The sequence below is a fragment of the Gymnoscopelus braueri genome (assembly GCF_963280865.1).
Source record: "Gymnoscopelus braueri genome assembly, chromosome: 3".
Lineage (NCBI taxonomy): Eukaryota > Metazoa > Chordata > Actinopteri > Myctophiformes > Myctophidae > Gymnoscopelus > Gymnoscopelus braueri.
Window position 1 is genome coordinate 14532889 of NC_137612.1, and position 144179 is coordinate 14677067.

At 40.4% G+C, this 144179-nt stretch overlaps 5 protein-coding genes across 5 annotated transcripts; 3 read left to right on the forward strand and 2 right to left on the reverse strand.

The window, feature by feature from the left end:
- Positions 1 to 17653: 17653 nt before the first annotated feature.
- On the reverse strand, positions 17654 to 38615 carry mettl1 (methyltransferase 1, tRNA methylguanosine). Its single transcript, XM_080424028.1, has 6 exons — positions 38417 to 38615; positions 37106 to 37239; positions 36192 to 36376; positions 25477 to 25590; positions 20549 to 20650; positions 17654 to 19362 (listed from the first exon to the last, which is right to left on the reverse strand). Exons 1-6 carry the CDS (start codon positions 38500 to 38502, stop codon positions 19246 to 19248), a joined length of 738 nt encoding a protein of 245 aa, XP_080280154.1. The 5' UTR covers positions 38503 to 38615; the 3' UTR covers positions 17654 to 19245.
- A 3084-nt stretch (positions 38616 to 41699) lies between these two features.
- Positions 41700 to 58002, forward strand: mcrs1 (microspherule protein 1). Its single transcript, XM_080423334.1, has 14 exons — positions 41700 to 41840; positions 44436 to 44611; positions 45303 to 45438; positions 45535 to 45699; positions 47375 to 47484; positions 47634 to 47742; positions 48043 to 48181; positions 48649 to 48724; positions 48889 to 48917; positions 49335 to 49427; positions 49628 to 49710; positions 50359 to 50446; positions 56403 to 56530; positions 56887 to 58002. The coding sequence occupies exons 2-14, from the start codon at positions 44436 to 44438 to the stop codon at positions 56971 to 56973; spliced, it is 1419 nt and encodes a 472-aa protein (XP_080279460.1). The 5' UTR covers positions 41700 to 41840; the 3' UTR covers positions 56974 to 58002.
- A 2368-nt stretch (positions 58003 to 60370) lies between these two features.
- Positions 60371 to 78136, forward strand: suox (sulfite oxidase). Its single transcript, XM_080423161.1, has 7 exons — positions 60371 to 60479; positions 66717 to 66793; positions 69637 to 69823; positions 71024 to 71302; positions 72622 to 72958; positions 74031 to 74444; positions 75271 to 78136. The coding sequence occupies exons 2-7, from the start codon at positions 66729 to 66731 to the stop codon at positions 75753 to 75755; spliced, it is 1767 nt and encodes a 588-aa protein (XP_080279287.1). The 5' UTR covers positions 60371 to 60479; positions 66717 to 66728; the 3' UTR covers positions 75756 to 78136.
- Positions 78137 to 82581: 4445 nt separating this feature from the next.
- Positions 82582 to 93260, forward strand: mmp19 (matrix metallopeptidase 19). Its single transcript, XM_080423224.1, has 9 exons — positions 82582 to 82757; positions 84015 to 84100; positions 84520 to 84650; positions 85280 to 85492; positions 86704 to 86949; positions 88555 to 88677; positions 90252 to 90416; positions 91079 to 91206; positions 91923 to 93260. Exons 1-9 carry the CDS (start codon positions 82662 to 82664, stop codon positions 92154 to 92156), a joined length of 1422 nt encoding a protein of 473 aa, XP_080279350.1. The 5' UTR covers positions 82582 to 82661; the 3' UTR covers positions 92157 to 93260.
- Positions 93261 to 96785: 3525 nt separating this feature from the next.
- Positions 96786 to 140150, reverse strand: LOC308082667 (transmembrane protein 198-like). The gene is made up of 6 exons (XM_080424603.1): positions 139643 to 140150; positions 108723 to 108989; positions 104582 to 104913; positions 103143 to 103386; positions 100067 to 100218; positions 96786 to 98933 (listed from the first exon to the last, which is right to left on the reverse strand). Exons 2-6 carry the CDS (start codon positions 108898 to 108900, stop codon positions 98784 to 98786), a joined length of 1056 nt encoding a protein of 351 aa, XP_080280729.1. The 5' UTR covers positions 108901 to 108989; positions 139643 to 140150; the 3' UTR covers positions 96786 to 98783.
- Between the last annotated feature and the right edge of the window lie 4029 nt (positions 140151 to 144179).

The window sequence follows — 144179 nt, forward strand, 5'->3', positions numbered from 1 at the left end:
ATGGAGTGGAATTTTTTGTTAAAACTTTCTATACACGTTTGAAGGACCATGACAAAGACTTTTAATGTGTGGTAAAACTGAACGTCATGAAACCTTTAAGAGTGAGACATCTACGTCACTAGTGGGAGTGACTTCAGTACTCTATTGCATTTGTTCGCAAAGTGGGGTCCGGGGACCCCCAGGGGTCCTTGAGGGAGTTCCAGGGGGTCCCCAACTAAATGATAGATAGTTAGTCAATCAGAGTTAGTGTAAAAATGGAACCAAATGGATCCTAACGGGTCCATTTGGTTCCATTTGTACACTCTCAGAGTTAAATTAACATTGATTTTACAATATAAATTGGGGTCCCAGAGATGCCATTAAATGGGGGTCCGTAGCCTCTAATGCATGTCAAATGAAAATGGTTGAGAATCACTGCTAGAGTAGTAAATTGAAATGGGGGGTCCGCGGGCTAATAAGCATCAATTTGGGGGTCCTTGACATGAAAAGGTTTGACTACTCTATTGACTCCTGCCTTCTAGGCTGTTACCCATAATAAGCCTCTCCGACCTACTTATTAACTTACTTTGGACTTCTGGGTATTCATTCATAAGTGCTCAGCAGAAGGCATCAAAGAACATATTGGCACGGTGGCACCGCACTTACAGTACGTATTGGCCTTGACCTCAAAGGCAGCTAATAGCAGCTAGCTGCGTCAATACATCGATGGCTAATATAAGCCAAATTTCTCTTCTACTGAAGTTAAACATAATCAACTATATTAACATTACAGAGTGAAGTCAGTCATATGACATTTAATAAAACAAATTAGATTAGAATTAGTCATTGCAGTTGAGATGTCGGCTCATTAATGGAACAGGCATGATCGTAGAGGCAGTGGTCATACAGTTTACAGTTTAGGCATTTAGCAGACGCTCTTAGAGCGTCTTACAGTAAGCAAGGACACAAGATAATACATCATAATACATCATAATACACATAATACATCAAATGCATAAAAATAGTAATCTAATAATAAAGCCTACATCAGCCTACAATGAAACTATACACGCTATAGGATGCCAGGTCAACAATGACCTGGCATCTGTCTACATAACATGCTATCTAAGTTACATTTTAGCCTTTGCATAATCCTCCAAGGTGGTCAAGGCTAGGGCAAGTGCTACGGGCTGAGGTGGAGTCTGAAGAGGTGAGTCTACAGATTACGGCAGAGGATTGGGAGTGAGTCTGCAGTTCTAATTGCAATGGGGAGTTGATTCCATAAACGTAAAGCACTGTAAAATCCTGTTCATTTATTCATTTGTAAACCACACACATTTACACTCAAATGGATCACTATGGAAATAAGCTCTCAAGCTTTTTAGGTTTTATATTCTTTTGAAAGGTACCTACGTTCATGTTGTATGTGTCAACAAAAACATCAATCAATCAAAAAACTCTTGGAGTACAGCAATAGGTCCGTTTGGACCTATTTGTGCACTCTAAAGGCGGTTACACACCGGCGAATATGCAAATATACGCAAAATTCGGACTCGTTCCGAATAATTAAAAGACGCTTTTTCGCTTCGCTTTTTCGCTCCATGTAAGCTTGCATTGACTTTATAAGGTTTTTTTTTTTAAAGTATTATTAGCATGAAAAAAATCGCCCCGGTGTGTAAGGACCTTAAAGCTCCTTACACACCGGGGGCAATTTTTTCATGCGAATAATATGTTTTTTTAAAAAACCTTATAAAGTCAATGCAAGCTTCCACGGAGCGAAAAAGCGTCTTTTAATTATTCGGAACGAGTCCGAATTTTGCGTATATTCGCATAATCGCCGGTGTGTAATGACCTTAAGAGTCATTACACACCGGGGCGATTTTTTTCATGCTAATAATACTTGAAAAAAAAAAAACGTATAAAGTCAATATTTATTTTTATATATATATATATATATATATATATATATATATATATATATATATATATATATATATATATATATATATATTTATATATTTGCGAATATACGCAAAATTATTGCGGACGGAATAAATAAAATACGCTTTTTCGCTCCGCGGAATTGATGTGGAACCCCGGCGGCGTTGTGTAAGGACCTTAAAGGCCTTTGCAGACAGGGTGCGATTTTTCGCACGGAAAAAACGGACAATATCATTTTTTAAATGAACACATGGTTCTCAATGACCTCATGCACACCGGCTCCGAATTTACCGTGCGGTGATGCGATGCATTTTTTTCCCAATCGAACCCAGTTCGATTCGTGCGTCTTTTCGCATTCGTTAAAAACTGATTGACTAATCGCACCCTGTCTGCAAAGGCCTTAAGAGTTGACTTTACTGCAGGGCTGCATAGGTTCCATGAAGGGATCCATAATCAGTGCTTCAGTACTATTGAATGCAATAATCCACTGCTGAACCCCTGATTTACTTGGACAGGTCAAATTAAATACTGCCTTTTAAAAAAATTATATAACACATTTCAAAGCCTAGTTATAAAGGCAAATGTCCAATATAAATGAGTAAGATCAATCAAACAGCGTTGTGATCAATAGCCTCCACGGTGACATGTATAGACATGAGGAGCATTTTTTATCACGCACAAGAGTTCCTGTATGACCTGATAGTACGGTCCAATATGCACCCGACAGGAAGATGTGTGTGTAACGCCAGAGACTCGAGCACGGGTCACTCGCGTGGCAAGCCAACATCTTATCCACTAGCGTAAAGGGGAATTCCTCGTTGGCCAGGGAAGATATTATGCGTTTGGTCATCAGGCAGAGAGCCTCTGAGTCACTATACTGTATAGATGATGCACTTGACCGACTTCAAGTGTGAAAGATAACCTTTGACCTATGAGATCTACAGTACACCACCAGCACATGAACGCCTGTTAATCAGCCTGTGTCATTGTTTGTTTTATGTCATGGCAACGTATCGCAATTTAGTCCCACGTTTTGTTTTTTTTTCGTGACAGGTAGCTGATCAGAAATTCTCACAGGAGACCTTTGAACATATACAGTACGTATACCTGCTCTCATAAAAGGCTGTAGTCATTTATGAGCGTCGCGCTTGGCACAGCCAAGTTCTGTCAGGGGAACCAGTGTTGATTTTGACAGCAAATTTTGATTTAGTTTCAGTCATTTTTAATAAAATTCCATTTAGTTTTACTCATATTTTACTCACCCGAAATGTTTTAGCTTTTGTCTAGTTTTAGTCGAGTAAATATCATAAGATTATAGTCGACTAAATATCATAAGATTTTAGTCGACTAAATCTACAGTTGATTTAGTCGACTAAAATGTATTTTGGCGGTGCCTTGATGGCGTCGTAACGGCAGATTTTACACTTGGTTGCATGCTGAAAATAGCCGATCTACAAGTTCACAACGCGGCGCAGCGCGACGCGTTGTGAGCTTGTAGATCTGCTATTTTCAGAGTGCAACACCCGAGCGCAACCAAACATAAAATGTCTTGTCTTTTAGTTCTACTGGATCTCTTCTCCACTCGTCCCTCACTAACATTTTAGTCTAGTTTTTATATGTTGACGAAATTGTCAATATATTTACAGTAGACTTAGTTTTAGTCACCATAGCTTAGTTTTTATTTAGTTTTCGTCAGTGAAAAACGGTAGTCGACGAACATTCTTCGTCATAGTTTTAGTCGACGAAATCCACACTGCAGCGAACTCAGTGCAGTTGCTGGCGGCCATTACCATTAGGCCGCCTCAGCTCCACGTTCACATCCACTCATCTCATTCTCAGACCGCTCTATATTTAAGCTGGAAGTTTGCACTACTCATTCCTGCTTGCTTTTGCTGCTGCTCTCACCACTGCTGTCTTGCTAAACAAAATTGCTGCTCACCCTCCACCACCCCAGCTGCCACCTGTGGTTTTGGACCTGCTGTTTATGTACGGGGGTACAGGAGTCCCGATGGTTGGGAGATGACGCTTTATCAGAGTACCTAAAAGCAGATCCAATTCATCGCCAAACCATAATAAATATATTGCTCATTTTATATTCAATACAAATATCTTATCCTTCATGAGTTGTCCTGACAGAAGTTGTTATACTGTATGAGTGCTCTCTTCTGATTGGATAAAATCGGTATCCCGACCTGAACATTTATTTTCTCTTTACTAAAGAGCTAGAAAGACATGGAGACCCCTGTTACTGAACAAACACTCTATAGCAAGGATTGATTGATTGATTGAATTTGAATACTTTATTAGCATTTTGCCAAAAAAAATGCACAGGAAAGTACAGTTCAATTCAATACAAGGTCTGCTAAGAGGATTTTAAACCCAAGAAAGCACTATTGTTTCCAATGGGGTTCTTTGTACTCAATTCAAATTGCTATCAGAATATAGAGAACATACACACGTGTATATATATAACTTACACCCACTTTAACTGATGACTGAGTTAGACTTCTTATCCGTCAACACGTTCAGCTTTTTTAAGACCACACATGACCAATAAAACACTCTCAGAACCATGACGTTTTAATTAATCTATAGCTCTGCCTGAGAGAGAGAGAGAGAGAGAGAGAGAGAGGGGGGGGGGGGAGGGGGGAGTGGGGGATTAATACTTGATTAGGGAGACATCATAATCAAATCCAGAGGAGAGAATAGATCTCTTTGTGCTGATGTGGCACAGCGGTGCCGGTGCGGACTGATGTGGCACAGCTGGAGACCCTGTGCCGGAGCGGCATGGTGGGTGAGGGGTGGGGGGCGGGGTGCCTGAGGGGTCTTTCCCTGTGATATATTGTTGGCTCTGTGCCATGGGGGGTGGAGGGGGGTGGGGGGGGAGATGTCGTTCCCAGACTAGTGTGCTAAAGTTCATGGTTACAGTCTGTCTGGCTGGCTGGCTGGTGGGTGGCATTACGAGTGTCCTTGAATGTACACACACATATGAGCGTGTGTGTGTGTGTGTGTGTGTGTGTGTGTGTGTGTGTGTGTGTGTGTGTGTGTGTGTGTGTGTGTGTGTGTGTGTGTGTGTGTGTGTGTGTGTGTGTGTGTGTGTGTGTGTGTGTGCGCGCCCACCTGGCTGCAGAATACATGCATAATGTCCAGGGGGTCGTGACGTGCTTACAGTATATTCACTCGGCAGGTTAGTGAATGTATTTATTCAGTAATAATTCCTCCAATTGACATAGTGCTGCTAAGTCACCTTATGTGGAGGGATAAGGAGAAATGGCCTTTATTAGAAAATAAAATTAGTTTTTATTGTAAAAAGAAGTATGTGTGGTGGTAATAGGGTGTGTGTGTGTGTGTGTGTGTGTGTGTGTGTGCGTGCGTGCGTGCGTGCGTGCGTGCGTGCGTGCGTGCGTGCGTGCGTGCGTGCGTGCGTGCGTGCGTGCGTGCGTGCGTGCGTGCGTGCGTGCGTGCGTGCGTCTGAAGTGGCTTAAAGTCTGAACTCCCAAGAAAGAGCGTACAAATGGAACTCTCTTATAAGTTATTATACTTAAGACTAAGGATTTTATTGTGTGGTAAAAAAAGGGAGTCTATTCCTAGAGAGACCCTCCTCTCTCTCCTCTACCCTGCACTGGCATGTGGTGTGATGAATGACATTTGTATTTAACACATTTAACATAACTTTGAAATGAGTCTATATTGAATCATTTTATTTGGAGCTCGACCTTCGCCTTGAGACGTCTTATGAAATAATAATCAACCGCATGTGATTCATGCCCCACGTCCCCCCCCCCCCTGCCCCCCCTTAAACATAAATGTTTTATGATTTATTAAAGAGGAAAGGTGATGATGGTGGTTTTGACTATTAGCTCATACATACTTAGCTTGGTTTTAAACTATGCTGAATGAATGAGTTTCAGATGTTTTAAAACTCCTATTAAAAAGGCCCGTCTGTCTGTCTGTCTGTCTGTTTTTCGTAAATTAACGCCCTACTTCAGGGGTCTTCAACGTTTTCAGGCCAAGGACCCCCTAGCTGAGAGAGAGATGAAGCAGGGACCCCCCTCTATATTGTATAGAGATTTAACTTTTTTTGTTTACTTGGTCTGCTCTTATTTCCCTCCACACCAAACAACTCTTTGCTTGTAGATCTGCTATTTTTTGGCTAAAGTTGCTAGGGTTCAAGTGGTTAAGGTATAATAAAAAAAATCACATCACACAAAGATTTGGCGGACCCCCTGTAGTAACTCTGAGGACCCCCTAGGGGTCCCGGACCCCCTGTTGAAGACCCCAGCCTTACGGGGTCTGTAACACAGAGAGTGTACAAATGGAACCAAATGGGGTTCTGTTGGTCTGATAATGCATATCTCTGCTGTCGGGCAGAAACCAATGTCCAAATTATTAACTTTTCAGGAAATGGAAAACGTTATATGTTTTTAAAACAACACAACACTGCCTCATCATAAGTTGGTATGGTGACTTTATACATGGTCAGATACTTGAACGTGTCATTATATTATCATCACTTTACCCAGATACAGTTCAAGTGGAGTTAGGAGGTTTTTGACCATTAATGTGGAGATAACTGTTTTGTCCATCATTGATTAGAACAGGGATCTTCAACTGGGGGTCCGGGACCCCTAGGGGATCCTCAGAGTTACTACAGGGGGTCCGCCAAATCTTTGTGTAATATGTTTGTTTTTTTTACCTTAACCACTTGAACCCTATCATCCCTTTTCTGAGGAGAACTTTAGCCAAAAATAGCAGATCTACAAGCTCATTGTAGGTCTGCTATTTTTGGCAAAGAAGTATAGGTGTAGAGGGGAAAAAAGAGCAGGCCAAGAAAACAAAAAAAAATTAATCTGAAACGCAATTTTATATAATATAGAGGTCCCTGCTTCATCTCTCTCTCAGCTAGGGGGTCCTTGGCCTGAAAACATTGAAGACCCCTGGATTAGAATAACCAAGTCAGACGGAGAAAAAAAAACCTAATTTGGAGTTAGGAGGTTTGACTGATAGTTTGAGGATCCAATGGAGTTAGGAGGTTTAGTCAGAAGCGCTTTTTAATACTTTTCATTGGTCAATATTTGTCAAACCCCACACACAGACGTAAAAATAGCAGTGATTTATTAAAGAAAATAAAAAAGTTGAAACATTGAGATAGGAGGTTTGAGAATCACTGACATATAGGGTGGGTGGTATTTATTCCAGGTCTGGTTTCAACAATGATTTGACTTCATACTGTAGATACTGAAAAGAGAACAGCTGCCTCTGTAAACAAGTTATGGGGGGGGGGGGGGTAATTTAATTAAACTAATTAACATTCTAATGTTCAGGACAACAACATGTTCTTTGATAGGAGGCACTCAACAAGAACCACGTCCTTCCCTTTAGTGTTAATTTAATCTAATCTAAATTAGTTTGTATCCATTTGTTACTCTGGGAGTTACAAATGGATTCAACACAGAGGGGTTTAGTGTGTAAATGCCAATTGGCAACAATTAAGACGACTGTCGCCTTGCCTGGCTTCAAGCTAATATGACGCAAGGGGACTTTAGAAGGGGCTATGCCGAAAATAGGTTGCTTTATTCGGATACATACGTGTCACTGCCCGCCCCTGCCGGTTCTCAGATTTTTTATTTTTAAATAGGCTCTGTCATGATTAATTGACCACATATATGAAGTTAAACAACTAAATCCTATCCAAACGCTATCTTAACTCTTTCAGTGCCAAGAGTATTTTCATAAAGTACTCCCAAACTGCCAGGAATTTGCGTTTTTTTTTTATTTTGTAATTTTGTAATTTTTCATTCAAATAAATGATCTGATTGGGGTTTTAAACCCATAATACAGTTCTACCAGTAGAGAGCAACAAATCGACACATTGATGATCTCGCTGGCTCACTCGCCCCCTCCCAAACAGGCTCACGTCATATCCGGTCAGAACCGGATGTTGACATTTTCGACAATCGTTGATCAGGCTAAATTACGATGCGATACACGACTACGATGACTGATCGTCACCCAGACCAAAGAGAGTAGACGTGGACCTCTCCGTTCGCTTTTTATACCGTGTGAAAAACCGTGACTTTCCCTATTCTGGCCGAAAATCACCGGAGAAAAACAACGTGACCCGGAAATGAATTTTTTTTTTTAATTTCCGGCTCCGGGTGAGTCTGAAGGAGTCAGGAAGCGAAAGTGATCATGAAAAATATACAGAATAGCGCGACCACAGTCAAAAGTAAAAACTCGGGATTTCTCGTGCTGGCACTGAGGGTACTCGGGAAAAACTCGGGATATGTCGGGGCGTGGCACTGAGAGAGTTAAAAGTAAATTCCGTGCCTCAAAAAAGAAGTTTGAGAGCCATTTTTGTCGGCTGCACTCGGTTCCATTCGGTTTCACTCGAACTCGCCACACGGACACGGACGCGCACGGACGCGCACATGCGTGCGTTTCATTTACGTCCCGGACAGAGCTGGATACCCGGATGTCAAAACATAAATAGTAGGGAAAATACGGATTTCAGAAAGAGGACTGTGTTTCAATGCAGGAAAACACCCCAGCATCATTATATAGTGGCTGATAGAGGGGGAAAATGCAATATATATATATATATAAATATTTTTACATTTAGGCTTCAAGTTACCTAGAATCCCTTTAATAAGCTATATTCTGCACTAAGATGTCATGTTTGGTGGCTGTACAGTTTGTGGTACAGTACAGTACTTTGTTTCGCACATGGCAATAATAATGTCTTAATTGAACAGTGGCTCCTCATTCAATCGACAGTTTAAAAATGGAAAACGGGGCCTGGACGGCTGGCGTAGTGTTCCAGGCGCCTAGGCCCAATGTAGCCTGACAGCGCGACGAGGGTTCGAGTCCCAAGCCCGACAGCCTTTGCAGCATGTCACCCCATTTCCTGTCAGCCTATACTGTCCTATCAATAAAGAAAAGGAAAACGGTGCATTTCTATAGCACCTTTCAGTGTGTCTTAAATGGTAAATGGTGCATTTATATAGCGCTTTTATCCAAATCGCTTTACATAGATTGTGCATTACATTCACCCATTCACACACACATTCATACACCGATGGAGGAGGAAACCATGCAAGGCACCAATCTGCTCATCAACCTGCTCATCGGGAGCAATTACGGGTTCAGTGTCTTGCTCAAGGACACTTTGACACTAACTCTGGGGGAGCGCCCCAGCCCGGGATCGAACCGGGAACCTTGCGGATTCCAGTTCACTCTACCCGGCCACTCTACCCCTGAGCCACTGCCGCCGTCTTACACACCCATTCACACACCGATAGTAAGCGGAGGAAACTCTTTGTGTCATCACTTCCAATTTCACTTGTTTAATCTGTATCCTACGTGAGCTCTCTATCCTGATTGGATACAATTGGTATCCCAACCTGAAAATACATTTTCTGTTTATTAAAGAGCTGGAGAGACAGTGAGACTCCTGTTACTGAACAAACTCTCCATAGCAATGATTACTATCAGAATATAGAGCTATTTAACACGTATTTTAGCAAAAAAAATCACTTAGTGTACCTCTAAAGATTTAAGCTTTATAAAAAAAATAATCTACAGTAGGCCTATTAGTAATATACAGTAAAGAAATGACTTTCATAATTTTTTGTAAGTGTTTGCAACAAGGAAATAAGAAGGATAGTTAAAGCTGTAAAGGATTTTGCTACTTTAATGTACAACGCTTTGATCAATCAAACTTTAAGCTGATATAAGTGACTTTCTTTTTCTTCATACATCCTGCATAATGTAGCCAATTATATAAACAGTTTCCCATTGACGTCATAGTCAGTAATGGACTTAAAATAATTAGTGTAACTACGTTATATTAATTGCAGGAAAATTGCTAAACTATTGAGCTTTTTTACCAATAAGCTGATGATCAGGGAGGAACGTCATGTGTCAAGGGTCTGTGCACTGCAAACACAACGCGTTGAGCAAACAGTGCTGTGGAGAGGCTGAGCAAACACAGTGAGGTGATGCCTACGTGTGTCTGGATGTGTCTATCAAACGTCCAGAATATGGAATTTAACCCATTCAATCCGGGAACGCATCCGTGTCATGTGTTAGATTTGAGTTATAATCATTATTTTATACTTTTGGCTATTCAAAAATAGCAGATCTACAAGCTCATATAGCGCCGCACTATGAGCTTGTAGATCTGCTATAAAAATTAAAAATAAAGACATTTTTGCAAAAAAAAATAAAGCGAACATTTTCACAACGCAAATCGTTGCTCCCTGGAACTAAATATTTTCAGATGGGGGTCTGCGGCCAAATACCTTTTTGGGGTCCTTGACATTAAAACGTTTGAGTACCACTGATATTTAGCAACAAACGAACACGTTTTTTCAAAAAACTGTTAGGATTTAGAAGACATTTGTAGAATCCCCCAGAAGCACACATTTTCACGATTTTCCTAAAATAGCAGATCTACAATTCAAGGACCCCCACTTTGACATGCATTAGGCTACGGACCCCCATTTAATGGAATTTCTATCTCTGGGACGCCAATTTCTATTGTAAAATCAATGTTAATTTAACTCTGAGAATGTAACAGGTCCATTTGGTTCCATTTGTACACTCTCAAGAGTTACAGAGCCAAAAGGGTCCATTTGGTTCCCGACTATCCATCATTTAGCTGGGGTCCCCCTGGAACTCCCTCGAGGACCCCACTTTGAGAACCAATGCTCTAGTCAACACTATGAATTGAGTACAAACGACCCCAATGGAAACAAGCCAATGGCTTTCTTGGTTTTTTTAATTCCTTTTAGCTGACCTTGTATTGAACTGTACTTTCATGTGCTTTTTTTCTGCAAACTTCTAATAAAGTATTCAATCAATCAATCAAACAAACCACATGCAGGGTAAATGGTCAAGCAAATAGGCAAACTAGGATTCCAGGTAAACATCAAATCCTATAGCGTCTCTCTAAACAACATTTATCTGCTTAGATATATCAGCTGTCTAAATAACATTCATGGCATGTGTGGACAAGCAAACAATATGTCTGTCTGAATAACATGCACAATGAGAACATAACCAACATAGCCTATATACATCTACAAAGTGTAACTGAGCATCTACAGTAGTGGTTTTCAACCTTTTTCATATCAAGGTCCATTATTTATTCGGCATTTGAGCCACAGACCACCATTTGAAGAGATGTAGACTCTCAGACCCAAAACGTAGAATATTTTGCTATCGTTGGATAAGATCTTTTGTCCACAATTCCACATGCTGTATTGATGTTGGTTCCATAGGAGAGATGACAGGCAAACGTTGATCAAAATAACAACACTTTTCTACATTCTCTAATTGTGTAGTCTTCTTGTAAATTAACTAATGCAGATTAGTAAACAGAATATAGAACATTTTCAGGTAGGTGACAAAATGTAAGCCAATGAGGAGAGAGCACTGAAAATGCATTTTCTGTTTAATAAAGAGCTGGAGAGACATGGGAGACTCCTTTTTCAGAACAAACACTCTATAGCAATGAGTACACTCACAATATAGAGCTATTTAACACTTATTTTAACCAAGGTGAATCACTTACCCTACCTTTAAAGATCAACAAGGGTCCATTTGGTTACCAACTCTCCATCATTTAGCTGGGGACCACCTGGAACCCCCTCAAGGACCACTGGTGGTCCCCAGACCACTGGTTGAGAACCACTGCTCTACAGTATCAAAAACAGACGAAAAGGGATAACAGGAATGAGGAGTGCTGGGGAGGGAAGGGGGGGTTAGGCTGAAGAGGTGAATTGGACCGAGGGGCGGGGTCAGAGGTCACTCCTTAGCTTGGGAGCCAGGAGGGAGAAGGATGCTTTGAGCGTCATTGGTCAGAGTGAGTACAAAGGAACCCCAATGGAAACAAGCCATAGGCTTTCTTGGGTTTAAAATCCTCTTAACAGACCTGGCATTTGAACTGTACTTTCCTGTGTGTTTTTTTTTGTTGTTGCAAACTGCTAATAAAGTATTCAGTCAATCAATCAAGTGTCATACAGGGAAGGGAAGGACAGAGGGACCAGTTAGCTGGTCAAGAAGGGGTGTAGAGGTGGATCGTATCCTGAAGGCGAGAGGTTTGCCTCTTGCCTTTGATTGTCTCGTATAGGTCATCGCCGGCGTTTTGCATTGATGTGCATTGTTGCCTGGATGAAAGGGTTTGAGTGAGCAGTGAGCATGCTGCTGGCAGGCCGGGGAGCAGGGAGTTGTAGTTAGTGGTGGGGAAAAAAGGTTCATTTCAGTGAACGAACGATTTCGCTCACGTTCACGCCACGGCAACGCTCTCGTTCAGTAGCGCTATTTTCTAGCGTTCAAGATTTACTTGAGTAAAAGTACAAAAGTATTGCCATCAAAATATACTTAAAGTAACAAAAGTAAAAGTGCTAACATATTTGAAAATAGTCGATCTACAAGCTCACAACGCGTCGCGATGCGACCCGTTGTGAGCTTGTAGATCTGCTATTTTCAAATAGCCTAGGTATAAAATAGGGCTAAAGTGGTTAATGTATGTTTTATAATGTGTGTAAAACACCATCGCGGGAGCGTTTTTTTTTTTACGTCGCGCGTGAACGGAACAGTTTCAGAAAGTGAACGAGCTCGTTCACGTTCGCGGCAAATGAACAAGTTATTTTGAACGAATCGATCATGAACGACACATCACTAGTTGTAGTAGTTCAAGCCTGGAGATGTGACTGAGGCCTCCTGGATAAAGAGCTGGACGGACTCTTTGGTGAGAGGAAGGGTCTGGTCCTCTGGATGTTGTACAGCAGAGGTGCCCAAAGGAGGGTAGATTGCGATCTACCAGTATGTCACAACAAGGGCAGTGCTGGTAGACCCCATGCCATGCCCCTAAAAAGATGATAATCCCAAAACTCCTCCTTTTGGCTTCTGCTATTTGAATTAAGGTCAGCTTCCTTCGCACTTCTATTAGTAGGCAAAGCCACAACGCAATGCTTTGTTTTCACGAGTGTTGCACGCAAACATCAGTAGCATTACAAATTATATAAAAATGTGAAAACCTACCACTTCCATACAGAATGGGAGGAATAATAGTTTTTACTATGTCTCATGTCGTTATTCAAAAAAAATGAACATTTTAACAGCGCCCTCAGGTACATTTTTAAATGTGTATATTCAGCAATGGGATAATAGTTTTTTGGTGGGTAGATCTTGTTGAGTTGGTCACTTTAAGTAGTTCTCAAGTCAAAAAGTGTGGGCACCCCTGACCCCTGTTGTACAGTGTAACCCTATATTGAATGCTTGTATGTGTGCCTTGAGGGACAAGCTGACTGTCCAGGACCATTCCCAGGTGTTTGGACAACCAGGGTGGTGTGTGTCGTCCATGGAAGTGGAAAGGTCCTGCAGCCAGTACAGGGGGCAAGGAGCCAGGGGGGCAAGGAGCCAGGGGGCAAGACTGACAGTGTGACATGTACTTTGGAACGGTCGTTGATAGGGAGCCAAGACTGATGGCGTGGCATTCACAGAAACACTGTCTCGGTTTTAGGAAGAGCCGTGTATGAGCTCAGTTCACAGTTGGCTACTATTGGAAAATCAATTCCAGGAGAGATGTATATCAGTGCCGACCCAAAAATGCCAGCTTTATACCACATGTGTACAATTCATCCTGCTAGTACAGTATGAGTGCTACTATAATTCATCTGAGCACCATGCACACTCTTTAGTTTCTAGATGCATTTTTTCTAGAAGAGACAATGAATCAGCCAAATATGAACTTGTTCCCTGCTGAGATGAATGCATGTAAGGGGCTGCAAAAATACGTTGTTTTTACTCACACTTAAGGCTAATAGTATGGTAGAGGGCTAATATGCCGGATTAAGACTTTTTGGTGCCATGGCTACGACCAGGTTTGGTGCCTGCTGTAGGCTACAGCAGTTTAAACATCTAAAGCCTGTACTGTAGCACACAGCTCTAATAATGCCGTCTTTAAACTGAAAATTAAACAGCTTTAATTTTTTTTTTGTATTAAATTGGAATTTCAATTTGGAATCTTTTTGAAACACACCACAATCTTTTCAGATGAGGGTCAGTGGAAAAATACATATTAATTTGGGGGTCCTTGACATGAAAATGTCAAATGACAATCACTGTGATATTACTGAGCAGCCCAGCCCAGGGTGAGACTGTTGAGTGTCACAAGAGCAAGCACAAGAGGGGGGTCGCTCAGCCATAGGTTTTGTGCCCCCCCCCGGAGCTTGGTGCCCCAGGCTGCACCCCCGTGAGCCTGTGTGTTAATCCGGCCCAGGAATGTGCTATAGCTTGTCAAAGCTTTAACTCACTGATCAATTAGTAGCTATTAAGGAGATACTAGAAACACAAGTTGCATAGTGAAACCATTGTCATGACTTGACGCAGAACAAAACAAACTGGTCGTATCTGGTTCCATCATCCTACTCTTCCCGGTAAACATTCCCCACTGACAGGTGCCACCACATCCCACAAGAGTAGGTGCAGTGACAAGGAACCCCCCCCACCCCCCTGCTCCCATCCCCAAACATGGCCAAGTGTGACACTCGGCAAGCCGGATGAACAGCAGCGGATTCGAACCCTTTAGACTGTGATGGTGCGGGCAGGTGCTTCACCCCTGCACCCAGTGGCGTAAAGTAACTAAGTACATTTACTCAAGTACTGTACTTAAAGTACAATTTTGAGGTACTTTTACTGTACTGGAGTATTTCCAATTTTCTGTACTTTTACTTCTACTCCACTACATCTCAGTGGTAAATATTATACTTTTACTCCACTACAATTATTTGAAAACTTTAATACAAGTTACTTTGTAGATATAAATGATCATATCATGGAATGTACATTAACCACTTTAGCCCTATTTTATGCATAGGCTATTTGAAAATAGCCTATCTACAAGCTCACAACACGTCGCATCGTGACGCGCTGTGAGCTAGTAGTTCGGCTATTTTCAAACATTTTAGTACTTTTACTTTTGGTACTATGAGTACATTTTGATGCCAATACTTTTGTACTTTTACTCGAGTAACATTTTGAATTCCAGACTTTTACTTAACGGAGTACTTCCATATTGCAGTATTGATTCTTTTACTTAAAAACTTAAAACATTTGAGTACTTTTTCCACCACTGCCTGCGCCACTCGAGCGCCAAAAAACGTTATTCTGATGTTGGTGTTCTCATGTTCTCGTTTCATAATTTAGGTGAATTGTGTCATAATCCAAAAGTACGTTCTATATGTATGTGACTGGGGGGGGGGGGTGGGTTGGCAAACTAATGGCACAATGAACCTAAATGACTAAATCCCAGCGAGAACACCAAGATCAGAATAGCATTTTGATGAGTTGTGTGATTTTTTAGTGTTTAAAATACGTATCATTTTGAACCCTTTGACATGGAAAAAGTTATAAAAAAAAACACTGATATTATAGCAACCTAAGTTTTAAAAAAATGTTTAGGATTTAGAAGACATTTGTAGAATCCCCAGAAGCAAGATTTGAGTTACAAATGTTCGCTTTAAAAAAAGTATCTATATATATATTAAAAGATTTGCACACATTTCCTAGATTTAAAAAAATAAATAGCAGATCTACAAGCTCATAGCGCGGCACTCGGTGCCACGCTATGAGCTTGTAGATCTGCATCTTGTTTTTAATAGCCCAAAGAAATCTACAAAATGACACAGAAAGCGTTCCCGTTCTTAATGGCTTAAGGCAGTCACATTATGAAGTTAATCGGTCGAAAAATGGAGGAAGAGGAACCGCCTAAATTGTGGCACGATTATCTCAAATAAGAAGGCTCAATGTTAGGCTGTCTAAGGACACGGTCAGGGCAAAGTCCTCAGATGACAAACAATATGCATTATAATTGTGTTATCTCTGCCTAGATTAACTAGTTAATGACTGCATGAATGCACTGCATTTAGCACAAGCTTTTTTCCATGCAGCACACGTGCATTTCCATTACTGAAGGCAGCATGTGCCGTCTTGTTCTTAATTACTTATAAACCCTCTAATCCAGGGGTCTTCAACAGGGGGTCCGGGACCCCCTAGGGCGTCCTCAGAGGGGGGGCCGCCAAATCTTTGTGTGATAGGAACTTTTTTTCTCACACACACACACACACTCACACACACACACACACACACACATGCACTCATTTTCTTTATATTACTAGCTACCCTGTAAATGTCAGTCTTGTTTTAACGTTAACCACTTCAACCCTAGCATCCCTATTTTGAGGGGAATATTATCTAAAAATAGCAGATCTACAAGCTTGTAGATCTGCTATTTTTGTCAAAGGGCTTTGGTGTAGAGGGGGAAAAGGAGCACAAGTAAAGAGCGAAAGGTGAAGTTTACCATGTAGTTAGGGTTTAAATGGTTAAATGTCTGAAAATACACATTAACATGAATCCAAAGTAATATTAAAAACATTAATTTACACAACACTAATGACAGTGCTGTCAAACATGTTTGTGAAGCTATGAAATCTATGAAAAGGTTTAATCTGCAACACAATTTTATATATTTTACACATTATATTTATGTAGTGGGGGGTCCTTGCTTCACCTTTCTCTCAGCTAAGGGGTCCTTGGGCTGAAACACCTTGAAGACCCCTGAATCTTTGTAAAAACAGACCTGAGTTGCAAACTGTACTTGGACAGCTTTTTTCGACACCAAACTCTGGTGGGAACATTCGGCCCAAAAATAGCCGATATACAAGCTCAAAACGTGTTGTGTTGCGACGTGTTGCGAGCTTGTAGATCTGCTATTCTCGGGGCGAATGTTCCCCAACCAGAATAGGGAGGGATGCTTTACCCAAGTGTTCAAGCCTGATTTATAAATACTTTGCCATATTACGATATTGTGTGCCAAAAATAGCCGATTTTCAAGCTCACTCTCACAGCTATTTTCTTTTACGACGTACGTAGGTAGGCTACGATGGAACATAAACAAGGCAATAACCATCCACACCTGCTAGAGATTCCAGACTCTAAACCTGCACCATCCTGTTCCCAACCATCTGCCACACTTCACATAATCTACATTTACATACAGTAAAACTTATACATACGTTTGTAAAGCAATGCAGTGATTTTATGCTGTTGGGAAACAGGATTTTGCCTTTCTCAAATATCACAATATAGTAACTTTCATGTCCTAACGGGATTCGAACCCTATAGGCTCTCGCATGATGAGAGATCAAACATCCACTCATCCAAGAGGGCAATGATAACTTGGCCAAGGGGAGACATTATTGTGCTCATGAGCTTCAGGCAGTACTACCCGTTTCTTCAATAGAAGACACAAGCTTTTTGGGTCAGACGACCTTCGCTATAGGGAATCCCTGATGAAGGAGGTCAAACTGAAACGCTTGGACATCTTGCGACCAACTTATGATATTGAGTCGAGCACAGAGCCAGATATTAACCCTTTAAGACCTGGAACGCATCTGTGTCACTTTAGATTTATTTTGCTATTCAAGCAAAAATTGATTTAAAAAAAAAAAACGTAGGATTTAGAAAACATTTTGAAGAATCGCCTCAGGTCTTAATGTCTTGTGTACTGTAGAGAAGATTTAATCAGACAACAAAAATTCTAAATATACAGCAGAATATTTTTTTATATATTTTTTTCAATTTCACTGTCCGATTCACTGGAAGACTGTGAATCAATGACACTGTACACGTGGTTAAACATGAAGAAAAAAAACAAAATAATCCCCAAAATCTCTGGACCTACAATGGAAATGCTCAGGAGAACTCACCGTTGGAAACAAGCTTGTGACTGACTCTGGAATTCATTACAAACAAAATATCCTAACCCTTTGATTTAGGAAGTAAATTTATTTGTATAATAAACATGAGGACAAAAGAACATCTGTGTATTTGACTATAATTTCAGGTCATTAATGAAGACATACTGTATTTCACTTTGTGTTCAGACAATGTCCCAACAAACGAAACAAAATGTTTATTTATCCCTTTAGTTAAAACGCTGGTACTACATTTTTTTCTTTTACTGGAAATCAAATACACCATGAATGCATTATAAAAAATAAATAAAACATAATGCAAATGACCAAAGATTTATTTTCAATGCTCCAAAGATGTATGAGCAACGAAGAGATGTTAACGGGCAAGACCACTTTGTTAGAGGTTTTGGGTTGTGTAGTTACCTTGCCATGATGCAACTCCAAAGGTGGACCAGAAATAAAAAATAATTGACATTTTTATTTAAAAAAGACACAGTACTGGGTTTGGTGATGTTCTATACTGTCTGAATCAGCAATGAAGGTTTGTGTTTGTTTATGTGCTAAAAGAGTGACTTTGAGAGCTGTTTTACCGTACAATGTAAGTCAATGAGGAGCATATTTTGAATTATCAATTTCTAATCAATGGCGCAATAATTTGATTTGATTTCTCGTTCACCTTTGGAGTTACACCATGGCAAGGGAACTACACAACCCAAACCTCTACCAAAGTGGTCTTGCCCTTTAACACATCGACTGCCGGACGTAATATTATGTCATCTAAAATCCAACGGTTCACTGCCAAAGTCGTATTATTACATCATTAAAAAAAATATCATGTTTTTAGTGATTACGCTAGAGGGCGCTCTTCGCCAACCTATGAATGATGCCTCGACTTCGAGAGAAGGATCCACCCGGAAATGACATCATCCAACCAAAAAAAAAAAATCATCCAGTCCACTACTTTTATTCATATAAACACATTTATCTCGGATTTCCTCTCCGAGACTGCGTCTTTGGTGAAAACAAGCCATATTCAACTGCCGATAACTACAGAACGGACAATCACGGTTACAATGTTTTTTTTCTCCGGTGGAAAGGAGAGAGACCCGTCCTTCTACTGAGACATCGTTTGGATCGTCAAAAAGACTCAAAATAAGGTAAAACAGTTGGCAGTGGCGGATTAATTAAATAACTAATACCTGGCAATGAATGTGTTAAGCATCAAAGAAAGACAAAAAAGTTTTGAAATCACAATATAAAATATATGAACATCTAAATAATAAAAACCCTAAACTTCAGGTAAGTGTGAACGAGTCCATTGAGTGTGTGAGTGAACACACCTGTACGTCAATTAGCTGAACCTGTTGTGATTGGTCCACAATACGACACACACACGCACACACAGCGGCAGTGTTTTGGTCATCTATGTACAGTGGTCCACCGTGGCCAAATACTGCGGGGGTCCTTCAAATGTTTGAGAACCACTCATCCATCTATGATCCTCCATGCGTATATAGAGGGTTTATTATATCAGAACACCACTCCTAAACCGTTAAGGTCTTTAGTTTGGATCTTCTACCCTCCGGAACACGGCTAGGAAGTTCTTCCCACCGTTCCTCTGAACCTTCTTCCCCTCCTCTGTACATGTCCCCAGACGACTGACGATGACGTCCTCAGCCTGTCAAACAACCAGATATTCTTATTTGCTTTTTTCCCCCATTTTAAAATACAAGACATACCTGACATAACAAAAAAAAGAGACACAAAACAACTACCGGTACTATACACCAAAACAAACCCTCCCATGCCCAGGGGGGAGTAGAATAAATGAATGAACTCGTGCAAATATATATATTTTTAAACTAATAATGGTGAAAACGAAATCTTTTACCCATGATGATGACACACTGGGTTCTTCCAGTGGAGCAATATACCACGTCTGGCTATGGGGGACGCAAAAGCAACCAAGTCGGCCTGGAATCTGTTAAATCTTTACCTGTATGGTGGCCTGGGATCAATACCAATTTTCGGGTTTCTGATCCAGTCTGAGCGGAAATAACTTAACGTAATCATTATGTCATCAGGTGGCCGGAACCACCAGCGCCGTGCATCTCCAAAATGATTCCCCTAGTTTAAAATGTGTTTAGTTTGGTATAATAATGGTTTGGTACGTCCATCTTTTATTCTAACTCATAGCGACTAGCAAGACTAAACGAATTGATTCGCATTATGTGGGGAACAAAAACAATGTGACACCAACCGGAACCAACCACCGGAACCACGATTTGTGTTTTCCTTTTTTCCAAACCGGATCACAAGGCTAGTTTTAGGTGGAAAGTCTGGTGACGCGAGGTTACCTGTATTCTTAACACATGCTACGGAGCCTATGGGCCCCCCCTATGGGCCCCCCCTATGGGCCCCCTATCCTTACCCCTTATGCATAATCTTAGAGACTTTGTTTTCCTTTTTCTTTAATACATTTTAAAGTAGTGAAAATAGCCTACATATCTACATCGACGCGTTGTGAGCTTGTAGATCGGCTATTTTCACTTAATAGTTATTGATCAAATAGAATCAATATTCTGTTACTGCATCGTCTTATTTCTCGCTTCAAATGTTTTCAAAAAACATTCTTGAGAGCAAATGTTTGGCTGTAAATGACATTGTGTGTTTGTTTACATGGCTACCATGTTGGATACGGCAAAAAAACAAGCAACGCAATCAACCAAGCCGTGTAATAAACAAATATAAAATCATTCATTTATGCGACTATGAAAATACAATTCTCTTCTGTTCAGGTTCGCAGTTATTTGTTTAACAGCAACAGACTTGATAATCAGACTATAACATCTTTCTTATCATACCAGTTGTTCGTCAGGAACACGTGTGAACAGCGGATGTTCAGTGAAGTGCTTCACAATCCAGATGTGCACTTCCTCCACGTCTGTGTTGGTGTACACCAAACCCTGCAAACCAATCGGGAGAACACACCAATTAGTGTACACGAAACCCTGCGACCAATCAGGAGAACACACCAATTAGTGTACACCAAACCCTGCGAACAATCAGAAGAACACACCAATTAGTGTACACTAGAGATGCGCGGATCGCGGTTTTAGCCACGGATAAACGCAGTTTTTGGGTGGATTTGGGTCAAATATAACAAATTCACTGCCAGGGGTTTTCTAAAAACAGGCTGTAGCTTCTGCCAGCATTTCTAACCCATTAAGGCCTGAGGTTCCGATTCTACAAAATGTCTTCTAAATCGTTTTTTTGAAAAAACGTATGTTGCTATATCAGTGGTTTTCAAACTTTTTCATGTCAAGGACCCCAACATGTATCGGTATTTGGCCGCGGACCCCCATCTCAAAATATTTTGTTCCAGGGACCCCCAGAAGCAAAGATTTGCGTTAAAAATGTTTGCTTTAAAATAATATATATTCAAAGATTTGCACACATTTTCACTATTTTTCAAAAATAGCAGATCTACAAGCTCGTAGCGTGGCACTCGGTAAAACGAAAATATTAATAAATTCAAGGTTACAGCTATAGACAACCTTTTAACTCTGGCAGTCAATGAGTTAAGTCCAGCTCCACCATTGAAAGGTTTAAATCCGCCCTAAAAACCACCTCTTCTCCATTGCCTTCAGCTCAGTCTGAGGGCAATTAACTGAACTCATGGCCTACTCTGGTCATTGAATGTATTTTTTTGTATTGCTTTTTATGTTCTTTTAATCATGATGTATTTGTATGAGGTATTGCTTTTATGTTTCTTTTTATAATGTTGTATTTCATGCGGTCGTTATGATGCTATTGTGAATGGAAAGCACTTTGGGTCAACTTCTGTTGTTTTTAAATGCGCTTATACAAATAAAAGGTGACTTGACTTGACAATAACTCATGACCTAAAACACAAAGCAGAATATTTAGAGCTTGAAAATGACATATCGTTGCAGTCAAGACAGAAGTGTTTGTTTCCGTAAATTAATGCCCATCATACTAGATCATACATGGCAACAGGCGGCCCCCACCTTCACTTAATGCGGCCCGCAGGTTAATATCGGAATACTGATATATTATTGATTTCGGCTGTTACAATTCCAAACATGCAAACATGACCCGCTTTAATTACTTCTGTCTATATAATAGTAGCTTAAAGGGACACTTCACCCCAACAAAAACTTTGTTTCAATGGATTAATCACCCCATGGAGACTTGAATTTTTTTGTTTTTTGTCTCATTCCTAAGACAATAATTTGATGACCGGCAGCGGTTCCGCTGGAGACACGAGTCTCCGTTGTGTCTCCTACCGGAACCGCTGCCTACCGGTCCACTGGTCATCAAATTATTGTCTTAGGAATGAGACAAAAACAAAAAAATATCCATGAATTCAAGTCTCCATGGGGTGACTAATCCATTGAAACAAAGTTTTTTTTGGGTGAAGTGTCCCTTTAATGACTAGTATTAAGTCTATTGTCTTTTTTATGTCCAATGTAATTTAAGTTCATAAAGTTAACATAAGTATAACTAAATACATTTGAAATTAAATACAAATGTTACTTTTGATGATTCCAATAAAAAAAAATAGCACAAAAAAAAATCAGGTGCCCTCTCCATCATCAAAGTTGCATCACCCCTGTACTACAGTGTCACACAAAAGTAGCAAAAATAGCCAGCTATTTTTTTTTATGTTTAAGTGAAAGTGGTTAAATGTGTCCGTTTGTTTTATAAATATTGAACCAATGAAAAGTATTAATAAAAGCTTGTGACTACGTACTGTAATAACTACTTACTGTAATGACTACATACTGTAATAACTACATACTGTAATAACTACATACTGTAATAACTACATACTGTAATAACTACTTACTGTAATAACTACATACTGTAATAACTACATACTGTAATAACTACATACTGAAATAACTACATACTGTAATAACTACATGGGATCCACGGGAACACAGGTTATTATTTATTTTTTTACATTTTCTTTAAACTAACAGTCTTGTCCATACAAGGTTTTTCCACTCGACAGCAACGATTATGCTGGAGTAACTCCCAACTTCCAGTGGAAGTAACTAAGTACAAGTACTCAAGTACTGTACTAACCACTTCAGCCCTATATATATATTTCAGCTATTTGAAAATAGCAGATCTACAAGATTGTGAGCTTGTAGATCGGCTATTTTCAAAATATTTTTTAAATACATTGTTAACTTGTGGAATGGGACATTCTGCACAAAGACTTTTGGTACTTTAAGTATATTTTGAAGCCGATACTTTTCTACTTTTACTAAAGTACATTGTGAATACGGGACTTCTTGCTTGTGACAGAGTATATCTAGATTGCGGTAGATTAATACTTAAGTAAAACATGCCAGTACTTCGTCCATCACTGCCAACTACGGATGGCACAAAAAAAAACTTTATTTCATCTTCAATCACTCAAGCCTGACTGACGTTGCTCAAATCTTTGGGCAGCGTTCCCTCAAAAAAAGAAAAAAAGAAAAAAAAAGAAGAGTAAAAATAACCTACAGCCGACACGGAGGCTAATCACCTAGATGTCAGTGGTGTTTGCTTTGGAGTGCAGACAAGATAGCGTTACAAGAATATAGATTTCTTGGAAAATTCAACAATGGCACAGACTTCCACTTTAACACTGCGTGTTAAAGTTAACTCATTGCTGTTACCCTTTCATGAGGCCAGGATGAGCACAGTGGTTCTAAAACTAAGGGTCGGGGACCCCCCAGAGGGTCCCCACATGATTTTTATTTTGGGGGGGGGGGGGTCCCCCAGATGATTAGCTTAATGTGCAACATTGTTTTCTCACTCAACAGTAAACAAATCAACATATAGTATTAGTGCATACAGGGTATAAAATGTCAATTTAAGGACTTTTAAGACCTTTCAATACGTCTAAAATGAAACAAAATAGAAAAAAGACCATTACTACGTCAAAGCTATACTATATACTATACAAAAAATGTCAATATGTATTACCTAAAACGAATGAAAATAGCCGATCTTGTAGATAGGCTAAGGACCCCCAAATTGACACATATTAGCCCACGGACCCCCATTTGAACAGATATGTCAAGGACCCCCATAAGAGAAGATTTTTACGGCTCTAGCCGTGATTTAACCATTTTTATTTCAAGGACCCCCAGTTTGACATGCATTAGGCTACGGACCCCCATGTAATGGCACGGACCCCCATGTAATGGCATTTCTATCTCTGGGACCCCAATTGATATTGTAAAATCAATGTTAATTTAACTCTGAGAGTGTACAAATGGAACCAAATGGACCCGTTAGGGTCCATTTGGTTCCATTTGTACACTCTCAGAGTTATAGACCCATACAGGTCAATTTGGTACCCAACTATCCATCATTTAGCTGGGGACCCCCTGGAACTCCCTCAAGGACCCCAACCAATGCTATAAAGTAACAATGTAATTCAGGGGTGTCGTGGGATGAAAAAGGTTATTAACAGGGGTGACCCTGTGCCACAAAGGTTTGAGAAACAGAAACACTGATCTAAATCTCTGTGTTAGAACACAAGCAACACAAAATGCTTGTGTTGCTTGTGTTCTAACACAAGCCTCCACTTTGTGTCCCATGAACTCAATATGTGCTTCAATCTCCTTCCACTCAGCCAAGTCCAGCACAAATTATAAAATCAGAATCATTATCTTTTTCCGTTTTTCATTTTCTCCCAATTTAGTCGTTATGCCAATTCTCCCCCATGTAGTCCCTCTGTCATCATCACTGCCAGCCCCTACAGATGGTCTTGGGAAGGGTGTAGACAAGTGGTTCTCAAAGTGAGGTCCGGGCGGGGACCCCCAGGGGTCAGGGTTGCCATATCTGCTTATTATAATTTCCCCGCAAGATTTTATTTGAAAATAGCCGATAGCCAATAATGCTATTTTCAAATGGCCAAAATGTATATAGGGCTCAAGTAGTTAACACATTGGGTGCCAGAGGTTTATTAAAATATTATACGTTGAGTGCCTGCATTTCTTCCATCCACTTGCGTTATACGTTTCGTGCTGTAGCAGCCCCGACGCGGAAGTGCATGTAAACAAAGCGTGCGTGCGAGACGGCGGAGGGTCCCGACTAACGCCTGGAACAATAATATTTCCAACGCGATCCTCCATTGCAGCGTGATCGCCGATCGAAAACGGCTCGTTTCCACCACGTTAAAAAGAAATGGAGATATTAAGCTTTTAGTCAAGGAGATAACATTGAAAACGCCGACCGGAAGGATTTTTGACATGGAGCCACATCCAGCCTCTTCTTCTCAGAAACTCCTTGGGTGATGTCAAAGTTTCGTTTTAGCGCCCCACGTGGGCCACTCGTATAAAAATAGAATTGGGTCAAAAACGGTCCGGACCGTTTTCGGCACTTCTCGTTTGGATCCTCAAAAGCGGTCCGGACCGTTTATGGCACTCGATGTGTTAATATATATTTTGTAATAATAATCAAAATCTACAAAGTAACTAGTAACTAAAGTTTTCAAATAAATGTAGTGGAGTAAAAGTACAATATTTGCCTCTGAGATGTAGTGGAGTAGAAGTAAAAGTATTGGAAATTGGAAGTACTCAAGTAAAGTACAAATACCTCAAAATTGTACTTAAGTACAGTACTTGAGTAAATGTACTTTGTTACTTTCCACCACTGCATGGAAACGATTATGACTATTATGCAACAAAAAAAATTGCGATCATCTCAAATAATTGCGATTTGACGATTATGTACTAATTGTGCCAGGCCTACCAGTACTTACCCCTATCCTCAGTGTGTAGGCATACTCTGCCAACAGCGTTGGACTAATGATCCTCCACTTGTGCTTGGTCTTCTTAAAATGAGGGTCAGGGAACAGGAAGAACATCTTACTGAGCTGAAAGGGGAAAAAAACACAGACAAACACACAACAAAATAGGTCAAAAAGATAAGGTGTAAAAACAATGAGTTATCTGACCTTGGTGAAGAAAATAAACAAAACAGATCCGTTCACTCCTTCTGTCGATACTTCTGTCAATAAATGTGTATGTTATTATATAAAGGAACCACCTTCTTCTTTAAGTTAAGGGTCACCGTATAGTCACCTCACATTTCATCACTGGTGTGGACCAACGTACTCAATCCCAGAACTTGAGTTAAAGTACAAGATACCTCTGGTAAAATATTAGCAACTGCAGTAAAGTTGCTTAAGTATTCAAAACTACATGCTTCTAAAATATATTTAAGGATTCAAAAGTACAAATTATATTTTCTGTACATTTTTTGACATACAAATGTTTTTTTTAAAGAATAGTGAAAATAGCAAAAGTGCAATATTTGTCTTTGAAATGTAGTGGAGTGTAGGCTAAGTATCCAAAAAATACAATCAAAGTTATTTTGATTAACTATTTAGATATTTCATATTTTTATCAGACACGACCCCTTCCTATACAAACCCATTGTAACTTCAAACTCCATTTTAACCATGATAGATTCATTGAAAACACCCGTCCTTGGTTCTGGTGACTGATATTGTCCCACTAATACGTGAGGAGACCGTGTTTTTTCAATTACCTTTTTCATTTATTTTTTTAAAATGTTGGGGAAAATGAAAAAAAATCTAATACAATAAAAAAAATCAAAAAAGATTTATAAAAAAAGTAATCAAAAAAACACGGCCCCCTCACGTATTAGAAGGACAATATCAGTCACCAGAACCAAGTGCGGGTAATTCCGTTTAATCTAACACGGTTAAAGTGGAGTTTGAAGTTACAATGGGTTTGTATAGGAAGGGGGCGTGTCTGATAAAATGAATATCAAATATCTAAATAAATGCTGAATCAAGCAACTTAAAAACTGTCCAGGGTGCTCCAAAAAGCCTGAGTAGACAATAAAATGACCCCAAACATTTTTTGAAAGTGAAATATTCCTTTAACAAGACCAGGAGACCTGGTTCTGCCAGACCCAGACTTCACATGACGTGTCAGCCTGTGTCTATGCCCATGTATGGACGACAGGCTGGGGCCTAAGGACAAAGTGACCAAAACCAGTTTTTTGCCCATGTATGGAGAAAACGGGTCCAAAACATGCCCATGTATGGACGAAAGGGGGACAGACTTTTATGGCTGGGGCCTAAGGACAAAGTGACCATGCCCATGTATGGAGAAAACAGGTACCAAGCCTCATGTAAGCCAGACCCCCTGGGTCCGGCAAAAACTTAAAGCATCTTAAAAACTGTCTGGGGCTAAGCCTGAATGGACGTTAAAACGACCCCAAACATGTTTGAAAGTGAAATATATCCCCTTTAAGTACAGTACGCAAGTAAATGTACTTTCTCACTACTGTCCACCACTGCAAGTTTCATAATGTACGAAGAGTCATCACTCTTATGCAGCTCTCATTATATTTAGTAGTTAGTTGTTAAGCAGTCTGGATCGTAAAAGTGGAATTTCCCTCCACATTTCTTTTCCCCTCCCAAAAGTTCCCCATGGCACTACTGTCTTTGACATGACGTATATCGTCTCTGACAGGTGGAAACCTTGTATGTCCAAAACAAAACCTTTCAAAAAAATGGTAAAAAAAAAAAAACTGTCAGAAAATTCAAAATAAAAATATATATATATATATCTGTGTTCCAAATGGATCAAATGTAGTTATTGTTTAGCCCAGGGGTCTTCAACATTTTTTCTCTCTCTCAGGCCAAGGACCCCCTTGGCCTGAGAGAGAGATGAAGCAGGGACCCCCCTCTATATTATATCAAATTGTGTTTCAGATTAAACTTTCTTTTTTTTTACTTGGTCTGCTCTTTTTTCCCCCCCTCTACACCTAATACCTCTTTGCCAAAAAATAGCAGATCTACAAGCTCACAAAGCCTCGCAGCGCGAGGCGTTGTGAGCTTGTAGATCTGCTATTTTTGGCTAAATGTTCTTCTCAGACCCCCTAGGGGTCCCGGACCCCCTGTTAATGAAGACCCCTGTTGTTTAGTCACAAGCTCTTGTTAATATTTTTCATCGGTTGAATAATATTCATAAAACCCCACACACTGACTTAGCCACGTTCACTTGGAAACAATAAAAGCAAATAGCATTTTAGATTTATTTTGGCTATTTTTGCTACTTTTGTGTGACACTGTGGTCTGATGAAGTAGGGTATTCATTTACAAAAAATAACTAAAAAGTGAAGAAAAAAATAATCATGGAGATACGAGGTTTCTGCCCGACAACAGCGAATACGCTGTGCTGCTACAGCAGCAGCAGCAGCCGCCGGCGGTCTCGCCAATATTAAGTCTGGCAGCTAGTAACGTTTTTATTAGTTAAAATAAATAATGTCATGTTAAGACAGAATAATATGGAGGATATAATCGCTGGGGACTTGCCACAGAGCCTCAGGGGGGGGGGGCTGGTTATGTTTCCACTGCATCAGGTGGGAAAATGAAAATTTAAAATGTCACTTTAATTTTGGGCTATTTTGGGGGTTTTCAAAAAAAGTACATTGGAAGAAGAAAAAAAAGGACATTTGGAGGAGTATTACACCACCGTGATGTTTCTCTTTCATTTGAGTAAAGACTCGCTTGATGTGTCTGCTTTCTTAAGACCTTTTTTAAACCAGGGGGTCCCGGCAAAAAGTAGTTAAAATGGCATCACAATCATTCTAACCACTTTATCCATTTATACATTGGCTATTTAAAAAATAGAAGATCTACTAGCTCACAGCGCGGCACCGAGTGCAGCGCTATGAGCTTGTAGATCTGCTATTTTTGAAAAATCTTGAAAATGTGTGCATATCTTTGAATATATATATTTTTTAAACATTTTAACTCAAATCTTTGCTTCTGGGGTCCCTGGCACAAAACATTTTCAGATCGGGGTCCGCGGCCAAGTGTATATAAATTTAGGGGTCCTTGGCATGAAAAAGGTTGAAAACCACTGATTTAGATTCTTTTTTTTTTACATAAATCCTCTCTTATGAGGGTCTACCTGGCACAAAACATTTTCAGATGTGGGTCCATATCAATTTGGAGGTCCTTGACTTGAAAGCGTTTGAGAACCAGTGGTAGAACGTAAGTCAAAGGGGCTCCGATCTGATCGGGGCTTTGGAGTCATACATCATAGATGTCATAGTCATAGACTGCTCATGTTCCTTTCTTTCTTATATATCAATTTATGAACACGAAAGAAGTCTTTCTAATGTCTTCTAAATCCCAACAGTTTTCTGAAAAACGTATGTTTCTATATCAGTGGTTCTCAAACCTTTTCATGTCAAGGACCCCCAAAATGATATGAATTTGGCCACCGACCCCCATCTCAAAATATTTTGTTCCAGGGACCCCCAGAAGCAAAAATTTGAGTTAAAACTGTTCGCTTTAAAATAATATAAATATATTATTTTGCACACATTTTCTTGATTTTTCAAAAATAGCAGATCTACAAGCTCATAGCCGCGCTATGAGCTTGTATATCTGCTATTTTTGAATAAATGGATATTTTTTAATAAATGGATATTTTTTAATAAATGGATCTACAAGCTCATAGCGCTATGAGCTTGTAGATCTGCTATTTTTGAATAGCCAAAGAAATCTTAAAATGACACGGATGCGTTCCCGGATTTAACGTTTTTTTTCCCTCTCTCCTTTTATTTCAAACACCAGCCTCTGTTTCCATAAACGTGTCCGTTTCTCAGCTTAACTCTAATGTATGCTAAGTATGTTTATACAGTATGTGTGGGCAATACTCCAGAGAATACAGAGGGCATTTGAGGTAAAGTTATGATCCATGGTTTGCCTCATTTAACCCTGGGTACTGTAAGCTCGCCGTGTGTGTGTGTGTGTGTAGGTGTGTAGTCTAATGCTGGTTTGTTTCAACAAGTCACACACACATCAGAAGCTAATTGGAAGGGATAAATAAATGGTTCTGTGTGGCGTCAGGCATACGTTCAATAACCCCATTGTTTAAACAAATCCATGGCTATATTAAGCAGCTCTTAACTCATGCCTGACTCCAGAATTAATTTGAAAAACCTAGGTGTCAGTCTAAGGATAAGCCATCCATTACTGAAAGGGGTTTATTTCATTAAATCTGGCTTTTTGTGTGCAAACAACTGACAGTTTTTTAAGTTGCATGTTTCAATATTTAGATATTTGATATTCATTTGATCAGACACTGGCTTAGACCCTCCTATATAGTATAAGCCCATTGAAAAGTCAAACTATGTTTTAAACAAGCAAGAAGAGATGAACGCTGGAGCAACACAGACAATTTAAGCCTTTTATTTTTCAAGTGCAAGTAATAGTTGACTGACGTTTCGGTCTTTCGACATTCCTCAGTTTCATGACTCTGAGGAAGGTCGAAAGACCGAAACGTCCGCTTAAATTGTCCGTGTTGCTCCAGCGTTCATCTAATCTTGCATCTAGTGTCCCTACCCTTGTGACGCACCGGACAGGCCGTTTAAGGCTGAGGCGCAACAGTAGAATGCCTTTGTTCTTATGTTTTAAACAGGTTTAGATTAATTGTAAACGCACAAATGGTTACCGTTACTGATTTTGATTTCAACCTTGTACTGTAATGTCTAAAACAGGTCACTTTTCAGGAAATGGGGAAAAAAATAACCTGTGTTCCAATTAGTCACAACAAGCTGGTGTTAATGCTTTTCTTTGGTTAAATATTCATAAGACCCACAGACATACTTGACCACACAAAAGGCTGCAGTGTTGTTTAACCACTGCCCATTAAGTGGTTAATAATCAATCAATTTAGTCGATGAAGACTTTTTTCGTGTTTATACACGAATCCACGGAGCGCTGCCCTGTAGGTGGCGCCGCCATTGCTGCGGTGTCAGACTCGGTCAGCTGCTGCTACGGTTTCTGTCCGTCTGTTGACGTTTTACTTTTTACCTGCTTGGCTGTTTGGAGCAGCCATAAACTACACAGGTTTGTCCCCATTTTCTGTACATCTTTGTAAAGTTAGTGTTGGAAAAAGTTAGTAAAAAGCAGGTAAAAGAGTAACGTGAGCAGTCAGTGACAGCAGCTGACTGACACCGTGTGACAGCAGCTGACCGAGTCTGACACCGAAGCAATGGCTGCGCCACCTACAGGGCAGCGCTCCGTGGATTTGTGTATAAATTGATATACAAGAAAGAAGAAAAAACATTATCCAATAAAAACTCCTGCTTCTTGATTATTCGATTAACCTACATGAGCAAGATCAAGTCAGTTATTGTATTGGGTTGGGTTCTGAGTCGGTTTCGATAATATTTTCGGTTAATTGCCCAGCTCTAATGCAGTACCTTTTCACATCGTCTCTGTCGGGGTGGAAACTGTCTAAAACTGTTACCTTTTCTGGATTCAAATACAAAAACTAGAAAAAGCAGATCTACAAGCTTGCAGATCTGCTGCTTTTGATGCTTTCGTGTCACGCTCTAGTACAGGGGGTGCCCACACTTTTTTGACTCGAGAACTACTTTTAAAATGACCAGCTCAACAAGATCTACCCACCCAAAAAAGGTATTATCCCATTGCTGAAAATAATTGAAAAACATACCTGAGGGGTCTTTTAGAATAAGCGCCGCTGGCGTGGCATATAAGACAAACGCACATGGAATGGTAAATAGTGTGTGGGGGCGGGGGGGGGGGGGGGGGGGGGGTGAGTCTTCCTCCCATTCTGTATGGAAGGGGTAGGTTTTCGGGTAATTTTTTGCCATGCACATTTTTGGTAACTTTGTAATACTACTGACGTTTGCGGGCAATACTTGAAAACAAAGCATCGCATTGTGGGGGTTTGCCTGCTCTATAGAAGCCGTGAAGGGAGCTGACAGGCCCTTCTTGATGTCAATCAATCAATTCACCTTAATTCAAGTGGCAGTTGCCAAGAAAATGGTTTCGTGATTTTTGTTTATAAATATTTTTTTCATATATTTTAATTGGTATTTTTTAGGGGCATGTCATGTGGTCTATTTTTAAATCCTACTGGTAGATCGCGTTCTACAATTTGGTGCACCCATGCTCTAGTATGAAAAAGTTATAATATGGGAGATATGAGGTTTCAGCCCGACAGTGGCGATATAAAAGAGAAACGTTGCTCAGTTTGCAGTCAGACCATCCTCCTCCTCATGTGTTCCAGGACATAACTGTCAGTTATAAGTGCTGATAAACAACTCTCTGCCAGACAGACAGAGTCACATAACATACAGGAGACTTGCCTCTCAGCCTTGCTGCAGTGCTGTGTCATCAGAAATGAAGTCTGGGCCATCATGCTCCATAAAACCAAGAACATATTAACCCGTTAAGACCGGGAACGCATCTGTGTCATTTTAAGATTTCTTTGGCATTTCAAAAAAATTGCAGATCTACAAGCTCGTAGAGCGGCAACGAGCTTGTAGATCTGCAATTGTTTTTGAAAAATCGTGAAAATGTGTGCAAATCTTTGACTATATATATATATATAAGATTTTTTACTCCGATATTTGCTTCTGGGGGTCCCCTGGAACAAAACATTTTGAGATGGGGGGTCCGTGGCCAAATACAAATAATTTTGGGGGTCCTTGACATGAAAAAGATGGAGCACCACTGATATAGTAACATACTGTTAGGATTTAGAAAACATTCTTAAATATGTATTTGGCGGCGAACCCCCATCTCAAAATATTTTGTTCCAGGGACCCCCCAGAAGCAAAAGATTTGAGTTAAAATGCATATATATATATATATATATATATTCAAAGATTTGCACAAATTTTCACAATTTACAAGCTCATAGCGTGGCACCGAGTGCCGCGCTATGAGCTTGTATATCTGCTATTTTTTGAATAGCCCAAAAGAAATCTCAAAATTACACAGACGCGTTCCCGGTCTTAATGGGTTAAGGCTGATAACACACGATAACTGGCCCTTCATTCCAGTCGTAACGCTTTCAACTTTAAAGCAGACAATGTGCCTTTGATTTAGAACAGCACTAGGTGCCTCTATACATCACTTTTAACATCTTTCCCCACATATTTCCCATGGAGGAGCTCCAGACGTTACATTACCTGATAACATCACAAGAAACAGTCTTTTAGTTCTCATGTCCAAAAACATTGTTGGAGCGTACCCAGGCCAAAGGAACACATGGTTCTGAATTTGAGTGGTATGATTCTCCCATATATCAACTTTGTTTTAAGTCGTTTCTTGCTTTCACGATAATGGAAAGAATACTGTGATTTTACAATATAATATGAATCATTTGTATGTCTTTTAAAATGGTATGGTTTGCATTTTTACAGTGCCTTTACCCAAAGCATTTTACAATGTGTGCAACGATGCAACCAACCTGTTCCCCGATCGTTCAGTGTCTTTTTTCATTCATTTAACCTTTATTTAAGATTCTCGGAGAGATCATTGAGGGAGACCCTCATTTACAATGATGCCGAGATTACACACACATACAGTATAAATAACATAAGAACAAGAACAAGAAAAAAACAATAAAGTTGACATAAACAGTTAAAACAGTTGCATGTTAAGAGCAATCAGTTAAAACAGTTGCATACAGGTAATGCACGGTTATTATATAAATTCCTAAAATGGCCAATAGATGCCAGGACAGGGGTCTTCAACAGGGGGTCCGGGACCCCTAGGGGGTCCTCAGAGTTACTACAGGGGGTCCGCCAAATATTTGTGTGATATGATTTTTTTATTTTACCTTAACCACTTGAACCCTAACGTCCGTTTCTCCCTTTTCTGAGGAGAACTTTAGCCAAGAATAGCAGATCTACAAGCTCACAACGCCTCGCAAAGAGGTATAGGTGTAGAGGAGAAAAAGAGCAGACCACGTAAACAAAACATTTTGAATCTGAAATTTTATACAATATAGAGGGGGGTCCCTGCTTCATCTCTCTCTCAGCTAGGGGGTCCTTAGCCTGAAAACTTTGAAGACCCCTGTGCGCTATAGGGTATTCAATTTAAGCTCTTGTTGCAAGAGGTTCAAAGACTCAGGTGCACTAAAGCTGAAAGCAGTCTTTCTGAGTTCTGAACTGGCAAAAGGAACCAGAAGGACTATAGCCAATCGCTGGAGCGAGTTAGAATGTGATTATGTTTCTGACGTAGCATGGAAGATATATAAGATAGTCAGTCCATATGCCATATGCTCAAAGACACGGCGTCATGAAGCCAGAAACCGGGGGATGTGTACACTCTCTCAAGAGTTATGGCGGTCCTTGAAATTAAAAAAAGTTAGAGAATTACTGCTCTACAGCAGGGTTCCCAAATTAGTTTTCCCCAAGGGCCAAATTATGTCTAGGGGACCAAGCTGAGGGCAATTTTTTAGTTTGTTATTCTTTTTTTTTCTCTAATCTAGCTAATTTGACACTGTGTTATTTTAGGCCTGGGATTCTTAAATCCTGTGTTGAGGGTCACACAAGGAAAAAAATGTACTCTGGAAACAAAATGAATTGAGAACCAACCATTTACTTAAAATATTTGGTTGTTACAAGTCAGATTAACAGGAGCGAGTTGTACATACTGAAAATCAAAATAAGTCCACAATCAACAATTTACTTCCAGATGTGTTTGTTACAGTCTGCTTGAACAGTAATACAGATAATTTAAAAAATAATAAATAAAAAAATAAATGTTGTCCGGCCCGTCGCAGTTGCCTCTCGCGGGCCGCCTATTGGGGAACCCTGCTCTACAATATACAAACACTATTTCAACAAAGAAATATCACTTACACACCCCTTTTAAAAGTTTTTGTGCAATTGCAGTACAATTGCTATTTTAGCCACTTCACTAATGTCCACTGTATCTAACCCATTCAAATGTATGTGTCACTTTAGATTTCTTTGGCTATTCAAAAATAGCAGATATACAAGCTCATAGCGAGCTTGTAGATTATTTTTTTAAAGCAAACATTTTTAACTCAAATCTTTGCTTCTGGGAGATGGGGGGGTCCCTGGAACAAAATATTTTGAGATGGGGGGTCCGCGGCCAAATATCATAATTTTGGGTGGTCCTTGACATGAAAATGTTTTGAACACCACTGATAATTGTTTTTCAGACAACTGTTAGGATTTAGAAGACATTTGTAGAATCCCCAGAAGCAAGGATTTGAGTTACAAATGTTCGCTTTAAAAATATATACATATATTCAAAGATTTGCACAAATTTTTATTAGATAAAAAGAAAATTGCAGATCTACAAGCTCGTAGCGCGGCACATGAGCTTGTATATCTGCTATTTTTTAAATAGTCAAAGAAATCTTAGAATGACACAGATGCGTTCCCGGTCTTAACCCATTAAGAATGTCTTCTAAAAACTTATTTTTTTAAACTTATGTTACTATGTCAGTGGTTCTCAAACTTTTTCATGTCAAGGACCCCAAAATGATATGTATGTGGCCGTGGACCCCCATCTCAAAACATTTTGTTCCAGGGACCCCCAGAAGCAAAGATTTGAGTTCCAAATGTTCCCTTGAAAAAATATATATTCAAAGATTTGCACACATTTTTACGATTTCTCAAAAATAGCAGATCTACAAGCTCATCTGCTATTTTTGAATAGCCAAAGTGTAAAATAATGCTTTTTAGCTCAAATCTAAAAATAACACACAGATGCTTCTACAGGTCTTAATAGCTTAAACAAACCTGGTTATCCTCACTCTGATAGAAACAGCTTTCCATCTCTATTACATAACCAGGGGGGGACCAGAAACAGACAAGATAAGTTTCTCCTGCATTTTCCACACACACTTCACTCCTACTTGTCTTGTGGTTTCTATTTGATCAGTGGGGGGGATTGCATCATAGTTCACGGACGGTATAGTGTGAGCTTTGGACACTGGCCACTGTCTGACCTGTGTGATGCATCACTGGGCTCTCTGTCTCTGTGTCACTGATCTGCTGCATAATGCACAGCAGCAGCACAGGTCCATGCGTGATGCAGGAATGAATGAAGCTTCAAGAGTACATCGGTGGAACCCTAGACTCAACGTGGCCCTAGAGTGCAGGGGTGATGCAACTTTGATGATGGAAAGGGCCGCTAGATTTCCACACTCACTCCAGAGGGCCACATTGCATATACTGTCTCGCCGTATTTTAACTTTTTTCGCCATTCTATGTCACACAAAAGTAGCAAAAATAGCCGATCTAGCCGATCAAGCTCAAAACGCGACGCGTTTGTGATGCTTGTAGACCACATTTCGAGCTTGTAGATCTACTACTTTTGATGCTTTTGTGTGACGCTGTAGTATGATCAGCGTGAGCGTTCACAGGTCATAAAACTTGCATTTTGGTGGTTTTGTGGCAAGTGAATGAATATTTTATCTCACTCAGGTGTAAGGACATTTGCTGTGCATCCGTTTGGCATGTTTATTATGGTTAATTAGCATATATTATGAATATGTAATAACTCAAAGCAAACACATGGTTATTTTCTGTTCAATATTATTCCAAGTACATATTTTTACAAATATTATTATTCCTGTACAACTGATCACTATAAAGACAGTACATATCACAATCAAACCTTACCTGTCCCTTAGCAAAGAAGTTGGGCAGGTACTTCATGGCGTTGCTACGGAGGCAGGCGATGTTCTGGTAGCCTCCTGGCTGGGAGGCCCTCAGGGAGCGGATGCGGTCCTGGACATAGTCTGACACTTTGACCCGGATCTCCAGACCCAACATCAGCTGGTCTGGGAACAGTGGAGACAGCTCCACTGTGAGGGGACACACACACACACACACACACACACACACACACACACACACACACACACACACACACACACACACACACACACACACACACACACACACACACACACACACACACACACACACACACACACACACACACACACACACACACACACACACACACACACACACACACACACACACACACACACACACACACGAGAGAGAGATATAATGGAGGGACAATTACAATGGGATAATAAGTAGGCGTGTAACGATTTATCTATTTAAATCGATTCAAACTGGTGACAATTTAAATCGATTTAATTTAAAAAATGTATCGCGATGCAAACAGCAGAGGGCGCGTAAAAAAAAGAGAAGAAAATATAAGGTCTTTGTAAGATTATTGATTAAACAAAAGCGGTGTTTTTTTGTCCATCAGCTATGGTGTGTTTGTGTGTGTCTGAGACTCAGAATAATAAAGAGAATATTTAATTTGCATGGAAACTTATCATTTTCTGACAATATTCTGTCAAAACATTGGCAATCGGTGGTCCAGGTCTAGGACCACCAGAAATTTTGTAGGACTCGGTCATTATTCAAAATCAACGCGTATCGCGATACATATCGTATCGTGGCCTCTGTATCGCGATACATATCGTATCGTGGCCTCTGTATCGCGATACATATCGTATCGTGAGGTTGTAGGCAATACCCAGCCCTAGATGTTATTAGCATCACCTACGTACCTAGAAGGCCTCCGTATCCACATCCAATGTCTGCAAACTCCACCTGAGCTGTTGGACCTGCTGGTTTGTCACACTGCTGCTGGAACACCTCTGGGTACAGATCTGACCAGTCCATACTGTCTGGACACACTGGACTGATGAATGAAATGAGAGACATTAGTTCAGTCCATACTGTCTGGACACACTGGACTGATGAATGATACTTGAGTTCTTTTACTGAAGTAAAACAAATTGAAGAGTATTGTTTTCTACATTGTGGTATTGCTAGTAAATTGACTGAGTACTTCTAATAAAACACCACTGTAGGGAAAACACACAACAGCAAAAGTAGTTAATGTAGTATTACATTCATTGTAACCAATTAATCCATTTATATGTTAGCTATTCAAAAATAACAGATCTACAACACTCACAGATCTTGACAGTGTTTGAGAAATGTTGAATAATTTTGAATTTTTTAAAAGAAATCTTCTCTTCTGGGGGTCCCTGCCACAAAATATTTTCAGATGGGAAGTCCGTGGCCAAATACAGTCAATTTGGGGGTCCTTAATTGGCACGAAAAAGTTGGTGAACCACTATTCTTTTTTTGCATGAATTGTATCTTTGGGGGTCCCTCCCTGGCACAAAATACATATCAATTTGGGCGTCCTTGACATGAAAACGTTTGAGAACCACTTGGTTAAAAAGCAATAGCATCATCATCATTTTCACTAATCAATTACTAGTATCAATATAGCCTTGGATCACAAGACGGTCATCTGTCATGACCGTCTGCCCGTCTTGGATGATCTTCAAAATAGTGTTTACACTTTCTCTCTTTTTGGTCCGTACATCTACATAAACGTTCAGATTTCAAATATAAAGTGCTTACCCCATGACCACGGATGTTACAATTATGTACGGGCCCTCAGAAGTACCCTTATCTTCCGTATTGTTCAATAGAAAGCATTTTAATCCGATCGGCAGCCATTTTTTTATAGAGTTATAATGTACCAAGAGCACAGTACAGAGTGCAGTACACCTACCAACCGATAGGATCGAGCAGTTAAAGCGTATGGGGAAAATACGGAGAAAATGGCCACCGATCGGATTAAAAAGCTTTTTATTGAACAATACGGAAGACACGAGTACTTCTGAGGACCCGAACATAATTGTAACATCCGTGGCCATGAGGTAAGCACTTTATATTTGAAATATTAACGTTTATGTAGATGTACGGACCAAAAAGGGAGAAAGTGCAAACATGATTTTGAAGATCATCCATGACTATGACAGTCATGTATCAATAGTGTCATCAATAATCTCACTCACTACTCAAACGTGTGGTCTGCCATGGGGTTGGAATGGGCTCGTTGTCTGTAGAAACGCTTCTGTGGCATCGACGTGCTCGTCGCCATCCTGTATCTTGTGTTAAATGTATTAAAGTATTAAGTGTATTAAATGATAAGTCAGCAGCTCCACTTATAAAAGTTGCAGCTAAACCACGTTTAATAATAAGACCAAGTAGGAACTACCGGGTCGCATGTATGTGACGTGACTCACGTCAACGAGAGACCAGGGTTGCCAGATTGTGCGGTGGTAAAACATAAAACAAGCGCAGTAGTAGACAGCGTTGCCAGATGTTGCGAGAGAAATAAGCAACCAGGTCTATGAAAACAAGCCCAAAATAAGCACTAATAGTTTAAACCTATATAGCCTACTGTACATTGGCTATTTGAAAAAAGAATTACATTTAGTTTGACTCGGTTGGCGGTTCCACAGATAAATATTGTGAACATAGCCGATATACAATCTCTACAATCAAATCATCTATTTTCAAAATGTGTGCCTCTTTCTAGGGTAATTTTTGACAAAACTTCCAATGTTTTTATAGTTTTGCAGGTTGACTACTTTTGATTCAGTAATGGTCTTAAAAGTCCTTGAATCGTAACGTAATCGTATAAATGTGCAGATACCCTTATCTGCACATAGATACACTTATACTGTATGTTGGTTTGTAGTGTTGAGTATAGTATAGTTATAGTAGGAACCAAATAGACCCTTACAGGTCTGTAACTCCACAAGAGTGTACACATTGAACCAAATGAACGCTTTACATGTCCAATTTGGTTCCATTTAATTTAATTTCCTCTTTGATTCACAATTAACATGGTCAGATTGGAGGATAAGCCCTTCTTCAGTAGACCTAGTTTCTCCGGTGGTGGCTCCATGGATGATGGTGTGGTCTGATATATCTGTTTACACGCCTCAGTATACCCAGAAGAGAGTTTTGGGGAAAAGGACATTCATGTGGTTGGCTCGACCCCTGACCCCTCTGCCTGGAATCAATGAACTTCAAAAAACTGGGAAACTGGAGGCTTTCAGCAGGATTTAGAAAAACTTGCCCATTCATCACGAGCAGATCTTGAGCAGTGGTGGAAAAAGTACTAAAATTCTTTACTTAAAGGGATACTTCACTCTCCCGACGGGGACACATTTAAAAAAAATATTAAAAATAAATGAAAAAAGTTATGGAAAATTCATGGCCCCCTCACGCATTAGAGTGTCCTACTAATGTGTGAGGGGGCCATGAATTTTCCATAACTTTTTTCATTTATTTTTAATATTTTTTTTAAATGTGTCCCCGGCCCGAAAGTGAAGTATCCCTTTAAGTAAAAGTACCAATACTGCAATATAAAAATACTTTGTTACAAGTAAAAGTCCAGAATTCAAAATTTACAAAAGTATTGGCATCAAAATGTACTTAAAGTACCAAAAGTAAAAGTACTAAATATTTGAAAATAGCAGATCTACAAGCTCACAAGAAGATCGGCTATTTTCAAATAGCCTAGGCATAAAATTGGTTTAAAGTGGTTAATGTATGTTTCATTATATCATAATTTATATCTGAAAAGTAACTAAAGTTTTCAAATAAATGTAGTGGAGTAAAAAGCACAATATTTGCCTCTGAGATGTAGTGGAGTAGAAGTAAAAGTATTGGAAATTGGAAATACTCAAGTAAAGTACAAATACCTCAAAATTGTACTTAAGTAAATGTACTTAGTTACTTTCCACCACTGTAATACTGTAACGGTGTCTTTACAGGTTTACCTAAAAAAATCGACCAGGTGACTCCAATGGATTCAGAACGCTGCTGCTGGAGTCCCTGCTAAATACCTAGAAAGTGGGATCATAATCACTCCAGTTCTTAGATCTTTACACTGGCTCCCTGTTTGTTAAAGAATTGATTTCAAAAGCTTTAAATGGTTTAGGGCTAAAATGCATTTCTGATCTTTTGAGATATCATGAACCATCCAAACCTCTCATATCAGTTTTTTATGCATCACACATCTCATTTAGAACAAACTGTCAGAAAACTACAGGTCTGCTAAAACTCAGCTAAACAAAACTTTCTATTTGCTGCATGCTGCCTTTCATTTCATCTCATATTTCTCTTTTATTTTCATTTCTTTTGCTTTTATTGTATTCAAATGTCCTTTTCTATTGTGTCCTGAAGTGTTTCCTACTACGGCAATAGGAATTTTTACTTATCTCTTTTTTCTTTCTTCATTTTTACTGAGTTTGCTTAATGTTTTATGTAAAAGCACATTGAACACGCCTTGTTGTTGAAATGTGCTTTAACAGGGGGTCCGGGACCCCTAGGGTTCTCAGAGTTACTACAGGGGGGACGCCAAATCTTTGTGTGATAGGATTTTTTTTTTACATTAACCACTTGAACCCTAGCATCCGTATTCTGAGGAGAACATAGCCAATCTACAAGCTCACAACGCCTCGCAGCGCGAGGCGTTGTGAGCTTGTAGATTGGCTGTATTTGGCTAAGAGGTTTGGTGTAGAGGGGGGAAAAAAGCAGACCAAGTACAGAGTGGAAGGTCAAATTGACTAATTATTGAAGGTATTGACAGGTTGAATGTCTGAAAATACACATTAACATGAATCCAAATTAAAATACACTGATGATCGTGCTGTCAAACAATGACATATATGGAATTTATGATAAAGTTAATGCTGCAACATAATTGTATACAATATAGTGGGGGGTCCCTGCTTCTTCTTTTTCTCAGCTAATAGGGTCCTTGGCCTGAAAAACGTTGAAGACCCCTGTGCTGCTATACAAATACATTTGCCTGCATGGCCTTGCGTTGAATTATAGACGGTACAGTACAGTACACAGAACAGAGAGAGACACGAGGAATAATTGAGGGAATTATGGGGTGCATTAGGGTGTGAGAGAGAGAGAGAGAGAGAGAGAGAGAGAGAGAGAGAGAGAGAGAGAGAGAGAGAGAGAGAGAGAGTGTTGGGGGAGAGTGGGGGAGAGGGAGAGAGAGAAGGGGGGAGAGAGAGAGAGAGAGAGAAGAGGGAGGGGGAGAGAGAAAGAGAGAGAGAGAGAGAGAGAGAGAGAGAGAGAGAGAGAGAGAGAGAGAGAGAGAGAGAGAAAGAGAGAGCGAGAGAGAGAGGGAGGGAGGATGGTGGTCAGATGAGAAAGCAAAAACTTGTATTTTGTTTGATTCCCACTCCTCGCCAAAAGGTGGCGGTAATGCACCAACAATAAACTGGATTTCCAACCGACCGCCGTCAGAGAAGCGGAAAGAGCTAATGTTATGTTAGCTGTTTACAACCGATAGTATCTGGTATCTGATGAATGCTAAGCTAACTAGCTAAATAAGCCTGTTATATAGCAGATATACAGCAGCATTTATACCATTTCAGAGTAAATATATAAACAGAAGAGGAAAAGGTGAGTTTATAGACATACTAACATTCTATTTGACTCATAGAGTAACTGGAATGCCGTTAGCAGCTAATGCTAGTTAGCTAACTAGCAGCAGCATAAACATACTAACCTCAGTGTGTCCCCGAAAAATAGCTTTTATGTTCAACTATGTCTGGTTAAATTAATATGAACCATCTAATCTGCTTTTGTTAATAGTGTTTATGAGCCTTGTTAATGCATAATGTCTCTAGAATGATGTTCCTCCTTGCTGTTTCCTCATTAGGCTAACATTAAGGCCATGTTATGATGTAAACAAACAAAGGCTGAACTGATAGCCTTTGTTTATATGATATTATTATAATGTGATTGTCATTATTAACACAGAGATCCATGGCATGCATCACAGTGCATCAATCTAACTTTGCACTTTAATTATTATTATTTATCTATTATTATTTACTTTTACTAATAGTTTTACTGGCTGAATATGTTCATATTTTAGATTAACCATTGGTTCTCAAAGTAGTTCATTGTAGCATCACAACCATTTTAACCACTTTATCCATGTATATGTTGTCTATTAAAAAAATAGCAGATCTACAAGTTCACAGCGCATCACTTTGTGCTTATAGCTTGTAGATTATTTTATGTGGGAAAAAAAATATTGGGATGGGGGGGTCTTTGGCCAAATAATAATATATCAATTTGGGGGTCCTTGACATGAAAAAGATGAGCCAAACTATATGAATGTTATCATTTTTTTTAAAGAAAGAAATGACAATGTGTTGCCACTAGACTGCAGGGTTTTGTCTTTTATGATAAGGTACCGTTTCAAACAGTATTACTTTATGCAAATTGCATGTCAATGTTTTGGGCAACTAGCTTAGAAAGATGCCCAAATGATGCATGTATTTATTTATTAGATAGACCTCATATTTATTCAGACAAAAATATAAAATATAAGCATAAAGTACAAACTATAAATGGTGATGTAGCATGTACAACATAGATTGTACATTGTGCTCATCATTGTATGATGTAGCATAAATACAGACATTTCGACATATGATGTGAGGGCAGACTGTTATATGTACAGTGTCAGCCAGTCACTCAGTGGGAATATGGATAAATATCAATCTACAGTGAATATAATGAGGAATGTACAGTATGTTACAACCTGAGGCACTAGGGCCAGTGCGCCCTGATATGTTGATTGTACCTTTTGTCATAAATGGTAGGGAAATGTATGTAATGCTCCACAATAGCTTCTGGGAACTCAGATTACTGTACAGCTGACTGAAGATGTCTTGGAGTTTTGCTCACAAGATAAGACAATTTCTACATGTAATGCTAGATTTGACATTGCAGATTTGATCCATCATCAGCAACCAATATCTTTCAATGAAGAAGTTGAAAGTGAAGTGGAATTCATTGCATTGGAAACACTTGCATGATTTACTTTCCCAATGAAATCTGATCTCGCAACCCTTCAGCAGTGTTCTACAACGTGTGTGTAGTAGTGCTATAATAGTTTAATTTGAAAGCCAAGTTGTTCTATGCATCTTTACAGGACCTGTTATACCACAAATCTCCCCTTGTGACTTGTGAGGAGTACAAGAAGTCATGCAAAAAGCAAACATTAACTGATGTCACATTACACATGGATTAAAGTTCTCAGTCGTCATGACTGATTTCAGTCTTTTGGATTCCATAAAGCCAGCATGTCTTCTCTGGCAGCATGTTGCGCTGCGAAAATAGCCGATCTACAAGCTCTCAATACGTCTGAGAGCTTGTAGATCGGTTAATATTTTAAGATTAGAGCATTTAAAGTGGTTAAACTAGCAATATGTTAATAAGAAGCATCTTCCATAAAACCCTAATGGTCTCGGATAATTTTCATAAAAGCAAAGGTTTAAAGCCTCAACCGTGATTTCTTCACCCGGTTGGCAGTATATAGAACAGCAGGACAAATATTTCTAAAACATCCACATTTTACATAATTGTTTAGGAAACAGTGCTACTGTGATGGGCGGCTCCTTTCACACTGTCTCACAAATCACACATTATCGCACAATCTTTTTCAGTTGTGAGATTTGATTTTGCTTCTTTAATCCATAAATAGCTGTGGTTGTATAGTGCTGATATGAGTTCCCACGGTCATGCAATTCCTGGAAATATTTAGAAATGATAAAACATTTTTTTACAGGCTTGGAATGAATCAAATGTTTTGGAAAATGTTTGGACATGCAGTACATTGTTTTGTCTAACATTGCGTGAAATACGTAATTTGGTAAAATGTAGTGCTGCGCTGCATGAGCTGCGTGAGTGCAGCTTAATATATACAGGACGTCGCATGACGAAAAAGAATAGATCTACAGCTAACAACACATTGCACCGTGATAGGTTGTAGAGCTGTTCTTTTTGTCATGCGACACCTTCGCTCAAGTGTGTCTCGTGCATTGATGGCACACTGGAGTAAGAGCCTCATTATTGAACCATATGATTTGCTATAGGCCTGGAAATGGAGTGAAATACGCCAGTTCATGTTTTGAAAATTCATTTGTTAAAAATGTGTGGGAATTAAATGCTGACATGTATCTGTGCCTGACATGTGTCTAGATGCAGGCAGGTGCATCAGTGGGCGGTGCATCCATGGCTGTAGGCGGGGCTCAGAGTCGATCGGAAGACGAAGAGTCGTTGGGAATAAAAGACGTCAAGAGGACAGCGACACAAGCCTTTGGTGGTGTTGGAGCCCACGGTGGAGGAGTTGTTCCCAAACGCAGGAGTTCCTCCAGGTTTGATTTGATAAAAAACCTTCATTATTGTACTGCACTCATCATGGATTAAAGTTTCTAGTCCTAATCAGTCTGATTGATTTATTGAATATTTTATTAGGCAAAACATTTTAAAACGGCACAGTTACATTTAAAATACTTTGTCTAAAAGGTCCGTTCATAAAAGTCCTTGCGGTCTTGTTTCCATTGAGATCCTTGGTATTCAATTCATAGTCATATATAGTCCACGACTGATTTCATCCATTTGAATTCCATTAGGCATGTAACGATTCACTCAACTCACGATACGATTTGAATCACGATACCAGGTTCACCATACGATTTTTCACGATTTGTTTAATAAAACATTATTTTCCAGACAAATGAACGAAAAATCTGTTTTTTTAAAAATTATTTCTCTTAGACAAATCCAGTATTTTATTCTCTTTTTTTTTTTTTACAATAATGTGTGTTCTCTTATTCTCTTTTCAATACAGTAGCAAATTATTTTTTATTTTATTAATTCTCTCCTGTATTTTCTTCTCTTTTTTTCACGCGCCCCACATGCTGTTTGCATCGCGATAATTTCTTTATTAAATCGATTTAAATTGTCACCAGTTTGAATCGATTTTAATCGATTTACAATGCCTACCTATTAGGACATATTTTCATGAGTATTTTATTCTTTAATCCATGATTGTGTCTCCTCCAGGTCGATAAAGAGGAAGAAGTTTGACGATGAGCTGGTGGAGAGCAGCCTGGTCAAGTCCTCCAGCAGAGTCAAAGGTCCTCCTGTCATAGAGCCACTCCGCTGCTCAGGGAGCGGTGAGCTCTCATCCAAACAAAAGGTGATACAAATTAAAGATTAATTGTTATAAACTTTTTGGTTGAAATTATTAAGAAATGTCATAGATTAATCTCCACCTTCATGCTCTTCCTGTCAGATGACCAAATCCAGCAGCGGTCTGACACCCCCCCTTTCCATGGTGGTGACCCCACCTTCTATCACCAAGAGAATGAAGAAGAGCAAGCAGCCTTTACAGGTCACTAAAGACCTGGGCCGGTGGAAGCCTACCGACGACCTGCTGCTTATAAACGCTGTATTACAGGTGAGAAAAAGTCATGGATAATACATTACTAACTACTAGGCATGTAACAATTCACTCAAACTCGAGATACGATTCAAATCACGATACTAGGTTCACGATACGTTTTTTTACGATTTTTTTTTAAACACAAAATTTGTTTCCAGACAAATGACTGACAAATAGTTTTTTTGTATTATTTCTCTTACACAAATCCAGTATTTTCTTCTTTTCTCTTTTTTTCTTCTTTTTACAATACAATGTTTTCTCTTTTTTTTTCCTCTTTTCAATACAGTAGCAAATGACTGAATACTTTTTTAAAAAATCAATTCTCTTACAAAGATCCTGTATTCTTTTTTTCCTGTTTGTATCGCGATACATGTTTTATTAAATCCATTTAAATTGTCACCAGTTTGAAGCGATGTTAATCGATTTACGATAAATCGTTACATGCCTACACATTACTAATGTATTGCAGGTGAGGAAAAGTCATGGTTAATAGTTACTAAGTACTTAAAGTAATACTAGGTAACGTTTTCAACAAAACTAAAGTTAAATTGTATATCTTTTGCGAGTGGCAAAAGTTTCACAACACCCACTCCGTGAATTTCACCCCCGGAAGCCTTTTATTTATATATTTTCTATTGAAAGTGGACTGGGGGGACATTCCCGGGGAAATGACGTTCCTGGCCAACGTCATGACGTCGTGGCCGACGTCCCCAGGAACTACCGCAACGGTTTCCTGTTTGGCCAGGAACTACCGCGCTATAACAAAAAGGAACCTCACGCTGATGTTAAGATAATGTAGGATTGGAAGATCGAAAAAGAACAGAAAAAGAAAGCACAGCTCATGGTAACTAATGCTCCACTGGCTAAGAGAAACGATCCGTAGATAGTATAAAACAATTAAAAGATCGCTTTTTGAAACGCTTCCGGCTTCCGGTGAAAACGAATGGAATTCTGGGTAATCGAGGATTACGGAAATTGTATGCAGTGACGGTAGTGACCAGCAGAGGTTGCTAAAAATCGTTATTTGGGATTCTGCATTGTATAACTTTAAAGGGGAATTTTGGACTAAGTTTTTCTTACCTTTTCTATGATGTTATGATATCTTAGGACGAATGGTACAGTAGAAAAATGTCATAACTCCATGCCGGGTCCGCCACAGCTTATAACGTGCGCCAATAGGCCTTGCGTTAGATCGCGTATTTTAATTTTAAGCTTTATTTTGTAGTTTTTTTTGTGAGATCTGACGTTCATAGTGACAGAACACTGTAAAAAAAGAAAAAAAAAGCAGAAGTCTCGCTAGACGAGATTGAAATCTCGTCTAGCGAGACTTCCGTTTTTTTCTTTCTTTTTTTCCCCCGGTTGCATAGTGTTCTGTATCCCCTTTAAGCCCTGTATACTTTGTCTTACGACAAATAGCCGTTGTGAGCTTGTAGATATGCTATTTTTGAAGTTGAACATGGTTAAAATAAATTGTCAAAATGAATTTCAAAGGAATGCAGTTAAGGCATTTATGTATCGTTTATGAATCGATGTCAATTTAAAATTGAATTAAGGATGTGTCTGTGTAAGGATTGTATCCAACGATCTCGTATTGTTATGTGTGGAGCGTGAACTAACTGCTTAAATTGAAGTTGAAATGTTTATAATTGTGTGTTTTTGTCTGTGACTGTTGGTTCTGGGTGTGTTTTAGACCACCGACCTGACCTCAGTTCATTTAGGGGTGAAGTTCAGCTGTCGTTTCACATTACGGGAGATAAAGGAGCGCTGGTACGCGCTGCTCTACGATCCTGTCATTTCAAAGTAAGAACATAATCCTCTCTGTCGGGTGGAAATCTCATATGGCCAAAACTGTTACTTTTTGTGGGATAATGCAGGTTAATGTTTGTGTATTTCTTTACGTACCTGGGTATTGCGTTTTTATTCACGGCTGCTTGTTGTCTGTGTGTCAGGCTGGCGTGGCAGGCCATGAGACAGCTCCACCCAGAGGCCATCGCTGCCATCCAGAGTAAAGCCCTCTTCAGTCAGGTTGAAGAGGCCTTACTGGCCAAGATTGGTTCTGTAAGTGTGATGTTAATATTTACCTGTTCTTTACCTGTCACAATCTATTTCTAAATCAACTGTTTTCAGTTGACAGTCATTTATCTTCGGCCTTTTAACAGGCTTTAACTTTTCATGTGTCTGATTTTCAACAGACTAGCCAGCCTAAACTCTTTTCATGTGTCTTGATTCAACAGACTAGCCAGCCTAAACTCTTTTCATGTGTCTCATTCAACAGACTAGCCAGCCTAAACTCTTTTCATGTGTCTCATTTAACAGACTAGCCAGCCTAAACTCTTTTCATGTGTCTTGATTCAACAGACTAGCCAGCCTAAACTGGAGTTGTTCCAGGAGCTGCTGAACAAGCACCCCAGCATACTGCACCCCTCTCGGACCCCCAAGAGTCTGCTGGTACACTGGCAGCTGCTGAAACAGTACTACCTGCTGGACGACCAGAGTGGTGAGTTAAACTTGAACTCACTCAACAGTAAACAAACAAACATACAGTATAAGTGTATACAGGGTATCTGCACATTTCTAAAGAGACAATTTAATGACTTTTAAGATCTTTTTAATACCTCTGAAATGAATTTTAAAAATACCATTACAGCGCCAAAAGTAATCAACAAACTATACAATAAAAAATGGTCTAACATTGGCTAAATTGTCAAATATTACCTGAGAAAGATGAAAATAGCCGATCTACAAGCTCACAATCCGAGGCGTTGTGAGCTTGTAGATCAGCTATTTTCACAATATTATCTGTGGAACTGAATCAAAAGAAAAAGTTTTAGAACTACTGATTTAGAAGGCATTTGTAGAATCGGCCTCGGTTCTTAATGGGTTATTTATAATAATAATAATGAAAAGCTCAGGCTACCAAGTTACAATTCTAATATCCATGTATTGTGAACCTGTGTGTTTCAGTCCAGCCTCTCCCTAAAGGTGACCAGGTGCTCAACTTCTCAGACGCAGAGCAGATGGTCGATGATGCAAAGTTAAAGTAAGATATCTTTACACTCTCATTTACACATTTCTCCACAGTGCTTTTGACATTGATAATGATACCATCTGAAAGTTATTATTCCCCCCATGGTCTCTCTGTAATTTGATAAATGTCCAATGCCCATAATATAATAATAATAATATGTCTTGCTTTATCCACAGGGAGAGCAGGGATGAGGTGCTGGAACACGGTAAGAATTATTCATTCATATTAATGCATGTGAACGTGAAATTTCACATGCAGTATTGGGGACAAAGTGCATCTTCAATTTGTGTCTTTGTTTGTGTTAGTTTCTTAATTATGAATAGACATGGCTACCCTGTGTTTTAGTAGTGTCTAGCATATCGTCAAGGGTTCAAAACTGTTACTTTTCAGGATTCAAATTCAAAAGTAGCAGATCTACAAGCTCGAAACGGGCCGCTTCGCACCGCATTTTGAGCTTGTGGATCTGCTACGTTTGATGCTTTTGTGTGACACTGTAGTATGATCAAGTTGGGCGTTCATTTACGAAAAAGCACAAACAAAATAGAATATGGAGAGGTTTCTGCCCCGACAGCGAGGATATTTGATCTCACTCTGTGTTCCCTGCATGGTCCTTCCTTCTCAGAGCTCATGATCTCAGATCGCCATCAGAAGAGGGAGATCAGACAGCTGGAACAGGAGTTGCCTCGCTGGCAGGTCTTGGTGGACAGCATTACAGGTAAGCAGGCTGTAACACACTAGACTCAAGATGACAAGATTAGTGTTGTTTGCCGAATCAAAACTGTACGGTTTTAATACATGCTAAGCTATGGGGTCCCATTCGAAGAGTGCCCATTCACCACATTGCAATTTTGGACCGAAAGAGGGGGGGTCACCGAATGACGTGGAACGACATTTATGTTTTACTTGTGTCCTCAGGGATGAACCTGCCAGACTTTGACAACCAGACACTAGCAGCACTCAGAGGACGGATGGTACGCTACCTCATGAGATCACGAGAGGCAAGTTCCCCTTTCTTTATCCCAGTGCTTCTCAAACTTTTTCGTGCCAAGGAGGACCCACAAATGAATATGTATTTGGTCGTGGACCCCCCCCCATCTGAATATGTTTTGTGCCAGGGAGACCCCCAGAAGATAATAATTGTGTTCAAAATCAATCAGTCAATCAAAATTATTGAACATTTTCTAATCCTTTCAAGATTTATAAAAAAAAAAAATCTAAAATAGCAGATGCACAAAGCTCACAGCGCGGCACAAAGTGACACGCTGTGAGCTTGTAGATCTGCTATTTTTGAATAGCCAACGTATAAATGGATAAAGTGGTTAAAATGATTGTGATGCTATATTAACCCATTAAATCCGAGGAAGCATCTGTCATTTTAGATTTTAGCTATACATTATACAGCAATATGAGTTTTTCAGAAAACTGTTAGGATTTAGAAGCCATTTTAACTACTTTTGCTGGGGACCCCCTGGAAACCCTCCAAGGACCCCTGGGGGTCCCCGGACCCCACTTTGAGAACCAATGCTTAGTTTAGTCAGAGCTAATTAACACAGAGCGGCGCCGGGTGGCCTGTTTGCGAAGTGTTTCTTTCGTCATTCTTTATCTTTTACGTGTCATGTTTGCCTAAGTCTCCACTGTTCCCACAGATTACGTTGGGCAGAGCAACCAAGGACAAACAGATCGACGTGGACCTGTCACTGGAAGGTCCCGCCTGGAAGATATCCCGGAAACAAGGTGAGATTTAATGACTTTGACACTCCCTGGATATACATCCACACGGCATAGTGTCATCAGTGGGTTGTACCTAGGGGGCGGAGTTGCACTCGGGGGGGAAAACACAGATTTCCCCCAGCTGGTATAGACGGAGGGATGTGGGGTTTTCAAACTCATATGCTGTAAAAGTATACTGATCTAAAAGCAGGCGTCATGGCTTGCCAGATCACAGGCACAGAACCTTGTTGCCACTCGACAAGGAATGCTACATTAGCAAATTAAACAAGAGTCCGATTGGAATGTTGTCCTGACTGAACAGAGGATCCAACACAACACAATGGCCCGAGGTTATCGGATTTAATCACCTGGTAAGAGACACTATTACATTTTCTATAGATATGATCAATTAAACTTATCATAATATCTAAAAGCAAAAGCCATTCATTCATCAATGATGTTTATAGAACACGTTTTAGTGAATTCCAAGTGCAGGAGACATCGACTCCATTACAGTTTGGAGACGCAACATGCAGCGATTTACACACAAAACAAGCCAAACCCTAGACTATCCTTGTTTAAAAACCTACAGAAAACACAATTGTTAATCTGGCAATGAACACGGAGCTAAAGCAGTGTGTAAATCCTGCATGATATTAAATGACGCACTTCGCCAAATGGTAATGGCGACGGTACGTGCCGTTCACAAAACAGTCTCTAAACTGTACTTCAAATTAACTATAAACATTATTGATGACTTAATGGCTGTTGGGTTTTGATATTATGGTAAGTTTAATTGATCATATCTTGTAATAGTGTCTCTACCAGGCGATTAAACACGGTGCATATGTAAACATGTTTTGTAACAAGGAGCGAGACAAGAGGTAACCAGAAGACTCGCACCAAAACACGCTCGCCCCCATTTTTCTCACCGACCAGCGGTTCTTGTATTCTTGTATTTGTTTTACGGTTTGAAATAAGTTCAGGGTTAGGCATAGTTTTACTGAGGTTCAGTTTAGGAATAAGGTTATGTTTAGCAGTTTAGGCATAGTTTTACTGAGTTTAGGAATACCAGGTGAATACCGGCAGGTTTGCCCCGGGGCGACTGTGTTTTGGGGCGAGTGTTTTGATACTCAGACGGAGCTGGAACGAGGGAAACAGATCTCCGGTCTCAGTGGTGCTTGTGCTGAAACTTGACTAATGCAATAAGATATAAGGATAATCTGATAAACCACATGAACCCCAGTTTACGTATTCTGGGGGGAACATAAACCAAACATTGCCAATCTAGCTCACAGTTACAACGCGTCGCGTTACAACGCGTCGCGTTCCGACGCGCTGTGAGCTCATAGATTGTCAATGTTTGGTCTTTTTAGTCACATATATCTTAATAATAAGTAAACTTTTCCGAGGGCGAGTGGACGATTGTGTTCCAGCTGTCCTTCTGATGGATTTTTCTTGGCTGACAATGTCTCTATCGTCCATAAAATAGCTCTGAAAGTGATCAAACGATCGTGTATGATGTAACTCTATGAGGCAGATCGTTCTGTTTTCCCCCGGGACAAAATCGAATGGGCGTTCCTGGGCGTTCCCGTCTATCTCCGTGTGTATCTATTAGTAATTATCCTGCAGTAATGATACCTGCGTAACATTATTGTCCAATAATTTTCAATTATGACAAGTTAACTTGATAACATGCTGAGAGAGCTCTGAGAGAGTCCAGCTGGTTTAGTGCCAATTGATAAGCTAGATGGATTCTTTATTGTCCTTATAGAACAGTGGTTTTCAACCCTTTTCATATCGAGGTCCATTATTTATTGGGCATTTGAGCCACAAAACCACCATTTGATGAGATTTGGACTCTCAGACCCAAAACATAGAATGTTTTGTTATCGTTGGATACGATTTTGTCCACAATTCCATCCATGCTGTATTGATGTTGGTACCATAGGAGAGATGACAAGCAAACGTTGAGAAAAATAACAATTCTTTAACTAAGTAATGCAGATGTTTAAAAGGATCCCTGGCTAATAAGCCAAATAAGCCTTAATACATTGTAATTGCCCTCTATAACTAAAATAACATTTAAAACACCTTAAATATTTTATTCATTTAAAAAAAAGAGGGGCAATGCCCGTCGCAAGTCGATGATGTCATTTGCCCATGTGTGTTTTAGCCCTATGGAATTTATGGAATGCATGTGAAGAAAAAACATTTAAAATATTGTTTTGATGCTCAGGAAGTATTAAGATGTTTTTTAATTTTCACATGCATAACATAAATTCCGTAGGGCTCTAGACCACACATGGGCAAATGACATCATCAACTTGCGACGGGTTGCCCCTATTGAGTGAAAGATTTAACTATTTCTAAAACAAATAATATATTTAGGGTGTTTTACATTTTTGTTATAGAGGACAATTATAATGTATTAAGGCATATTTGGCTCATTAGCCAGGGAACAATAATTGTATTTATGAGAGCGTAAAATAAAACCAAATGTAAGTAAGGGACGGGTCCATTTGTTTTCATTTTACTCTCTCTAAGAGTTAAAGATCTAATAAGGGTCCATTTGGTTACCAACTCTCCATCATTTAGCTGGGGACCACCTGGAACCCCCTCAAGGACCACTGGTGGTCTCCGGACCACTGGTTGAGAACCACTGTTCTAGAGCAATGGTTGTAGATGGTCTATTTTCACAATATCTATGGAATCGAGTGTAATGTCTCAACTCAATTACAATTCCTACAATTCCAAGTGCTTGTCAGGGTGGCAGGCCGGGGTCCCCAGTTTACAACCATATATGATTATTTTTGGGGGTCACTCACAGCCTGAAAAGGTATTATGTGAATCAATGGTATTATGTGATGGCTTTCCTGCTATCGTCTGAGAGGTTGCGGTTGCGGTTTTAGACGAATGATTTCAGACTGAGGGCAATATCATGTGTTATACGGATACGCTTCTTATTGGAAGTGATTTGGAGAAATGTATCCTGCTGTAAACAAATGCTCAAAATACGAAGGACTTTTAATTATGATAAAAGTGTTTTATTACAAAATAGAAAAGGTTAGAAGAGGAAACATGAGTAGAAGGATGGACCCCATGGATAAGTGATCTGGCTTAAAGGAAAGCAGAAGACAGAATGCCCCAAGACAGCCTGTGACTGTGATTAATCCATTCAATCCGGGAACGTGTCATTTCTTTTGGCTATTCAAAAATAGCAGATATACAAGCTCCTAGCTTGTAGATCTGCAAATTTTTTGAATCGTGAAAAAAGTGTGCAAATCTTTGAATATATATATTTGTGTGTGTGTGTGTATATGTTTTAAAGCGAACATTTTTAACTCCGATCTGTGCTTCTGGGGGTCCCTGGAACAACATATTTTGAGATGGGGGTCCGCGGCCAAATACATATTATTTTGGGGGTCCTTGACATGGAAAAGTTGGAGCACCACTGATATACGGTAGCAACATACTGTTGGGATTTAGATTTTTTTAATTTTTATATGTAAAGTATTTGGCCTTAGACCCCCATATCAAAATGTGTTGTTCCAGGGACCCCCCCAGAAGCAAAGAGTTGAGTTACAATTGTTTGCTTTAAAATATATATATATTCAAACATTTGCACACATTTTCAAGATTTCAAAAATAGCAGATCTACAAGCTCATGGTGCTGCGCTATGAGCTTGTAGATCTGCTATTTTTGAATAGCCAAAGACATTTTTAAATGACACAGATGCATTCCCGGTCTTAATGGATCAAAGGCATAACTGTTTGTCTAATTGCCCCCAATGCACTAAATTGTGCATCAGGATTAGGTTGACCCAAGCTATCTAAAAACACATCAATCAAAGGAGAGGAGTAAAGGAGAACTCAACTTGGCTCCAAGGACAAAAGTGGGCTTATTAAAGTCAATCTCTCCTAGAAAAACATCACCTCACATATTTAGGAAACCTAAAGCATTTCCGTAACATCATTATAAAACAGTTTTTCCCCTATCAGAAGCAGTTCAAATTGTGTAGAGCAATATATGGGTTGAATTCTATGATTTGTAGAGCAGCAGCAAATGTTTTTTTTGGGTTATTGTCACATCACAAGTTTACAGGTTTGAAAGAGTGGGTTAGAAGAAAAAGTCCTTTTTGCATTTGCACACCTACGGAGACGGACAGGTGTGTCGGAGTAGTGAACTTGAAGAGCAAAAAAAAAAGGGAGTCCCGCACACTGTCTTCACAACGTTTCGGTCACTCTGACCTTCATCAGGCATTCGACGTGTGCGGGACTCCCTTTTTTTGCTCTTGAAAGAGTGGGTGAAATTAGTTTCTGTACAAGCTCCCCAACGATTTGCAAGTTACAAAATATAGTCATAAGAATAGGGAAGGAAACAAAAGGATAAAGTCAGATAACAGGAACAACAATATCAAATAATATACTATAAGGGTGCGTGCTCAAAAAATAAATAAGAATGAGGCAGAATATCAGTCTCTCTTGTGCAAGTAAGAGATGTCACTTACAGTAGCAGCAGATATAATGCAGATATCATGTACTGTAAGTGTACACATAGGTGATAGTGCCAGACAGTGTGTGCCATGTGCATTCATGGCCATAAATACATAAAGCGATGATACCTGTGTTATATGGCCTATGCATGAACCCATGCTCACTGGTGTTATTTATTTAGCCGTCCCCCTGAGTAATAGAGATGTGCATTGGCAATGCCCTCACGATCCAATTCAATTACGATTTACCAGGATTCGATTACGATTAACCTTGTAATGATTCGATTCGACGATGCATCACATTTTCTATAATACTGCACAACATGGCGACTTTGTCATCAGTCAATACAAGCAGTCAGATATACTGAACAACATATACATCTGGCTGCTGCTATGTCCGATTAATCTATGAATCGATTATTTTTGACACCACACTACTGAGTAACTTTCCTCCCTCAACCTATAACCCTTACATTTTAAGATTTTGCTGAGCTGACAGGATATGAGCGGACGGTACAATGTGTCATTTAGCTATCTCATCCTCTATCAGGATGAGAGAACGCTCCATCAATCATAACCCGCTCAACCAGCGGAAAATTACTATCTTTGTCTATTCTTGGCTCAGCTTTTTGAAAGTACAACCCCTGAGTTCATGCTAGGCAAAGTCTCCTATTGTATTTATCTTCCCAAGTATGCCATAATAGAAACATTAATACAAAAATCACACCCAGTGTGAAGTGGGCGGTGTCTTGCTAGCTAATCACAATACTGAATGGATTGTGTGATTCACTTAAAAAAAAACATAAATGTGTTTTTTTTAATGGTTTTATTTAAGTATGGTAAAAAAAAACAAATGTGTTTTTTTTAAGTGCATAGTCCTATTTATAGGGCTATGCACATGTGTCATGTTTCCCTAGCCAATCACAGTCCTGAATAGACTGTGATTGGCCAATCACGGTGCAGGGTTAGGGGGGTACACTGGTGGCCAATCACAGCGCAGGATTTGGTGTGCAAATATCCAAACCTCACATATAGGGGCGGTTTCACCGCCCAAAAATATTTTGCAATTTGATTAAGCGAATTAAGAATGGCATCTTTGGGGATTTGAGTCCTTGCACCACAAAAGAGAGACAGAAAGAGTTGTGTGTGTTGCCTTCTGCTTATCTTTTACTACATACAGTACATGTGGTAGGTTCTAAAACCTTGTCATGTCAAGGACCCCCAAATTGACACGTATTAGCCCACGGACCTCCATTTGAAAAGATATGTGAAGGACCCCCATAAGAGAAGATTTTTTTTACTTGCATTAAGCTGCGGACCCCCATTTAATGGCAGTTCTATCTCTGGGATCCCAAATTATATTGTAAAATCAATGTTAATTTAACTCCGAGTGTACAAATGGAACCATGTAACATGTAAATGTTCAGCACCTGATCTTCTAAGTTATGGTTCTGTATTCTCATACCGTATATTTCTGTTTGAAGGAATCATTAAACTGAAGAACAACGGTGACTTCTTCATCGCCAACGAGGGCAGACGGCCTATCTACGTAGACGGCAGACCGGTGCTGTCCGGCAACAAATGGAAACTAAACAACAACTCTGTGGTAGAGGTATGTACTGTATGTATGTAGATGGGGCCTGTACATTATAATTGCCCTCTATAACTAAAATATATATATTTTTTAAACACATCTTTTACTCAAGAGGGGCAATGCCCGTCACAAGTTGATGATGTCATATGTCCATCTGTGGTCTATAGCCCTATGGAATTTATGGAATGCATGTGCAAAAAAAAACATTTAAAATATTTATGTGATGCTCATAGGAAGTGTTAGGTTGGTGCCACTCGGTGCCGCACTATGAGCTTGTATATCTGCTATTTTTGAATAGCCAAAGAAATAAAAAAATCACACAGATGCGTTCCCTGATTGAATGGATTAACAACAACTCATTATGTCTTCCTCAGATTGCAGGTTTACGCTTCGTGTTCCTGATAAACCTGGAGCTCATCTCTCTGATCAAAGCCGAGGCGGCCAAGATGAGTCAGCAGTGAATGAACGTATGTCGGCTGGTAGAAGAAGAGTGGAAGTGTTGGACTATATAAGACTATAATAAGACACTTGCCTGGATCCTAGACGATCAGTAGATCTCCACCTACCTATCACGTCTGGGTGTTGTAGGGCTGCAACTATCCTTTATTTTCTCAGCTATCGATTAATTTTTCGATTAATCGAAGATCTGATGAGCTTGTAAATCATCTACATATAAAATGGTCGGCTTACAGTAAGTGGCTAACCCATTTAGACCGGGAAATAATCTGTGTCATTTTATATTTCTTTGGCTATTCAAAAATAGCAGATATACAAGCACTGTGAGCTTGTAGAGCTGCAATTTTTTTAAAGTCTTGTAGATTTGTGCAAATCTTTGAATATATATTGTTTTAACGCGAACATTTGTAACTCAAATCTTTGCTTCTGGGGGGGGGTCCTTGGAACAAAACATTTTGAGATGGGGGACCCCCCAGAAGCACAGATTGGAGTTTAAAATGTTCGCTTAAAAAATTAATATATATATATTTTTTTAAAAAATCAAAAAAGAGCTTGTAGATCTGCTATTTTTGAATAGCCAAAAGAATCAAAAAAATTATACAGATGCGTTCCCGGTCTTAGTGGATTCAAAATGTGTGGGAACACTGGTATTCATAGTAGGCAGAGATCTCTGATCATCTTGAGGCTATGTGAGAATAACTGGCTGGATCCAGTCGGTTCTTGTACACAGAACACAGAACACGGACAAACACGGCTGTTCCTCCCGAGGCCACAGCGGTGCCACCGCCGAGAACTCAACCCATTACAAGCTATAAGGACTTCCAAATATTCATTTTAAGGTGTACATTTTTGATAAGACTACATACACACACCCTGAAGCAAGAGGGACACGATATTTCTGCTGGATATTTCAGTCTTTTCAATATATATAGAGGACATGCGACATGCGATGGTAGAACCATGTTTATTCCAATGTTTGTTCAGAATACTGAATATAAGTGTTTAAATTCTACATTAAAGCGTTTGTTTTTTCCAAAATATTGAATGTGTATGCCTGTGCGTTCTGAAATGCTGCTCAGTGTTCTAATTTGCAGTTAAAATGCTTTTTTAAATGCATGTACAGTGCCTTGCGAAAGTATTCACCCCCTTCACTTTCTCCACATTTTATGTTACAGCCTTATTCAAAAATTCTCCACACTATACCCCATAATGATAAAATAGGTTTTTTAGATTTGTTTTCCAAATGTATTAAAAAATTAAACTCAAAATCACATGGGCATAAGTATTCACACCCTTGACACTCAAAATTGAGCTGAGATGCTTCATGTTTCCACAACTTTATTGGAGTCTGCCTATGGTAAATTAAATTGATTTGACATCATTTAGAAAGGCACACACATGTCTCTATCAGGTCCCACAGTTAACAGTGCATGTCGGAGCACAAACCAAGCCATGATGAAGTCAAAGGAATTGTCCGTAGACCTCTGATAGGATTGTATCGAGGCACAGATCTGGGGAGGGTTACCAAACTTTCCGCGGCATTGAAGGTCCCAACAAACACAGTGGACTCCATCATTCGTTAATAAAAGAATTTTGGAACCACCAAGAGTCTTCCTAGGGCTGGTCACCTGGCCAAACTGAGCAATAGGCTCTATGCACAGCAGCAATACTATCACTTCCTTCACAGGTGTTACCAATGATACTAATGAAGGCTCTGTTCCAGAGTCAGGGTGCTGATATTGTGCATGTTGGCTCACTGGAAACACTCCCAAATGGACCCTTACGGGTCCAGTCTTGGCTTCAGGACAAGTCTGTGATTGTCCTTGAGTGGCCCACCGGCAGAGCCGTCTGGGAGAAATGCGGGGCCCTGTGCGAAGTCTTTTGCGGTTTTGGGCGGATATTTCCTAGTTTTTGGTGGTTATTTGCGGTTATTTCTTTTTGTAACTCTTAATAAATGTGATTCTGTTCATTATTATTATTATTATTATTTTTTTTTTGCGGGGCTCCCCCAAGCGCGGTGCCCTGTGCGGCCGCACAGTTCGCACCACCCTTCCTGCGGCCCTGCCCACCGGAGCCCAGACTTGAACCCCATTGAACATCTCTGGAGAAATCTGAATTTGCACAAATTGAATGTGTTTTCATGTTAGATGGAAACAGACAGGGAAGTGGGTCGACATTTAATGTCCATTTACAGTCGTTTAAATTGCTTACTTGCTTTTATAACTTCACCCAGCTGATGGCTGCTCAGAGCTGTTAAGTGTCGTGTTGCAGGAATACTTTGACATCCAATAATATGGATAAGATGTAGTGAAGATGAAGTATTTATTTTATATTTTTTGGGTGAAAACAAAAACTGTTGTCAAAATTATATTCTGATAGCAATAATTGCTATAGTATAGAAAGTTTGTTCAGTAACAGGGGTCTCCCCAGCTCTTTAGTAAACAGAAAACACATTTACAGGTGGCTTGCCAGTTTCATCCAATCAAGAGAGAGAACCAATTTATCATCTTCACATTTTTTCTAATCTTTTTTCATCCCTTCCAATTAGAACTCTCGATACCCCCCCTCCTCTTCTCCTGGGCCCTTAAAGTACTAAGTACAAAGTGGGCTTATTACAGTGAATCTATCCTATCAAAACATTACCTCACATATTTAGGAAACCACAGGTCAGTTTACCCTAAGCATTTTCATAACAGTTGTTCCCATATCAGTTCTCACTCCTGATTGGATAGCTGGTATCCTGACCTGAAAATATATGTTCTGTTTACTAAAGAGCTGGAGGAGAGATGGTGGATTGGTGGTGAGCCCATGTAACTGAACAAACACTCCAGCAAATGATTACTATCAGATTCAGAGCTATTCAACATTATATCAACAACAACATTATCACTTACACCCTTTAAGTAATGATTGAGTAATTGATCATTGTAAATGCACTCAATTATTTTCCATCACTTTTTTAAAGCATTGGTTCTCAAGGTGGGGTGCGGGGACCCCCAGGGTCCTTTGGAGGGTTCCAGGGGGTCCCCAGCAAAATGTGTTAATACAGCACCACATTCATTTTAACCATATATTAATATATTATAGCCCTATATAAAATATATATTTTTGAACATTTTGGAAAAATCTTTAGTGTTTGGAAAACTTTGAATGTATTTATTATTATTTTTTAAACACAAATCTTCTCTTCTAGGGGTCCCTGGCTGGCACAAAACATTTTCAGCTGGGGGTCCTTAGTCCTTGTCCTTGACAAAATGTTTTTTGAGAATCACTGATTTAAAGTACAAAATGTTACTCCACTGTTCTTGGCTCTTTACCCAACACAACCCTGAGCTACTGCTACCTCCCAGTTTATGTTTTGACCGAGTTTATCTTGAACGCACCTCAGTCAGTCCATGGATCATTGGATCTGAGACAGGCTGATAACAGCAGCTCTGCCTCTGCGTTCTGCAACGTGTCGCAGCTTTAACAGCATCTCTCATTAATAAAAGAAGATTCTGTTAAAGTAGAGGTGAGTACTTTTAATTCCCTAATTTGTCATTTACGAGTAGAAACAGGAGATTTTATTATAGCCTCAAGTTCAACTGACAAGAACAAGAAAGTGAGTGTTTACTGTGTTATATAGTGTAGCTGGAGATGTTAGCCACAGTAGCTAGTAGTGTTGCTAACAGTAACAGCCATCAGTAATGTTTATGGTCATATGATGTGAATGATGCACACAGTGACAGTGACACACAGAATGACACAGACAGCATGACATGTTGTTCCCATACAGCTGATGTTTACCTCCATTGCTTTAAGGTTTAATACACTTTCTGGGTAAATAAATGAAGCTAAAGTATGTCTGAACATGTCATGCCAGTTTTCAGTGTCCACTGTTGAAAATGTCATTATTATTATTGCTATAAAAAGGCAATTATTCAGCATATAATCATTTAATAGAAGAATGTTGGCTAATTATGTAAAACGAAAGTGTAATTGCAAGTAACCTGTGCTATTCCCTGTTTAACTTTAATTACGGTATAAGGAATATAATTGACAAACTGATAACTGGAACAATTAGAGTAAAATAATATTGATAGTGCTTTGCAAAGGGTGTACTGAATTTGATTGATTCTATTGGCTAAATACTTACTGGAAAGTTTTATACTAAGTAAATTATGATCTATTACATCATGAAACTGCAAGGTGGTCATAAAATTAGGCAATCATCATGGTAAAGCATACAGAACCACCCATCATGATTCTGTATTGACTGAATGTATTATGGTGAAATTCATCACTGCAGATATGAGCTGATACTGTAGTGTGTTATAGTACAGTTAGGCAAGGCAAGGCAAGATCTGTAGAGCACATTTCAACAACAAGGCAATTCAATGTGCTTTACAGCAAAGGAAACACAATTACACAATGACATTAGGATGCACTAAACAAAAGAAGTAAAACAAATATCAGATACAGTTGCAGTGCAGAAGAGAAAGGAAAAAGTAACTCAGTCAAAGGCAGGGTCAAACAGAAAGGTCTTAAAGGAGGAGTTCACCCAAAAAACGACTTATTTTCTATCAATTACACACCCCATGAAGCCTTGATTTCATGGATTTATTTTTGTTTTTGTGGCTTTCCTAAGACAATAATTTGATGACCGTGTGTATTTCCGGTAGGAGACACAAATAATCTACTTTGTGTCTCCTACCGGATACATTAGCCGGTAGGAGACAGGAATCAAATTATTAGCTTAGGAATGCGACAAAATAAAAAAAGAATCCATGGATTCAAGGCTTCATAGGGAGTGCAATTGATAGAAAATAAGTCATTTTTTGGGTGAACTCCTCCTTTAAGTTGTGTTTTAAAAGAAATAAGAGTAGCAGCAGACCTGTAGTTTTGTTCCATATATGTGGTGCATATGCTGCTTCCCCACGTTTATTTATGGTTTTAGGAACAGAAAGCAGACCTTTATCCTAGATGACCTGAGAGATCTCTGGATGGTTCATGATATTGTACAAGATCAGAAAGTTATTGTGTAACTAACTCATTATGTTGGCATTACGTTGGCTTGAGGATAATGCAGACAGTATCCATTGACGTCATGTCAACATTTACTCTCAGTGAATGAAGAGGCTTTCTTAGATGCAGTGAGGGGGGTGAGAACAAGCAAAACATGGAACAGGAAGACTAGTTCATCCATTTAGACTGGGAAAGCATCTGTGTCATTTTAGATTTATTTGGCTATTAAAAAAATTGCAGATATACAAGCAAGTGAAAAATCGTGAAAATTTGTGCAAATCTTTGAATATATACTATGTATATTCTAAACATTTTAAATCTTTGCTTCTGGGGATTCTACAAATGTCTTCTAAATACTAACTGTTTTTTGAAAAACTTATGTTATGCTATAATATCAGTGGTTCTCAAACTTTTTCATGTCAAGGACCTCCCAAAATGATATGTATTTGGCCGCGGACCCCCATCTCAAAATATGTTGTTCCAGGGACCCCCAGAAGCACAGATTTGAGTTAAAAATGTTGGCTTAAAAATATATATATATATGTATATATTCAAAGATTTGCAAACATTTTCATGATTTCTTTTTCCAAAATAGCAGATCTACAAGCTCATAGCGTGGCTCTGAGCTGCTATTTTTGAATAGCCGAAGAAATCTAAAATGACAGAGATGCTTTGTTAATGGGTTAAAATATCTTTGAAATGTTACTGTATGTTATGTTTACGAGAGTAATATCTTAGTATGAGTGCACGTTTCTCTGTGCAGGTGTCAATGAAGAATTCGTCTCTGTCGGGTGGAAACCTCATTATGTCCAAAACTGTTACTTTGTTTTCAGGATTCAAACAAACAGATCTACAAGCTCGCGCCGCGTTTCGAGCTTGCAGATCGGCTACATTTGATGCTTTTGTGTGACACTGTAGTATGATCAAAAATAGCAGATCTACAAGCTCATAGCGAAAAATCTTAATTTTTTTTTTTAGATTTCTTTCAAAAAACATTTTTAAGAATCGCCTCAGGTCTTAATGGGTTAAAACACAAAAAGTTAAAATATGGAGATAAAAGGTTTCTGCCCGAAATACAGCACTATATTAGTTTAGTTACTTAACCTCAGTATCAATGCAGCTGTTTTGTGGTGTTATCGTGATGATAAGAGAGGCTTGTGTAAATTAAATATCTTGTGTGGGGGGAACTACTTTATTGTTGAGACCAGATTTAATTTATAGCTTTTATAACTAGGGCTAAGCTACTGTATAGTGATTTATTGATAACCTCACAATAAATCACTCCACCCAGCAGGCTGGTGGGTAAATTAGGTGGTGGTGGCTGATAGCTTGTCTGTTTGGCTTCTGTTCAAGTCCACATTGTCTTATTGTGGATTAGAAAATCTTGGTTTATTCCAGCAACGATATGTTTTACACCATCAAAACGATGTTTAGAGCAGGGGTCTTCAACCTTTTTCAGGACAAGGACCCCTTAGCTGAGAGAGAGATGAAGCAGGGACCCCCCACTACATATTGTATAACATAGTGTTGCAGATTAAACTTTTTCATATATTTAATAGTAGATCGCTTCATAGACTTGTTTGACAGCACTGTCATCAGTGTTGGATTCATGTTAATGTGTATTTTCAGACATTAAAACCCTCAATACTTAGAAAACCTGACCTTTCACTGTGTACTTGGTCTGCACTTTTCCCCCCCCCTCAGTCTACACCAAACCTCTTTGCCGAAAATAGCCGGTCTACAAGCTCACAACGCCTCGTAGTGTGCGCCGTTGTGAGCTTGTAGATCTGCTATTTTTTGGCTAAAGTTCTCAGAATAAGGATGCTAGAGTTCAAGTGGTTAATGTGAGAGAAAAAAAAGTCCTATCACACAAAGATTTGACGCCCCCCCCCCCCACCCCGTAGTAGCTCTGAGGACCACCTACGGGTGCCGGACCCCCTTTTGAAGACCCCTGTTTTAGAGTAAATGCTCCCATTAAAAAGTACCCACTACAGGATGAACATGCTCCAATAACCATCACTTTTAATTATGAGTATACCTGCGTGAAATGATCATTATGAAAATATTATATGCTGTTTTGTTCAGTCTTTGAGGGAGGCTGATACTGATAGAGGTTTATTGTGGGATTGGATAAAGTCTTGTTTATTCCAGCAGCTTTGTTTTCCTTTTGATAGCTGCTTAAGACAATGTTTGTTTACAGTCAATACTCCCAGCTTCAGAGAGGTTTAGGTTAGCCTTCTGTTCTACAGCCTTAACCACAGTGAGTTACCCCTCCTCCTCTGTGTTGTTCACGCCCCTTCACCCTGGTTGGCTTGTTCTGGTTTGGCCCCTGCTTTAGTCAAATGAGGAGGAGGAGAGGGAGTTTGATCTTCCAATTGGTTGTTGCAGCCAGAGAGCATCTGTTTGGTAATGAAAAGAGAAAAAAAAAAAAACATGCTTCCTGAACAAAGTTGTAGTTATTTATTGAAATGTCAGCGGTTGCAGACACTCTAAAACAGGGGTCTTCAACAGGTGGTCCGGGACCACTAGGGGGTCCTCAGAGTTACTACAGGGGGTCCGCCAAATCTTTGTGTGATATGATTTTTTTTTTACCTTAACCATAGCATCCCTTTTCTGAGGAGAACTGTAGCCAAAAATAGCAGATCTACAAGCTCACAACGCCTCGCAGCGCGAGGCGTTGAGAGCTTGTAGATCTGCTATTTTGGGCAAAGAGGTATAGGTGTAGAGGGAAAAAAGAGCAGACCAAATAAAAAAAGAACAGTTTAATCTGAAACACAATTTTATACAATATAGAGGGGGTCCCTGCTTCATCTCTCTCTCAGCTAGGGGGTCCTTGGCCTGAAAACGTTGAAGACCCCTGCTCTAAAACATGGACAGATTACCAGGGGTTCAACAGTCAGGGAATTCCTGGAAATATTTTGGAATTAATCAAATGTTTTGGAAAATGTTTGGATATACATAGTTTTGTCTCTTGATTTTCTTTATTTAAAAGAAATGTCCCAAAGCATGTCTTAATATTATGTGAAACATGTAACATGGTCAAATAGTGCTATATGCTGCACAAGCTGCTTGAGTGTGGCCCAATCATGTATACAGGAATAGATCTAAAAGAATAGATCTACAAGCTAACAACATGTTGTCGCAACGTGATGCACTGTTAGCTTGTAGATCTGTTATTTTTGTCACATGACTCCGTGGTTCTCAACCAGTGGTCCGGGGGCCACCAGTGGTACCTTGAGGGGATTCCAGGTGGTCCCCAGCTAAATGATGGAGAGTTGGTAACCAAATGGATCCTTATTAGATCTTTAACTCTTGAGAGCGTAAAATGAAACCAAATGGACCCTTATTAGATCTTTAACTCTTGAGAGCGTAAAATTAAACCAAATGGACCCCATCAATACAGCATGGAATTGTGGACCAACGATAAGAAAATATTCTAAGGTCTGGGTCTGAGAGTCTAAATCTCATCAAATGGTCTGTGGCTCAAATGCCGAATAATGAATGGACCTTGATATGAAAAGGGTTGAAAAGCACTGGGTTAAGTAAGTGATTAAGGACTGTGATGTAATTTACATCACAGTCCTTAATCACATACTGTAACCCAGTGGTAGTAAGGCTGGCTACCAGTATTTCATCACCAGACCTCAGCCTGTTCTATTCATAAACCCATGAGGTTTATGGTGTTTTTTTCACAATCACTCACCAGGGTGTAACGCTGACTAAACACAAGCCTAAGACACACTGATCTGGTTGTACATTTATTTTATGACGTAATCATCACAAAAATCTCCTTTCCTGGTTCATGCAGGGATACATTACTTACTCAATGTTTCAATGTTATTGCCCATGCAGTTAGAAAGCATATTCTAGTATTCGTTCTAGGGGCAGAACCCAAGTATATTACTTAAAGGACGACTTCACCCATTTTCCATATCTTCATATAATTGGTCCTCTACTGATGCTCATGATTAAATGGTACACTTTTGTTCTACTCAGTCTGTGTCTCATAGGAGGGCTGTGGACGCTTCAGAAACACGCCTACCAGTGACCTCATCATTGGGCAGATTAATTTTTTCAAACAATATATATATATTTTTAATTTTAGGTTTTTATTAACGCGAGAACAGTGGCTTCCATTATAGCATGCTACCTTTCCAGGAATAGAAAGCCTTGCAGTTTCTATTAGCTTTGATTACCCATCGATGATGTCACTGGTAGGCAGGTTTCTGAACTGTCCACAGCCCCCCTCTGAGACACAAGTACACCAAGTAGACAACAAGACCAGGAGACCTGGTTCTGCCAGACCCAAAATGAAGTCCTAGTATGTAACACACCTACAAACCACTTTATAACTGAAGTTCATGATGTCGTGAATAGTTCGGACTAAGCCGGACTTCACATGACGTGTCAGCCTGTGTATACCCATGTATGGACGAAAGGGGGACAGACTTTTTTGGCTGGAGCCGGAGGACAAATGACCCCTGCCCATGTATGGACGAAACAGATACAAAGCCTCATGTAAGCCCGACCCCTTGGGTCTGGCAAAAATGGTACCATATTATAATGAGCATTAGTGAGATTATATGTTGAAAATGGGTGAAGTCATCCTTTAAGTACATAACGTCAAATCAAAATGCCTTTTGGCTAATTCTACAAAATAGAAACTTATTGTTGGTACACTACTGTACCATGAGCTGTTAGATGATGATCATCTCACTACTATTTGTGAATTCCCCCCCCCCAGAACACCAATGCAATGCTGCTTCTCAGACACTGTCAACGCCTGACAACAAGACTTGGACCTCTCAACAACACTCAAAGGTACAGTAAGCGGCTAGGCCTAAACCATTAATCCAAAAAAGATTGTGATCTCGATTCAGACACCTATGCGTTCTCATTTCTAAATGACGGTGATTATGTGACGTCATGCTGCACTCGTGCGTTCAGTTATTTGCCTGAACAATCCCAATTGCAATGTCCATCATACTTACTCATAAAAAAGACGCTATTAATTAATCGAACATTAACGTAAAAAAACAACCATAGTATACAACTGGATTTGTCGTCTCTCGTCCGTCTGTATACAGTATCTGCGTTGTCCTGTGATCCACACATACAGTAGTCTCGCGTAGCCAGACAACTATTCCACAATCTCCGAATGCTATATAGTCTGGAACTACACCTCCTGAAATCCGAGAGAGGAAACTGGCACTTCCGTTCACGAAAATATATTTCAAAATATCTTTACATTTTATTTTTTAATTTCCATTTCTGCTTAGCATCAAGCTATATACTGTATGCTTAGATGATTTTGATTTATATTAGGATAAATATGCACGACTGTAAAGACCAAATGGAAGTGGGGAGGAGGCTTCACATCCGCTTTATATGTTAATCATGATCAGAGCTTCTGAGTCCCAGACTGTACAGTATGACCGGAAACATTTGAAAATTGTGGGAGGTAACAGTCTGGCCATGCAAGACTACACATACAGTAACATGCATTTTTAGCCACTCTTTGCATGACCTGGACAAAGGTCAGAGTTTAATAGTCTGGTGAATCAAGGACATACTCTAGATCATTGGTTCTCAAACTTTTTCATGTCAAGGACCCCCAAATTGATAAATATTTTGCCGCGGACCCTCATCTGAAAATATGTTGTGCCAGGGACCCCCAGAAGCAAAGATTTTTGTTTTTAAAAAATCGCCTTTTTAAAAAACAGATTTAAAGATTTGCACACATTTTAAAGATTATTCAAAAATAGCAGATCTACAAGCTCATAGCTATGAGCTTGTAGATCTGCTATTTTTGAATGGCCAAAGTATAAAAGGTTAAAGTGGTTAAAATGATTTTGATGCTGCTTTTGCTGGGCACCCCCTAGAACCCCTCCAAGGACCCCTAGGGGTCCCCGGACCCCACTTTGAGAACCAATGCTCTAGATTCACTGGGTTGAACAGGAGTATCCAGTGTGTAAAATAAAGCCAGTCACACTCAGGTCAGGTATTGCTACATGGTACTGAGGTTAATCATTGCCTCAACAAGAGGAAACTTCTCATATGTCTTTTATCAGACAAGCTTCTGAATTTCTGACCATTATCTTACCTTTTATTTGTTTAGTGTGGTTTGGTGGAAGTGCTGTCACAATGATTTACTGAAAGGAGGAGTTACTTCCCACCACGTCACAGCACGAGGAAGGGTCCTGCTAGGGTGGCGTTCAAGACCCTCAGCAGTGTAACACATTAATAGACTTGACCGTTGCATAAAAGCACTTGAACCAGTGGGCAGCAGTGTTGCCAAGTCTGCTCGTTATAAGCGACTTTGAGTTAGTTTTTCTCTTAAGTTGCTTGTAAATATTGGTAGTGTAGTTGCTTATTTGGCCTTTCTTAAAACCAGTGGTTCTCAACCATTTTCATCTCGCATCGTGACACGTTGTGAGCTTGTAGATTGTCTATTTTCAAATAGCTGATGTATATAGGTTTAAAGTGTGACCCAGTCGTTTCTTTTGGGCTTGTTTTCATAGACCTGATTGCTTTTTTTTCTTGCAAAATCTGGCATCACCGGTGAGCAGTCCATTAAAGCAGTCGGAGGACTTTCTTCTCCTACAAGGTCTGGGCGATATGGATTTGACCAAATACCTCCATATCTATTATTGTGACGATGATATTAATAATGTGACAATAGTATCACTTTATTTTTCTCAAAACCTTTCAAAAATAGCCGATCTACAAACTCACTACGAGTGATTAAACCAAGGAAAAGACAACGCATGCCATATCCAAAATCCAAGACGAAATCTAGTCTCATATCGATATATTGCCCACAGCCCTACATCCTACTGTTAAGCTGGTAAAGTTAACAAGAAGAAGAGGCATTGACCATAAAATAAGCAGCAGGACATTGACCCTCCAAATTAGTGGCATTCTGGAAAACATTAACACAACAGGTTTTTTATTTCACTCACAGGAAGGAAGCTTTGCCAAACTCCAACTTGACCACATCCACTTATCCTGACTGATACAGTTTATGAACTGTAGTGGAATATGACCAAATGTGGCAATAACCCTATTACCACATCTACCGCAATTGGAAATTAAATTAAAGGAAAAACCTGAATACATGAGTGGAGAAACATTATTTGTGAGCTACAGTATAGGCCAGGGGTCTTCAACGTTCTCAGGCCAAGGACCCCCTAGCTGAGAGAGAGATGAAGCAGGGACCCCCCTCTATATCGTATAAAATTGTGTTTCAGATTTTAAAAAAATTGTTTACTTGGTCTGCTCTTTTTTCCCCCACAACGCCTCGCAGCGCGAGGCGTTGTGAGCTTGTAGATCTGCTATTTTTTGGCTAAAGTTCTCCTCAGAAAAGGGATGCTAGGGTTCAAGTGGTTAATGTAAAATAAAAAATCCTATCACACAAAGATTTGGCGGACCCCTTGTAGTAACTCTGAGGACCCCCTAGGGGTCCCGGACCCCCTGTTGAAGACCCCTGGTGTAGGCTACAGCAGTGGTTCTCAAAGTTAAAAAAAACCCAAATTGATACCGGTATGTATTTTGCTGCAGACCCCCATCTGAAAAGGTTTTGTGCCAGGGACCCCCAGAAGAGAATATTTGTGTTAAAAAAAAGAAAGAAAAAAAGAATGTCCCATGGTGTGTTATGTCCGCAGACATCCTCTACGCCTGGCCCCTGGTGCTTGGTGTGCAGCAGACCACCACTCCAGCAGTGAGGAGAACCACAGGTCAGGAGGTCAACAGTACCAGTGGAGCCAGTACCACGCCACCTGGAGGCATGGCCTGGCAGGACTGCTGGCTGGGACGGGCGCCGTCCTGGCTTATGGCCTCCACTACACCAAGGTTATTAAAGAGGCATCTGATCCATTTTGATTGACATTACAAATGTTTATAATTGTTTGTTTGAATGGTACCTCTGTTTGAATAATATACAGTATAACTAGTGCCATTTAGTTGCTATAGTGTTACCAGTGCAATTTTTCATCTCAAAACAAATGACAACAACGGTAGTTTTTTGGCTAAAAATAACATAGATAATGCTACAACAATGACTTACACATAGGCTACCAAGATATATCATTGTCATGAATACTGGTGTGCATGGCTAAAGCGTAATACAATCCACAGTCCACATGTGTTAATTTAACTGAGAGTGTACAAATGCAACATTCAGAAACATTTTGTACACTTTCAGAGTTAAAGCTACAGGCCGTAACTTATTTTAATAAATACAATGTTATTTTAATCATGTGTATGGTGTTAATACAGTATAACTAGTACATCTGCAGTGGTTGGATCCATTTAGATTCTGGTGTCAGGTACGACACCTACTGGTTGACAAGTAGTACTGCCTGAAGCTTGTTGGCACAATATCTGCCCTGGGACAAGCAATGGAAGAGCTGCCTCAAATCCCCTTGGTAGGACATAAAAGGAAGGATTGCAGCTTTAAATGACCTCTCCCAATTTGACTGTGCAGGCGTTGCTCTCCACCAAATGTTATTTTGTTTTAATCTCAAGTAGGGATGGGTCAGACTAATCGAATAATCGTTTATAGGATAAAAATCTGTTGCAAAGGCTATATTGTCATCCAAAACCTGCCCATAGTAACTACATTTTAGAGAATACCATTATGGGTGTAATATTTATTTATTCTCTATTTTGCGTTTACAGGAAGAATTTAAAAATCCAATTTTGGGGACTTTTGATATAAAAAATACACAAAAATGGATTGACCGTGGGTATGCTCTAAAAGTGTGGAAAACCCATTTTTCTTTTCACCACGTCTTTAATGGTTTAGTTACAATAATGTAAAAGATGCACATGCTGCCGTCTTTGTTTATTTCTGAAACCCCGTTTATAGGCCAATGCAATGCTGTAAATCTGCTGCAAATCCCCAGAACAATTTCACCCAAACAAATCCCCCTCCAAAACAAAACAAATAAACGTTTTTAATAGAATTATAGTAGTCGAATTTCATTTTGGTCACTTTTACAGATCCCTAATCTCAAGCGTTTGGTGTTTTTCTTATTGTGTGGTTTGCAGACAGAGCGGGCAGCCACCACCACCACCACCATTACCACAGTTAAACCTTCGGGGTCCTTCCCCATCTACAGCCAGGACGAGGTGACCAAGCACCGCACGGTGCAGGACGGCGTGTGGGTCACCTACAAGGGCAGCGTCTATGACATCACGGAGTTCGTGGCCATGCACCCGGGCGGGGACAAGATCCTGCTGGCGGCGGGCGGCGACATCGCACCCTTCTGGTCGCTCTACGCCGTGCACAACACGGAGCACGTGATGGAGCTCCTCTCTGAGTACAAGGTGAGGAGGTTGTTGTTGTTGACCATGAAAGGATATAAAACAATAACTAGTTCAGTCACTATAATTAATGCTTTGTGGTTTTATATCGAGTATTTAAGCGACTTTGAGTACCTTGAAAAGCGCTATATAAATCGTATGTATTATTATTATATCAGGTTGAATGATTCATGTTCAAACTCAAGGGAGAGGTACAGGTACATAGGCGCCGATCTGGTGAGTGCTTGGGAGCTCGAGCACCCACGGGAGACAGCGAGCACCCACTTGGGAATGCGCCGGTCGGGCGGTTAAAATGCTGTGCAGGATATTCTTTGGGTCTTTTTCTGCCTTTATCGATAGTGGGTTTATCAGGGGTGGGCAACTTTGATGATGGAGAGGGCCACTATATTTCCACACTCAATTCTATGTCACACAAAAGTAGCCAAAATAGCCGATCTACAAGCTCAAAACTGCGACGCGTTTTGAGCTTGTAGATCTGCTATTTTTTACTATTTTTAAATCGGAATCCTGAAAATTAACATTTTTATTTAATTTCAAATGCGTTTAGTTATACTTATGTTAGCTTAAATACAAATACATTGGACGCAAAAAATACAATAGAATTGTAATACTAGTCTTTAAGCTACTAAAGCGGGTCATGTTTGCATGTTTGGAATTGTAACAGCTGAAATCAATAATATATCAGTATTCCGATATTAACCTGCGGGCCGCATTAAGTGAAGGTGGGGGCCGCATGTGGCCCCCGGGCCGCCAGTTGCCCATGTATGATATAGTAGATAGACAGGAAATGGGGAGAGAGAGAGACGGGGAGTTACATGCAGCAACGGTCGTCGGGATCGGGATGCATTGCAGCCGAGGTGCCCACCACACATAATTCTGAAGGGATGTCTATCGTTCATACAATTCTCTCTGTAATCTTCAACGTCTGATTATGAATTATTTTTGCCAGTTATCGTCCGCCAATAATCAAATTGCACAACTTGAAATGTACTGTAGCCTACATTTACTTCTCTCGCTTTCTCTCCGTTTCTCTTTCTCTCTCTCTCGCTCTCTGAGAGAGAGGGAGGGAGAGAAAAAGTTATTGGCCGTCCGAAAAGAAGCAAATCTTTGCTTCTGGAGGTCTCTGGTACAAAATAGTTTTGAGATTGTCAATGTCATTAAAAAACGTAAAAGCTAAATTAAATATAAATCATAAAAAAAAGAGATGGTGGTCCGCACTCCGCAGCCAAATGCCTATCAATTTGGGGGTCTTTGGCACGAAAAACGACTCCTCTAAGTCTACCTAATAGCATCATTCTTTTACATATTGTGTTGAACACCAGGTTGGTGAGCTGAACGCTGAGGACCAGAAACGTCAGCAGAAGCAGCAGGCGAACACCTCTGACCCTTACTCCGGCGACCCCGAGCGCCACCCGGTCCTGAGGATCAACAGCCTCAAGCCCTTCAACGCCGAGCCCCCGCCCTCCCTCCTCTCGGACAGCTACATCACCCCCTCCCCCCTGTTCTTCAAACGCAACCACCTGCCCGTGCCGCCCGTGGACCCCGCCTCCTACCGCCTGCGGATCGAGGGTCTGCCCGGAGGGGTCCTGACTCTGTCCCTGGACGACCTGAAGAAGCGTTTCCCCAAGCACACCATCACGGCCACGTTGCAGTGTGCAGGTTTGATTGGATTTTTATCTCGGTAAAAGATATACAAGTACAATCACAATATAACTTAACCCATTAAGACCGGGAACACATCTGTGTAACCACTCGAACCATTATTTTATTCTTTTTATATTCAAAACTAGCAGATATACTGTACAAGCTCATAGCTTTGTAGATCTGCTATTTTTGAAAAACATTCGTAACTCAAATCTTAGGGGGGGGGGGGGTCCCTGGAACAAAATATTTTGGGGGTCCGTGGCCAAATACATATAGTTTTGGGTGGTCCTTGGCATGAAAAAGTCAAGGAACACTGATACAGCAACATTAGTTAAAAAAATGATTTAGAAGACATTTGTAGATGCATTCCTGGATTGAATCTGTTAAACCCGGGATAACGCATATAAAGCGTAATGAAACGCTTGTTTCCAATGTGGTTCTGCAGCATACCCAAAATAAATAGTCCAATAAATGACATAGCATTAAGAAATTACATAGCACCAATACATTTTAGCACATATATATTTTGTCACGCAGCACATCGGGCAGCATGAATTTACAAAATACTATATCATTGGAGAAAAAAACCCTAACAAATATCATAAAAGCCCAAATCAAAGTGCATCACTAGCCTGTAGCCTTTGCATTAACAGTCTTTTTTACACAGTTTTTATAAGACTGTTTAGATTGAGACTGCTTGAGACCACTCATTCCAAAGAGACATACCCATATACATATATATATAATATATATATATATATATATATATATATATATATATATATATATAGATATAGATATAGATATAGATATAGATATAGATATAGATATATATAGATAGATAGATAGATAGGATGCCTATATATATATATATTTATGTGTGTGTATAGATAGATAGATAGATAGAAAACTCTTGCCACAACTTTTGACTCTTGGTATCTCATATACCGTCTGGTTTGACGTACAGTAGTTTCATACCAATCATGTATAATCAACTTAGCATTACTTTTAAGATAGTCAGGGGCATTACCAATAAAAATGTTGTACATATGACCCAGCTTGAGTTGATCCTCTCTGTACCTCACAGGTAACCGGCGCTCTGAGATGAACACGGTCAAACAGGTGAAAGGGCTGAACTGGGGCATCGCCGCCATCAGCAACGCCACGTGGAGCGGCGCCCGGCTGAGGGACGTGCTGGCCGCCGCGGGCTACGGGCCGGAGGTGACCACGTGGGCGCGCCACGTGCAGTTCGAGGGGCTGGACAAGGACGTGACGGGCACCACGTACGGCGCCTCCATCCCCCTGAACAAGGCGGTGAGCGACGAGGGCGACGTCCTGCTGGCGTACGAGATGAACGGCGCCGACATCCCCGCCGACCACGGCTACCCCGTGCGGGCGGTGGTCCCCGGCACGGTGGGCGCCCGCAACGTCAAGTGGCTGGGCAAGGTCATCGTGAGCGCCGACGAGAGCACCAGCCACTGGCAGCAGAACGACTACAAAGGTAAGGGCTGTGAATTGTCTATCTCACGATTCCATTGGATTCCGATTCTTGGGGTCACGATTCTAATTTTTTCAGATTTTTCCAAATCAAAACGATCAGCTCGAAAAATTATTCCCAATCACTTTAATCCAAATGATATTCATAATATAGTCATATTGTTTTCGTCTGGAATTTAACAACCAGGTGTAACCTAGTCAACAGCTCAAACAAAATAATATAATTCCAGAGAGGGTCATGTGAAAAATCTTGGCTTTGATGGAATCTTAGATTAGGTGTAGTTTTGTTTGATGCAGAAACACAACATAATTGTTTCGATGCAAGTAACATTAACGAGCGTCAGCTGGACAGTGACACACACACCTCAGCTGTGCTGAACTGAAAGTGATTGGAGTCACGCTGCATCTACACCAGACTTTTCAAAGCGACACGCACACACGCGCATATACGCACACGCGCACTTTTAGATCCAGTGCTATTTTAAAGCCTGCGTATGCAGGGCTCGCGTATCCGCGCGCCTGGTGTAGCCGGTATCATTGATATCAATTGGGTCTTTCCAAACACGCTGTACGCTCGCAGGAAATTCCACGCATACGAGCGCTTTGAAACGTCTGGTGTAGATCGTCCGTTTGTAAAAAAAAAAAAAGAGGCCTTGAATATGACTGAAGACATGGTAATGTTTGTGATTATGTTTAAGCTTACATTTCATATCACAAACACCATAGAGTAAAAACTCCTGTAACTTTAACCAGCAAAAAAAATTTAATCGTTGATAATAAGAATCGCGATTCTTACACAAATCGATTTTTTCCAACACCCCCATACAAAGGCTTCTCGCCCGGCGTGGACTGGGACACGGTGGACTTCAAGTCAGCCCCGGCCATCCAGGAGCTCCCCATCCAGTCGGCCATCACCCAGCCGGCCGAGGGCGCCACGGTGGACCGCAGCGCCGAGGAGCTCACGGTGAGGGGCTACGCCTGGTCCGGGGGCGGCCGCGAGGTGGTGCGCGTGGACGTGTCCCTGGACGGCGGGAAGACGTGGCGGGTGGCCCAGCTGATCACCGCCGAGAAGGGACAGGCGGCCGCGCCCTCGCCTCCCCCGGGCCGGGCCTGGGCCTGGAAGCTGTGGGAGGTGACGGCGCCGTTCCCGCCCGAAGCTCAGGAGCTGGAGCTCGTGTGCAAGGCGGTGGACAGCAGCTACAACATGCAGCCGGACACCGTCGCCCCCATCTGGAACCTGAGGGGAGTGCTGAGCAACGCCTGGCACAGGGTGACCGTCAAGATACGGGAAGACGAAGAGGAGGAGGACGAATAGACTTGATGGTGTGGCGCCCCCTGTGGGATTGTGGTCCAAATAACACAATATTCAGTCCTGATGGTAAATCTTGCGTTTGTGTCGTTGCTGTAGGGCAGAAACCTCTCCAAATCTTTACTTTTTGTGTTTTTTTTATCATACTACAGCGTCACACAAAAGCATCAAAAGTAGTAGATCTACAGGCTCGAAACACGGCGCGAAGTGACACGTTTTGAGCTTGTCGATCTGCTACTTTTGCTATTTTTGAATATGAATCATGAAAAGGAACAGTTTTGGACATATATGAGGTTTACGCCCGACAGAGACGATATACTGTAGTGCCTTTCTCTGAAGCGCTTTACAATGTGCGTTACATTCACACACCGACAACGGAGGCAACCATGCAAGGCACCAACAATGCCAGGTGTCTGGCAGAGCTGACAGACAGGAGGAGGAGCTGTGGAATCTAACCTCCTGATCTGCCTAAGCCATAGTCTTATTGTGTTATTATCGAAACTCAACAAGGAAGATGATGATTTTTTTGTCTACCCCAAGGAGAAGAGCTCCTCTAAGACTATATCTATATATTTTTGATGCTTTTAGATGTATAGGAACGGCAGGAGTTGCTTTGCACATGACTTCTCAGAAGATGTAGTTGTGTGACCACTGCGGTGTAAAGTAGGAAGGAATCTCAGGTGGACGGAACAGGAGGAGATAAGAAGACAAAACATTTCCAGACAGCGGATTCTTGTGGGCAAGCAACCAAACAAACACTGGCTCTTTTAGCATGGATGGATACGAGTGTATTTTATGCTTTTTGAAGATTTTGAAAAATAACATTTTTATCTACAAAATCATGAGTATATTAATAAGAAAATTAACCATGAATCGGAATTATGAAAGTTGGAAGAATGATGTGTGAATCATACAATATAGCAACGTTATGGTCCTCTTAAAGGGATAGTTCACCCAAAACATTACGTATATTCTATCGATTACCTCACCCCATGGAGATTTCATGGATAGAATTCATGGATATTTTAGCAAATAATTTGATGAGGAGCAGGGGTAGGAGACACAAAGGAGACCATGAGGTTTAGACTAGTGAACCATCCAACCCTCTGTGTAGGAGGGTGGCAAAGAGGTAACGGTAGATTCCAGGAAAAAGTTAATTTTCTTTAATAGGTCACTTCCTAGGAATCTCCTAAAGTGTGTTTTACAGCTTGTTAAACATTCAGCACTTTCATTGCTTTGTGGTTTTGTTCAGTTCACTTCCTGCTTTTCAACACAGGTCTGCTAATCCCACAAATAACTCCTGTTTATTTATAACCTAAAATAAAAATAATAATAATAATAATGCATACAATAGGATTATGTACAATTATTTGGTTTTAGAATAAATTAAACCCAATCTCATCATGCTACTTTAATTGATTTAATGTAACTTTCATTGAGCCTGGAGATCAACAAGGGAAGTTAAGTTTAAAAATGTAATGTTAGATTTGAAGAAAGGGGGGGGGGGGAGCAATATGCTGCCCACAACAATACTCAGCGGTTATACTTGTGAGTGTAAGAACTCCAACCACACATAAATAAAATATTCGCTCTTCTTGCCAAGAATCGCAGAGACATTCCCAACACAGATTTAATAGGATTACACTAACTGTTTTGTGAAATACCATACTGTATGTACTGTAACAGCTGGTCAAGAAGATGAGCTTGTAAGATGAAGATTATATATCGTTGCTGTCGGGGCAGAAACCTCTTATCTCCATATTCTAACGTTTTGTGTTTTTTCCTAAATTAACGCCCTACTTTCATTTCATTCTACAGCGTCACACAAAAACAGCAAAAGCAGCAGATCTACAAGCTCGATCTTGTCGATCTGCTGCTTTCGATGCTTTTCGAATTTGAATCCTGGAAAGTAACAGTTTTGGACATATGAGGTTTCCACCCGACAGAGACGATATGGTGAATGCTCCCATTCATAAAACTGCATGTCAACAGCTGTGTTTTAGCTTTAGTTTCACCATCCATTGAAACATCTTAAACATAGATTCATGAGATTTGTCAAAACAGCTAAAATGTTGGTGTGGGTCATGCATGCTCCACAGAAAGTGCCATAAATATATATGGCAAGATAATAATAATGTTGGATATACAGAAAGACATTTCGGTATGTGTTTTGCAGCAGTGTGGAATGTAAATAATATGAAGAGGGATTAATTTAACAACCGCATATAATACGCAGTAAAAAAGTATATACATAGTGAAAGTGCATAGGATATAAAGACGTGATTTTGCAGCTCCGTCTAATTCTGCAGGTCCTGAAGAATTCGTCTCTGTCGGGTGGGAACCTCATAATGTCCAAAACTGTTACTTCACAGGATTCAAATTCAAAAATAGCAGATCTACAAGCTCGAAACGCGTCGCTTCGCGCCGCGTTTCGAGCTTGTAGATCTACTACTTTTGATGCTTTTGTGTGACGCTGTGTAGTATGATCAAGAAGGGCGTTGATTTACGAGAAAGCGCAACAAAAAGTTAAATATGGAGATAAGAGGTTTCTGCCCGACAACAACAAATTATTATGACGTTTGCATGTTTGACCAAAATGACTTAATCTTCCAGTTAATTAAGACGGTACAACCCTTGTATTACCTCCTGCCCTTTCCTTTAACATCATTAATGAGGTGATGAAACAGGAAACAGGATATGAATTGGACATGAGGTCGTTTCCTGTCGAACAAGGAGGTGCTGCTCCTCCAGCTGTCAGGAAGGAGGGAGGGAGGGAGGATGACAAATGTAATGTATTCATCATAAGAAAATAAAGAAAATGCTAAACTTTACTGGATGGAAATGGAAGAAAACAGAAAAAAGGGGAAGAATTATAGAAACATCTATAGGACCATTTGTAAGCCAGCAGGAAGTCGGTTGCCAGTCTGATGGATATGATTGAAGTCAGTTCATAGATGAAATATGTTTATATATATATATAATTTATTTTTTTTGTAGAATACAAGGAGTGGGCACCTCGATGTAAAATTTGCTATTTTGTCAAAAATGTAAAAAAAAAGAAAAGATATTTCAGAAATGGTCTTAACTCATTCAGTGCCAAATTTATTTCTGGCTTTATCACCCCTGTGCCAAGGCCAAAAATACATTGTAAAAAGTGCTTAGGAGCCGAGATACAGCCTTTTTCAGTAAGAAGTTAAACAAGAAGTGAATGGAGCAGCAAATCTTCAAATCATGATATCTTGGGTTCTGAATTTAAAAAAAAAAAAAAAAACTTTTATATATTTTTTATAATTTTTTTCATGACGTCAGCGACGTCATTGGCACTCTGGGCTTATGAAAAACGTGACGTCGGCGACGTCATTGGCACTGAATGAGTGTTAAGTATGCATGATGTGCACATGCACGCACATCATTATCAGACTTAAATTTAACCTTCAACCGCTTGTTTATGCTCAAAATGATTGTATATCACAGATTTTGTAGCAATTTGTAGAAATATTAGACCTTAAATGTGAAATGTAATACAATCTTGACGTTAAGACCGTTTTCCAAATTACATTTTGGACCAAATAGCCAATTTAAGTGAACTCACTAATAACACTAAAGATTTTAACAATTAAAATGATGTTTATTTAAAAAAGCTAGGTTTTTAGGTTTCATTAATTCAAGACGGAACACAATCGATCGATTGATCATTAAAAATAAAACATTCTCCGAAAGTGTGGTCCTGATCCAGAGAAGTTTGGGAGCCACTGATTTAGTATACTTGACATCATTGTCACCAAGCCCAGTTCCCCTTCGTTTTTTCTTTTTTTCTTTCATTTTTGTACTGCATCATGACATAATTTGTAAGCTAAGCAGAAGTCACTGTGATGATAAGCGATGAGCTGGCTGCATAATTCTTAGTCACTTGTGGTTTTATTTATCATGATGCCCTGAAGAAGACCTCTAGTCTGTGCTGAAATGTTGCTTTTAATAAATCAAGATTTCTGGCATTCAAAATGAGTTGGTGATTCCTGACATCTTAAGATTGTACATTCCTGCCACTTGACCTCCACCACATTCATACTGTAAAAGTGTAAATAGACATATAATTTGAATGCTGTATAGCTGTTCCAGTGAATTATACAGACATACTGTATATTGGTTTGGCTGATGATATGTCGGACATTATTTGACTTTTATGATGTTATTGGTAATTTTGCACTTTTTGACAAGATATCTGTCATCGGTAGTCTAGGACAGGGGTCTTCAACAGGGGGTCCGGGACCCCTAGGGGGTCCTCAGAGTTACTACAGGGGGTCCGCCAAATCTTTGTGTGATATGATTTTTTTTTTTTACCTTAACCACTTGAACCCTATCACATCCCTTTTCTGAGGAGAACTTTAGCCAAAAATAGCAGATCTACAAGCTCACAATGCCTCGCGCTGCGAGGCATTGTGAGCTTGTAGATCGGCTATTTTTGGCAAGGTGGTAGAGGGAAAAAAGAGCAGTCCAAGTAAACAAAAAAGGTTTAATCTGAAACACAATTTTATACAATATAGAGGGGGGTCCCTGCTTCATCTCTCTCTCAGCTAGGGAGTCCTTGGCCTGAAAACGTTGAAGACCCCTGGTCTAGGACTCTCCAAAATCCGGAGCGACATCAGAGCCAAAAATCTGCCATGGTTCAGGATTCTAAATTCTACCATACAGTAGGTTTCACTGGTCTAATCATAAAGCCATGGAAAGTGCAGTGCACTGGGAAAAAAACCTCTTCCTTTTATCAAGCAGCTGTGTTTCCCTTCACATGGTGCTATAAATCTAAACAAGCATCCTTCTGCTCTGACTCAGAGATGACTAAAAAGCTGGCGTGAGCTGCATAAAAGACATTTTATGTTTATATGATTCTCTTTTAATGCTTTTTATCCACTGACGCTAGCTTATGTTCTTCTCTCTGTTGTATACGTGAATAGAAGGTTTACTTGCGTATACACACACACAACATGAGTTGCATGACACCCATATGAGTGTATCTTCTGTGGTCAGACTGTCATTAGTCTACACCACAAGTCTCTCGGTCTTCGGCCAATAGAATGAAGCGCTCCCCACTTGATTCAGTATTAATACTGGATTAAATAATACACCCCAAGTGGTAAAAGACCTGAAGCCAATTCTACAAATGTCTTCTAAATCTCAACAGTTTTCTGAAAAACCTATGTTTCTATATCAGTGGTTCTCAAACATTTTCATGTCAAGGACCCCCAAACTTATATGTAATTTGGCCGTGGACCCCATCTCAAAATATGTTGTTCCAGGGACCCCCCAGAAGCAAAGATTTGAGTTACAAATGTTCACTTTAAAAGAATATAAATATATTCATTTGCACACATTTTCTCGATTTTTAAAAAAATAGCAGATCTACAAGCTCATATGCTATGAGCTTGTATATCTGCTATTTTTTAATAGCCAAAGTGTAAAATAATGCTTTTTAGCTCAAATAAAAAAAAAGTGACACAGATATGCTTCTCCAGATCTTAATGGGTTAACTTGAAATGGCATCTACAGTACAATGCTGCAGCCTACAGTTTAAATGGATGTACAGTATATATCTCAGGTAACATGGTTGCTTTGGCTTCAGTTTTCTTGAGTCTTTGGTGTGTCTACTCCCCCGACCATCTGTGTTGTTGGCTCCTCTCCTCCTCTCCTCTCCTTTATGTGAAACGGCAGCTAATAATAATATCCTCACAATTACACATAAAGTAAATAACAGGCAGATAAATCTGACAATGACTGCTTGCTGCTCAGCAAATCGTCCCCACCTGGTGGATTCTTACACGCTGGTGGAGAGTGCAAGGACAGTGCATTCTGTTCTATTAGGAGACATTAGGTTCTCTGTGGTAACTTGTTGCATTAGAACCAGAGGAATGTGCAGCTGACAGGCTCTTCTAGGCAGAATGTGTCTCATATTAGAGCTCCAGGCCATCCAGGGTGAAGAACGTGTGATGTGTTAGTGGTTCCCAACCTTGATCTACAAGCAGCATGTCATTGTGTGATTTTAGATTGGCTATTTAAACCTTCTTGAAAATGTGTTTTTTATTATTTTTGACAATAATGAAAATAGGGAATCTAGGTTGAAAGTGGATGAAAGCATGTTATGATTTTGTGCTTTATTTTTTATTTGTATTATGTTAGACTCGCTCCAAACAGACAAGTTCAATGCATTGTGCATTGCAACGTGTGCCTTTGCATTTTGACTTGCCCATTGGTGTCAAAACTGCTGGTTAATTTTGCCCCCACTTTAAGCATGGGTAATCCTTTACCCCTTTCCAGAATACCCTCTGAACCTATACAGTAAAAATATATGGTTTTCAATTGACACACCAGCCAGACAAGCCAGGTTAGTTCGCCTTTCATGTCAGTGAGTGAGACGGTTAACCAAACTGTCTGTATTCACTTCTAAATGTGTCTATGAAATACCAAAAATACCTCAAATTCAGCTGATGAAAAATTATGATGCCTTCTTGCCAACCAGGTTATATACTGTAGTGTGCATGTTTGCATTATTAACACTTCTTTGGCCTGAAAAAGAAAAACTAGGCTAAACTATAATGTTTTTGCATCTAAGTCACATATTACACATGATTTAGACGGGAGATTCAAAAAGTTCCATAAGGCTGAAGGCTACAACAAATAGTAGACCTAGACATATTGGCAGGATCTGTGCTCTGCGGGCTGTTTTTGTGTTTCTCATTCTTCTGAAGTGAGTCATCACATCACACAGGGTGACTCCTTCCTTCTCCTGGTGAAGTTAAAAGCAAAGCGGACACGGCAGACTGCTGCTGCTGCTGGAGGAGAACTTTAGTCATTATTACAGTTGTTGGAGAGACTTGGAGCAGAAAGAAAGCCACACGGAGGAGAAACATCTGGGAGGAGATGGACTGCATATGGAAGCTGATCCTGCTGCTCCTGGCACTGAGCTGTGTGCTGTCTGCAGTCATGGAGGAATGGGTGGAGTTTGATGAAGCACAGGTAAATATACAGCATGCACAGTGGTGGGAAAAGTACTCAAATGTTTATACTTAAGTGAAAGTATCAATACTGCGATGTAGAAGTACTCTGTTACAAAGTAAAAGTCCGGAATTAAAACTGTACTTGAGTAAAAGTACAAAAGTATTGGTATCAAAAATTTGCTTAAAGTACCAAAAGTAGAAAGTACTCATTATGCAGAAGTTTTATAATGTATAACACCTTTTAAAATAGCCGATCTACAAGCTCACAATGCGTCGCATTGTGAGCTTGTAGATCGGCTATTTTCAAATGTATATAGGCCTGAAGTGGTTAATGTATGTTTTGTAATAATAATCAAAATCTACGAAGACAAGTAACTTGTTACTAAAGTTTTCAAATAATTAAGTAAAAGTACAACTTTTTGTCTCTTGTTTATGTTTTGCAATCAAGTGGGATCCCTGTTTAGCCTATGAGAGTAGCTGGAATGCAGTGGAAGTTTTAGTACAGAGGGGAGAACGGGGTAATATGACCCAGTGAGTAAGTTAACCCCCACCCCCTGTTCCTAGAAAACTAGGAAACTGTGTTGTCATGTGCCCTTTAATCTAGTAAGCATCCATCATTTACACCTGGTTGTGAAGTTGGGAGGCACAGGGGGAAAGTAGAAAGCATTCTTTTACACAAAAGCTGTTTTTTTACTGGTTACATTTCTACATGTCAGGTATAATGACAATGTATAAGCAAATGTATAGCCATGTCTAAAATATATATCATAAATGTTGGTGATTTGCCAATGTTTTATCTAATCATGTGAACACTTTTTCCCCCAAAAATGCCTGACATATTATTTTTGCCAATTTTGTCTAAAATGCTGTCTTTGGGGCAAAATTAATCGAATACTTTGGGTTAAGTTAAGCCAATTATCCAAATATGAATCACTATTCATATTTTTGTATTATGTCTTTGCTACACAAATTATAAGTGACTACATCATTTCTTAAAATGTAAACTTAAAATATCATGTAGTCCGGTCAATTTACCCCTTGACTTGGATCAATTTAAGTCATATTTTATGGCCCTTTGTCATAGATACATACTTATTATTATTATTATTAAGACATCCTGAAATTAGGGTAGATGTTTAGATTATAGCCTTGCTTCAAGGACAGCTTAAGTGTAAAGTGGCTCATCTTACCCTGTTCTCCCCTATGCTACAGTATGCACCATTGTTTTCTGCTTCAAAGACTTCATTGTACCTTGCCTTGGTTATTCATTCCACAGGCCTATCTTAGGAAGTATGGCTATTTGGAGAACGGTGTGGACCCCCAGGACCAGGCTTACCTGGAGACCGTCATCGAAGCTCTCAGGTAAAAATAACACCACACACATTCTGTTGACTCTATTGGACTTCTAATATATCGTATACTGTATATTGTTATTCGGGCAGAAACCTCTTATCTCCATTATTCTAACTTTCTGTGTTTTTTTATCGTAAACTAATGCCCTACTTGATCATACTACAGCGTCACACAAAAAGCATCAAAAATAGCAGATCCGCAAGCTCGAAACGCAGCGCGAAGCGACGCGTTTTGAGCTTGTAGATCTACTACTTTTGATACTTTTGGATTTGAATCCTGAAAAGTAACAGTTTTGGACATATGAGGTTTCCACCCGACAGAGACGATATTGTAGATTATATGTAGTCGGGCTTTTGGACTGAAATAGCCTAATATAGTGAAATAAGTATATTTTTACATAATGTAATGACGTTCATACTGTCCCTCAGAGCGTTCCAGAGGGTGAATGAACTTCCTGTGACTGGAGAAATAGATGATGATACCTTGGAGTTGATGAGAGCGCCCCGCTGTGGCCTGGAGGACCCTTTCAACGAGAGAAAACATAAATACAGAGTAAATGGTAAATGGTGCATTTATATAGCGCTTTTATCCAAAGATTCAATTTATCCCCTGTGCAAGCAGGCAGGCTCTATTAGCTCAATGGTAAAAAAATAATAATATATATATATATATATATATATATATCAGCACTTGCACAGTTCATCCGGGGTAGAAGAGGAAAGTTACATTGTACAGCTTTAAACTAATGCTTGGCCAATAGAATTAATTAGATTGACAAAGGGGTGTAGACTCACAAGAACAGGCTCAAGTAGCCTTTATTTTGTGGAGGAGACTTTAGATACCAAAATTCTTCAGATATAACAATAACAATAATAAGAATAAGCATAACATAATATTCAGTTTCTTTCTCTATATAGTTTAAATGCCATGATAGGGCTATCTGTTATACATTGATTATTAGCTGCAAATCTCTTCTAGTCATAACCTAACCTTTTTAATTCCTATCAGCTGACCTTGTCTTGAACTGTACTTTCATGTGCTTTTTTCTGCAAACTTCTAATAAAGTATTCAATCAATCAAAAAAGATCTTGGACAAAAACGTATAATGTACTGTTCTTGGGCTGCATGTGTGTGTGTACAGTACATTATGGTGGTGACATATTAGCATCCAGCAATTATTTCTTACAGGTCGTTGGCGTAAGAGGAGCCTGACCTATCGGCTCTATAACTACACGGCGGACATGAAGAAAGTAGAGATCAAGACGGCCGTCCGCTCGGCCTTTAAGTACTGGAGCGATGTGACTCCTCTGAGCTTCAGGGAGGTGGAGTACGGCCGAGCAGACATCAGGATGGCCTTCCACAGGAACGACAAGTCCTGCTCTGTCCCGTTTGACGGCAGGGGTGAGTGTTCTCTGGAAGTTTTCTACATTATGCTCTGACCACTGTTAGACTAGAGCTACTGTACTGTCACATTTCCAGTGGAAGACTAAAGTTTGATTTATACTTTCATCTTACGATGGTGTTGTGTGAAAATAGCAGATCTACAAGCTCACATTTTGAATGCCCAAAATAGGGATTCCAGCTTGAAAGTTGTTACCTGTTACCTATCCACTTCGTGCCTTGTGGCACAAAAGGCCTTCACAGAGCGCTTCCACTTCTCACGGTCAGCTGCTGCAGTCCTCACTTCAGACCATGATTTCCATCCTGCTTCTTTTCTTTCCTTCTCAACGGTACGCCTCCAGGTGGTCTTTGGTCTTCCTTTTCTTCTTTTCCCTTCTGGTGCCCAGGTCATTGCTATGTTGCAGTCGTTGTTCTGGTCCTGCCGTAGTACGTGTCCAATCATCTTCCATCTTCTTAGCTTCACTTCCTCACTCAGCGGCTTCATCTCAGCTCTTTCTTGATCTCAGCTTCATCTCAGCTTCTTTCTCACTTTTCAGCTTGAAAGTGGTTAAGCTTAAGTTTTAAGTCCCTTGTATGCGTGACGCATCCATGAGCAAGACACTTAACCCCCAACTGGTCCCCAAGCGCTGTACTAATAGCGCTCTTTTTTGATTGATTGATTAATTGAATACTTTCCTGGGGACTTCCATTGCGGTCCTACAGTATGTATTCAATTCATCAACATGAATAGAAAATTAACACAATAATACATATCAACAAATACAAACACTATACAGTAGGTGGCCAGTGACTTTGACCAGTTTCACTTTCAAAACCTTTGCATCATGCATGTCACACACACAGAATGGGATGCGTTTTGTTCATATAGAGTCCTATCCACAAATCCACCATTTAACTTACACAATCCACATTATCAAAACCATTGGTGTTGTGTGCTGGATTGTGTTTGTGTGACATGCATGATGCAAAGGTTTTGAAAGTGAAACTGGTCAAAGTCACTGGCCACCTACTGTATGTACAAAGGAGATGGGAAATGACATTTACCTCCCCCTGTGGTCTCCAGATAGATGTTTTTTTTACTCGCAGCTCCTAATGTACTTATATGCTAATTTACAGTGACAAAAGTACCCCAAATTAATGTTCTGTAATTTTTCTTTCTTTCTTTCTTTCTTTCTTTCTTTCTTTCTGTCCATCTCTCTGTCCTTTAACAGGTCATGTTCTGGCCCATGCTGACCCTCCAGAATCGGGGGCGGTCCACTTCGATGACGATGAGTTCTGGACGGAGGGAACCTCCTACGGCAGCAACCTGCGAATCATCGCCGCCCACGAGATAGGCCACGCCCTGGGCTTAGGCCACTCCCAGTTCAGGAAGGCCCTGATGGCGCCCATCTACACCGGTTACCAGGCCTACTTCAAACTCCACCCAGACGACGTGAGAGGCATCCAGGCCATATATGGTGAGTGTAAGAAGTCTGCCCGCACAGAGCACAAAACACTGATGTTGGCTTAACCCAGTAATACCTGGAACGCATCTGTGTCACTTTAGATGTCTTTGGCTATTCAAAAATAGCAGATATACAAGCTCATAGCGCGGCACCGAGTGCCGCGCTATGAACTTGTAGATCTGCTATTTTTGAAAAATCGTGAAAAAAAAATGTTTAGATTTTTTTCCAAAAACTGTTAGGATTTAGATTTTTTTTAAAGAATCGCCTCAGGTCTTAAAGGGTTAAAGCAGCCACGGGTATGGCACTCCCAAATCTTCAAAGCCTGATCCAACCCTACAACCCCCGGCCCTCCCGCTCTCTCAGATCACCTAACACAGGGAAGCTGTCAGAACCTTCCCTAAAACATCTGGGACAACGCTCTGGCTCCCAAACTGTGGAACAAACTCCCATTGCAATTAGAACTGCAGACTGCATAATCTGAAGACTCACCTCTTCAGACTAGCACTTGACCTAGCCTTGACGACCTTGCAGTCTTATGCAAAGGCTAAAATGTAATTTAGATAGCATGTTTTTTAGACAGATGCCAGGTTAATTTGTTGACCTGGCATCCTATAGTTTGTATAGTTTCAATGTACAGATTATTTATTTTATTATATTATACTGTTTAGACTGATGATAGGTTCTTGGTTTAGCTACAGTATGATACTAGATTACTATTTCTATGCATTTTATGTATTACCTTGTGTTTACCTTGATTACTGTAAATCGCTCTGGATTAAGAGTGTCTGCTAAATGCCTACATTGTAAATTGTAACAAAAATAACAGTCATTTTCCACAAATTGCTAAATAGTATTTTTAGTTCATGACCCAGTCACGCACACACATTTCAAAATGTTCTACAGTTACAGTATATAATAAGATATAACTATAGCTAGTTGTCTGTAGCTGAGTGGGTGGAGCGGCAGTCTGGGAATCTGGGAGTTTGCTGGTTGGACCCTCGACTCACCCATTCTACATGTCAAAGTGTCGCTGAGCAAGACACTTAACCCCTAACAGCTAGAATAGTAATGTATCTATATTGCACTTTGAATGCATCAGCAATTTTTTTTTTTAACCAATGTTGTCTGCTGTCTTTCTACTTTTTTTTGTTTTAATGCCTTTGCCTCTTTTTAATGTGTGTTTTTAAATGTGACAACAAACACCATGATGAGTTGCGGAGAACAGCATTTTGCTCCCTTGTATTGCCTAGTGTGTATTATGGAAGTAGCAATACCGTAATTTTCGCACTATAAGCCGCACCTGAATATAAGCCGCTGCAGCTAAATTGAATGATTTGTACATATATAAGCCGCACTGGACTATAAGCCGCATGTGTAAAATCCATAGATTTAGGAGGTCCCCTAGTGGCCGTTAGCTGTAAAAATCCATAGATAAGCCGCACCGTTATATAAGCCGCAGGGTCGAAAAATGGGGAAAAAGTCGCGGCTTATAGTCCGAAATTTACGGTAATTCTCAAGGCTTTAGTCTTTGATATTCTTGACAAAATACTGTAGATGAAAAATGCATTCATCCTCAAAATGTTTTCTCTTTCATTTGCTTTCTCTTTTTATTTCCAGGTAAACGTACGGTCAGCCCTACAGTAAACGCCCTCCTCCCAGTTCCAACAGGAAGTGGTCCTGATGCTGAGAGGGACATCATCCCAGACCCCTGCACGGCCAGACTGGATGCAGTGATGCTGGGTAAGATGATGATGCACACATCCTTCCTGTCTGGAAGGATGCTTACACAGCACAGTCACACAGCACATTTTGGTGTTTCATAGCTTGATGTTGTCAGGTACAGCAGTCACAAGTATTTAGTGATGGTTTCTGACAATGTATAAAGTCACCACACCAATAATCTCTCAAGAACAGATTCTGCTCTGCGTTTGAATCTGTCGGGGGGGTTCGTCATATTGCGTACCACTGGCCTACAAGTGGGCGTGCCTTCAGATCAGGAAGCAGGCCGCGCTTTACCCAATCAAATGTAGTGGGCGGGATTTACGTGTCTGTCGATCCTTCCCCACTAGAAACAAACCTAAACTCATTTAACAATAGCGTCCTCGGAGCAGACAAAACCACGGAAGGATATTCACATTTTAACTTGCTCTTTCATCATAGAAACAAGTGGGCTTATAACCAAAATGATCCATGTTCTCTGGGAGAAGTGGTGTTAGTGTTCCGTGTAGAAATATTGTTAGTGGGAATGAAAACATAGTCGCACCACCGGAAGTGATGCGCTGAAGGCAGACCAAAACCCAGGTTTCCTTGCGCACGTGTGCTACGTCGACTTCCTCCCAGAGCCAACTGAGATAGTCAAAAACAGCAGAGGGCGCTGTTTTTCCTTTTCATTTGGCGATGGGTTCCCAGATTGCCATACCAACTTTGACGACGCAGTATTATGTTGTTTTAAAAACATATTTTTTTGGTTTGTTTGTTTTTCCTGAAAAGTTCTTTTTATTTTGGTTTAGTTGGTTTCTGCCCGACAGCAGAGATATACATAAAGTGATAATACCTGTGTGATGGCCTATGTCACCAAGACATACGGTGACAGCAGGGTTCAGCACTTGTTGACAATGAACTACTGTATAGCCTGGCATGGCCAGACTAATATCACTGCGTAGATATCAGTCTGGGATCTCTGTGTGGAACCTGCATTTCCAAGGGGCGGATAAAAGAAATGCCTCTGGTGATAAACCCTCCCCATATTTGCATACTGGGCCCTGATTGGTCCCTCACTACCTCGCAGGGAGTGAAATCCAATCACAACTGAGAGGTGCCAGACCAAATCTGTTGAGGGCAATTCTTTTTTGTGCAATCGCAGATTCGTCTGGTTTCCAGGGTATATGAACTATGCAACATTGACAATTATTCATCGTCATTAATGGATATTAGGTAAATTGTGAAAAACAAACATACAAACAAACAAAACAAAACAATTGAAATGCAAATTTCAAGGTGTATTAGTATTTGGACAGTTAACGGTTGTAATCCTCAATCAGATTAAAGCTGAATTTCTTTTCTTGAACAGTATCATTGTTACTTTAGACACAATTGTGAGAAAAGAAGCAACAAAACAAACACATCCCAAATATTATAGGCTACTTAGTTTCTGTGGCATTTCATGCTTTATTCGGATAGGAGACTGTACAGATGCAGAAAACCAGTGGTACAGAGAGGAGATTATTTGAAACTTGACGAGAGTTAATTTAAACTCAGGTGCACTACTGACTGTGTTACCCTGTTTTTCCCCTTGTGACTGTACCTGGTATCAGGTCCATGGAAGAAGACCTTTGCGTTCAGCGGGGACTACGTGTGGACCGTCTCTGACCTGGGCTACAACACCCCCATCAGGATGGACCAGCTGTGGAAAGGTCTCCCTGGAGACCTGAACGCTGCCGTGTACTCCCAGAGAACCAACAAGACCTACTTCTTCAAAGGTTAGTTAAACCCCTATACTCCCAGAGAACCAACAAGACCTACTTCTTCAAAGGTTAAAAACCCCTGGCATCCCAACAGTTTTACATTTTACGTTTTTATATTCAAAAGAACATTTTAATTGGGCTTTTGACACTAATGAAGTATGACTTGTGATGTGTTCCCACTTCCCCCTTATACACTAGTTATTATTTTGTTCTAGAACTTGTCAGTACTGTATGTGTATGCTTGTTGTGGTGGCGGAATTTATAGATTGCCAAATATATGGATTATTGTGTATTTCCATTCAATCTCATTCAATACTAGTCAGCCACTTTTCACACCAATGTAATTCATTCTAACTCGGCTACAGCTGTTAAACCCAAGAACTTATTTCCCCATGCAGGGACTGCAACCTCTCTACTCTCTATGTCAGCATATAATCTGTACTTCTGTTAACTATTTGTGTGTCACCCTTATCTTTAGTACATATCCTTATATGACCATTTAGGACTAGCAACTCTGTTAGAGTGGACTATAAGAACTGTCCGAGAATTGGGGAGAGGGAAGGCTGCTGCCCGACGGGGGCTGCTGTAAATGCCTGTTACTCTGCCTGAATCTTCCTAATAAATAGTCAACATTTCACCCTGACTGAATATGAATATTTTCCATTATATTATCACAGGTGATAAAGTGTGGAGGTACACCAGGTTCTTTCTGGACTATGGATACCCCAAACAGGTCAAACGAATCCCCCCCAGCATCGACGCAGCCTTGTACCTCAACAAGAACAAGAAGCTGGTCTTTATTAAGGTACGGAAAGAGAAAAAAAAGGAATATATGACACTCAGGGAAATATGGAACATCATGCAGGTGTTGTGATGATGTGGAGAGAGTGTTGTCTGTTGCACCTTTAGCCACTTTGAACCTGGTGTCCCAAATTTTGGGCATATCATTAATAGGTGAACATTTTCAAAATATCTTTTCGAAATTCAAAATTCGAAAATAGCCGATCTACAAACCTGCGATCTACAAAGCGCAATGCAGCGCGTTGTGAGCTTGTTGTAGGTTGGCTCTGTTCACTACTCTTGAAATTGGGCTTAAGTCAGTGGTTTTCAAAGTGGGGTCCGGGGACCCCCAGGGGTCCTTGAGGGGAGTTCCAAGGGGTCCCCACCAAAAATAGTTAATACAGCATGACAATCATTTTAACCACTTTATCCAATTATACGTTGGCTATTCAAAAAATAGCAGATCTCCAAGCTCACTTCGTGCTGCGATGCAAGCTTGTAGATCTGCTATTTTTGAATAATATTTAAAAAATATAGAAAATGCTTGGGAAAATGTTGAATACTTAATTATTTTTTTTTTTACACAAATCTTCTCTTCTGGTGGGTCCCTGGGCACAACATATTTTCAAATAAATACACATCAATTTGGGGGTCCTTAACATGAAAAACTTTGAGAACCAGTGGCTTCAATTTAGTGGATAAGTAACTGTGCGTATCTCTCCTCCTCTGTGCCTGTGTTAGGGCTCAGATCACTGGCAGTGGGATGAGCTTCAGTACAACAGCCATGGCATGTACCCCAAACCTCTGTCCAAGCTGTTCACCGGGGGGGTCCCCGCCCGGCCCGACGCGGCCTTCACCTGGACCAACGGCAAGGTGTACGTCTTTAAGGGAGACAAGTACTGGAGGGTCAACCAGCTGCTGAGTGTGGACCGAGGATACCCTCTCAGCAAGAGGGAGCGCTGGATGCGCTGCTAGAGGCCAAGCTCTAGGGGGCAGCATATTACTACTGTAGTACCATGATGAGGCCAGTGTTGTTTTCCAACCTGGGGGTTCCTTGTGGCCCTCCTTTTGGGGGGCCGGTAAGCCAAAACACCCACTGACTGCCATGAGGTCCTCCTTGCTATAAGGCAGTGGTTCTCAACCTGTGGGCCGGGACCCCCAGGGGGGTCCCCACATGATTTTTTGGGGGGTCCCCAGATGATTAGCTTAATGTGCAACATATTGTTTACAAACCAACCAACATGACAATTTAATAACTTTTATTAAGCAATTTAATTACTTTTTGATAGCGCTAAAATAAAATAAAATAAGACCATTACTGCGTCAAACGTAATCCACAAACTATACAAAATAGCCGATTAACATAGCCGCCAAAATAGCCGATCTACAAGCTCACAACGCCTCGCTGAGCTTGTAGACAGACAGAAGTGGTGCATCACCCTCCAATAAAATGTACATTGAAAAGAGAGTTGGTGATTGATTGCATTATCATTAAGAGCAAAAACAGCACATTTAGAGATCATTTAACATGTTAACTTTAACCTGATTAACATGCTGATTAACATGCTATAACTTAATCTGATTACAGCCAGGTAAGCATGTTACAATATGTATATACGTTCCTATGAGGATTAGTCGTGTGTGTGTGTGTGTGTGTGTGTGTGTGTGTGTGTGTGTGTGTGTGTGTGTGTGTGTGTGTGTGTGTGTGTGTGTGTGTGTGTGTGTGTGTGTGTGTGTGTGAGAGAGTGCGTGCGTGCGCGTGTTTAGCCATTTTATTGTCTCAGGGAGGCATCGAGGGAGTATTTTATTTAGTTCTGTGTAGCCGCCAGTCATATTTCCTCATAATGATCAGGACTGTTATGTGTTTTTTGTGTTACATTACATGCTGTTATTGAACCATTGTCAAATGTGGTAATCCTATGACTCACACACTGGGCCTGTGAGAAATTACCAGACGTTTCATAAAAGCTCTTGGACGGGATCTTTATACATGTCTGTAAAGATTGAAGTTTCAAATGTGGGATTTTTTTTTATTTTTTTTTGTACAGAAACTATTAAACTAACAGTTTGTGACATCAACAGAAACTGGGCTTTGTTTGTTTTCAATGGAAATACCCTGCTGTCACCAGGATAGCTGTCTAAAAACGACAAACCGTTACGTGCATAATCTACATTTTGTCGTGTGGTGAAGTATAAATCATGCTTTAAGGCAGAGGTTCTCAAATTGTAGTCCGGGGACCCCCCAGGGGCAGTTGAGGGGGTTTCCAGGGGGTCCCCATGCAGCAAAAAATGAGGAACAAAAAACTATATTAAAAACACTTACAGTAAGCCCCATTTTATTTTTCTATTCAAAGCTCACAACAATGCATTTCATTGCAACACGTTACTTACATATACCCAGTGGTGGAAAAAGTACTCAAATGTTTTACTTAAGTAAAAGTATCAATACTGCAATGCAGAAGTACTCCGTTACAAGTAAAAGTGCGGAATTCCAAATTTACTTGAGTAAAAGTACAAAAGTATTGGCATCAAAATGTACTTAAAGTACCAAAAGTAAAAGTACTAAGATATTTGAAAATAGCCGATCTACAAGCTCACAACGTGTCGCGATGCGACGCGTTGTGAGCTTGTAGATCTGCTATTTTCAAATAGCCTATGTATAAAATAGGGCTAAAGTGGTTAATGTGATTAATGTTTTATAATGTAATAATTTATATCTGAAAAGTAACGAGTGACTAAAGTTTTCAAATAAACGTAGTGGAGTAAAAGTACAATATTTGCGTCTGAGATGCAGTGGAGTAGAAGTAAAAGTACTGGAAATTGGAGATACTCAAGTAAAGTACAAATAGCTCAAAATTGTACTTAAGTAAATGTACTTAGTTACTTTACACCACTGACTATAAGGCACTGCTATAAAACACTTCTATATGATAGAAGGACTGTCTCTGTGCAATGTGTGTCTGGAAGAGGAAAAAAAACGTTGGCTGCCATAGTAACAGTAAACAATGTGAGAAGAGGGGGGAGGAACACCCCCTCCCCCCTCCCCGCCCCCATGACCTCCTTTTGCTCATTGGCTTTGAGAAATCCTGTGCTGCCAGTGTTGCTAGGCGACCAATGAGACAAACACATGCAGTCTCTTTGCTTCAATGTAGGGCACTTTTTTCCCTAGCAATTATTCCATTGATTACTTTTTTTGATTAATCGAATAACTGAGAAGTGCTTTTAGAAACAAATATTTATAGTCATTTTTTATGTGAATGAATCGATTAAGCACTTAAGTGTTGTTTTATACTTGCAAAAACAGTGAAAATAGCTGATCTACAAGCTCACAACGCACAATTTCTTTTTTATCGTTGCTGTCAGGGCAGAAACCTCTTACAGTATCTCCATATTTTAACTTGTTGTGCTTTTTCGTACATTAATGCCATACTTGATCATACTACAGCAGTGGTTCTCAACCAGTGGTCCGGGGACCACCAGGGGTCCTTGGGAGGGTACCAGGGGGTCCCCAGCTAAATCAGTTAACATAGCTGCACAATCATTTTAACCACTTTAAATAGCTTTGGCTATTAAAAAATAGCAGATCTACAAGCTCATAGCGCGGCACCGAGTGCCGCGCTATGAGCTTGTAGATCTGCTATTTCTGAAAGATTTTGAAAATGTGTGCATATCTTTGAATATATAATTTTTTTTAAACAAACATTTTAAACTCAAATCTTTGCTTCTGGGGGTCCTTGGCACAAAATATTTTCAGATGGGGGTCCGCGGCCAAATGTATATCAATTTAGGGGTCCCTGGCATGAAAAAGGTTGAAAACCACTGTACTACAGCGTCACACAAAAGCATCAAAAGTAGCAGGCTCAAGCTCTAAACGTGGCTTGCGGCGTGTTTTGAGCTTGTAGATCTGCTACTTTTGATTTTCTTTTTTTTTTAATCCTGAAAAGTAACAGTTTTGGACATAATGAGATTAACCGTTGCATTCAGTATAGTTCAGTAGTGAGCGCAGACATTTTTCTATCAAACACCATTTATTTAATTTCACAATTTCTATCAACAAATATGTACAGATAACACACGATAACAAAGAAGTGCATTGTCCCTGTGAAATCACTCCTAAGAAACATACCGTTTTTTCTTTGTTTTGTTTTTAGAATTCTTTACAAATGGACACATTACAGCTAAATGTGGTTGTTGTTTTTTACATTGACTAACAACATAAATTAAACAGTTTCAGACACTTCATAAGTATTAAATGAACAACACAGCACAGCCACTTCACCAAAATTATGGATGTCTTAAAGACAAAAAGAAGAAGAAGAAAATGTTAGCATTAAAACGTTCCTGATAAAAAGTTCCTGCTGAAAAGCTCTACGGAGGAACTGTGGAAATATACAAACTTCATTTTCATTTGTATAATTCATTTTCCTTTATAATGTTGTATGCGTCTGACCTTGTTTTGCTGCACTGTATTTCTCTCAAACTTCATCTGAGGATACATTAGAACAAGACCATTTATTTCTTATGTGAAATACCTTCATAATGCAAACACGCACAAACACACACATGTACAAATAACTCACATACCCACACGTACAAACATTTGAGTCAACGCAACATATAACACTTTATGGCACTGGTTAATAATAAGAGTTCTCAAAGCACATTAATCCCACTGCATGTCTTGTTATGATTTCAACAGGGTCCCATAGAATGTGTCGCAAGTATTATAGGGTATGGTCATTTTTCAAGGTTTTTTATAAATTGGGAAATAGCAGATTGTAGCCTATACGCTTTCAAATGTTGTGTCATACATTGAAATCTGATAGATTGCTTATTATGCTTATTTTGAGAGTTTGTTTGTCTCCGCCAGGCCGAAAGCGTGGCCCGAGACTATGTTGTTTACGCCCCTGTCCATCCGTCTGTGAGTCATTCTGTCTGTGTACAGCAGCTAATCTCCACATCATCCCAAAGCCTATACCGCTTGTGCAAGGACGCGCTGTTGGCCAGTAGCCACTTTGAGTGGCAGTTGGGGGCAAACGCTCATCCCCAAAAATTGTCTGCAGTTGTTGTAGGCGAGAGGCAGTTCCGCATGCGCCACAGAAGCGGGCGTGGTTTTCGGTAGACGAGAGGCAGTTCCGTGTTCGTCACAGAAGTGGGGCGTGGTTATATAGCACAAGCGGTATAGGCTTTGGTATGTCGGCTAATCTCCGGCACCGTTGGCCCGATCGACGTGAGAGGAGGCCAGGGCCAGAACCTCTGCCTCTTCGTATGTTCACCTACTACATGCACAGAATACAGATGCTAGGGTTCATGTGGCTAAGGATTCATTATAAATATAAATTAAGCATTTTGTGATCCTAAAACGTTTCTTATTCTTAGTAGATTCTTCAACATTTAACTCATTAAGACCTGGAACGCATCTGTGTATCTTTAGATTTCTTTGGCTATTAAAAAATAGCAGATATACAAGCTCATAGCACAGCACCGAGTGCCGCGCTATGAACTTGTAGATCTGCTATTTTTGAAAAATCTTGAGAAATCTTTTTTTTATTTTTTTTCAAAAAACTGTTTGGATTTAGAAAACATTTTTAAGAATCGCCTCAGGTCTTCATGAAGAAAAATAAGTCTATTCTACTTGCTCAATTCTATCTGAGCCTGTCAGTCACATTTGAACCGGTGAATGTTGTGCTCATGGATTCAATTAATCGCATGATGAGAAATCATCACGTCTCTAAATGAATCATAATCATGATTCATTAGCATCAACTGCTAATCTGTACTATTTGACGTTAGTGTAACATCATGTATGTTCCTCTTTTTCTCTAACGAGCTCATTATTGGCACAGTGGTTATTATAGCATGCATCAAACATGCGCTTAGTAAAGCTGCAATCCGGAACTTCTTTTAAACTAATAAAACGTTATTTTAAACCAATATGGTGTCTGGTAGTGACACCTACTGGTTGACAAGTAGTACTGCCCGAGGCTCATGAGCCCAATAAGGGATCGAGTGACGAGTCCCTCTTGCGTGAGCAGTATGGCTTTGAATCCCAGGTAGGACGTGATGAACGTTACGGATTGCAGCTTTAACATCTCTCCCTTTCACACTTCCCCAAACAGCAGCATGTTTACGAACAGAGGAAGCCTCTCCGTTTGAAGCAGTGTTAATTTCGTCGACTAAAACTATGACGAAAACATTTTCATCAATTACCTTTTTTTCGCTGACCAAAACGAAATAATAAACGAAATAAAAACTAAGCTATGATGACAAAAACTATTAAAGACTAAATATATTGACAATTTTGTCAACAAATAAAAACTAGACTAAAATGTTATCGAGGGACTTATAGTGGAGAAGAGATCCAGTAGAACTAAGACGAGTCATTTTATGCTTGTCTGCGCGTGGGTGTCCCGCTGTGAAAATAGCCGATCTACAAGCTCACAACCGGTCTACAAATCGGGCAAATCAATGCCTGCCAAAATCTTTTTTTTTATAAACTGTAGATTTAGTCGACTAAAAGTAGGCTAACAAGGGGGCACGGTGGCACAGTCGGTAGTGCTGTCGCCTCACAGCTAGAAGGTCCTGGGTTCGATTCCCGCAGGGGACGCTGTGGGCGCTGGGGGCGTGTTCTCTCCTCCGCGTCATCAGTGCCCATACCCTAGGTGGGGGCACTAGTTTTGCATGTTCTCCCCGTGTCTCCTAGGGTAGATACCCTCACAAAAACATGCAGTAATCCTGGTCACTATACTGCCTCCCCCTGGCCAGCCGGGGCGCCTGATGGAGGGGAAGGGAACTGGTTGGAATAACGTGTTCCTTCCACGCGCTACGTCCAACCAGGGAAACTCTCCCCTGTCAGGTGACAAGAAGGTCAGTTGGCTCTCATGCATTGAAGGAGGCATGAGCTCGGCCCTGGCCTCCCTAGGTTGGCAGAGGGAAGGTAGTGCCCAGGATTACATAGACAATTGGCACTGGGTGTAAAAAATAGGGTTACAAAATCGTGGGATAAAAATTTAAGTAAAAAAAAAAAAAAAAGTAGGCTAACACTAAGACATTCAGACGACTAAAATATGAATTTTATCCAAAAGACTTAAGACTCTGGACTGCTGGCGTATCGGTCCAGGCACCTATAGGCTCCAAAGTAGGCTGACAGCGCGTCGCGGGTTCGAGTGCCCCTGATCCCGATGGCCTTTGCTGCATGCCACTCCCCATCTCTCTCTTCCCATTTCCTGTCAGACTACTGTCCTACAATAAAGGCATAAAGGCATAAAAGCCAAAAAGAAATCCCCCCCCCCCCCCCCCTCCAAAAAAACACAAAAAAAAAATCAAAATTTGCCGTCAAAATTAACACTGCGTTGAAGTCCAGTTCGTTCTCTATACCACAAATCCAGGGTTGCCATACAGGGAGGTATATAGTGGTACAAATGCATGGTGTCTCCCTCCCCTCCAGCTGAGGTTGAGGCATGGTCAAAGTATTTAGGGCGGGACGGGCCCCTGGAACAGGTGCAGTTTGAGGAGGGTCTATATACTCTAAAAGATGAGTAATGCCCCCGGTCCCTTTTTATATTAATAGTCTCTTATTAGAATGTTCCTCCTCCTCGTCCCTCACACCCTGATAACGGGCGTAGTGGCAGTGAGCGGCACAGTGGAGCCCGTCTCATAGTCGAAGTCGATCATAGTGTGGTTGGCGGTGCCCAGGCTGCTGACCGAGGTGCCCGTGCCCATCTGTCTGTCCCGCAGACTTTGCAGGTAGCTCTGTGTGGAAGAAAAGAGCAGGTTGTTTAGAGGCAAATGGAAATGAAGCCATTAAGACCTGAGGCAATTCTTTAAAAAAATGCTAAATCCTAACAGTTTTTTGAAAAAAATCGAACAAATATTTTTTCAAGATTTTTCAAAAATAGCAGATCTACAAGCTCATAGCGCGGCACTCGGTGCCGCGCTATGAGCTTGTATATCTGCTATTTTTGAATAGCCTAAAGAAATCTAAAAATGACACAGATGCGTTCCCGGTCTCAATGGGTTAGAGCAAGGGGTCTTCAACCTTTTTCATGCCAAGGACCCCTAAATTGATATAGATTTGGCCGCGGACCCCCATCTGAAAATGTTTTGTGCCAGGGACCCCCAGAAGCAAATATATCAGTTAATTTTCGCTTTAAAAAATATACATTTTCAAAGATATGCACACTTTTTCAAGGTTTTTCAAAAATAGCAGATCTACAAGCTCATAGCGCGGCACTCGGTGCCGCGCTATGAGCTTGTAAATCTGCTATTTTTGAATAGCCAAAGCTAAGTGGTTAAAAATGATTGTGACGCTATGTTAACTAATTTCGCTGAGGACCCCCTGGTACTCCCTCAAGGACCACTGGTGGTCCCCGGACCACTGGTTGAAAACCACTGGTTTAGAGGCAAGTGGAAATGAAATCGGAAGTTAAAGGACGACTTTTTCAACCTATCATACAATTGGTCCTCTCTAATGTTCATGATAAAAATGGTACAATTTTTTTAATACTTGGTCTGTGTCAGGAGGGACACTTCAGAAACTCGCCTATCAGTGACGTTTTTTAATTAATGCGAGAACAATGGCTTCCATTATAGCATGCTAACTTTCTAGGAATAGAAAGCCTTGCAGTTTCTAATTAGCTTGGATTCCCCATCGATGATGTCACTGGTAGGCAGGGTTCTGAAATGTCCACAGCCCTCCTCTGAGACACAGAGTGAGTAGACAAAAATGGTACCATATGAAGATGGACGTTAATTTACGGAAAAACACAAAAGGTTCAAATATGGAAATAAGAGGTTTCTCCCCGACAACAACAAAAATTAATAAAGTCAAGGTTTGCAAACTATAACTCGTCTTCTCTACAGCATCATGCATGTGTGAGACTGACCGGCGCCAGGAGATCGCCGGCGTATCGTTTGACGGGGGTGGGTTTGCGTCGGTACGTGCCTTCCTGTCCGTCACTTCCTGTTTGTCGCTTCTTTGCGTCCTTCTCTCTGATCCTCATCAACTGCACTCGCTTCTGCCTCCTATTGATCACCACTGGAAGAGCAGGAAGCATTTATTATGGGTCATAACATGGCATAGTCATTTTAGAAAAACATTAATAACATAGAGGGAAAAAAACATAATATGGAGTTTATACATTATCTGTATTCATTTAAATGTAGGCTAAGTGATATTTTTTGTCAAATAGTGTCCAATTACCTTTTTTTCACTGACCAAAACTAAATAAAAAACTAAATAAAAACTAAGCTATGATGACAAAAACTAAGACTAAATATATTGACAATTTCGTCAACAAATAAAAACTAGGACTAAAATGTTATCGAGGGACTTATAGTGGAGAAGAGATCCAGTAGAACTAAGACGAGTCATTTTATGCTTGTCTGCGCGTGGGTGTCCCGCTCTGAAAATAGCCGATCTACAAGCTCAGTGTCAAATAGCTCTATATTTAGATTTTTTTAGTACGCATTGCTGTAGTATAGACAGACAGACAGAGTGTTCGTTCAGTAACACAAGTCTCCATGTCTCTCCAGCTCTTTATTAAACAGAAAATGCATTTTCAGGTCAGGATTTTATCCAATCAGGAGAGAGAACTCACACAGATTAAACAAGTAAAATAGGAAGTGATGACACAAAGAAATAAACAGACAATTGGAACTGGAACACTATCAAATTGAAGCTGATAAATGGGTACTCTCTCCTGATTTAATTCCTCATAACTATTAATGAATGTTATTGAAGTCTGATGCTTCTCTAAACATAATGGAGAAGCACCTCGAAATCACATGATGTCTGCCAACATAAAAAATACCCAGATCATGAATCAATGTTAAGGCGGTAATGTCAGCTGTATGTGGATGACATGAAGTGTATGTGAAAGGAATAATCAAACAAATACGCAATCTTAAAGAGCAGGAGTGCTCCCCAGAATGGCCCTGCAACCTCTTAAAGGAGTTGTTCACCCAAAGAATGACAGATTCAATGCCCATTCAACAGCAGATTTAACAGTGTACCCACCGCCCATTCCACAGCAGATTTAACAGTGTACCCACCGCCCGTTCAACAGCAGATTTAACAGTGTACCCACCGCCCGTTCAACAGTAGATTTAACAGTGTACCCACCGCCCATTCAACAGCAGATTTAACAGTGTACCCACCGCCGGTTCAACAGCAGATTTTACAGTGTACCCACCGCCCGTTCAACAGCAGATTTAACAGTGTACCCACCGCCCATTCAACAGCAGATTTAACAGTGTACCCACCGCCCATTCAACAGCAGATTTAACAGTGTACCCACCGCCCGTTCAACAGTAGATTTAACAGTGTACCCACCGCCCATTCAACAGCAGATTTAACAGTGTACCACCGCCCATTCAACAGCAGATTTAACAGTGTACCCACCGCCCATTCAACAGCAGATTTAACAGTGTACCCACCGCCCGTTCAACAGCAGATTTAACAGTGTACCCACCGCCCGTTCAACAGTAGATTTAACAGTGTACCCACCGCCCATTCAACAGCAGATTTAACAGTGTACCCACCGCCCGTTCAACAGTAGATTTAACAGTGTACCCACCGCCCGTTCAACAGCAGATTTAACAGTGTACCCACCGCCCGTTCAACAGCAGATTTAACAGTGTACCCACCACCCGTTCAACAGTAGATTTAACAGTGTACCCACCGCCCATTCAACAGCAGATTTAACAGTGTACCCACCGCCCGTTCAACAGCAGATTTAACAGTGTACCCACCGCCCGTTCAACAGCAGATTTAACAGTGTACCCACCGCCCGTTCAACAGCAGATTTAACAGTGTACCCACCGCCCGTTCAACAGCAGATTTAACAGTGTACCCACCGCCCGTTCAACAGCAGATTTAACAGTGTACCCACTGCCCATTCAACAGCAGATTTAACAGTGTACCACCGCCCATTCAACAGCAGATTTAACAGTGTACCCACCGCCCATTCAACAGTAGATTTAACAGTGTACCCACCGCCCGTTCAACAGCAGATTTAACAGTGTACCACCGCCCATTCAACAGTAGATTTAACAGTGTACCCACCGCCCATTCAACAGTAGATTTAACAGTGTACCCACCGCCCATTCAACAGCAGATCTAAAGTGATAGTTCACCCTCAAAATGACATTTTTTTCTGTCGATTAGTGACCCGATGGAGATTTTTTTAGTTTTTGTCGCATTCCTATAAGCCAATCATTTGATGACCGGCAAGAGACCGGAACCGCTGCCTACCGGTCCGCTGGTCATCAAATTATTGGCTTAGTAATGCGTCTCAAACAAAAAAATATCCATGAATTCAAGTCTCCATGGGTTTGACTAATCGATAGAAAAAAGTACTTTTTGGGTGAACTATCCATTTAACAGCGTAGCCACCGCCCATTCAACAACAGCAACATTTTCGGCAACAGACGCTTTCCGACACTTACCGCCGCCGACGTCGGTGCGGTGGAGAGCTACACCTTTATACACCTGTAATGTACAACCTGCACACTGTAACACTAGTAACACCATGACACAGCGGCAACCCTAATAATAAATACATTTGGAATGTATTTGGAAAGCATCCGTTCTGAACAAACCCAGTATAATTGGACGTTAATCCATTAAGAACGGGAACGCATTTGTGTAATTTTTTGGATTTCTTTGGCAATTCAAAAAATAGCAGATCCGCGGGCAAAAACATATCGTTTTGGGGGTACTTGACATGAAAAAGTTGGATATAGCAACTGATATAGCAACATACTAGGATTAGGATTTAGAAAACATTTTTATATATATATTTGGCCGCGGACCCCCATCTCAAAATGTTTTGTTCCAGGGACCCCCAGAAGTAAAGATTTGAGTTACAAATGTTCGCTTAAAAAATAAGATTTGCACACATTTTCACGATTATTATTTTTTTGCAGATCTACAAGCTTGTAATTTAACCCTTAACTTACCATCGGTATGAGAGAAGCCCTCGTCGGTCAGCTTCCACTGGATGAGCGCCCCCATGAGGCTGAGGGCGGGCCAGATGCCCAGGATCACCCAGCTGTACCAGCAGAGCGGCGGGGCGGGCGCCAGACGCAGGCACTCGTACACGTGCATGCCCAGCGCCAGCATCTCCACGAAGTAGTCGGCGCACACCGTCATGATGGCCGCCCCGAACACGGCCGTGGACAGCATGGTGAAGAACTTCTGCCACTGTGGAGGGAGAAGAAGCAGGGTTTATAACATTAAAGAGGTGGTGCCATGTTTTTGCACTTTTTCTGTTTTTCATGTGTCTATGATGTTGATAGAACTTCATAAAGGCCCCCGGTGGTGTTTTTATGGTGTTTTATGTCTTCTCTGACTATTTGGAGTTTCTTCCTGGAGGCTGAAACCTTGAGGGTCAAACGTGCCAATAGAGAAACAGGGGCATTGTGACATCACAATGCCCTACCCTCCCCCTCATTATCATAACACAACAGGTGTGGGCATGAGGAGGAGGAGGGACTAGGACAGGTGGGTGGTGCTAAGGTGGTGGAGGAGGTGCTAAGGTGAGAACTAGGTATACTTAATGAACTGGAGGCGTGTCCACATAAAACATAATTTTAACAATTTCTGTACACTTTTTTTTGTTGAAAAAAATCCTTACATAATAATAATACCTTCTGATCAGGTTTTAGGGTTGAAAAATATCATGGCACTCCATCTTTAAAACCAGGAAAATCATATACAGTAGCAGTGGTTCTCAAACTTTTTCATGTCAAGGACCCCCAAATTGATATGTATTTGGCCGTGGACCCCCCCCCCCCATCCCAACATCATAATGTTTTGTGTCAGGGACCCCCAGAGGAGAAGATTTGTGTTAAAAAAAAATCAAAATTATTCAAAATCTTCCAAACATTTTTGAGATTTTTCAAAAAATGTTCAAAAATAGCAGATGTACAAGCTCGCAGTGCGGCACAAAGTGACTTGCTGTGAGCTTGTATATCTGCTATTTTTGAACAGCCAACATATAAATGGATAAAGAGCTTAATACTACTTAAACTGGGGACCCCCTGGAACCGCCCAAGGACCCCTGAGGGATCCCGGACCCCAATTTGAGAACTACTGTCATAGAGAAAATGTCCTTCATTTTAGTATAATATTTCATACGTAAAACTAGTATTTTTGGTGGATATTAAATCTTATCTTCCATGATTACTTTTGCGATGCCATTTTCAACCCATGTTATTATCTGAAATCTAGCCAGAAAATGTCCTGGAAAAGTAGCCTAGAAAAGTAGCCGATCTACAAGCTATCTGCTAATTTTCACTATTTTTTGTTGAATTTCGCCTACTAAAACTAGAACACTAAATAAAAAAATAAATAAAAAACTAATGAAAACATTTTACAAAAACTAAACTCTACCAACCTGGAGCGTGAGCACGGCGAACAGCATGCCGGCGCCCAGCAGCGTGCCCAGGGGCACCCACACCGTGGTGGGCGTGTAGAACTGCTGGGCCACCAGCAGGGCGGCGAGGGCGAGGTGCAGGCCCAGCAGCAGGCCGGTCATGAAGAGGCCCACGCTGCGCACCAGCATGGTGACCAGGCCGCACAGCAGGCCGATGCCCAGGCCGATGCCCGCGCTGGCCTCCACGCTCAGCTGGGTGTCCAGCACCCGCTCCTTGTGGCACAGCAGGAAGATGATGACCGAGCCGAAGATCAGACCCGACAGGAACATCACCGCCTTGAAACAGCGGTAGCCTGGAGAGAAGAAAGATGAGGCAATTTCAACACAGAACATCAAGCAAAGGAAACACTATACAATGACATCAGTGGTGGAAAGTAACTAAGTACATTTACTTAAGTACTGTACTTAAGTACAATTTTGAGGTATTTGTACTTTACTTGAGTATTTCCAATTTCCAATACTTTTACTTCTACTCCACTACATCTCAGAGGCAGATATTGTACTTTTACTCCACTACAATTATTTGAAAACTTTAGTTACTAGTTACTTTTAAGATATAAATTATTATATTATAAAACATACATTAACCACTTTAGCCATATTTTATACCTAGGCTATTTGAAAATAGCCGATCTACAAGCTCACAACGCGTCGCGATGCGACGCGTTGTGAGCTTGTAGATCTGCTATTTTCAAATATTGTTGTACTTTTACTTTTGATACTTTAAGTACATTTTGATGCCAATACTTTTGTACTTTTACTCAAGTACATTTTTGATTCTGGACTTTTACTTGTAACAGAGTATTTTTATATTGCAGTATTGGTACTTTTACTTAAGTAAAGAATTTGAGTACTTTTTCCACCATTGAATGACATTAGGATGCATAAAACAAAAGAAGTAAAAATAACCGATACGATTAAGGCTGTTTCAGACGGGGAGCGAGTGACGTGGGCATTCTGCGCGTAGCAGGCAAAAAAAAGCTGACCACAATCCAGCTCTTGCCGCCACGGGCACGAAACGAACGTGTGCACGAAACGAGCGCGAGAATTTCACGGGACCGCGCCCGCTTGCCTCTAAGCCCCTCAACTTCTCTGCGCGTCCCAAATAATCGCCCGTCTCTCATTGAAAAGGAATTACTAAGGTTTTAAAAGAAATAAGAGAGGCGGCAGACCTGCAGTTTTCTGAGAGTTTGTTCCAGATATGTGGTGCATAACAACTAAATGCTGCTTCCGTTTACTTGTGGTTTTAGGGACAGAAAGCAGACCTTTCCCAGATGCACCTGAGAGATCTGGATGGTTCATGATATCGTACAAGATATCAAGCCCTAAACCATTCAAAGCTTTATGGACCAACAGTAGTATTTTGAAATCACGGATACATATTGAATCTTGACGTTTCAAGGCAGTGGGTTTGATGAGCCGTACGACCAAGTCAATGCCTGAGGAGTGATGACTGGAAGGGTACCCCCGCCCCCCTTCCAGTCAAACGCTTGACATTTGGTCACAGTTTCAACAGAGAGCTCCAGACTTCCCTTTCCCCGAGCAACACTAGCCACTTCCTCCTGGGGGATCCCGAGCAGTGCTGATTTCGTCGACTGAAACTATGACGAAACTACCTTTTTCCGACTAACTTTTTTCACTGACGAAAACTAAATAAAAACTAAGCTGTGATGACTAAAACTAAGACTAAATATATTGACTGATTGTTAGTGAGGGACTAGTGGAGAAGAGATGCAGTAGAACTAAAAGACAAGTCATTTTATGTTTGGTCGCACTTGGGTAAAGTGCTTTGAAAATAGCAGATCTACAAGCTCACAACTCGTCGCGCAGCTTGTAGATCGGCTATTTTCAGCATACAACCAAGTGTAAATTCAACGCCAACTATAATCTTATGATATTTCATTGACTAAAACTAGACAAAAACTAAAACATTAAAATGGAATTTTATTGAAAAGACTATGACTAAAACTAAATCAAAATTTGCTGTCAAAATCAACACTGATTCCGAGGCGTTCCAAGGCCAGTGTGGAGATATAATTCCCCCCATCTGGTCCTTGGTCTGCCAGGGGGTCTCCTCCCTTCTCCTCCCAGTGGGACGTGCAGCGAGGACCTCCCAAGGGAGACGCTCGGGAGGCATCCGTACTAAGATGCCCGAACCACCTTAACTGGTTAAGACCTAAAGCCGAGAAAATGTCTTCTAAATCCCAACAGTATTCTGAAAAAACGTATGTTTCTATGTCAGTGGTGCTCAAACTTTTTCATGTTAAGGACCCCCAGAATGATATGTATTTGGCCGCCGACCCATCAAAATATTATGTGCCAGGGACCCCCAGAAGCAAAGATTTGAGTTAAAAATGTTTTAAAACTATATATTCAAAGATTTGCGCACATTTTTAAAAAAAATCTAAAATAGCAGATATACAAGCTCGTAGCGCGGCACTCGGTGAGCTTGTATATCTGCTAAATCAAAAAGTGACACAGATGCGTTCCAGGTCTTAATGGGTTAACTGGTTCACAGTGTTTGACTGTGAAATGTGTGGTTGAGTCAACGTGGGTCAAACATCTGTAAATGTTGATGTGCAGTGAGTTTGGTTCAGAAACATCAACATTGAACGTATCTGTGAACATAAACTACTAACCAAATGCAAGAAACGGGACTAAATCTAATCTAATGGGATCATTATGGTAAATGTAAAAGATAGCTAAAAGCACCAGTACGTAATATAGATCCAATCTAGCCCCGAAGTCCTGAAGAGTAGAGTCATCTCTGCGGGAAATCATTTGCATGTGTGTGTGTGTGTGTGTGTGTGTGTGTGTGTGTGTGTGTGTGTGTGTGTGTGTGTGTGTGTGTGTGTGTGTGTGTGTGTGTGTGTGTGTGTGCGCGCGCGCGCGTGCGTGCGTGCGTGCGTGCGTGCGTGCGTGCGTGCGTGCGTGCGTGCGTGCGTGCGTGCGTGCGTGCGTGCGTGCGTGCGTGCGTGTGTGAGAGTGAAGTGTGATGTGATGTGATTACCACCATGAGCTTTAGTAAAACATGGGAGAAAGGGATCCGCTGGATCAAACAACCTGATGTCTTTAATTTACTCGAAGCAGTTTCGTAATAGTCATAAAACTGAGAAATGTCGCAACAAGATTAAGAATGACAACCAATGTGTTCCTTTTTACTTTGCACGCTTTTGTGCATGATACTAAAATCATCCATTTATTTAGTTGTTTCTTGTGTGCAGTGTGTGTGTGTGTGTGTGTGTGTGTGTGTGTGTGTGTGTGTGTGTGTGTGTGTGTGTGTGTGTGCGTGCGTGCGTGCGTGCGTGCGTGCGTGCGTGAGACAGCCAATACACCAGATGTTGTTGTGGTTGATGAAGAGTCCAGAGAAGTGTCTGTATTAGAGGTGGCATGCACCTTTGACCCATATAGCCTAAAGGAAGCCTTTATGACCAAGGTCATTAAATACCAACCACTTCTTCAAACCATCTCAGAGCAGGGCTATAGGTGCAGATTGCAGACTAGCAGTATTTGTTTTTATATTTGGCATTTATGATATTGAGTTTGCGTTTAATTAGTGTTAATCTTTGTGTTGCTGTCAGCTGCAGCTGTTGAGGTTGTGCTCATACAGACATACATATGGACAAACACACTCGGTCACTTGTTGGAGCAGCTGGCACCTCTCAAAAATATACATTTTCTTACTCTTTGGATAAATTAGTACTTTTTCACCATCAGTTGATGCTTCATATCCATGGGATTAAAATCGTCGGGGTGATTCTTTTTTTTCTGGAACACAATTCTTATATGATGCAATCTAAGATTTGCCTATGGGAATTACAATAGACCCCTTAACAGACGTCGTCACACTGGTTGCAAGCGTCATACTGGTTGCAAATGAAACCCATTCTGTCAGGTCTCGCTAGGGCGCGCAGCACTAGCCAACACACAAGAGGGGGTTGGGGGGGTTAGCTGAAACAGCGCACCCCAAAACAACAAATAAATAAATAATTGGTCTATACAAAAAATAACTTTGTGACCCAGGGGGATAGCGCCCTCTAGCGGCAGTGATGTCAGACTTCACGCCACATGCCCGGGATGGCGGACGGTCGGATCCTCTTACCGAAGAAGCAGTAGATGATGCCGAACAGGCAGCACATGGAGCAGATGACCGCTGGGATGATCTCATACTTCCTCTCGATCTCCAGGGAGCAGATGTCCACCGCCTCCCCCCCCATGCCCGTCCCCGTCCCGGCCGTCCCGGCCGTCCCCTCAGAGCCCAACCCGGCAGGGTCTGCCATTCCGTCAGAGGGTTGGGGGGCTTTAGTGGAGAACTATGGAGGTTATCTTAGGTCCATCGTCAGCAGCAGCTCTCTGGTGGTGGGTGTGACTGCGGAAAAAGAAATACAAATATAAAATAAGGTAAAGCAGTTAGTTCTCAAACTTTTTCAAGTCAAGCAACCCTTAGTTTAGTCATGTTTATTTCGAATATGTTAATAAAAACTGATATTTATATATATATATATTTTTTGCACTTTGGAAATCTTAGAAAAACAATTAAACTGAATATCAGATTAAAATATAGCAAAAAGAGATAAAAATAGAGAGTAATCAAAACATATCCGAAACCCTCAAATTGATTTGTATTTGGACCACGGACCCCCCATCTGAAAAGATTTTGAGGCAAAATGGACATATACTCAAGTAAAGTAAAAGTACCTCAAAATTGTACTCAAGTACAGTTCTTTTAGTAAATATACTTAGTTTTATTTCCACCACTGGGGATAAGTTACAGAACAAAACACAAAAACACGTTTTTCATAATAAGGCACTGTAACTCTGGCAGAACATTATATATCATATCTGACGGGTGGAAACCTCATAGGCCTATGTCCGTAATAGGGGTGTGCCGATATATCGTCCCACGATATATCGCGATACGTTTTCGTGACGATATGTATCGTTTTGGGGGAAAAATATATAGTTTTGAAAAAAAAGAAACCCCTTTTTTTTTCTTTTTTTTTTTACAATAATAATAATCAGGCATGCAAACAGCCCCGAGGTGAAAAGAGTGACAACATGTTGTTTTTTTTCGGGTCAGGTGTCACACTATTGCCCTATTTGGATTCAAAACAGCTAGTGGAAGCTGAAAAGCTACAAGTTTGCATGTCTGAATAATGCAAAAACAGAAATATTTGTTTGCATTAGCTTTTTCTCTCCCCCATATATTTTCATAATAAAAAAGTGCGTATCGTATCGTATCGAAATCGTATCGAAGTTGTGTGCCCAATATCGTATCGTATCGTTTCGGCACACCCCTAGTCCGTAACTGTTACTTTTCAGGATTCAAATTCAAAAACAGCAAAAGTAGCAGATCTTCAAGCTCGAAACGCGTCGCTTTGCGTCGCGTTTCAAGCTTGTAGATCTGCTGCTTTTGTGTGACGCTGTAGTATGATCAAGTAGGGGCATTAATTTACAGGGAAAAAAACACAAAAAGTTCAAATATGGAGATAAGAGGTTTCTCCCCGACAACAACAACGATTATGTCATCATCCAACCAGACTCAGAGTAAACCTGAGTACTGTACATGTTTCAGCCTCTATGTAATAAACACTCCCTCTACATGGAATACAATGACAATGTACAGTGGAGAAATAAAGGGCATGTGATCGGATTTCATTCGATGCAAATGTAGCATCGAATGACACACACACACACACACACACACACACACACACACACACACACACACACACACACACACACACACACACACACACACACACACACACACACACACACACACACACACACACACACACACACACACACACACACACACGTCACCCCCTCCCCCCCCTCAGCACAGATGCAATTCCTCCATAAACCATCAACCATCATGGACTCCTCACCCTCTCCCCAGAGGATCCGCTCCGCTAGGCTAAGTGTGAAATCTGCAGACCAACTGTGACTTCTCTCTCTCTCTGGGTTTTAAACCCTGCTCGCTATGCAGCCATGTGGCGGCTGTCACACTTCAGAACTGAAGGACTCTATACAACCAGTGGTTTTCAACATGAGGGTCGGGACCCCGAGGACAAATGATTTTTGTGGGGGGGTCCCCAGATGATTAGCTTAATGCAGGGAAATCAATGATTTCAGGCCAAAGACCCCCTAGCTGAGAGAGAGATGAAGCAGGGACCCCCCTCTATATTGTATAAAATTGTGCTGCAGATTAAACTATTTTTTTAAAACTTGGTCTGCTCTTTTTTCCCTCTACACCTATACCTCTTTGCCAAAAATAGCCGATCACAAGCTCACAATTCCTCGCGCTGTGAGCTTGTAGATCGGCTATTTTTGGCTAAAGTTTCCTCAGAAATGGGATGCTAGTAGTTAATGTAAAAAAAATCATATCACACAAAGATTTGGCGGCCCCCCTGTAGTAACTCTGAGGACCCCCTAGGGGTCCCGGACCCCCTGTTGAAGACCCCTGGCTTAATGTTTAACATTTTTTTCTCACTCAACAGTAAACAAATCAACATAACAGTATAAAGTGTATACAGCGTATCTGCACATTCCTAAAGTGACAATTTAAGGACTTTTAAGATCTTTATAATACAGCTAATAAACAACACGGTATTTTTAACAAAATATTTATCAGTGGAACTGACTCAAACTAAATGTAAAGCCTCAACTTGCCCAGTTCAAATATGAATATTTTGGGGGTCGCAGCCACAAAGAGAAGGTTGAGAACCACTGCTCTGTATACAGCCCAGTCTCCAGGCTGATTCCTACTGTACCACTGTTTCTCAAACTCTGGGTCGGGGCCCACCAGGGGTTCAAATGGACCCTTACGGGGTCATGATAACATGACTACGATGACGCAATGTGGCCCCCTGGAATGAGTTTGGACATTTATAGTGGTCCTCTCTGTCATCATCAAAGTTGCCCACCCCTGATTTAGACCCTGGTGTCTGGTAGGACATCCTGGTGTCTGGTAGGACATCCTGGTGTCTGGAATGACATCTAGGCTACTGGTTGACAAGTACTGAAGTTCAAACGTGGCTAAAACGCAATATCTCTCCTAGTCTAGCTGGGTCGCCTCTTGGAAAGCGGTTGCCTATTACTGTAAATGTTTTGGTCAGGTACTCACATCCTGGGTGTAGGACATGAAGGTTACGGATGGCAGCTTTACTCAACTACACAACCATTATGCTTTTCACCATCCTCACTTCTATGACTGTAAAACAAGCTATTTTTTTTTCACTTCTATTCTAGATTTCACTTCAAACTAATGTGTCAGGGCACTGAAAATAGCAGATCCCAAAACTCAACACTGGTGTCACAGATCTGCTATTGTGTCTGATTTTGTAGTTTTTTCCGCATTCCAGGTTAAAAAACTACAGCAGGGTAAAAAACATGGCAGAGGCTGCGTCACACTGACCTTATAGTACACAGTGATGTCAGCAACACAGCTGCAGCTAATCACATTACTAATGGGTGTGTTAGGTTTTAGGTGTGCCAAAGCTGTCTAAAATGCTTGCACATTGGCATGCTCTGGACCAAAGGCAGGAATTTCACGGAGGCCATGAAGGCCATAGTCCATATTCACACGGTGGCCATTTTGGAATTTAACATTGCGTTGCTGTGGCAACTGGGGTGGCAACTGGGGTGGCATTTCATTGACTTAATGGCAATATGGCCGCCGTGTGAATATGGTCTATGGCTGCCGTTGCCCTTCAGTTTGGCTTTCTGCCCCAGGCAAAATTATATGACTTAAAGGCCACAGCGGCCTTGATGCCCCACCCACACTGCCCCAACTGATCGTACCATTTCACCTTTGCCTCTTTCCTGTCAATATGTTTTATTAGACACCAGTGTGTAGGAATAATTTCTGTGAGGTTAGGGTTAGGGTTAAGGTTAGGCATAGTTTAAGTTAAATGTTAGGGTTTAGACGCAATCAAGGCGAAACACCAAAGAAAGAGGGAGTCCCCTCTGGACAAACATACTCATTATTCATTTGCTTGGTGCAGCTGTGTTTCTTACTAGTCTGCCATGTTTTTAATCTGCTGTAATTTTGTATCTGAACTGGAAAAACAAACTCCAAAATCAGCCTGATGTTTAGGAGGTTAAGAAGCTGCCCCAGTCCCACACACAGAGAGAGAGAGACAGCGGGTATAGTGATGATATATAAGTCAGGTTTAAGATGTTTAGGAGGTTAGGCCGCCCGATTCCCACACAGAGAGAGAGAGAGAGAGAGAGAGAGAGAGACAGACAGACAGACAGACAGACAGACAGACAGACAGACAGACAGAGGTTAGTGATGACGGGGCTCAAGGCTTATGGGTGGACCTGGTTTAAGATGTTTAGGAGCTTAAGCCTCCCCAGTCCCACACACAGAGAGAGACAGGGTATACAGTGATGATATATAAGTCAGTTTTAAGTTGTTTAGGATGTGAAGCCGCCCTAGTCGCACACACACACACACACACACACACACAGAGAGACAGAGGGTCTATAGTAGTAGTATAGTGATGACGGGGCTCAAGGCTTATAAGGGTGGACCTGGTTTTTCTAAAGGCTGCTGCTGGCCTGGCAGGCCTCCATTATGATCTCACCCCCGTTCAGTTCAGATCCCATTACAGCGGAGTCACGTTTTCAACCCTGGGAGAAAAGAAAGAAAAACAGGCAGCTCCCCTCCCACTGTTGCCATGTCTGCTTATTATAAGCGACTTGTGGGCTTGTAAAGTTGCTTGTAAATATTGGTAGTTTGCGGGTTGCGTTTTTTGGGGGTGCTTGTTTCTGAAGTGTAGTTGTTGCTTTTTTGGTCTTTCTAAAGTTTTCTAAAGTGAAGTTGCATATTTGGGCCTGTTTTCTAAAGTGTAGTTATTTAAATCAGTGATTCTCACACATTTTCATGTCAAGGACCCCCAGATTAATATTTAATTGTCCACAGACGTCTATCTGAATTTATTTTGTGCCAGGGACCCCCTGTACAAGATTTGTGTTGTTTCTTTCCACTTTTGTGAAGATGTGTTTTTAAAATAGCCGATCTACAAGCTCACAACATGTGTCACCGCAAAGCTTGTAGATCGGATCAAAATAAATAGCGAATGCTCATTGTGCCCTATACAATCGCTTCTTTTGAGCTTGTTTTCATACACCAGCTGGTTGCTTGTTTCTCTCGCAAAATCTGGCAACGCTGCTCCCTCCCCTCCATCCTGTTCTCTCCATCTGCTGGGCCAAACCCCCTTTCCCCTGGCTCCTCCCTCTTCCTGTTTACCTGAAACCTTCAAATCCCTTCACCTTAATTCTACCCTTGGCCTTCTCTCTCCCATGTGGCTCCTATAAAGGTCTTTCTTTTTGCTTCTCCTCTCTCAGACACACAGATTATGACCTCGGCTTATGATGACTTTACATGGAAAAAATGAGAGCCTGTTGGAAAGTCATTCAGTTCCTCTTTTTTTTCCAGACGAGGTTCTCTGACTTGTTCCGTGCGTATGTGTCTCTCTCACAATGTCTCATTTGTTTTGTTTTGTTTTTTCTGAAAAGATACAGACAAAACTGAAGAGCAATGATGATATTATATCAGGGGTCTTCAACGTTTTCAGGACAAGGAGCCTGAAAACTGGCTGAGAGCGAGATAAAGCAGGGACCCCCATTATATATTGTATAGAATTTTCATTTTTCCATAGATTTCATAGGCAGCTTCATAGACTTGTTTCGCAGCACATGTTGCATCTTCAAATCATCATATCTTGGGTTCTGAACATTTCTTTTTTTTTTTTATACAAAAATGACGTCTGCGACATCATTGGCACTGAATGAGTTAACTCCATTAACCAGCAACGTTTTTCAAGTTAGTAAAAGGGGGATTTCTGCTTTTACTGACCAGGTTAAACTTCAACTAAATATTAATATCAACAGAGATTGGAAAAGAGGAGGAAATTACTTCTTCTTTTTTAAGTGAAACGAATTGAAGCAGAATGCACGGTTCTGTTGACCATCATCGCTATACAAAAAACCTTAAGTGGAAGAAATAGCCTAAAAGTATATAGACAAAATCTAAATTTAGCTGAAAACATAAGCAACCCAACAATAAAGACTATAATCTTCATATCAGTTCCAGCCAAGTCCAAATGAAGAGGCACGTTGTGCTGTTCAGAAGCGGAGGCAGCAGCAGCACTATAGGGACCATTACATTACATTACAACTATACTTGGTGGGCTCACTTGTCTCTTAAAGGTTTGTGTTTTCCTGTGTTGTGGGTGTCGGTCACACCCTGGCCTGCACACTGACCCTAAACCCTAGCCTGGTAAACCCTCCCTCCGGAAATCTCATTTCCATTTGATTTCAGGAGTGAGGAATCAAATAGAAATGAGATTTCCGGAGGGAGGGTTTACCAGGCTACCTAAACCCTGCTTTATACTCAGTCTTGCGCAGTGGTGGAAAAAAACACTCATTATGCAGAAGTTGTCCCATTTCACAACTTTTCAAATGTATAAAATGTATAACAATCTTTTGAAAATAGCAGATCTACAAGCTCACAATGCTTCGCGAGCTTGTAGATGGGCAATTTTCAAATGGCCGAAATGTGTATATAGGGCTGAAGTGGTTAATGTATGTTTTGTAATAATAATCACAATCTACAAAGTAACTAGTGACTAAAACAGCAGATGCACAATACATTGTGAGCTTGTGCATCGGCTGTTTCCGAACCCAAATTGAGTTTGAAAACATGACCAACGACAAAAAAACTCCCATATACCTACTGGGAGAAATTCAACAATGTGCGAACACATGCAGAAAGATTTGTGAACTGTTGCAATAAAAGAAGGTTAGCCAATGGAATACAACCACCCTAAGGACTACTAACCATTGAGTCTCCTGCCTGTACCGAGTAGACCTCTGACATAGACCTACTGCACATATAAACACTATCTGTACCGAGTAGACCTCTGACATAGACCTACTGCACATATAAACACTATCTGTACCGAGTATAGACCTCTGACATAGACCTACTGCACATATAAACACTATCTGTACCGAGTAGACCTCTGACATAGACCTACTGTACATATAAACACTATCTGTACCGAGTATAGACCTCTGACATAGACCTACTGCACATATAAACACTATCTGTACCGAGTATAGACCTCTGACATAGACCTACTGTACATATAAACACTATCTGTACCAAGTATAGACCTCTGACATAGATGTAGATCTGCTATTTTCAAATGATTTTTTATACATTTCAAAACTTGTGAAATGGGACATCAGAAAGTACATTTTGATACCAATATTTTTGTACTTTTACTCAAGTAAATTTTGAATTCCGGACTATTATATTATTTTTTTATTTTTGCACTACAGTATTGATACTTTTACTTAGTAAAAAAAAATTAGTACTTTTTCCACCACTGCTTTTTTATTATGTCTTGACACTTGCTTTGGCAATGAACACGTATACGTTTTCTCATGCCAATAAAAGCTCCTTTGAATGGAATTGAATTGAGGTTGTGTTGGCTGTGAAACACCTGGTAGATAGACATCAGTTAGTTTGCTCGTGCCCCAGGTGTTAGATCAGCTGATAAGGGACTCGGGGAGAGGAGAGAGTGTGTTGTTTGGCTCCAGGGATGAGCACCTCTATGACCCAATTAGACTGGCTGTGTGCTGTGTACCGACCCGTTGGGTTGTTGAGTGAGTGGGGAAAAAAGCATGTTTCCCCCGGGGGAAGGGAACATTTCTGACCCAATTTGGTTTGGCTGTTGGGTTGGGTGCCGTTTGTTTTGTCAGAGAGTCTCTCTTAAGCAGAATTCCCTGCACTCTCTTAAAAAGCTCTGTGTTTTTTAATGCTTAATGTTTTATGTGAAGCACTTTGGAATTGCCTCAGTGTTGAAATAATGTGCTATAGCTAACAGCTAACCTAACAGTTTTCTGAAACACTTATGTTGCTATAATATCAGTGGTTCTCAAACTTCTTCATGTCAAGGACCCCTAAAATTACATGTATTTGGCCGCCGACCCCCATCACAAATTATTTGGTTCCAGTGACCCCCAGAAGCAAAGATTTGAGTTACAAATGTTTGCTTTAAAAAAAGATATATTCAAAGATTTGCTCAAATTCTCAAGATGTTTCAAAAATAGCAGATCTACAAGTTCATAGCAATCAAGCTATGAGCTTGTATATCTGCTATTTTTGAACAGCCAAAGAAATCTAAAAATGACACAGATGCGTTCCCGGTTTTAATGTCTTAATGTTTTATGTGAAGCACTTTGAATTGCCTCAGTGTTTTAATAATGTGTTATAGCTACAAAATAAACTGGCCTTGCCTTGTTTTCATCCATTACAATATGACACTCAAAGTATGCAAACAGTGATCTATGCATTTAATGTAATCTCCCGCAGTTACACACCTGGTGAGTAAGTACAGTAGCAACATTTTGGCAGGCCTGTTCTTTCCAACAAGAACATATTGTTTTGTGGGAAGCTATAGATGTATAGCTTTTCCCACTAAATATCAAGACTATTATAGAGTCCACAAGGAGGCTGTGCTGCTCTCCTTACATTCAAACTAAGTGGTTTGAACCCACTGACATTGCCATTCTTTAGAGCCCACATTCTCACTATAGTGGGGCTTCCATTCCATTCCATTCCATGCCAATCCAGACTGTAGTTTTCGAGGTATATTGTTTGGGGGGAAAAAGTTGTTTTAGGTTTAGAACTAGGCCTTGCATTAAGCTACCTTCTCTCTACATAATTATTTATGGCTCCTTGAAGCCTCCTTCTCTTCAAGCCCAAAGGCAATTCTATGTATTTGGGTTTCACTTCTTTGTTTTTAGTGGTAGAGCTCTAAAACTAAAAAAAATAAAGTTTGGGTTTGACAATAAAACTGTCAACATAGATTACTGTAATTAAGCACTGACACAATGTAGTGTGACTGATAGCCTACGTTTGTCACCAGGGCTGTCAGTCAGTCAGTCAGTCAGTCAGTCAGTCAGTCAGTCAGTCAGTCAGTCAGTCAGTCAGTCTATTAGCTGGTCAGAATAGTGGGGGTTGGTTGGTTACACATTAAAGGAGAGCTACACTGTTGTTACTGGTGTGGTCAGATAAACAGTTGACCAGTCTCATTCTCCTTTCACATGCAGTGCTAAAGTTTGCCTTTAACAAACAAATAGTGTCTCTAGAACAACTGAGTTGACCATTTATTATTCTATCTCTGTTTCTCTCAATTACACTGTAATTGTGTGTAGTTGTGAGAAACAGAGGAGCTGTTTGAATAGCTGTGGGGGGCCATTAGTAGAACTCATAGTTTAAATTCTGTTTGCAAGTTAATGGTCAGTTAGTTTTATAACCACATTGACCTCTGGTGTCCCTATTTTGGGGGAAATGTTCTTCTACACGCTGTCGCATCATGCTCCTCATTGACTTACATTCTACGGTAAAACAGCTCTCAAAGTCACTCTTTTAGCATGTAAATGAACACAAACAAAGCTGATTCAGATAATATAGAACATCACCAAACCCATGCAGTACAGCTACTGTTTTTTTTTTTTTTTTAAATGTCAACTTCCTGCTGATTTTACTATTTGAAGATCCGGATCCAGTTATGATTTAAAATAAACAGGAAGTTAACATTTGTATTAAAAAAACAAACAGTACTGGGTTTGGTGATGTTCTATATTGTCTCAATCAACTTTGTTTGTGTTCGTTTACGTGCTAAAAGAGTGACTTTGAGAGCTGTTTTACCATACAATGTAAGTCAATGAGGAGCATATTTTGAATGATCAATTTCTAATCAATAATTTTTGATTTCTTGTCCACCTTTGGAGTTACATCATGGCAACCCAAACCTTTACCAAAGTGGTCTTGCCCTTTAAAGACAATTAAAAAGTTGAGAAACTGAGATTTGACACCCGACAGCAACAATATAGGACTTTAGTTATAGGGTGACCAAACATTTCCAGGGTATAGTTTCCTGTACTCTGTACTCTGTACTCTGTACTGTACTCTGTATGCATACACACAAACGTCTCTAGCTATGTGTCTAGCTATGTTGCTCCTCGCTATAAGTCACAATGGTGTCCAGTGTCTGGGAAGCCTTGGAACTTTGGAAGTCCATCAGGCTTCATGTGGGAGAATAGAGCCATTATGGGGGCACAACAAAGACCCTGAGGCCCATGCCGTGACCTCCGCTGGCACCCAGAGCCCACCACGCTGAGGGAGGGGGGGGGGGAGACAGACCAACCTAAAAGATGGCGGAGAGGGAGAGCAGAGCACCAAGGAGATGGGAGTGTTTGCTTTTGAGATAGGTGCCAAGTATTTGCTTTTGAGAGGGGTGGGTGGTGAGGGAGGGAGAGGGGGGAGGGAGGGTTCTTTTAACCCATTAAGGCCTGAGGTTTCGATTCTACAAAATGTCTTCTAAATCCTAACAGTTTTTTTTTAAAAGACATGTTGAAAGACATGTTGAAAGACATGTTGCTGTGTCAGTGGTTTTCAAACGTTTTCATGTCAAGGACCCCCAAAATGTATATGTATTTGGCCGCGGACCCCCCATCTCAAAATATTCTGTTCCAGGGACCCCCCAGAAGCAAAGATTTGAGTTACAAATGTTTGCTTTAAAAATATATATATTCAAAGATTTGCACACATTTTCTGGATTTTTCAAAAATAGCAGATCTACAAGCTCATAGCGCGGCACTCGGTGCCGCGCTATGAGCTTGTATATCTGCTATTTTTGAATAGCCAAAGTGTAAATAATGCTCTTTTAACTCAAATCAAAAAATGGCAGAGATGCGTTCTTAATGATCTTAATGGGTTAAGAAGCAGAGCGTTGTTGTCGGGCAGAAACACTTGCTCTACATACCATGGGCCCTATTTTCGCCAGTGCCTTATACCCATTATATACCTAAACTTCTTTGCCATTTTTTTTTTTACTATTTTTAAAAACATTTTCAAATGGTTCAAATAGCCGATCTACAAGCTCACAACGTGTCGATGCAGATCGGCTAGTTGAACTATTTGAAAATGTTTTTAAAAATAGCAAAAAATGGCAAAGAAGTTTAGGGATATAATGTGTAAAGCACCGGCGAAAATAGGGCCCTGTGTCTCCATATTTCAACTTTTTGTATTTTTTCAAAAATCAAGGCCCTACTTGATCATACTACAGCGTCACACAAAAGCATCAAAAGTAGTAGATCTACAGGGTTGAAACGCGGCGCGAAGCGACGCGGTTCAAGCTTGTAGATCTGCTACTTTTGCACATTTTTTTATTTGAATCCTGAAAAGCAACAGTTTTGGACATGAGGTTTCCACCCGACAGAGACGAAGTAGTACATCAGCTATTTTCTAAAATGTTTGACCATTTCTTTCTTTTGAGTGAAAGTGGTTTTAATGTGTCTTGTGTTTTTTTTTAATAAATATTTAAATTAAACGTATTAAGAGCTCATGACTAAATAATAACTACATTGGATCCATTTGGAAACACATGTTCTTTTTTTTTTTTTTTTCACAGTTTTTGCACGTACAAGTAAAATACCGATTTTACTCGGTTTCTATACCGAGGGAAGAGAGCCTTCAATCCAAAGAGTTATGCCATTGAACTAACTCACACATTACACACATTGCACACTTTGAACTCACACATAACACACATTACACACATTGAACTCACACATTACACACATTACACACAAGGCTCAGAGAAGTCCCCCAAATATGTTCCAACAGAATGTTTCACTCGGCCTCACGTTGCCTGGCAACCTGGTACAATGCCGATAAACAGAAAGTTTGGCGACTATTTTAGTTCCAGGAAGTGAAAACGAAGATAATTAGAGGAGATTGATTTTAGTTAAGTTCACCACATTATTGTGTGTAGAAGACAGTTTAACTAACCCATTAAAACCGGGAAAGCATCTGTGTCATTTTAGATATTATAGCAATATATATAGCAACATATACGTTCTTCAGAGAACTCTTAGGATTTAGAACAGTGGTTCTCAAAAATACCAGATATACAAGCTCACAGCGCATCACTTTGTGCCGCGCTGCGAGCTTGTACATCTGCTATTTTTGAACATTTAAAAAAAATCTTGAAAGTGTTTTTCAGAATAATAATTTTAACACAAATCTTCTCTTCTGGGGGACCCTGGTACGAACCATTTCAGATGGGGGTCCATGGCCAAATACATATACGTTTGGGGGTCCTTGACATGAAAGGTTTGAGAACCACTGATGTAAGAAGACAGTTTAAAGTGTGTCTCTGATGTAGAAGACATTTAAAGTGTGTCTCTGATGTAGAAGACATTTAAAGTGTGTCTCTGATGTAGAAGACATATAAAGTGTGTCTCTGATGTAAAAGACATTTAAAGTGTGTCTCTGATGTAGAAGACAGTTTAAAGGATGTCTCTGATGTAGAAGACATTTAAAGTGTGTCTCTGATGTAAAAGACATTTAAAGTGTGTCTCTGATGTAGAAGACAGTTTAAAGGATGTCTCTGATGTAGAAGACAGTTTAAAGGATGTCTCTGATGTAGAAGACATTTAAAGTGTGTCTCTGATGTAGAAGACATTTAAAGTGTGTCTCTGATGTAGAAGACAGTTTAAAGGATGTCTCTGATGTAGAAGACATTTAAAGTGTGTCTCTGATGTAGAAGACAGTTTAAAGTGTGTCTCTGATGTAGAAGACAGTTTAAAGGGCGTCTCATGCTGAACAAACACATTGCAGGAGGTCCAGCAGCAGCTGAGATGAACCTCAAGCCTCAACTGTTGGGGAACAGATCAGCTTTGGACCGGCAGCATGCACGTTCCTCACATAGCTAATCTGGGTGTGTGTTTAATCACAGGGGTGTGTGTGTGTGTGTGTGTGTGTGTGTGTGTGTGTGTGTGTGTGTGTGTGTGTGTGTGTGTGTGTGTGTGTGTGTGTGTGTGTGTGTGTGTGTGTGTGTGTGTGTGTGTGTGTGTGTGTGTGTGTGTGTGTGTGCGCGTGTGTGTGTGTGTGTGTGCGCGTGCGCACGCGTGTGTGCGTGTGCGTGTATCACTATACTTGTGAGGGCCAAATGTCCCCCACAAGTACAGTAGAATTTGAGAAATATGTTGCATTGTGACGACCATGTTCTTGGTCCTTATACAAGAGACATTTTTAGAGTTTTAGAGTCATGCCTTACAATTAGGAAAAGATTCCGGTTAGGGTTATAATTAGAACAGACATTGTGTGTGTGTGTGTGTGTGTGTGTGTGTGTGTGTGTGTGTGTGTGTGTGTGTGTGTGTGTGTGTGTGTGTGTGTGTGTGTGTGTGTGTGTGTGTGTGTGTGTGTGTGTGTGTGTGTGTGTGTGTGTGTGTGTGTGTGTGTGTGTGTGTGTATTGTGCTGTCTTGAAGACCAGGGCCAGCTGAGAACCCAAAAAATCTTGCAATGTTTGTACCCTGGTGGTCTGAAGACGTCTGTCTGCCCATAGTGTCTGTCTGTCTGTCTGTTTGTCTCCCCCGCTGTGAATAATGCTCAGGCATAAATCATGGCTCTAGTGGCCTTGTGGTCAGAGTGTCCGCCCTGAGACTGGGAGGTCGCCAGAGTTCGATTCCCCGGACGTGTCATACCAGAAACTATAAAAATGGCACTCAGCATCAAGGGTTGGATTAGGGGGTAAGTCCCTGCGACACTACGGTCATGTCCAGGGGATGTACGCTACAGAAACAGGAGATAGACTCCTGCCCTGTGGGTCATATGGCTCGACATGGTTTACTTACTTAATTTTATAAATCATGGCACCCTACCAGTGTTGATTTTAACAACAAGTGATTTTGATTTAGTTTTAGTCATAGTCTTTTGAATACAATTCCATTTTAGTTTTAGTCATATTTTAGTCATCTGAAATGTTTTACTTTTTGTCTAGGTTTAGTCGACTAAATATCATAAGATTATAGTCAACTAAATCTACGGTTGATTTAGTCGACTAAAATGTATGTTGGCAGTGCCTTGATGGCGTCACAATGGCTGATTTTACACTTGGTTGCATGCTGAAAATAGCCGATCTACAAGCTCACAACGTGACGCGTTGTGAGCTAGATCTGAGTAGAGTGAGTAGATCTGCTATTTTCAGAGCGCAACACCCGAGCGCAACCAAACATAAAATGACTTGTCTCTTAGTTCTACTGGATCTCTTCTCCACTAGTCCCTCACTAACATTTTAGTCTAGTTTTTGAAAAAAGTTAGTCGATGAACATTTTTCCTCATAGTTTTAGTTGACAAAATCAACACTGCACCCTACACTGAACACCCTGAGCAGAGAGGAAGGGTCCAGGAGTAGGTATGAACATTTCTGTATCGACCACTTTCAACCTTTCAACCCTGACCTATTGTGGACATGTCATTCTAGGTGGAATTAGTCCAAAAATAGAATAAATAAATAGCAAAAATAGCAGATCTACAAGGTCACAACGCTTCGCCATGCGGCGTGTTGAGCTTGTTAGATCTAGTTATTTTCACTATTCATGGTGCAACTTAGGGCTTAACCACCACTATTTTCAGCTAAAGCTTTCCCCACAATAACAGAAAACATTGTGACACCAGCATAGAGCCCTGGGGGACTCCGCTCTCAACCCTATGAGGTTTAACCCTTTAAGACCCTTTTAAGGTTCTACAAATGTCTTCTAAATCCCAACAGTATTCTGATAAACGTATGTTTCTATATCAGTGGTGCTCAAACTTTTCCATGTCAAGGACCCCCAAAACGATATGAATTTGGCCGCGGACCCCCATCTCAAAATATGTTGTTCCAGGGACCCCTCAGAAGCAAAGATTTTAGTTACAAATGTTCGCTTTAAAATATATATATATTTAAAGATTTGCACACATTTTCTCGATTTTTCAAAAATAGCAGATCTACAAGCTCGTAGCTAGGAGCTTGTAGATCTGCTATTTTTGAATAGCCAAATTGTCAAATAAGGCTTTTTAGCTCAAATCTAAAAATGACACAGATCTTAATGGGTTAAGTGGTTAATGGCGGATGATTGTTTAAAACGGGACACCCAGCCTGTTAAAGTGCTAAATGAGTTTAGATCATGCACATCATCACAGATAATAAGCTCTCCTTCCACATAAGCATATTCAGGGAGAGAGGATCATCATCATCATCATCTCTGCTTCCTGCCTCACGTCACCAGGAACAGGAACAGGAAGAGGAAGCACACATTCAATGCAGGAAGTGGAGCTCATCAGAGCGGCTCACTAGGTTAAAAGTGGCCCAAAAGCAGCAAAGCAGAAATGTGGGGGATCCACATAGACCTGGGAACTGGATCTGACCAGATTATATCGTTGCTGTCGGGCAGAAACCTCTTATCTCCATATTCTAACTTTTTGTGTTTATTCGTAAATTAATTACTTGATCATACTACTACAGCGTCACACAAAAGCATCAAAAGTAGCAGATCTACAAGCATCGTTTCGAGCTTGTAGATCTGCTACTTTTGCAGTTTTTTTTATCTGAATCTTGAAAAGTAGCAGTTTTGGACATATGAGGTTTACGCCCGACAGAGACGATAATGTGACAGACCCCAACGGACCTCATTCTTCTATGAATTGAGTACAAAGGACCCCAATGGAAACAAGCCATAGTGCTTTTTGGGGTTCAAAATCCTCTCAACAGACCTTGTATTGAACTGTACTTCCCTGTGCTTGTCTTTGCAAACTGTTAATAAAGTATTCAATCAATCAATCAACTGCTGCAACTCATCTCCCCATCTGTTCTGGAACCTTCTGCTGAAACTATAGAAAAATATGGTGGTACAACTACTATTCATATTTCCACGTAGAAACAGTCAAAGACTGCTGACTGTAGATTTCAGGAGTGTTATGTAAAGGGTTCTCATACACCTGTCAACCCTGGAACATGAATGAATGAATGCCTTCAACGGCGTTCTGTTGTGAGTTCATTTGACTAGAAAATGAAGGGTTTCATATTTCATATATGACCCTGTCCCCTCAGGGAAACATTATGCAAATCAACCACACGGAACAAAGGACACTCAACCGGTGGTGGAAAAAGTACTAAAATGTTTTACTTAGGTAAAAGTATCAATACTGCAATGTAGAAGTACAAGTAAAAGTCCAGAATTAAACATTTACTTGAGTAAAAGTACAAAAGTATTGGTATCAAAATGTACTGAAACTACCAAAAGTAAAAGTACTAAAATGTTTGAAAATAGCATGTTTGAAAATAGCAGATCAACAACGCGTCGCGCGTTGTTGTGAGCTTGTAGATCGTCTATTTTCAAATAGCCTACTGTAGGTATAAAATAGTGCTAAAGTGGTTAATGTAAGTTTTATAATGTAATAATATATATCTGCAAAGTAGTGGAGTGGAGTAAAAGTATAATATTTGCCTCTGAGATGTAGTGGAGTAGAAGTATAGACAATTGGAAATACTCCAGTAAAGTAAAATTGTACTTAAGTACAGTACTTGAGTAATGTACGTAGTTACTTTACACCACTGCACTCAACAGATAGTTGACACCGTGCGTGTGTGTGCGAGTATATTAGAATGAAACTCACATAATAGACCCCTCAATGGTCACCTTATCAATGACCAAATACAGAATCAGAACATAGTCCCCTTCCAAATGTTTTCCTCCCTCACATTGGTGGACAAAACAAAAAGATAATCGTTTTTTAATTGGACTTCTCTACTCTCTAAATATCGGCATTGGCCAAAACATAATCGTTCGATCACTACCACGTAAGAGTCCATTTGGACCTCTTGTGGTCCCTGGACACAACGTTGAGAAACAGAGGTCTAAATACAATTGCGAAATAAGGACAGTTTTAGCACAGCAGCAATCTGCAACAGAACCAAAAACCGTGGCTATAGGATCAGATCAGGACAAAATGTGGAACCAAATCTGTAATAATGACTATTATGACTGTAACATTTCTCCAAAGCTGGCGAGAGATTCACATGAATCTCTTCTTGTCCTATTTCCCCTCCTGTCTCATCTCTCCTGAGACCACCCCCTCGGGGTGCTGGGGGGTTGGGGGGGGGGGGGGGGGGGGGGGGGGATTAAGGGTCACCTACATTCAGGTTATGGCATGAAAACTGGGAGCTTTATCTGGAGAGTAGGAAGAATGATGAGAGAAAGAGAGAGGGCTAGAAACTACTCTCCTCCTGCATATTTCAGGATACCGCTACAGAATCACTTTAGCTACTACAGTGTACAGTGATTCTAAAAAATAAATATAAAAGTTTCAAAGAGTCTGTCATTTCATAGCCCCAGTGGCCTTGTGGTTAGAGTGTCCACCCTGACACTGAGAGGTCGGGGGTTCAATCCCCGGCCGGGTCATTCCAAAGACTCTAAAAATGGGACCCATTGTCTCCCTGCTTGGCACTTAAGCATCAAGTGCTGGAAAAGGGGGTTAAGTCCCTGGGACAAACCAGTGTCATGTCCAGGGGATGTAGGCTACTTGTACATCAAACTGCCTCACGCTATAGGAACAGGAGATAGACTCCTGCCTTAATAGCCCAGGCTTACTTACTTATCATCTCATAAATCTGAGAGTGTCTGAGCTACAGACCCTTAACTATCAGTTATTTAGCTGGGGATCCCCTGGAACCCCCTAAAGGACCCCTGGGGGGAGAGGGGGGGGCACTGGATTGTAAATTGTAGTACAGTCTATTACCAGTGACAATTATGCAGTAAAGTCTGGAATTGTCAATTCAACTGGGAAAGTGTGAAAATGGACCAAACCCTTAGAAGTTAGTTTTATGGGGCTTCTAATATAACCTCATACAACCAAACTTTTTTCTGTCATTTATAGGAAGAACATCGTCTAGAACAGGGGTCTTCAACAGGGGGTCCGGGACCCCTAGGGGGTCCTCAGAGTTACTACAGGGGGTCCGCCAAATCTTTGCGTGATATGTTTTCTTTTTTTTACATTAACCACTTGAGCCCTAGCATCCCTTTTCTGAGGAGAACTTAAGCCAAAAATAGCAGATCTACAAGCTCACAACGCCTCGCGAGGCGTTGTGAGCTTGTAGATCGTCTATTTTTGGCAAAGAGTTATAGGTGTAGATGGAAAAAAGAGCAGCAAATGTTTATCTGAAACAAAATGTTGTACAATTTAGAGGGGGTCCCTGCTTCATATCTCTCTCAGCAAGGGGGTCCTTGGCCTAAAAGCGTTGAAGATCCCTGGTCTAGAAACTACTATAATGTCGGACAATGTCGCACGTAGTGTCACACAGAACAAAGCCAAGGAGAGAATGAACAGCCCTCCTTGACAAGTTCTTCACAGTTTTAGCATCATTTCTTGTGATTGGCCTTTGTCCCGTAAATCCCTCCAATGCATCATGGCTGCCGCTGAGTTTAGTCTAAACAATACAAGCCTTTCAACTTATGCTTGTGGAGAGAAGCTGCTTACAAAGAAAAACCTCAGAGAAAAGAACAGACATACAATGAGAGATCTTTCCACAGTCACATGTAGAATGGTATGTACACACACACACACACACACACACACACACACACACACCCACATACACGTGTGTGTGCACGCATACGTGCACACATGTATTACTATACTTCGAGGACATCGATATTTTAGGATGCCGATTTTTGGTCATTTTTAACCCGAACCCTAAAGTCAAAAGTCAACAGATTGACCATGATACTGACATGATACTGACATGATACTGACATGATACTGACCATGATACTGATTACTGACATGATACTGACATGATATTAACCATGATACTGACATGATACTGACATGATTGATACTGACCATGATACTGACATGATATTAACCATGATACTGACATGATACTGACATGATACTGACCATGATACTGACATGATACTGACCATGATACTGACATGATATTAACCATGATACTGACATGATACTGACATGATACTGACCATGATACTGACCATGATACTGACATGATACTGACATGATACTGACATGATACTAACCATGATACTGACCATGATACTGACATGATACTGACCATGATACTGACCATGATACTGACCATGATACTGACATGATACTGACATGATACTGACATGATACTGACCATGATACTGACATGATACTGACATGATACTGACATGATACTGACCATGATACTGACATGATACTGACCATGATACTGACCATGATACTGACATGATACTGACATGATACTGACATGATACTGACCATGATACTGACCATGATACTGACATGATACTGACCATGATACTGACATGATACTGACATGATACTGACATGATACTGACCATGATACTGGCATGATACTGACCATGATACTGACATGATACTGACATGATACTGACCACGATACTGACCATGATACTGACATGATACTGACCATGATACTACATGATACTAACCATGATACTGACCATGATACTAACCATGATACTGACCATGATACTGACATGATACTGACATGATACTGACCATGATATTGTCCATGATACTGACATAATGCTGACATAATACTGACTGAAAAAAAGGTTGCACACCTGCTTTTTTGTATTGTGATCTCGCCTAGGGTGTGCCGGGATGGCCGAACGTGACTGCACACACAAACACACGCACGCACGCACGCACACACACACACACACACACACACACACACACACACACACACACACACACACACACACACACACACACACACACACACACACACCTCCGCATAAAAAAAATAGCAGCTCAAGCTATACTAGTCATATTCACCAATCATGTTATTATTTTCAGTTGTACTATTTTGGAGTGTTCTGTGGTGTATGCTGGGGGTTTGGAGCCGTGCAGTGTATAAGTGCAGGGAGGGGCAGCTAGCCTGCAGCTATCCACATGCTCTATTAGGGTTTGTGGCAGGGCTGCGTTTAGCATAGTGGGGGGCGGGGGGGGGGGGGTGTACTGTACATGTTCCTGCTTTTGGTGAGGGTGTGGTCGAGTGCACACTCACTCACTCACTGCAGAATTCTCTGTGACTGTGTTAATTTCACATATGTAACATGTGTTGCATGCGTATCTCTGGGAGTTACAGACCTGTAAGGGCCCATTTGGTTCCTAACTGTAAATAATTTAGATGTGAAACATAATACATTTTTATATTCGACTTTCACACAGAGTAGTTAATGTAATATGAAGAAATGTGACACTTTAGTCAGGGGTCTTCAACTGGGGGTCTGGGACCCCTAGGTGGTCCTCAGAGTTACTACAGGGGGTCCGCCAAATCTTTGTGCGATATGTTTTATTTTTACCGTAACCACTTGAACCCTAACATCCCTTTTTTGGCAAAGAGGTATAGATGTAGAGGGGAAAAAGAGCAGACCAAGTAAAAAAAAATCTGAAACACAATTTTATATAATATAGAGGGGGGTCCCTGCTTCATCTCTCTCTCAGCTAGGGGGGCCTTGGCCTGAAAACGTTGAATACCCCTACTCTAGTGACTGTCTTGGGGCATAATTCACCGGGGGGGGGGGTTTGATTAGAGACAATACGGAACAGGTGTGTGTTGTTGTGTTGTCAGTATGAGCGAGTGTGTGAAATAAATGGGACATTTTGCTCTGCGTGCCCAAAGAGAAGTTGCAGTTTGTTCCTTCTTGCAATTCCTACAACATACATTAACCACTTTAGCCCTATTTTATACATAGGCTATTTGAAAATGGCCGATCTACAAGCTCACAACGCGTCGCGATGCGACGCGTTGTGAGCTTGTAGATCTGCTATTTTCAAACATTTTAGTACTTTTACTTTTGGCACTTTAAGTACATTTTGATACCAACACCTTCTTTGAAGGTAGGGGTAAGTGATAGATCTGCTATTTTCAAATAGCCTATGTATAAAATGGGCTAAAGTGGTTAATGTATGTGTTTCATAATATCATAATTAATATCTGAAAAGTAACTAGTAACTGAAGTTTTCAAATAATTGTAGTGGAGTAAAAGTACAATATTTGCCTCTTGAGGTGTAGTGGAGTAGAAGTAAAAGTATTGGAAATTGGAAATACTCAAGTAAAGTACAAATACCTCAACATTTGACTTAAGTAAATGTACTTAGTTACTTTTTCCACCACTGATGTTACAGTATAGCTGTATATCTATAGATTTAAGGAGACGGAAGGGGGTGGGCGGGGCTAAAGTGGGTGGGGCTAAAGTGTGGTGCAGTCCTTTGTAACTCCAGTCAGTCAGTCATTAACAGAAAGCTCAGAGCTGTCATTTAACCCTCTCTTTGTCTCTCCTGCCAGTCATAATTGTACCTCCTACAGGGTTCTCACGGGCCCAGAATATCATCCCACAGATCCACCTTTTTTTCCAAAGACATCTTCCCACCAACCGCTAGGCCTGCGGGCGCCCCAATATATGTATTTGTAACTCAAATCTTTGCTTCTGGGGGGATTCTACAAATGTTTTGTACAACAGTTTTTTGAAAAAAACGTAAGTCGCTATAATCAGTGGTTCTCAAACTTTTCCATGTCAAGGACCCCCAAAATTATATGTATTTGGCCGCGGACCCCCATCTCAAAATTACTGCATTATCTGCTATTTTTTTAATAGCCAAAGAAATGTTAAAATGACACAGATGCGTTCCCGCTCTTAATGGACTAACGCTGCTATAAGTAGTCTAGTGGATGGATGGGTCAATTGTTCTTGTCGCTCCAGGATTTAAAAAAGCTGCTGGTATCATTTATTTATTTATGCGTTTTGGCCATGGTGGGGCTGTAGTGTTGGAGACAATAAGTCTTCTCTTTGCATCCAAATAAAGTCCTTCGCTCCTCCTATAATACACAGCCCACACAGGGACCAGCACTCCCCGCTATCCCACAACAAGCTTCTTTTATTTCTGACCAGGGTTTGAAACAAAGACTTTATAAATACAAACTCCTCCAAGCACATGCAAAACATCACATTACACAATGCAGAAAGATAAACTACTTTTAGCCGCCATGCCAGTTCTTTCACTTGGACCCTAGCAAAGCGCCTATTCTGGGGGAGAATTATATATCTAGAAAATAGCAGATCTATATAAGCTATTTTCTAGATATATAAGATATTTAGTCCAACAACTGTAGGGCCCTTAGCAGTGGTGGAAAGTAACTAAGTACATGTAATCAAGTACTGTACTTAAGTACAATTTTGAGGTATTTGTACTTTACTCGAGCGTTTCCCATTTCCAATACTTTTACTTCTACTCCACTACATCTCAGAGGCAAATATTGTACTCCATTACTATCATTTGAACACTTTAGTTACTAGTCACTTTGACGATCTAGCTTACAAAACATACACACAACTACTCAGCCCTTAAACTTTGATCTACACGCTTACAAGAGCTTGTAGATCTGCTATTTTCAAAGGATTTTTGTACATTTTATATACACTAGAAAACTTGTTGAAATGGGACCTACTGCATAATGAGTACTTTTACTTTTGTTAGTTTATTTACATTTTGATACCAATACTTTTGTACTTTTACTCAAGTGAATTTTGAATTCCTTACTTTTGCTTGTAACAGAGTATGTCTACATTGCAGTATTGATACTTTTATTTGAGTAAAACATTTGAGTACTTTTTCAACCACTGAAAATAGCAGATCTATACAAGCTATTTTCGAGATAAGATAAGATATTTAGTCCAACACAGTAGGGCCCTTAGTAAAGGGCTCTGTGGGACTACAGCCAACTAAAGTACAATAGGGTTTACTGTAAGCGCGGTTAAATAACTTGATTTGTGAAAATCTTTTCAGTTGCAGAAGAATCAGGGGCTAAAGTCTATAAATTAGGCTTTTTTTTTTGGCTCCACAACCACATGCCAACTATTACAGGAAGCTGTGTGGTACATTGTTTTATGACAAAATTACCCCAAATTGCGGTGGGTGTACATGAGTTCACCATACAGTCACCATATATCATGGTTCTCTGAGAAGAACAAGTCATTGTATGAGTGTGAATGTGACACTCTCCTTATCAGATTAACCCATTAAGACCGGGAACGCATCTGTGTGACCACTTAAACCATTATTTTATACTTTTGGCTATTCAAAAATAGCAGATCTACAAGCTCATGGCACGGCACCGAGTGCCGTGCCATGAGCTTGTAGATCTGCTATTTTAAAAATAGAACATTTGTGCAAATCTTTGAATATATATATATTTTCAAAGCAAACATTTGTAGCTCAAATCTTTGCTTCTGGGGGTCCCTGGAACAACTTATTTTGAGATGGGGGTCCGCGGCCAAATACATATCATTTTGGGGGTCCTTGACATGAAATAGTTTGAGAACCACTGATTATAGCAACATAAGTTTTTTTCAAAAAACTGTTAGGATTTAGAAAACATTTGTAGAATCCCCCAGAAGCAAAGATTAGAGTTACAAATGTTCGCTTGAAAATATATATTCAAAGATTTGCACAAATTTTCACGATTTTTCCAAAAAGATTGCAGAACTACAAGCTCATAGCGCTGCACTCGGTGCCGCGCTACGAGCTTGTATATCTGCTATTTTTTAATAGCCAAAGAAATCTTAAAATGACAAAGATGCGTTCTGGGATTGAATGGGTTATCTGCGGCCGGCAGTGAACATTCACACACAGACACATTACTCATGATGTCACTGGGGGTGGTGATGTGTCCCTTCTCATGACACGATGATGATGCTCTCACAAAGTACATCATGAGAATGTGAACAGAGAGCAAAGTGACCCCTCTGCGGGGGTCCTCGACTTCCCACACCCACACTTTCTCCTTCTACAGCACTGCCACCCAAGTGTGGAATGCTGACCCCATCCCTTTAAAAAATGTGGTTCACTGGCTTCCTTTAAAACAGGCCTGAAAATCCACCTTTCAGGAGGCCAAAGGGGAGGTAGTTATTACTTCTCCCTTAGACAGGCGACCACCCCCTCTCTTTACCCCCCCCCCCCCCTTTCTACTGTGTACATATAGTGTTTTATATTTGTGATGATATTGCATTTTGGTGTTATTTTGAATTGAATACAATGGAATCAAGACCGCAAGGACTTTTTTGGTCTTATCCTTTTGACTGTACTCGTGCTGTTTTGCATTTCTGTCTAATCAAATATTCAATCAATCAATCTGACATGAACATAAAGCCATCACACGTTCAAATAGCAAAGAGTTTGTTTTAGTAGAAGTTGTTTGTTTTGCTGCACTAAACAAACAGCCTCCCCGATATGATGGCTCTGTGTTCACTGGGGACTTCATGTATTGTCTTGGTGTTATGTTGTTATGTGATATATGGTTATGTGTTTTTCTGTTGGAACTGACTGAATATGAATATCCCTGAGGGGACAATAAAGACAATTAGGTGGTTCTTGGGAGGGGGGGGGGGGGGTCCCCAGCAAAATGACTGATATTTGGGATACCAAATATAACTCTGAGTGTGTACGAATGGAACCAAATGACCCTGTATGGGTCCATTTGGTTCCATTTGCACAAATGGAGAGTCACATCACAAAGTACATGACAGATTACAATGTGAACAACGACTAAAACTATGACGAGAAATGTTCATCGACTACCTTTTTTCACTCCCGAAAACGAAATAAAAACCAAGTTATACGACGACAAGAACTAAACTAAATATATTGACAATTTCATCAACAAATAAAAACTAGACCAAAATGTTAGGGAGGGACTAGTGGAGAAGAGATCCAGTAGAACTAACACAAGTCAAGACAAGTATAGTTGGGATACCAAATGGACCCTTTACAGGACTGTAACTCTGAGAGTGAACAAATGGAACCATTTGTACACTCTCAGAGTTATGGGGGGTCTGTGGCCTTAATGCATAACACATCTGGGGGGGTCCTTGAGGTGGTTCCAGGGGGGGGTCCCCATGAAGCAAAATGACTGATATTTGGGATACCAAATGTAACCCTGAGTGTGCACAAATGTAACCAAATGGACCCGTATGGGTCCATTTGGTTACATTTGTACACTCTCAGAGTTATGGGGGTCTGTGGGGCCTAATATTGCATAACAAATCTTGGGGGGGTTTGTTTTCAGAACAACTGGAATAAACAGCAGGCCAATAAAACGTTAATCCATCTACTTCTCTGTATATCTGGGAAAGTTTCAGGACCTGGAATGATAATCTTCTGAGCTTTTTATGACTGTATGCCTTATGAGTCTGACATCATTAGTCTTGTTCAGCAACTCTCTAGATCATTGGTTCTCAAACTGGGGTCCGGGGACCCCCAGGGGTCCTTGGGGAGGTTCCAGGTGGTCCCCAGCAAAGGTAGTTAACAATAGCATCACACTAATTTTAACCACCTTTTATACTTTGGCTATTCAAAATAGCAGATCTACAAGCTCATAGCGCGTCACTCCTTGCCACACTATGAGCTTGTAGATCTGCTATTTTTCAAAAGATTTGAACATTAGTGAAAAAATTGTAATACTTTTTTTGAAAAGCAGATTTTTTAAAACTCTTTAATCATTGCTTCTGGGGGTCCCTGGCACAACATATTTTCAGATGGGGATCCACGGCCAAATACATATAGATTTGGGGATCCTTGGCACGAAAATGTTTGAGAACCACTGCTCTAGATTATACACTAAAGAAGCTAAAAAGCTTTTTTCCACTAATAACAATACCTAGCCATGGGTTATTAATTATGAAATAAATGTATACAGAAATGTACCACTTTAAACCCCAGCATCTGTTATTGTGGGGAAAGCTTTCACAGGAAAAAAAGTAGATCGACAAGCTCACAACGCTGACGATCGTCTATTTTCTGCGAAAGCTTTGCCCACAATGACAGAAAAGTAGTGGCTCGGATAGCTGGCGTAGCGGTCCGGGCACCTAGGCTCCAAAGTGACCTGACAGCGTGTCGTGGGTTCGAGTCCCGATCCCGGCGGCCTTTGCCGCATGTCACTCCCCATTTCCTGTCAAACTATTACCTATCAATGAAGGCACAAAAAGCCCCAAAATGCATCTTTAAAAAAAGAAAGAAAATACACTATAGCGCCCTGAGGGAGCGGCCAACCATTTGGGGTTTAAGTGGTTACAAAAAATAATTAATCTCATCAGTATTTCTTGAAGACAACAACCAGACAGGACAGAGATGTACTAGTTAGTCTCCCAGATGTTAAGAATGTGATTTAACAGATACAGCATGTGATTTAGAAACAGATGCTATACAGGTTCATTGATTACCTGGTTATCTTACAGTTTTAAATGCACAGAATGTTATTTAGATAGAGCTTTTTAAGACAGATGATAGGTTGATTGTTTTACCTGTTATAGCCTAGTGTCTTTGAGGCAAAAAATACACTCTCTATTTATGTGATGATTTACCTCATTTATTGACTGGACTTCAACACACACTTTCACACAGTGGCTCTGGATAAGAGCGTCTGCTATAAATGCCTCCATTGTAAATCGTAAACTGTAAAGCCAGACTATCTACTCCATAATCTGCCAGTGTTACGAGAGAGTCTGTTACTCTGACCTGTAAAAGTTGAGAACAGGAAGGAAGTCGTCATTCTACTCTTCAGAGCGGAAGGGTATTTGACCGATCAGTATATGCACTGATTTATAAATCAGTGCTATTGAACACCCTTTACGTCTGTGTGTGGATTTTACAAATATTGAACCAATGAAAAGTAATAAAAGGCGCTTCTGACTAAACCTCCTAACTCCTTTGGATCCTCAAACTGTCTGTCAAACCACCTAACTCCAACTCAAGTCTTTTTAATTTTTCGTCTGACTTCAATCAATGAAAACAACTATCTCCACATTAATGCTCAAAAACCTCCTAACTCCACTTGAGCTGTATGTGGGTAAAGTGATGATAATATAAGGACATTCAAGTATCTGACAATGTCAGTCACCATACCAACTCTGATGAGGCAGTGTTGTGTTGTTGCTGTTTTTTTCATTTCCTGAAACGTTTATATTTTGGACATAGTTGGTTTCTGCTCGATAGCAGAGATATGCTAAAGGTCAATAGAAAGTTAAAGTTTACTTTCATTTTCACTACAAAAAAGTGGGTTACCCACTGCTGCCCTCCAAGGCAGTTCAAATGGCAGAGACAGACCTCAGGGGACAGCCAGCCAACCTTGACTAGGAAAATCACAACTTTTGCTTATTGAAAAGCAAGATCTCAGTTAGTATATTATAAGTTGTCCTTCGGTATAGTGTACTGTATATCTGCACCACACTGTCTCCTTACAACAGAGAAAATAAACCTCATCCAATTGTCCAAGGTGGTTGTTTAGTCTTGATCAGTGACAGTGAAGAAAACAGTGGTATGATGGTGTAACTTTTGACAACTAAAGACTTTAAATAAACGAGAGCTCAGTTTTCTGGTGCTAATTGAAAGGTATAAGGTTGAAAAACAGCTTCCTGCACTGCATGCAATACCCTGGCTCCTCAGGAAGAAACCCCTCCATGTATGTGGATTTTTTTTTTCCTGCTTTCTTTCTCTCCCTAAAGCAGGGATGGGCTTCCTCTCTTCAGAGGCAAAACCATCTGGCTCTGGGCTGACTGATCGACTGACTGACTGACTGAACAGGGTGGAGGTGCACTGTACTGGTGGGGGTTGAGCTGTAACTGTACTGTTGTACTGTCTGTAACTACAGACTTGCTGCAACTTCTCTGTGAAGACAAGGACCTGCAGGCTGTCATCATCTCACTGCCTAGCAAACCAACACCATCCCACCCTTACAACACACAGCAGTAAGCAGCCTAAGACAGCCTAAGACAGGCAATCACCCCTCCCTCCCCTTTTTTCCCTTCTCTGTACATATAGTGTTTTATATTTGTGATGATATTGAATGTTTGGTGCTATTTTGTATATGTTGATGAATTGAATACCAAGGTCCCCAATGGAAACAAGACCGCAGGGACTTTTTTTGGTGCTATCCTTTTAGACAAAGTGTTTGACTGTACTCTGTACTGTTTTTACATTTCTGTCAAATAAAATATTCAATCAATCAATAAAGGATAGGGATGTGTATCGTTAGGATTTTTTTCGATTCCGAGTGAAATTCTCCTTATTGATTCCGGTTCTTATATAAATTCCCCATTTTGGTTCCATAATAGTAAAAAAATATATATTCATTATTTTAAGCGTTAACTGAAGTTTACTATTACTAGTACAAACTGTGTATAGTAGTACCTGAGATAGAGCCAATGCTGAAATTGAACCAAACACATCTGACCCTGTAAAGCAGTGGTTCTCAACCAGTGGTCCGGGGACCACCAGTGGTCCTTGAGGGGGGGGGGGGGAACCAGGGCGTCCCCAGCTAAATTAGTTAACATAGCGTCAAAAATCATTTTGACCACTTAGCTTTGGCTATTAAAAAATAGCAGATCTACAAGCTCATAGCGTGGCACCGAGTGCCGCGCTATGAGCTTGTAGATCTACTATTTCTTTTAAATCTTGAAAATGTGTGCAAATCTTTGAATATATATTTTTTTAAAGCAAACATTTTTAACTCAAATCTTTGCTTCTGGGGGGGTCCCTGGCACAAAACATTTTCAGATGGTGGTCCGCGGCCAAATACATATCATTTTGGGGGTCCTTGGCATGAAAAAGGTTGAAAACCACTGCTGTATAAATAATTGTGAACTTCAAGAAATGTAAACTCTTGTAGGTTTATTCCATGGCCAACTCTCAATGGAAAGGAGTAGCAGTTAAATCTTGTTGGTACGCTTTATTCTATACGCAGGGGTCTTCAACAGGGGGTCCTCAGAGTTACTACAGGGGGTCCGCCAAGTCTTTGTGTGATATGATACATATTTTTTTACCTTAACCACTTGAACCCTAACATCCCTTTTCTGAGGAGAACTTTAGCCAAAAATAGCCGATCTACAAGCTCACAACGCCTCGCAGTGCGAGGCGTTGTGGGCTTGTACAGTAGATCTGCTATTTTTGGCAAAGAGGTTTGGTGAAGAGGGGAAAAAGAGCAGACCAAGTAAAACATTTAAGTTTAATCTGAAACACAATTTTATATAATATAGAGGGGGGTCCCTGCTTCATCTCTCTCTCAGCTAGGGGGTCCTTGGCCTGAAAACGTTGAAGACCCCTGAAGTAGGAAACCTACAATAAGCCTAGAGACACAGCAGAGACACATGAAGGACCAGGCTTTTACATGTCCTCAACCCTTTGGAAGAAAATGATGTGTTGTGTTGTGTAAAATAAATAATGTTACAAAACAGACCCCATATAGTACACAAGGCTATATGAGTCACAACCACACACGCACACGCACACGCGCGCGCACACACACACACACACACACACACACACACACACACACACACACACACACACACACACACACACACACACACACACACACACACACACACACACACACACACACACACACACACACACACACACACACACAGGCGGAAAGTAACTAAGTACAATTTACTCAAATACACTTAAGTACAATGTTTAGGTACTTTTACTTTACTGGAGTATTTCCAATTTTCAATACTTTTACTTTTACTCCACTACATCGCAGAGGTAAATATTGTACTATTACTCCACTACAATTATTTGACAGCTTTAGTTACTAGTTACTTAGTAGATTTTGTAGACCACTTCAGCCCTACAGTATATATACTTTGGCTATTGCTTGTAGATTGACTATTTCCCCCAAAAAAATGTTATACGTCTGAAAACTGGTGAAATGGGACATTCTGCATAATGTAGCCTACTTTTACTTTTGGCACTTTAAGTAGGCCATATTCTGATGCCAATACTTTTGTACTTTTACTCAAGTACATTTTGAATACTGGACTTTTACCCCAGTGGAAACAAGCCATAGTGCTTTATCCTTTTTTTATGGATCTGTACTTCTGTGCTTTTTCTTGTAAACTGTTAATACAATCAATCAATCAATCAACAGAGTATTTCTACAATGTGGTAAAATCTTAGTACTTTAGTAGTACTTAGTACTTTTTCCATCTCTGCTGGCTAGAAGCAATCAGTGTTGCCAGATTCTGTGAGAGAAACAAGCAACCAGTTCTAGGAAAACCAGCCCAAAAGAAGCGACTATGGGCCACATGAGCACTTTAACATGCATCAGCTATTTGAAAATAGCAGATCTGCAAGCTCACAACGCGTCGCGATGCGACACGTTGTGAGCTTGTAGATCTGCTATTTTCAAATAAAATATTGCGGGGAAATTATAATAAGCAGATCTGGCAACCCTGGAAGTAATCCCAATGATTCAGATCTATGTATTATCACTCTCCACTGTTATCTCTCCATAGACAGTTGTAGAAGTCAATCTAATCTAACAACAACAACAATATTCTCTTAATGGGTCCAGCAGCTGGCACTAAATCTATTCAAAATGGGGGGGTCCACAGCCTAACTTGTCCCAATTTGGGGGTCTTTTACTTGACAGGAAGATGTTTTGAAAACAACTAACTGCTGCTTGGCTAAAGTTATAGAGATCGATTGCGTTATAACACTGTTAACGGTTTACAGATTATTTCTCATCATAAACAGACTCCTGTTTAAAACGTGGACATCAGCTAAACTTTAGAAATAGCCACGAATACGATTAATAGCCTACTGAAGTTATTCTCACTGTGAGGAGAAAAGGTTGTAAATACACGAGTAGCATGCAGTGGTGGAAAAAGTAGGCTACTTAGATATCTTAAGTAGCAATACCATACCACAATATAAAAATACTCTGTTACAAGTAAAAGGCCTGTGGCCAAAATGTTACTTGAGTAAAAGTACTAAAGTATTGGCATCAAAATATACTTAAAGTACCAAAAGTAAAAGTGCTAAAATGTTTGAAAATACCAGATCTACAAGCTCACATTGTAGATCGGCTATTTTTAAATAGCATATGTATAAAATATTATGTAGTGGAGTAGAAGTAAAAGTATTGAAAATTGGAAATACTCCAGTAAAGTTAAACATGTACACAGTACTTGAGTAAATGTACTTAGTTACTTTACACCACTGGCATAGCATGTATGAACAGACAAAAGCGTTACAGAATAATAATAATAAATATGTCAACACTTACCGTTTAGCAGCAGATTGTCTGGGTCGTTATAAGGTTGTAATAACAACACAACAACAGCCAGACATGCACAAAAACACAAAAGCAGCAGATCTGGTCGATCACCGACGGATCTAGTGGATCACCGCCGGGGAGGAAAACCGGTTTTCTTTCAGCTTCACTTCAAACTTTATTCCTAAAGCTTATAAATCGTAGAAAACCCCCCGAGCAAAACAACATTATTTAAGTATGAAAATCCCCCCAAAAAATAGTTTCCCGTCTGGTCGCTCCTCTCGGGTTGGATTAAAACGTCGGTTCTTCTTTCTCGATTATTAATAATAAATAATAACTGCCGAGTACCGACGTTATTACAATGTAACTACATCACTTTAGTCAAAACGTTTATTAACGTCCCTGAATAGTTGAGGGCCCATTATATCTTTATATTAGCTATAGAGGCTCTAGATCTTCATCCTAAACCCGTCGCCAACAGACTAACATCTGTGGCTTTAAAAGTTTTTCTCTCTCTCTCGCGCTCTCTCTCTCTCTCTCTCTCTCTCTCTGTTTGAATGAGAGAGAGAGAGCAGCGACCCCCCTTTACATGGGACGTCCCACCCGGTGACGCGTCAACAGCAACGGAAACACACGCACACGCACGCACACACACACACACACACACACACACACACACACACACACACACACACACACACACACACACACACACACACACACACACACACACACACACACACACACACACACACACACACACACACACACACACACACACACACACACACACACACACACGCGCGCACGAGGCTGGAGAACCGTTGGGAGTAAGAAAGGAGATTGTTGTTTTTGTCTAGTTTTAATTAGGCTGTCAGTTTTTCTGTATTCTTTCCTTTAGGTTAGTAGGCTGTATAACTGAACTAGAGAAAGGCACATAAGGGCTATCACGTATATTTATTCATTTATTACTTACCTTATTAACACAATATTTATATTAAATAATTGAATAGGGTATTGTTGGCTGGTTGCCAGATACTGTTTCAAATGCTCTGTTGTTGCCATGAGTGACTGTAACTATGGTTTAGTAGGCTACTATGTGTATGAATGAGTGTGTTGCAGAGAGAAAGAGAAAGGTATAGAGACAGACAGACAGACAGCATATATGAGAGAGAGAGAGAGAGAGAGAGAGAGAGAGAGAGAGAGAGAGAGAGAGAACACAGTATCTCTACAGTATGTACTCGGTACATATAGAGATACTGTACATTCTGAACCGATTAACTACCTTTAATAACATTTGAATAAATTGCTGCTATTTGTCGCTAAGGTTTTATAGTATACCAAGAGAATGCAAAACATTGAAATGCTGCTGTCAACTGTTTCAAAAGTTTATACCAAGTTCTAACCTCTCCTATATGGATGGATAACTATTTGATGTCAAATGCAAAATCTTCATAGTTTCGTAGTCTTCCCTTTAAGTTGGAATAAAGGACATTTTTTAACAAAGTAGATGTAATTTCCAGTATTCTGGTGGATTTGGGAGTTTGACACTTTTATCAGGCTTTACTTACATAAAAAGTTAAAAGTAGCAATAAAAGAGACATATTTAATAATAACATTTTGTGGGGTCCCCGGACCCCACTTTGAGAACCAACGCTTAACGCTTTTTGAAAGTCCTGGGAAAAAAAACAAGACTCGCGCAACAAAAATCAGCAAGACACACCATCTCCGGTTTACTTCCCGTATCTGCATAGTCTCGCGATTAATATTTATATTGTACATGCAAAATGTCTGCTATACGAAAACATATTACTTACTGCACTGTTTCTTATTTTTATTTTCATTTGTAATAAAATGTCACTGACATCACAAGGTACACTTCATTTTACGTAGGACTAGTAGCCTGCCAAAGTTTGTACTTTTCCCCCTAATATCTAATATCTACACAGTGATATTGGTCTGGAATCTCTGAGGTCCCTCACAACTTCGGAGGGAGAGAAGTCCAGTCTGGAACCAGGCAATTGTCAATGAAAATCCTACATACTTACTTACACCTAGTAACCCCATTCATACTTTAAAATGTTCATCTTACTGTGGACATGTTTGCCTGAAAATGAATCTTTGAAATGTTTCATAGTTTTAGAAATATACTCCTTTAAAAGTTCAGAAATGTATAATGGAGGTCGATGGAGGATTTTGGCACCTAAAAAAAAAAAAAAAAAAACTTTCACCTAGAAACTCCATTCACAATTTTAAAATTCCACCTTACTGTGGACATGCATGCTTGAGATTTTTTCTTTGAAATCATTTGTAGTTTTGGAAATATTTAACTGTAAGCGCCCAATGCATTGTCAATGCGGCAATGGACATGGGGGGACGTGGGAATGAGTCCGAATGACCCATCACGTTCATGTAATGTCAATGTACAAAGCTTAGTGTTCTTGTCTACTGTCATTACCATTAGTTGTGGTATAGACTCTATAGCCGTAGAACCATTTACAGTTATCGTTCTTGGTGTGGAGGGACAGCCCTCTACACTTATTTACATTTCACATCACATTTGTCATTGTGTAAAATGATCTTCAGGTTACTTTTGGTCCAAGCGGGGATCGAACTGGCGACCTTGGGATCCATACCTCCCCTATAGAAACGCTAGTTTTAATATTCAGATACATAATTAGATGCAGCAGGATTTTACATTACAATGTTCCCCAGCTTTAGCTCAGTCGGAAGAGCTCTCGACTTCATACCACAAGATCATGCGATCGAATCCCAGCACAGGATCCTTGGCATCTGAGCAATCTGGCTCCCACGGGTCTACTATCTTTTTTCGCCTTTATCATAAAGTTTGCTGGACAAATTAATGTATAGAGGATGAAATGCATAATTTATTAAATAATATAAAGGTAATATCAAATACATTGTATTGAGAGACATGACACTTTATTAGCAAGACAGTCTTTTATTATATTATTCCTCATTTTGCTGGTTTCCCCTGAAACCCCTTTACTGTTACAGAGTAGAACTGCCTTAGAATCTCTGCTGATGATGTGGCCATAGCTGAATGGTTAGAGAGCCTGCCTGGCAAGCTATAATCCCAGGTTTGATTCCAGGCCTCAGCAATGTGTCAAAGTGTTCCTGAACAAGACACTTAAAAGCATAGTACACCCCAAAAATACTTATTTTCTATCAATTACACACTCCATGAAGCCTTGAATTCATAGAGATTTCTTAGTTTTTGACACATTCCTGAGCACAGACTCAGACATATTGGTTGGATGCATGGCGCATATAATAGGCTATCGCATTGTAGATTAGTAGGCGATAATTCCAATATTCACTATACACTCCTCATGTTTAAGCCTAACTGAATTATTTATTTATGGACTTGTATATAAATTGTATATATTTTTGGACGACTTGTGCATTTAATTTGTCGGCAATACTTTGCCACACTTTCTCCCTGGATCCACCTGGGGGGGGGGGGATCTCGCCTGCCCTGGGAACGCCACTGTTCCATGAGCTGCTGCAGTGCTGCTGTTCAGCCACAGAGAAGAACGCCGCTCTGGTTTTGGGCTCCATGATTGGTCAAGTTCAAGGATTCTGCTATCGGCATTCATGGTCTTTTACACGAATACGTGTAATAAGCCTGGCTTTACCATCCTGGCTTGACAAGGTCTAGCTCGACAAAGTCGCTCCTTTTCAGCCTGGCTTGGCGTTCATGGAACGGAATAAACCAGGCTGTAAGGACCAGACTTTGTCAAACCTGGATTTGATTTAAATCTTATTTAATTCTCCTTTCGTGTAATATAGGCGGCTGGTCTACAAATGACCTGGCATCTGTTTACATAACATGCTATCTAAATTACATTTTAGCCTTTGCAAAAGGCTCCATTATGTCTGGAGTTTATCCAGACATAATATACATAAAGAGACAGTAAAAGAGTAACATTCCCATTCTCTCAGAAAGAGGGTGTGTGTGCCAGAATCAGAGAGAGAGAGAGAGAGAGAGAGAGAGAGAGAGAGAGAGAGAGAGAGAGAGAGAGAGAGAGAGAGAGAGAGAGAGAGAGAGAGAGAGAGAGAGAGAGCCCTCTCACACCTTCCAACAAAAAGAACAATCAAATACTGCCATTATGATTTATATCAAAAACTCAAGGAACTAGCAAATTAATATGAATGGCCGTGGCTGCATATCAGTGAGGGCCGGGGTCACACAAAAAGGGTGGAATCCCCCAAAATAGGAGAAATGGAAGAACAGGAGTTGTCCAGGAGAAATGGTCAAATAACAGGAGTCTCCTGGTGAAAACAGGGGAGTTGGCAGGTATGCAGTGAGGAGGAGCCCCCACCAGGAGGACGTAGATTCTTCGTCCTACTCCTCCCGCCCAACACTCCCCGCCGACAGGCTCCACCCCCAGCCCGTATAGGATTACATACAGTGACAAGTATAACCCTCCTCACCGCCCGGCTTCCCTCCGCCGGAAACGGACCAATTGTGTTCGCGCTTAGACTTTACCACTGTGCCACCCGAGCGCTTCTATTTTATGTTTTA

Bases quoted from the DNA above. Each gene is read 5' to 3' on its own strand.
- suox (XM_080423161.1), top strand. From the start codon at position 66,729: ATGCTGCTTCTCAGACACTGTCAACGCCTGACAACAAGACTTGGACCT. The intron at 71,303-72,621 runs GTGAGGAGGTTG...GTTGAACACCAG, and splicing joins AGCTCCTCTCTGAGTACAAG to GTTGGTGAGCTGAACGCTGA. The intron at 74,445-75,270 runs GTAAGGGCTGTG...CCCCATACAAAG, and splicing joins GCAGCAGAACGACTACAAAG to GCTTCTCGCCCGGCGTGGAC.
- mettl1 (XM_080424028.1), bottom strand. From the start codon at position 38,502: ATGGCGACGAGCACGTCGATGCCACAGAAGCGTTTCTACAGACAACGA. The intron at 36,377-37,105 runs GTACGTAGGTGA...GTCCCCTCACAG, and splicing joins TGGATACGGAGGCCTTCTAG to TGGAGCTGTCTCCACTGTTC. The intron at 25,591-36,191 runs GTAAGGTTTGAT...TTCCCCTTTCAG, and splicing joins ACTTCTTTGCTAAGGGACAG to CTCAGTAAGATGTTCTTCCT.
- LOC308082667 (XM_080424603.1), bottom strand. From the start codon at position 108,900: ATGGCAGACCCTGCCGGGTTGGGCTCTGAGGGGACGGCCGGGACGGCC. The intron at 100,219-103,142 runs GTAAGTTAAGGG...CTGCTCTTCCAG, and splicing joins GGGCTTCTCTCATACCGATG to TGGTGATCAATAGGAGGCAG. The intron at 98,934-100,066 runs GTCAGTCTCACA...TCTTCCACACAG, and splicing joins CCGGCGATCTCCTGGCGCCG to AGCTACCTGCAAAGTCTGCG.
- mmp19 (XM_080423224.1), top strand. From the start codon at position 82,662: ATGGACTGCATATGGAAGCTGATCCTGCTGCTCCTGGCACTGAGCTGT. The intron at 84,101-84,519 runs GTAAAAATAACA...ACTGTCCCTCAG, and splicing joins ACCGTCATCGAAGCTCTCAG to AGCGTTCCAGAGGGTGAATG. The intron at 91,207-91,922 runs GTACGGAAAGAG...TGCCTGTGTTAG, and splicing joins AGAAGCTGGTCTTTATTAAG to GGCTCAGATCACTGGCAGTG.
- mcrs1 (XM_080423334.1), top strand. From the start codon at position 44,436: ATGCAGGCAGGTGCATCAGTGGGCGGTGCATCCATGGCTGTAGGCGGG. The intron at 49,428-49,627 runs GTAAGCAGGCTG...TTGTGTCCTCAG, and splicing joins CTTGGTGGACAGCATTACAG to GGATGAACCTGCCAGACTTT. The intron at 49,711-50,358 runs GCAAGTTCCCCT...CTGTTCCCACAG, and splicing joins ACCTCATGAGATCACGAGAG to ATTACGTTGGGCAGAGCAAC.